The following is a 125,424-nucleotide window of genomic DNA, read 5'->3' on the forward strand; positions in this document are numbered from 1 at the left end:
GCTTTGCCTGATACTCGACCGATCATGCGGCTGATTTGTTGACACGTGGATGTAAGTTTGTTAAGGCCAATGGCGTTATTGCCTTTAATATTAATTGGCAGGCCCAGCACGCGGATGGTCTCCACTTCGGATATCTGAGTGCCGCTCAAACTAATGCGAATTTTATGTAGTTCTATCTTGTCCCGGGTGATGTGAAGCAGCTCGGATTTCGGCGGCGCGCACTTGAGCCCGCATTCATCATCGTACGTGTGCACTAAAGTAGCCGCTGCCTGGAGGGTTTCCTCGATTTGTCTGTCGCTTCCGCTTGTCGCCCACAATGTAATATCGCCCGCGTATATAGCGTGGCGGACCCAGTCTACCATTTTGAGTGTCTCAGGAAAATTTCATCATGGCCACGTCGAACAGAACGTTGAACAATACATTACGCAAATATAAGACAGAAAATTAGAACACAAGGGATATTTACAGTGTTCCTTTATTAAAAAAAATGGATGCTTGGTTTTTCGATAGCGAATGATATTATACATTGACTGCAAAAAACCGCCGCCTGCTGTTGCCGGCGCCATCTCCTGGCGGCATATGAAAAATCACGAGGCAACAGAAACGAAAGGTTCCCCTAGCTAGGTTGATTGATTGATTGTAGGATTTAACGCACCGTGCAACACAGGCGATGAGGCGCGCCGTAGTGGAGGGCTCCGGATTAATTTTGACCACCTGGCGATATTGAACGTGCGCCGAAGCCGCGTACAGACGGGAGTTTTTGCTTTTCGCTTCCATCAGAAAAGAACTAAGCACTGTGACAGTACAGCAACGTATACCGGTAAACCTGTCAGTCGAACAGTCGGCTGACGTATACAGGAAGAACAGAAGGTAAGGGACTCCCAGACTATGGCAGAGTAGAGGGGAAGTCGAGGGGGGATTTACCAGAATATAGACTCCTCCGCTGACATGCCCCGGGGACATGAACACTACACACGTGAGTGCTACGAATACATAGTTGGCGGCCCTAGAAAGCTCGTTCCGGCGTACCGGCAGATAGATAGAAACTTTATTGTTCATGCGATGGTAGGCCGAATCAGCCGCCTCGGTGCAGGCAGCCGCTGAGGGCCCTGATGATATGAGCTGCCAGTTCCCGTTGCTGTTGGAGACTCGCCGCAACAGCCAGCCACTCTCCGGTGTATTTGTGTGGTTGGGTAGGGTTGTAGGGGCGCTCCCACAGAATGTGGTCCTGGGTAGGGGGAAAAAGGCAGTGGGGACAGAGTGGAAGAGGGGGGTCTGGCGTGCGTTGGAACAGATGGAGCCGAGTGGGTATGTGGAGTGCATATGTTTGCGCCTGCTGAATTACTACGTGCTCGCGACGGGTAAGCCCATAATGGAGAGGAGGATACGTGCGGCGTATGCTTAGAACGTCTGCTAACGTGGGGAGCGAAGGGGGAGGACAAGGGTTTGTGTCGAGAGCGTCGACAGGGCCCGGAGGAGAGCTTCGCCGGCAAGCTGATGAGCGCATTCGTTCTCTGCAACCCGCGACCTCGGGTTCCACTTTCTCTTTTGCTCCCCTTCTCCATTCCCCCTTTGTTATTTCACCATCATCATCATCACCACCATCATCATTATCATCATCACCACCAGCTTATCTACGCCCACTGCAGGGCAAAGGCCTCTCCCAAAGGCCTCTCTTCTTTGTTATTTACTCTCTGTTGAACATTTTCTGTCCATCCTTTAAAAGCTCGCCATTGCGCGGTGCGTTTTCTGACCCCGTGACCTGCCATTTTCTTGGCGGCGTGAAGGGGGGTTCTATAATTGTAATAACAATTCTTTGGAGTGCAGGCTGCACGTTTCGTAGTCATTCACTATGACGAAAACTTTCACCTACATTGTGTGATTTCTTTCTCATATTTTCTTTTTTTTTTTTGCTGTTGTAGTATTGGGTTTGCGGGTCTGGGTGTTTTCAGTTATCTGCCACCACGGGGCTGCAACCTAGGCCACTTCGATGCCGCCCGGTGGAACAAAGCAGTCTGCAGTTTTTCGTAGCTCGAGCATGGCGTCCCATTGACGTCTAGCTTTTCGGGGCCGTCATAGCCCCGAGGCCGTCATAGCCCCGAACAGTGTAATGCGAGAATATATTCCAAAAGCGTTCTTAAAAATCTTCTGCAGCCCATGTGTCAGTAACGGTCAGTACGGCATTACGAGAGTTAATTCTTGAAGTACGAGAGTTGATTCGTGAAGAAGAAAAATTGATTGACATGGTGGAAGTAGCTATCATCGTCGGCAGCAGCAGCTGTGGCCCACGTCAGCCAACAACATGGCGAACGCAAGAAGCGGAACGGCGCAGGAGACCAGCAAGTTACGGTGCTACGACGAGGCGCCTGCGTTTCTCAGGCAGAATCCTTTCATCAAGACGGGCTACCGCGCCGGCTACACGCCGTTGGAGTGCCTGCGCAGCGTGTTCGAGTGGAACAACGAGACACTAAACATCTGGACTCACCTCTCGGGCATCCTTCTCTTGAGCGCCGTCCTCCCGTCCTGGTCTACGACGTGAGGCACCGGCTGGCGGCCGCCGGCGCCAGCCCTATCGACGCCACGGTGGTGGTGGCCTTCACCTGCATCTACATCACGACGCTGCCGCTTTCCGTGCTGTACCACACGTTCAACTGCCAGTCCAAACAGCTCTACCAGAAACTGCTCAAGTACGACATGGTCGGCGTCGCCATGAGTCTCTGGGCCACCGTCTCGTCTGGCGTCGTAATGGCGTTCGATGGGCAACCGTTCTCTAGGTTGCTGTACATCGCCATCGAGGCCATTCTTCTCGTGGGCATCTTGTCGAAGGCTAGCACCGACGACACCGGCATATTCTGTACCCTGGGAGCCTTCGGGCTGTTGCCTACGGTCCACTAGCTCTTCTTAGCACCGCCTTACTTGACCCGCATCCTCCCTTGGCTCGTGCTGCTCTTCCTCAGCTCGGGCTTCTCGTACCTCGTCCTCGAGGGACGCTGTCACGAGCGGCTGCGGCCGGGGTATTACGATTACAACGGGAGCAGCCACCAGATATGGCACATCCTAGTGGTAGTCATTACCATGTTGTGGCATGATACGGCGTTGGCGATTATAAGCTGCAAGAACGGACACTGCTGACAGTACAGTATACCGGGGATGGGTTATAACTGTTGATAGCGTGTCGTGAGTTTCATTTGCGTGGAGGATGCAGATCTATTTCGCGTGCTCCTTAGTTCCTCTGTGCTGCACGGGTCGGGCGTGTGCATTTTTTAATTGGTCTGCCACGTACAGTAAGCCAATGGATGCTGCTATGCTGCATTTCTTCAAAGCCCTCGTTTCGCATCTTAAGCCTATTGTAGTTCACTTTTATTGTGAACGTGTTGTAGAGTGTGTAATAAACCATTTGGCCGGAGATGGCGCGCTTACCACCCAAGCCGAATTGACTTCTGGTTTTTTGACGATTGTTGTTGTTTTACTTAAACGTGCACAGTCTTATAGATATTCACTTGCTTGCAAACAATTTCGCTGTTGCTTCGGTGAGGACGTATTTGTGCCACCTATCCACTATGCGAAGAAAATACTGATGCAGCCGGCAAGTGTCCGCGGTGAAACGTTGCGCGAACTTAGGGCTGGAAACAAGCAAGGAACTCTGTCCTAACATTGTAAACGCCTTCTTTGCCTTACGCCTTTAGCGAATCTCTCCTCCAGACTTCGTTTTTTTTTCGCTTGCCGCGTGTTGCAATTGTGTTTCTATGCATCTTCTTTCAAGATGTACAGTACCTAACTAATAAAAAGCGCAGAAAATGTCAACCATAACACACAAAATCGAAGAATTTGGTCCTAGAAGCGGGCGTGGTGCATTTGGAAAGTCGCGTTTGCAAACTTTTGCGCTGTTATGTGGTGGTGACAGAATTTCACTTGCGCAGATTTAAATTGTGCTACTTGTGCTCTCGCGTCCATATCTGGGCGTTCGCATTTCATTTGTCACTGACCGTGCTTCTGTGGACTATCATGTGTAAATGCTGCCGCTGAGGTAATGTGTTTTTCATCGCAGTAGACAGCTCCGACAGTGCAAACCAGGCACAGTGAAGTGACTGTGTCCCTTCATTACCACCGTCGACGTAGGTGTTTGGTTAGTGCCAAAAGAATGGCTCATACCCACTCAGGGGGATTGGCCAGGAAATTGGCGCTAACTCAGAGGAAAAAAATAGGGCTCGGGATTGAAAGCAATATAGCGAATGCACGTGAAGTACTGGTTAAGGACAAAAAGTGTATATAAACGGGAATAAAAAAGATATTGCGTATTAGGAGCTGCGACAAAAAGAAGTTCGTGCGTATTTGCAGCCGCCCCTCTGTATAGGGGCGATTTCCCGTGCAACCCGGGTGAACTTGTTTTACACAAGGGCCGAGCGCCAGGCCGGTGATTCGCTTGCACCTATTTTACCCGTGGATACCGGGCACCACCAAAAGACAGAGAGAGAGGAATTTTATTTAAATGGAAAAAACACAGAAAGGTAAGCCTGATGTTAGTGTAGCAATGTCACTATCGACATCGTCACCATCAGCGCCACTATCATCATCATCCGCATTCTTTCACAATCACCATCAGCGGACTGGCGCGTCACCAGTTCCATGCAACACACATGGAACGTCGAGTCAGCAGCTGGGTGGCCGCTCGTTCTGGCCGGGCCTACGCGACCTGAATAAATGCAGGAGGCCACACCGCACCAAACCGAGTCTGCTGCCTACAGTAGTATATTTGCCGAGCTATTTTGTGTGTGGGAAGGGAAAGGCAAGGAAAGAGCGTGAATAGAGGACTAGAGAGATGAAGATAGCGGAGAAATAAATAAATGTCTATGTGCAGAAGATGCTTATATATACTTATACTGTGCATGTGTTAAATTTCAGCTGGACGGGCTTCAACTACAAAATCACTGAGGGTCAGCTGCTTCGGACAAATGTCAGCACAGCTTTAAATGCCTTGTAGGAACGCTGCGCGTCTGGCCAAGGGCCCAGCGGTACTTGCTCTGACACCACACGACTGTCCAAACGGGCCAATGATCTCGCTAATTATTCTCGAGGATGCGCGTAGCGTGGACAGTACAGGAGAACATGCGAAGTAGTCTCTAGTACACGGCATATTTCACAATCGGGGTCACTCGTAACGCCGGTGAGGTGCTTTTAGCGACGGGTAAAGGCTACGCCACGCCCTAATCCTTGAAATAGCGTGGCGTGGTTTTGCTGAATAGCAGGAGGCAACCAAAACTTGCAGTCGGAATCGAGACGGTGTAGTCTTCTATGACGATTGTCAGAGTGGGACCAGTGACTCGGCGAGGTGAGGCGGTTAATGGTAGACACAAGGGCGGTCGTGTCCGTGCTTGCGATGGTCAGGCGTTGAACATCTGTGTTTGCAGAAACCTTATTTGCCTCCTCGTCAGCCCAATAAGTACAAGCTAGCCCGCAACGGCCTGGTACCCACTGAATGGTGAGGACATGTCCTTGTTGCAGTGCCAAGGAGCATAATTCGTGTACTTCCGCAGCAAGGACATAATAAAGTCCTTGCCTCATAACTTCGTCGAGGACCTGGAATGCTGGCTTTGAGTCAAAAAGGCACATGAATGCACATGGTGCCTTCCACAGCCACGACGGACGCTCAACTCGCCAACGCCGGTGGCAGGACATCCCGCCCGACTCTTTCACCTCCGGCGAAGGTGCAACGCGGCATGAGTGCTCGGGGCCCCGCCAGGGTCAGGGACAAACGTCAGGGGCCCCTCGTAAGGTAAAGGCAGCTTTCGCTTTCCAGGTGTGGATTCTCCTTTCAAGGGTCCGCACTCGACCAGGGACGCCTGTACTCAATAAAGAAACCGGTGGGTGCCCGGCGGTACCAGTATTCGAACCAGGTACCCCCCGCATACGAGGCGAATGCTGTACCTCTGAGCCATCGCTGCGGGAGACTGCCAGAAAATGAGGTGCGGCATCAGAGAGGCACACCAACTATAAAATCAACACTAAGAAATAAGTAAAGGATAGAAAGAAGGACAGCCGTGAAAAGTACGTAAAGAAATAAAGCAAGAAGATACGGCAGTGAAGGAGAGGCAGTGGGCGGGAAAGCAGTTAGTACAGGCGCTGGCATGTTTTATTAAAAAGCAGCGCGCCACCTTGATCTAGCGGCTTGCACGGTACACGGTGGGATTCAGAAATGAATGAGTGCACAGCGCGGCAAAGATCTCCGCGGCAAAAGCCTAGGACTTTCGCCCCGAATGATATTAGAGCAGCAGACATTGGATGGGCCAATTGTATAAAAGGGTTTTCCAGATATCGTTTCCGTATGGAGGTGAACCGTCGGCAGAAGAGGATAAAAATGTTCTATTGTATATATCTCATCACAAAATGCACAAAGGGGTGAAGGGGCGAAATCAGCGCGGTGAAAATTATATTTTAAATTTGGTACGCCACAGCGAAGGTTAGTTAGGCTGATTTTATATTCTCGTGATTGTCTAATCCCGTACTTCCATGAATACCGGAGGTGGTCAAGCTCTGGGCCTACGCATGCAGTTTCAGCCATGCATTACAGGAGGCCGAATCTACGAAAACGTGCCCAGGTGAAGAAATGTATCGGCGGCAGGATGTCAACCACTGGGCCATCCGACGCAAGACCCACCAACGTATCTGCCAATTCGTTAGTCCAGATGCCAGCACGTTCACCGCCCACATTAATCGAAGTTCCCGTAATAACGTAGGTAACAAATAATTAACGACTCGATGTAGAGGAGATGTATTTGAGGCCGAAAGAGCAGTGCAACTTGAGAGAGATTCACTAATCACTATTACCTGTTGTTTAACGTAATCTAACTTTCGAAGGGCTAGGATAATAGCAATGTACTCTGCATGAAAAGAACTAGTGAAACCAGGTAGTCGGAGGGAAAAGGTTCAATCTAAATCGGAAGAAACAGTACCCACGCCTGCCTTCACATTTCGGACGGAGGCATCAGCTGCAATAATGACATGAGAAGGGAAACATGTAAGGTTATCCTGCAAAAGGCCGGGTAAGAGATTCGACGGGAGCAATTTAGCATTCCTGGGGAAACTTTCATCTAAAGCTACATTTAAAGATGAGACATAACGCTTAGGCTACGAAAACAGACAATAGGGCCCCACGTAAAGGGGCCCATTAAGGATTGTACAAATTTCACTTGTGGACGTTTGAACCGGGGTCATGGTCTGCTGAAAAACGACGGCCATGTTACAAAGGCAACTTGCGGTCTGTTTATGGCCGACGTCTTTACTCTTAGGAATGCATCAACACTGAGAGAGTGCAGGCGGGAGACTAGTGTGGGAATTCGAGCTTCCATGTACAGGGTGATCAAAGTTAAGACGACAGGTTTTTTTAAAGGGGCCCTGAAAGGCTTTTTGAGCACACTAAATGAGGTAGCGCAATCCTTAGATTGGGTCGTCAAGGTCATCTGGACCAAGTATTACTCTTTTACGCGCAACGGAAAGCTCACACTTTTGTTGCAAAGTTTGTCGCTTTTTTCTCACCCTTTACTTCGTGTTTTTGGACGCCGCCATCTTCACATGTCTACATCATCGATTCCCAGATGTTCGTCATGAGCTAGACATCGTGCTATTGGGCGGCTTTTTCACGCACTTCCGGCAAAGAGATGAGTTGTCTGCTCAGCGTCGGCTCGCCGGCTGATCTGCCAGCGGAGTGTCTGAGTGCTTGGCCATTTTACGACAAACGAAACAAGTGTAAACAAACGCTTAACCGTTCGTATTGAATGCAACACGGCCATAACACGACATGGATATTCTCTTACCTGAGTACGGTTCATAAAGAAAGCGTTGAAGCACCGTGGCACTTCTTTCTTGCAATCGCAGAGAACGCCCTGAGTCGAATGCCAGGGTTTGACGGATACATTTTATTCCACTTCAAAACAATCCAGAGATGCGTTTCGAACGAACACAACGTCACAACATGCGTTGCAAGTCTGAACCGCGATTGACAGACGATGGGTTGCCTCCTCCTGCCCGTCGTAAATTCGGCACTCACCTCGCGCGCGGTTGCGGGGACGAACAGCAAGTCACTTAACTCTAGCGCGCAAGCCGAGATGGCTTTTAGCCACGCACACTGCACATACCCCATGCGAGGTTGAGTCGTACGTCGCTCTAGAAAGATAATCCAGACCATGGGAACCACTATGCACCCGCAGAAATACAACGTCGCATTTAATCGCGAAACAAAGGCGTCCACAACACACACACCATCGCCTCCTGTAATGACAAACGCATCTCGCACTTCCCAATGGGAGTGAGTGGTGCGCCTGCAGTGCCCACATGTCGCGAGGTGGGGCCCCAAGCTGAACCGGGATCACGCAACCGTAACTGACTTCTGGGGCGGTTTGTGCCTTGTTGCCAAGGCAACCGATGTTTGAGATTGTCAAAGAAATGGCGCTCGCTCCAGCGCTAGAAAGCTCAGAGCCCCGCCGGAGCATGTTTTGCCAACGTTGCCGCTCTCCACTACGCGTCGCCCCAAGTTGAACTGGTCACATGATTGAAGCGTTTTTTGCACGGGTTCTGTATCGGTTTAAAATGCCTTTTTATGCCACCGGCAGGAATTACCACCACCGCGAAATAAGACCCGGCACCAGCGGGGCCACATCTGATACGGCGCTTTTTGGATAAACAGTGCGCGGTGGATGAGGGGCATGAGGGACCGAGCGCACGATCTTCCCGAGCGGCTGCGAGTTCGCCGCCGATTAAAAGTCACGTGCTGCCCTGCAGCAACGCACACTGCGAAAGGGCAAGGCCAGGCCGCCGCACAAATGCGGCCAGATTTTTCGTTCGCTTTTCCAGCCTTGAGCGGAGTGAGGAATTCAAGGTGTCAATAAAGCTTGCCCGTAGCAGACGGCAGTATGAGCAGCGCGATAGCGGAAGTACGTCACCGCCGAGGAGCGCAGCATCACGGGAGGGAAGGCTTCCGCGCCGTCAACTGCGGAGAGTAAGTTGAAAGGAGGAGGAAACGCGGCGCGACGATAATGCGCGGTTTTTGATTTACGATTTCTCAGCTAATACTCATCGCTTTAACAAAATTCTTGCGGGAGGAGATTGCTAATACATTGTCTTATTTGGTTACATGTACATCCATGCATCGGAGGAAGGTATTTCAGGACGCCTTTAAGTTAGGCGCTTACATTTACGTGAAGAGGGCCTTTGCAGTGAAGTTTCTCACCCAGGGGGACACATAATTAGGAAGTAAATATTGATGTAGGTGGCGTATTTAACTTAAATTGAATAATTAACTTTTAGTGCCTACAGTAACCAGGCATGTTTGTATTGGAAAGCAAGACGCAACCTGGTTTTTTTTTCAATCGCGATAGTATGCCCTTTGGCATAAGGTCCTGCAGGTACAAGTTGACAGCCGTTTCCCGGAGGAAGTCCAGAAGACAGCGGTGGTGGGGCCCCACAGCCATCGATGGAGATCGGGGGGTCTCCCAGTTCAGGCCTGTGCCGCGAAGGTGTCGGGCTCTCGCTGCACTCAGGGAAGGGCACGTTCATAGTAGGTGGTTGGTGTCGGCGTCTTCGGCAGGAGCCGTACAGAAGTTTCTGCGCCGTTTCATTTGGCAGAATTCTCCTAGCGCGTCGGTACTACCAGATATCAAACTCCGAAGTTTAATTGCCGTTCGCATGATTACGCATGCAATACAGTTTGTACCGGCTGAAAGCTCCTCCCTTGTGTAACGTGCCTGCTTTGTACGGTGTTCAGTTCGATAACGGGGTGGAGGCATAGGCAAAAGTGATAACTGTTACCCATTCAGTCTTCACTGGCGTTATCGCAGTCTGCAGTACTCGGAACCGCTATCGGAACACAGAACAAAAAGAAGGAGCTATGCCCCGGTATTGACTTTTAGCCTGCGTAATCATGCGAGTGGCAATTACACTTCGCAGATCGATATCTCGGTGTATGGACGGGCTAAAAGAATTCTGTATTCGCGGGATTCGCGGGATTCTGTATTCGCGGGATTCGCGGCCACAAGTGGCAGCTGTGTAACCGCTGTGTTCTGCCTTTCTAGCAAGAAGAGCCTTGCCTCGTGCCTACTGCTCCTTGCCGCCTGGCCGCTGATTACCGACGGAAGACATCGACAATCATCCCATCCAGCCAAGCCGCATGGCGTCACTTCTGACGTCACGCGCCACCAGGACACTATAAAACCCCCGGCGACGCATCAACCCTTCGGGATTCGCGGCCACAAGTGGCAGCTGTGTAACCGCTGTGTTCTGCCTTTCTAGCAAGAAGAGCCTTGCCTCGTGCCTACTGCTCCTTGCCGCCTGGCCGCTGATTACCGACGGAAGACATCGACAATCATTCCATCCAGCCAAGCCGCATGGCGTCACTTCTGACGTCACGCGCCACCAGGACACTATAAAACCCCCGGCGACGCATCAACCTTTCGGGATTCGCGGCCACAAGTGGCAGCTGTGTAACCGCTGTGTTCTGCCTTTCTAGCAAGAAGAGCCTTGCCTCGTGCCTACTGCTCCTTGCCGCCTGGCCGCTGATTACCGACGGAAGACATCGACAATCATCCCATCCAGCCAAGCCGCATGGCGTCACTTCTGACGTCACGCGCCACCAGGACACTATAAAACCCCCGGCGACGCATCAACCCTTCGGGATTCGCGGCCACAAGTGGCAGCTGTGTAACCGCTGTGTTCTGCCTTTCTAGGTAGGAATTTTTCCACTCAATTCTTGTACTGAAAGCTTCTGTGGCCGCTTATCCCCCTCTTTTGTTCCTATGGGTGTCGACGTCTGCACCTATCGGGTGCGCATCGGCAGGTTTTTTGCCTGTCGTTCGCTACAGTGCCTCTCTCAGAGCCGTTTCGCCGCTGGAATGAATTTAATCAGCGTTCTCGGTCCGAGGCCCTCGACACTACTGCTGTCCTCGTGCTTGGCATTGCTCCTGCTTTGTGCAGGTGACGTTGAATCCAACCCAGGGCCTAAGATCGAGGACGTTCTAACTTTGTTAAAGAACTGCCATGAAGAAACTACGACTAATTTGAACGCAATCAAACAGCAAATCAGCACCATTGAGGTCCGTTTGACTGATATCGAAAAAACTGTGAACAATGTATCGGAATTCCAAAAAACTTTTGACGTAGTGGCTGATTCCGTGCAGGAAGTTAAGGCGAACGTTTGTAAAACAAATGAAGGTCTTGCGGATGTCGTTGATGACATGAACAACCGTATGAGGCGTAACAACCTTATCATTAAAGGCCTACCGGAAGAAGAAAATGAAGGATACGCAGAATCTGAACGTATTGTCAAAGAGTTTTTTTCAACCCACCTTGAAATCGAAGCTGGAGACATTGAGAGAGCCCATAGACTTGGGAAACCCCGGCCTGACTTTCACCGTCCCATTATTGTTAAATTTCTTAACTTTAAATCAAAACTGGAAGCCCTAAGTAACGCCTCAAAGTTGAAAAATCTTGAAGAGCCCAAAGTCTGGCTAGAAGAAGATTTTTCACCCAAAGTACAGCTAGCCCGAAAAAAGCTGCGCGATTTCGCGAAATCGAACAGAAAAAGCACCGAGAAATACACCGTGCGCTTTAACAAACTGCACATGCACAACTCCACTTTTTGTTATGATGCTGCAAATGACTGCGTTGTCAAGGTGGCCTCAACGAAAGCGCCCTCCCCACAATGAACTTCTAAAGGGTCCCTTCACAAATCGAAGTCAAGCAAACCGTTATCCTTGCTCGTAGCAAATTTTCGTAGCATCTATAACAAAATTGACGCCCTAAATGCTATTTTGTTCACGTGTTCGGCTGATATATTTGTAGGCACCGAAACATGGCTATCTGAAGATGTTCCAAACACTGACTTGACACTTCCCTCGTCATTTATGCTCTTTCGCAAAGATAGAGCGGGCTGCCGAGGGGGAGGAGTTATAATTGGTGTGAAATCTAGTTATCACCCATCACGTATTTCCATTTCCTCCCCTCTTGAAATCGTTTGGGTTTCTTGCTATTTTGAACACGTTCATTGCGTCATTGGTGCCTGCTACCGGCCACCTGATAGCCGGCAGGATTTCGTAGAAATTCTTAACGATTCGATCGATACCATTTTCCTCAAGTTCCCGAGTTGTCTATTAATTCTTGCCGGTGACTTTAATTATCCTGACATTGACTGGGCCTCCCAAACCGTTCATGCTCAACGTAATCGCCATGAACAACTAAGCTTTCTGCGCTTACTTCATTATCATAATCTCAAACAACTCGTACATGAACCGACGCGTGGCGACCACATACTAGATCTTGTCCTCACAAATAACCCACAGCTTGCTAAAACAAACGTACTGGACGAAATCAGTGACCATAACGCCGTACATTGCTCGTTGCGGTTACCACGTGCCGACAAATCTAAAGTTAAGAAACGTATCTTTAACTACAACCGAACCAACACTGAAAAACTAAACGGTTTGTTGCAGAGCTTCTCTGAAGACTTTGAACTCAACTTTGCAAATCGTTCAGTGCAGCATAACTGGTGTTTGTTCCGCGATAAACTAAAGGAAGTAGAAGAATTGTGTGTACCTAAACTATCAATAAGCGAAAGAGTAAATGACCCTTGCTTTACTCGAGAAATAAAAAGAAGCTTAAACAAAAAGAAAAGAGCATACCAGAAAGCGACTAAAACGAGCGACCCCGACGACTGGCTTAAATACAAGAGTACATCCAGCGCGTGCGCGGATGCAATTCGCAAGGCCAAAAATGATTTCTATAATTGCACGCTCCCAAACCTTTTAAAAACGGACCCTAAAAAATTTTGGAATGTCATTAATCCAAAGAACAAAAACTCTGCCCCACCCCTCACAAGTGAAGATGGCAAGACCTTGCCTGTTGCAGAATGTGCTGAAAAACTGAACACCTACTTCTCTCAAGTTTTCACTGTTGAGCGACCACTAGATAGCTCTCTCGATTTACCGTCAGTAACCATTCCACACCCGTCCTCCGCTATCGTAATCACTACGCACGGCGTAGCCTGCGCAATAGATCGTTTGGCACTCAAGACTAGCCCCGGACCAGATGGAATTAGCGCGAAACTTCTAAAATTAACAAGTTCCTTTTCGTCATATTTTCTTTCTTTGATTTTTCAACAATCACTTGATTCAGGATTCATACCAGAAGATTGGAAATCAGCGCATGTGACCCCAATTTTCAAATCGGGTGACAATACAATTCCCAATACTACAGGCCAATTTCACTAACATCAATCTGTTGTAAATTACTCGAACACATATTATTCACGCATATAATGAACCACCTTAACCTGAACAAACTGCTCTTAAATAACCAACATGGGTTTCGTAAAGATCTATCCTGCCAAACACAACTTTTCGAATTGGTAACCGACCTTCATTCTGCTCTAAACCTGTCCCGTCCTGTTGATGCAATTTTCATTGACTTCTCGAAAGCCTTTGATCGCGTGCCACATAAACGTCTGTTACTAAAAATTCGCCACCTCCAACTTGACCAAAACACAACACGATGGATAGAAGAATTTTTAACCAATCGTTTCCAGACAGTCAAATTAAACAATCATATTTCTAACCAAACACGTGTTTCATCTGGGGTCCCTCAGGGGTCGGTGTTAGGTCCTCTTTTATTCCTGATTTACATCAATGACATAGCATGCAGCCTAAAATCAGCAATTCGCCTGTTTGCGGATGATTGTGTAGTATATAGAGAAATATCTAATCCAGCCGATACAATTATCTTGCAATCTGATCTGATTAAGCTAGAGGAATGGTGTAGCCGCTGGCAAATGGAAATCAATGTAGAAAAAACCAAACACATAATGTTTAGTCCTACCCCCGAGGCAGTTCTTGCTAACTACAAAATAAATGATACTCCAATAGATTTAGTTCAATCGTTTAAATATTTAGGTGTGTTCTTCACGGCGAATTTAAAGTGGACGCACCACATAGAATACATAACTACTAAAGCCCTAAAAAAACTTGGCCTTCTCAAGAGGCGCCTACATTTAGCCACCAAGGAAACCAGGTTTCATGCGTATAATTGCCTTATCCGGCCCTCACTAGAATACGGTTCAATTATATGGCATCCTCAGGGCGCAAACTTAACTAACCTCTTGGAATCCGTCCAGAACAAGGCAACCCGGTTCATCACGTCCTCGTACTCACGTTACCAAAGCGTATCTTCTTTAAAGGATTCACTTAATCTTCCTTCGCTTGCCACGCGCCGAAAGTTGGCTCGACTATCTTTTTTTCATTCGCTGTACCACAGTAGCACGCCGTTTTCCCAGCTTCATATCATTCCACCGCCCCATATCTCCGCCCGGGTAGACCACATTTTCAAAGTTAAACCAATTTTCGCTAAAACAGAAAGATATAAAAACTCTCCTTTAGTCCTTGCAATCGCAGAATGGAACTCGTTACCTGCTCACATCGCAGAACTGTCCGATGCATCATCGTTTCAACATGCACTCAAAACCTTTCTTGAAAGTTCTTTGATGTCGCATAAATCTTTCTTGTGTTTTTCTTTTTTTTTTTTCTCTGTATCTTTTTTGCCCCCAGTAAAGTGTACTGTTTGCGCTCTTTTGTTTTTGCTTACTCTTTTAAGTGTATTTCGCGTGAAGCCCTTTTTTCATTCAATGTAATGTATTTTTGTTTGGCGTTGTTTCTGGATTGTACTTTGCAATAGTCATGTACACCATCTCTGCCTGCATTTATGTTCTGCTGGAAAAATGTACTGTACTTTTGATCATAACCCCACTGTATCCCCCCCTATGTAATGCCCATTCGGGCCTTTAGGGTATGTAAATAAATAAATAAATAAATAAATAAATAAATAAAATAAAACGGCGTAGACACGCGATTGCAACTGACTTGTCAATACAAACATGCCTGGTTACTGTAGCCACTAAAATGTAAATTAATCAATTTTAGGTAATTAAGCCACCTACATAAATATTAACCTCCGAATTATGTGTCCCCCTGGGCGCACAACCTCACTGCAGAGGTGGTCTTCCCGTAAATCTAAGCTACTAATTTTGAAAAAACCTGTCGACTTTACTTTGATCAGCCTGTATAAAACGCTTATTTGTAGGTATCGCGGAAGACTCACACATAGTCTAAGGGCTTGCCGTTCTAAATTTACCAGCGGCTGAAGCCTTTATTGCGCGCTTCCTGAGAAGAGCACACATCCAAATGCAAGGATTAGTCGGACGGATTAATAGCTGTCAGGCAGAACTGATGAGTCACCTCGGCACCCCTGGCAACCAAAACGGCCTGTAATTGTGGGTCCGAGCTGCGTAGCGCAGCCTCCCACCGTTCCTCGGAGGGAATTTTCGCAAAGGGATTTTTCTGGCAAACCCAGATGATATGGGATGTTGTGGCTTGACCACTACAAGCAGCAGGCCGAAGTAAGGTATAGAGTTGGGTGGATGTTCGTCAGACAAGGAGACACAGTCTGTTCAATGTTATTCACAGCATGTTAACAAGAGGTATTCAGAACATTGGATTGGGAACAGGTGGGAGTAAGGGTTAATAGAGAATACCTCAGTAACCTCAGATTTGCTGATGGCATTGCCTTGCTAAGTAACTTGGGGGACGAATTGCAAAGCATGCTTACCGCACTGGACAAACAGAGTAGAACCGTGGGCCTGAAAGTTAATATGCAGAAAACTAAAGTAATCATCAATAACCTCACGACAGCACAGCTGTTTGAGATAGCTGGCGGTGAAGTGGAAGCTGTAAGCGATTACATCTACTTAGGCCATGCTGGGACCGCGGATCCTAAACCATGAGGCAGAGATAATGAAAACAATGGGTGGAGTGTATTCTGCAGGCATTCCCAGATAACGTATGGCAGCCTACCATTACGCCTGCAGAAGAAAGTGTATTTCTGCTGCATCTTACCGTTACTCACCTACGCGGCAGAAACTTGGAGGTTCACTAAAAGCGTTCAACTTAAATTGAGGACGACTCAGCGAGCAGTGGAACGGAAGGTGATAGGTGTAACAATAATTGATAAGAAGAGAGCGGAGTGGATCACGAAATAAACGCGTGTTAAGGACATATTAGTAGAAATCAAGAAGAAATAATGGACGTGGGCAGGGCATGTTATGCAAAGGCAAGATAACACTTGGTCATTGAAGGTAACAGAGTGTATTCCTAGAGAAGGCAAGCGTGGCAGAGAATGGCAGAGGGTGGCAGAATGTTATCTGGGGAGATTAGATCAAGTAATTTGCGGAAATAAATTGATCGCAGTTAGCGCAGGACCGGGATAATTGAAGATTAACGGGAGAGGCCTTTGACCTTCAGTGGGCGTATATAGACTAATGGTGATGATGATGATTACGATGATGGTGATGATGATGATTATTATTATGATGACGATGATTATTATCATGGTGGTGGTGGCGGTGGGTACAGGCGGGTGTAATTTCAAAAGGTACATGTCTGAAGAAGTCGTCACGTGTGGCCTTTAGAATTATTCAAGGTTTTTTTCCGCCGGAGGATAGATCAAGCGGGACAGGCGGTGGGGCATAGTTGCGTCGGGGAAAGAGGCAAGGCGATCTCGCGCAGGTTGTGCCCCATTGTAGGGATAGAGCCTGCGCCCAGCCCGTACCATGAGTCCTCGGGCGTGTTCAATGGCCGACTCGTTCCCTTCGAGGCCGGTATGCGCGGGCGTTCTGGTCACAAGAACTGGCAGTCCTAGAACAACCATCCGTCGTGGCATAGTTGCGAAGGCGTAGGCTTAAGTTTCAAAGTTGCCGAAATTGACGCCGGCCCCCGTGAATTATTTTTCAAGAGCAGCTTTTATGTGGTTACGCAGAACGAAAATCTGGTGGTCCCATGTGCGGCCAACCCCATGCGCGTGAGCAAGAGAACATAAGGCGACAGATATTTTCATGAATAAGCTACCCTCTGGCATCTAACACAGCAGTAAGGGGGCAGGGTGCGTCGTAGGAACCGAAAAAGAGAGAGGCGCGCCATTGGCTCCCCGTTAGGAACGTCGTTTCTTGTACCACAGCGCCCCGCAGCAAGCTACTGATGCGTGAAGAGGAGCTGAAACGACAACGTTTGGCAAGGCAAGCGGCGGTGAGGGCGGAGCAGCGTCAATGGTAAAACGCCGGCCACACCCGACAGAGTACGCTAGAAAAACTTTACCGCTAAAACCCGCGTATAATACGAACCCGAATACAATACGAGATAATATTTTAGGGATGCAAAATTGGAAAAAAAATTATTGGTTGATATCCTAGCGGCGCGGTGTTAGTTTAGCCGCGCGGTGTTCACGCTCGTATCACACAAGTGAGGATAAGTCCCCACAGTTCAATCACTGTCATCCTCGGCCGCGCTTTCTTCCGACAATTCCTTGTCCGAGGTGTCCTCCCAAAGGTAGTCATCTTCTGTACCATCGAGGGCGTTCGATATTCCACACTTCTTGAATGAGCGACATACAAGATCTTGTGGGATGCTCGCCCACGCATCCGCAATCCACTTGCACAGAGTGGCTGGCGATGACCGTCTCAGCCGCCCCGTCGGTGTGACAGCATGCTCACCTGAGCGCATCCACTCGGTGTAGCACCTTTTGACAGCGTCTTTGAAAGGTTTGTTTATACAGAAATCAAGCTGCTGTAGTTGCGATGTCATCCCGCCCGGGATGACAACGAGCTTAGTGCCGCAATCGGGCAGCAGCTTCTTAACAGAGTCCGCCAAATGGCAGCGAAATGCGTCCAGCACGAGGATGGATGGGAAGGACCATGAGCGCTCCGGGCCACCTGCACCACACCGACTTGATCCAGTCCAGGACGAGGTCCTCATTCATCAAACCTTTCTCATGACATCTCACGATGACATTTTTTGGTAGGTCCTCACCTTTACGAAGCATCTTGCGCTTGAAGTACACATAGGGAGGAAGCTTGTGGCCGTCTGCCGTGCACGACAGCATGACGGTTACTCGCGTCTTCTCATTCCCGGTGGTCTGGACACACACTTGTTTCGACCCCTTTTCGTGAACGGTGAGGGGCGATGGCTTGTCCAAATAAACTGGCGTCTGATCAGCATTGCCGATTTGGCCTAAGTAGAAGTCCTTAGATCTGCGCAACGCAATAACGTGGCGCTGGAAAGCGATCAGCAACTCCTCGAATGCTTCGGGGAGCTTCTGCGAAACCGAAGTTCGCCGCCGCTGCGAAAATCCAGCACGGCACATGTAGCGATGGATCCAGTTCTTGCTCGCTTTGAAGGTAGAGATTGGAATCCCTCTTTCTCTTGCAAGCTCCCGAGCCGTCGCCCGCATGAGCTCCACGCTCACAGCCAGATGCGCAGCTCGCTGTTCTCGTACTAACTCCGTCAGCGCGAGTTCGATTCCCGGAAACGTCCCATTCTTCGGGCCGCGAAAGCTTCTTCGCGTTCCGCTGCACGCCAAGAGGGCTTCTTTCTGTCGTCGCCAACCGCGAATGCTGCCCTCGGAGACGCCAAACTGCCTCCCGGCCGCACTGTTACCGGCGCTTTCTGCAGCTAAAATCGCCTTTCGTTTGAAGGTTAGCGAAGTACTGTTTGCGTGGCCCCGACATACTCGTACTCTACTGCTGAGAACTTCGCAAAGCGTGATTCACAAGAGCGCATGCGTGTTGCCGAACCAAACGCTAATCCATCAACAAAGAAATGGGGGGCTACCACTGGCTAGGGCTAGAATTGGATAACCACGTAGCAACGAAGCCAAGCCGCAGCCCCGAGGCAATACCGAAACCAAAACTTGAAGCGGAAAGCTTGAATTTTTGTTGTAATTTTTGTTTGGATCCGCATATAGTACGAGGCTGATATTTAGGACGCTAATATTAAGAAAAAACCCTCGTATTATACGCGGGTATTTACGGTATTTTGCCCAGCAGAGGGTCACAGGACGAAAGACCGTGGGAACATTCCCTTCTGTTTTCTTCCTCCCACAGGCGGTGGACATTAGTCCTTGGAGCATGGCGGCACTTCAGCCATCCATACAAGTTGTGCTTGCCCTTCTGGGTCAGAAGTGAGCAGCGGGGTCTCTCACTCACTTTGGTTCTAATTTATCACAAACCACGCCCTCTATTTCTGTCTACACTCATATTTTTAAGAGGGCACGTCCAAACCATGGGCTGCATATCTGCCCGGCATCCACAAATTTTTCATCTGTCCTTATATAGTCCTGGTAGCAACGGCTTTGGCCACGGGGTGCGGGAAAGTGTTAGTCTGGACTAGCCGCCACGCCAGTGACTTCCACTTGGTTAGGGTTGCGTGTGATGCGTACCGTGGCTTTTAAGAATCTGTAATGATGTATTCTGTCCCGATAGGCCACCAGCCTGTGCCTGCCTGACATACGAAACGAGGGCGCGTAAACGATGGAAAGGTCGACATCGTTTTAACTGGTTAGTCCTAGATCAGCTTCGTGCACTTTCTCATTTCCGGAAAGGCCGAAGTGGGCCGGTGCCCAGACCATTCGGGCCGCTCTGACTCAATCTCCATGAAAGCCCGCAGCAAACGTTTAGGCGCCTCGCAGGACACGCGGCCCCTCGCAAAATTTAGGACGGCCGACTTGGAGTCGCTGACTATTAATTTCTACTTGGGGGAGGCCGTCATTGTCAGGGCAATGGAAGCCACCTCCTCATCCTCTGAGTACGTCGTGAGGATCGTGCCTGAAGTAACTGAATCGCCCAGTTGGTTCCCTAATGAGACGGTTATGGCATCACGGTCGTCGTTACCGGCGGCCTTCGCGTATACCACGTCGTCGGACACTCGGAATCGTTTGCAAAGGTCCTTAGTTCTTTCGCGTCTGAGTTGTGCATTGTGTATGAGGTGCATGTTTCTCGGTAATGGCTGGTTGTAAATACATGTCTCATGTCGTGTGTCAAACACGACTTGGAAGCGAATTCGAATTTTAGAATTTACCACCGGGTCGGGCTCTTTTTTAGCCGTCGCGCACCAAGCAGATCGTCGTGCATTACTGTGCATTACGAGCGCTTCGAAACGTTCGTTAGATGCGGTGACAGGTATGCCGAACGCCTGTTTGAAGGCTTTCCTAGGAAAATCATGGCGTTTATCTTGCTTTTTTCGTCCGCCTCTACTCGTAAGAAATTAGTGAGACAGACTAAGCGGATCTGGGTGAACGCCTCAACGAGTCTGACCAGGTTTCCCAGTTTTATCCCGTGGTGCCGAGTGGCGATGCACGAGATGAGACGACTGGTATGATACAAGGCCTTTCCGAGCGCCCTTATAGTATCAATTTTATATCCGTTATTTTCTATATACAGTTCCAGGGCCCAGGTGGTAATCACTGTCAGAATCAGCTGCCCCCCTCCCCCTCCTTCCCCCCCCCCACCCCCCCGCTGAAGTAAGGTTGCAGTAAGAACATTCAGCCTCTCGGCTCCACGTATGCTTTCACCTTATCGATAGCTCGTTGCCGGGCGTTTTGCAGATGCCCGTCGCTACCTCCCGCAACCCCGAGTGTGAAGTCCGAAGCTAATAATTTATTCCCTCTATATCGATATTTCGGTCTAAGTGTAAGAGGCTAGGCGAGAGTACCGAGCCTTGCGGCGAGCCCTCGTTTTTCGATTCCAACTGCCCGACTCTACGGTCCGACAGTTTAATTTGTCGTTCTGCCTGATAACATATCTTTTACGTATTTGTAGGTCCTGCAGCACACGCCGATATTAGCTGGGTTTTCTAGCACCGCTTTGTGCTCGCGTTGTCGAACGCTTTAGTGAAATATCACCCTAGTATCGTTGCAGCTTCTCGGGTTAGACATCTGTACGTAGTTCATGGGCGCGTTTTTTCTCTCTCACTAGCTTAGAAAAGGTTTGAAATAAAGAAAAATCGCTTAGCTAGTAGCGCTTTTACACTGAAACCACTGCGAGGCGTCAAGCCTGGGTCCTCTCAGTTGCAAAGCCGGGTCTTTACATATTATGACAGGATTGTCCGTTGTTCTCAATGGCCAACGCTTTGTTCGTCATGCCTCCGCAGCACGCACTGCTAACGACATTACCTCCTCGCCTTATGCGCAACAGCGCACGTTTGCGAATATGTCAAACAAGCACGGTCATTCAAATGTATAAAAAGAGATTCGTCACTCCAGACAAGTGAGTACATGCACAATGTATATCCACTCAAGACATTACAATAAAAAGGCATACCTGGTCTCTGTAAGGCCATCTGTGCTAAGACGCATATCCACATATCTTCATATGGCCCTTGGCCGCGATCAGATGAAGTCGAGGCTACAGGGAATTTGATTTACAAAAGATCAAACAACGGCCTAGCATCGTGAACTTCGAGCAAGGAAAGGGCGAATTCGGTCCAGTACAGTAGGCTTTCGCGTGGTGTTCCGTAGATGGTGAACACCATCCACGGAACACCAGGCGAAATGTGTACAGAGTTTACTGGAGGTAAAAATGCCGTAGAAAAAAGACGATAAAAAATCGACCCCAACAATCCTTACCAGGTTCACCATGTTTTGTCCCATATAGAACCTGAATCACTAGAGATTTAGGACCTGCACAGAGCGGGTACCCCCCAATGCGACATACAAAAGAAACCCTCGCAGCGCTGTCGTCTTCTTGCTAAACAAATATGATAGAAAATTGCCCCCAAAACAGCCTATTCAGGAATGGCCATATACTGTGCAGCTTTCACATTTCAATTGTCTTCATCACGCTTTCTCTTCAGGGTGTCCTTTTCTACAGCGCCTTAGTGCACCGACTTGTTTAATGTGTCGTTCGAACGACACGAACCGATCTATCCTATCAACAGGTCTGCTAGTGCGCTGTAACACCGGTAACGTGGTAGTTTTGATCGACTGTCGCCCATCTGGCAGACTCTCAGAACACATTCCTACGAACCTGAGACGAGCCTTCGACCACATCACAACATCCGCAAATGTGGCAGCGCATACGGGCTTCTATGAAGATGAAAGCCTTGGATTCCTCATCAAGCGCGACAAGTTACCGTCGTCGCCTTTTGTCAGCACGAGAAGTGCCAAAATGGCCACCTCTGTAAAAAAATTTCAATAACGCGTTTGGTTTTGTACATTCGAACCCGCGTTGTCAGAACAGAAGGCAACTAGTGCGCTAACCCGGCACTATGCCAGAATGAACACAATTTAGCCTAATGCGTGCGTTACACGAAAACGTGACGGCACGTGAACAAAACAGGTGCGCGTGGAGGAGAGCTCTGACTGCGGGGACGTTGCCGCGTGATTGGCGGCCAGTGTGCCTGCCGGGGCAATTCGCGTCAAAAAACGTAGAAATGGAAGTGAAGAAACAGACGCAAACGCGGTATAGCCGTAAAGAAGTTTTTTTATAGTACCCACGCTTTCACCTTCACAGCCCGTACGCATACTTATGTTCCCAAAGAATGTTTTAGCTCGTTTATTTCGGGACCGGCTTCTTCCAGCCGATTATTTCACCTACAAATTCATGCGTGTTTTGAATTAAAAAACGAGGCGAGCCTTGGTTGTGCACTAGTTCTTGCGCTACATCTGCCTGAAGCCACCTGTGGAAACCACTGTTCATTACGAACCGTGTTAGCAGTTTGGTAAGCGTTGTGCCTACCTATACTCCATCTTCAGCTACCGTCTTGACGGGCGGTGCATGCAGCACCAGTTTTTGAGCACTTTTTTCTCAGTTTTTCAGTTTTTTAATGATTTCATACCGTGCAAGAGCTTTAGTGTGTTGCCTTGTGATCATACACTTCCAAGAAGCGGTCCAAATACAAATAAAATGGCAATAGCCATTCCTTGTTCCGTTGGTTTAAGTATATGTTCGCCCATTTGCCTAGAAAATAAACAGTACAAAAATATCAGAGAATAAACATATGCCTTGGTTTACCCAGGGAGCACGACAAAATATTGAACAGTGTCTGATTCGTTCCACGAAACTGGAATGTCTTTTACAGCGCAACTTCTGGTAATCTTTTCTTATTAAACAATTTGAGATATAAAAATATTTGAGCCCACGTTAGGCTCCCCTGTCCTTGGTCTATGCGAACTGGTGAATATCTGCACTATGTTTACTACTCAAAAGGTACTCTTTGGTGGCTTACGAGCTCCACAGGGCGTTCATAATCCGCCACACTGTCCCCGACGACCCTTCAGCATGCCGAAGATGTCTTCAGCCATAGTGAATGCCATAGCCATGACTTCGCAGGTTCATGTAAGCAATGGAAATAATTTGTTGTCATTTCTATTTTATAGAGGAACAAAACCATTTGTCACAACCTATCAGTGGAGGGCCAAATGTCTCCACAGTCAGCCATAGACTGTTTCTGAACAGGTCATAGAGCATGAATACAAAATGTAGCAATCTGCTTTCGCAGTATAATTTCTAAGTTCATGAAAGAACAGAAATGGATTAATGTTTGGTGCCCATCATGATGCAACTTTGCACCTAAGCGTTTTGAAAATTATTCCGACACTCGAGCTGCCACTGACATTGATAGCATAAAATTGCAGGAGTGGTGTTACTTTTAAACTTACTTTGTGATGTTATAACTTCTAATAGTCAACAAGTGAGCTTTATGGATAATTAGACTGACGTCTCAGGTTACCGCTGAGATTGACAGCATAGAAGCGTCACAACACTTTCTGCGTGTTTCCACCTGCCTTCCCCTCCGCAAAAGGAACGTTTTGTTAGCTACTGCAAAGACACACTTTTCCTTGATTTCACTACACGTCAGGGTGCCAACTACAGGTTGGCTAGTGTAAATAGAACATCTGAACTCATCGAAGGCATTGGAAGAAACATGGAACAAATACACACACAGCACAGATAAAGTAAGAAGTGCTGCCGCTAACGCCTTGAAAGCACATCAACATTAGGCGGAATAGCGTGATTGGCACAGTAAATTTATGGTTCTCAGCAGACCAACACAACACAATTAACAAGAAAGTTTTAAAATACTGATAAGTCTATAGACAGACGCTCTAACAAACAAGTTCAGTTTGTGTGCGCGAGAAAATAGCGCGTGACTAACCCGAGAAGATTCAGTACCGCGGACAGGTACAGCAGCCGTCAATATACAACTAAGCAACACCACATCGTAAGGGGACATACAGGCTGGAGAAATACGAGCCCCAGAAACTTTCTAAATAGCACTAGCTAACGCACGCAGTAAGAAATGCCAAGCCGACTCCGACCCAAAGACACGCAAGCTTAAAGGGACAGACAACCGATTTTTGTCACGTATATGTTCTCTATCCCAAATGAAAGCTGGCGTTTTATATAGTCCGGTAACCACAAGCAATTTCTAAACAACTTTGCGGGAATAGTTTTAATTTGGCAGCAAACCTCCTGAAATCGGAAGGGTGGCGGTTCGTAGTGTCGAAACTTGACACTACAATAGGTGTCCCTGTCACGTGACCTGCGAACCTAGCAGTTACTGTAACTGCTGAAACGTTTATTTATGTATTGAAAACCTTTTAACACAAGCATCTGTACAAGGGTAAGTTGTATATGTATTTCTAAACATTATTTTGAAAGTTTTAAAAAGACACGCCGCCCCCCGTCGCTGGGGTGCTCTCAGTGTGGCTAACTGAGCATCTATGCCCAGACTCAACGGCTGCGTTCATTAAACAGACCCAGTGAAGGAGCTTTGACGATTCTGCCTGAGTCAGGGGCGTTTTTTCTGCCAAAATATTTGATTTCAGTTTCTAAATACGCCAACAGCAGCGTTAAAAAAAAGTCGTGCCCGGGGAGAATTGAACTTCCCACCTCCACAACGTGAAGCCAAATTCTACCTATCGTCTATCCTAACAGATGGCGCATTCGTGCAAAATATACCGTTGCATTAAAGAAACACATAAAAGAACAGGAAACCCTGCGATTCAAACTTTTTTAGCTGGGGACAAGTTTTTAGATGTTGTTTTTTTATTTCGCATACAGACAAAACTATGTTGCCGAGCTACTCTATGTCATGGTTGCCAGTATTATTTTTTGGGCGGCCACATACGGCTCGTAGATCTAAAAATTTCGATTGAAAAAGTTCTAGGGCGTTATCAGCAAAACCGTTTCTTGGCAAGGTGCTTTAAGTGATGCTCTTTCATTTGGAATAGACAATATATACTCGACAAAAATCGATTGTCTGTCCCTTTAAGTGAATAACGGCAGCAAAAGTTTCGAACACGAACAACAGGCAGCGGAGCGGCATGTTTATCGGACGCAGCAATGAACAAGTCAACGAACAACAAGCTCTGACCTTTTTTGCGCCTTCTGGCAAAACTTCACTTCGTCGAACAGTAAATACAGCCGAGCATATAAATAAATCCGTAGCCTCACTCCACAACCAAATTGGTAACGGTTCCCACCAATCTGACCGACAGTTAATCTAGTAGATCAGGCGCATAACGCGAACAATCGAGAAAACCGCTACAGAACGCCACTAGTGGCGCTGCATGCAGAAGAACAAAAACTAGCGGCGTGAACTTTGAGAGGTAGGGGCGCTGCTCTCGTGAAAAGGGCTCACGCAGTCCCGTTTTTCCCTCATCGTTGTTGTACCTGTTGCCGTTCCACTATACCCTGCATCAACGCAAACGGCGCTGCCTTGCGGCTGCCAACGCATGCGCACGGTATGCCGCACTGAAGTGGCGGTCGTTTCGTAATGATTTCGGCCAACGTTTTCTTCCTCCGTGGCTTGAGCGATGCGCGCCGTAGCCAGTGACCAGTCCGCGGAATAGATCACAAACTCAGCACCTATGATCGCTTTTATTTGCTTGGGAAAATGGGAATCGGCCTCTAAGCGGACGTCTTTGCGGCTCCGAGGCTGGATCAAAGAGCTCACATATCAGCCAATTTAACACGTTAGTTGGGATAAAGCTGTTTTTCGCCGTGGGCCGTGAGCGCGTGCGATATGTGTGCATAAACTTTGATGACAGCTTGACTTCGTTGTTTGCAGTGAGGAAAAACGACGCTGCTTTATTGACTGCGTTCTCTTGGCAACCAGCTTTTACAATACGAATAATATATACTGCGGCGCTCTTTGATAACCACGTTATAAAAGCAATTTTCGTATAGTGAATCCAGAGTGACATAGCTAATTAGCGAGTAATAATACATCTTCCCGTTTTCCATTAGTTTTTCATCCTGAAGACCAATAGTGCAGGAAAACCGCAACGGGGGGACCAACAGGAAAAGGCAGGTCCTTCGGTGAACTTGAATTACTACGACAAGTAACAACGTTAGGGTGACACCGCGGGTTTTCCGATACTGCAATAAATAATTTGAAATAAAAACGCTATTTCACTATTAATATAGAATGTAAGCCAGATGCCGTGGGGTAGATTTAGTTCTCCATGTTTTGTGTCGTTCTCCTTCTGCAAAGAAGCTGTCGTTTTTGCTTGTGGAAATTATTAGCCGGAACGAGACAAAATACACAAACGAACTTCTAAGCTTATAACTGCACGCGTAGCATGATGTATGCAGTGTAAAATGTGAGCAGTCGGTTAACATTATGTATGTACCCCATCCCAACATAAGTAACCTGGACTAATTACGTACCTATTCCACCGCAGGTTGTAGCCATTTATGCGTTCCTATATGAAGCACTTAAAATTGTGCGCGTACGACACCACAGCGAGATGATGACTGAGCGTTGAACAAAAACTGCTGTTTCTGCGATGCTTTGTAAACTGAATGCATAAGATGTAATAGCCTCACAACAAATATTTCGTTATGAAGGTGCTCACAAAAGCACCATGAATTATTCAGCACTATAGCAGTTATGGCTTCGCCTGAACGGCATATGAGGAAAGGGAAGACGTTTATTCCTTCTCAAATTCAAGTCACTGGTGATTTTGTCCTTCACGCCTCAAATTAGAAAAATGCGATGTCCACGAAAGCGGTTTTGAGTGCCGCAGAACACCTGTAAATGGTTTCCTGCAATTTCTTATTTTCTTTAAGATACCCTTCTCTCGACATTTTTAATGCTATGTACGGCGTTGGCAAAGTGGGATTTCGTTTTCTGTCAAAGGACATCACTAAAACTACACCTTAGCCGTATTGTGAGTGTTAACTGCTGCAAGGCAGTTTCATAGATGTCGGGGAAGGTCATTAAATTTTACATGCGGACTGCGCCTGTATATTAAACGCGCAAGTGCATCTTGGGTCAAGAAGCACCAGATATATATGTGGTTCATTGTTCCAGTTGACGCATGAAAGAGTGCATACTTCACTGCCGTGTAGGAGTTACGTGGAACAAGACACGAGCAAAAAATATACAAACGCACTCTCCCCAACCGTTTACTGGAACATAAGTGGACCAGTAACCGGAACCGCCGATATCGCGTGACCCAATTTTTTCGGTTCCAGATAAAAACCGCAAACATAAAGAAAACGAGTTGACGGTTCCAGATAAGATCCACCTATATACGCCACGTTCCAGTTATTTTTTCGTTCGGATCCACATAAAATATGTGGATCACCCTTTTTAACTGTAACTTGTAAGGAACCAGATTAATAGTGCACCTATTGCTCTTCACTTCAGCAGTGGTGGTGTAGCTACGAGCGGTGTTCTGTTGAACGTTAGGGCCATGCTGGAAACGTCTCACCGAGCCCGCAGCCTTTACCCCCACTTACCTTTTCTCAGCTTTGCGCTGAGGCCCTCCATTTCGATATCCTCTTCCACCTTAAACTTGTTCTTGTCCTCGTCTTTTACCGCGCAACATTCGGTTAGAGTAAGGAGGGGAGGCAGGCGAGGATGTTCCACGTGCAAGTTTCAGACAGTGAGATATTCAGGAAGGCAGGCAGGCAGGCACGCGGTCCCCACGTTCACCCAAAGCCACGTCCCAAGCAAATGAATGAAAAAGAAAAGAAAGCAAAAAAAAGGTTTCAGTGAATAGGAATAAAGGAAGCAAGCAGCAAAACAACCCGAGCGAGAAATAAAATTAATAACGAGAACCACACACTGGTACGAGTGGGTTGCTTTTAAAGCGGTTGCACCTCATTCCAGGAAGGAACGAAGGAAGAAAACTCATTCGAGGTAAATTTCAGATTTATAAATGTTAAACTTAAAAGTTCAACTTCTCAGGGCAACTACAGTCCAAAGCAACAATAAAGCACCCCTCCTCCATTCGTACTACGGGATAACAACACCTGTTAGGCGTCAATATTACGCTCTAGCGGCGGTCCCTTTTTTATGAAACGTATTGCATACACATTACAAAACACGCAATATCAGAGTGCTACGTATCTAACAGGTATTATGTGCAATTAAACAGTGTCACAGTAAAAACGCAAAAAAAAATTTGCTACCGAATCGAAAAGTCGTTATTGGCTCTAGTGTCACTATTCACCCCTTTCTGTGCATTACACATTTAGGAACACATGAAAAAAGGTCACAGCGTTGTGATTTATGCTCCCGCAATACTTTAACGAGATAGTATAGAGCCACATGCTCCGAGCGCCATGCTTCGAGCGCCATGCAACTCTGACACGGGCGAATAACGTTCGGCTTGGCTGGCATAAAATTATATCGAGGGATTGTTAGGGATAACATAGCGATTCAAAACTTCATCATTTGTTGGTGAGCCAAAGATACTGATAAGGCTACAATCGTTTCAGACAAGACACGCATGGATGTTCCTCGAGATTGTGCGCTGCCTAAAAACCGCAAAGATACTGATAAGGCAACAATCGTTTCAAACTAGACACGCATGGATGTTCCTCGAGATTGTGCGTTGCCTAAAAACCGCTGATATCATCTGCACGCGACTTACTAGTGATTGCGGCTTCAAAAATACGCAAAATTATCGGGTTATAAAAAATTGCCGCTACGTGCACTAGTGGTGCACCCCGTGATGTGAGGCCATCTCCATCCTTTGCGATAGCGGATTCAGAGCCGCGAATTGGTTGTTTATGTGTTTTAGTAAACCAACTCTGATAGCCCTGGCTTGCCCTCTTTGCCCTGCGGCAGCGCGCGACTGACCTAATTCCGAATGCGGATCCAAAGTGACGCGTGTAACTTAATTTAGTATGCAGAACTGTGTCCAAAGACGCTGTTCTGCTCGATATCCGCTAGCGCATCGAGAATGCACGAATAACGTTGCTCTCGAAGGCATAATCGACTCTTAGGGTAGCATAGGCAGGCCAAATGACGCATAAGCATATCACGGCGGGGCCATTCCGAGCTCTCCAAGCGCAGTCAACTGAAAAAGGCAAATCGGGATGAGCACAGTCCCCGCAGACAAGCGTAACCCCGAAGCTGCCGAGCGAGATCGCCACACTTGCATGCACAACGCTGCAAGAAAGAAAAAGCCCGGCTTGTATTTCGCGCGTTCGTTTTTCGCACTGCCTTGATAGTAGTTCGCGTCACATCTGACAGATGGCGCCACCAGTTCACGGCGCGCGCGCCGCTCGTGGGACCTTGTTCTCGGCGGTGGCACTCGGTCTCTGCAAGAGGTAGCGTCACATCCCCCTCGCGAGGGGCACGATCAAATGCAGAGCCTTTCCGGGGGCGCACGACGTTAAGTAGTTTGCGTTACGTTAATCTTGTTGCACTTGTGGCAACTGCTGACGAGAGAGCGCTCGTCAGCAGTAATTTGAATGAGTCAAGGATATAAGGCGCGTCCGTAGCCTCCCATTTTGTGTCGGCTTTGTGGCGCAGTGGGTGGAGCACCATGTACATTGCGTTCCGCCTGCAGGGTCGAGGGATCGAAACCTGGCGCCGGATAGTATTTTCTTTTATAAAGTGTAGGGGGAGGGGTGCGGACAACGACGTTGCGGACTACGACGGGACAACGCGGGTGACATCGTGAGTTACTGAAATGCTCTGCGATTAAAATAAAAGGGCGTGCTCCTCGCTTTTTCGGCGGCGATTGGAGGCGTGACGCGGCGTCCGAGCTATCGGCGATGGCAAGAGGGTCCGGCCGTGGCCACGTATTGCTGCTTATGCTCGATTAGGCATGCTTAATATGCTCCCTAAGAGCTGATTATGCCAGCGGAGAGGACCAGGAGGAGATTCGGCCCGCCGCCGCTTCCGCAGTATGCAATGGCGACTCTGCAGTATGCAAAGGCGCGCTGCAATGGCGACTCGGAGGCGTCAGCCGGTACGCATCTGCAGGCGTTGCTTCTTACCGTTCGAGCGCTCTGGTCCAGGGCCGGGCTAGAGCGGTGGTGTGCGCGCGTTTTTGTGGCCTTCGCAAGGCGCCCAGTTCCTGCCTGCGGCCGATGCGAGGAGCCGGCGCTGCGGGCCTACCCTGCTGAAGCGCACGTCTCCCACTCCTCGGGAAAGATGGGCGCCGCTTCTGCTACTGTTTTCCTTTTTATCTTTTGCTACAATCTTGGCTACTCGCGTACGCAATAGAAGGGGGAAGGGGGCGTGTTAGGAAGACATAGACTAATACAACTCGATGTCCGCCAACTAATAATGACCTCCGATTATTATTTTTATGTAACACGCTACCTACCATCCATACGCGGCTTCGGTGTATGTTTGCAATTTGTATACATAAATTAATGAAGTAATTGAAAATTGGAGATAACACGGAATTATCCCTGCATATTACTAGCTTTGGCTTTTCTGTTGTTTTGTTTTGCTTTTACTGGCCAGACTTTGGGGTAATCTTCAAAGTGGAGTAAGTTTCTGCGAAGGAAACCTTCACATCCACCTCAATGCAGCCGTATACGGTTGCAAACGAAAGCTGTAGAGCTTTCAAATGTCCAATTCTCCTCGCTAGTTTTGTTTTACTTACTTTTCTGATCCTTACGGTACTTTTCTGATCCCCCCTCCCCCCGAACTGAAGTGCTCAAAAGATGTGCAAAAGAAGGCCACAACAGCACTCGCAGCATTCTTCAACAAATGCTGGAAGAACGGGGTGGTCCCGGATGAGTGGAAAATTGCCATCACCGTATTCATTCCAAAACCAGGAAATCCCCAGAGAATCGAGAACCTTCGTCCCATCTCACTAACCTCAAGCTCAGGGAAGTAGTTCGAGCATATGGTTCTCCACCGTCTTGCTGCATATGTGGAAACACACCAATTACTCCCCGAAACCATGTACGGCTTCCGCCAGGGACGCTCCACGCAGGACGTATTGATACAGCTACACCATGACATCATACTGGGCACCAGAGCCTTGCCACGGGGCACCAGCGCCGTACTTAGTTTAGATCTCAAGAGCGCCTTCGATAATGCAGCCCTTGACGCCATCCTACGCGGCCTGAGGGACATGAACGTCGGCCCAAGAGCCGACGTTCATGCAGGATTTTCTATCTCACCGTACCTTGCAACCGGGGACCTCAAAACCAATCCCGTCCTTCTCGGCGATGTGGGGACTCCCCAAGGGCCAGGGAGATCATCCGGCCACTACTCTGCTCTCAGCACCCCTCCTTGGTTTTCAAGATGTCCTAACTTACTACAAGGACGTTAGACGCATTTGCCCCACCCGCACGCCTCAGTCACTCGATACCAAGCGACCCCACTACGTCAAATCCAGACGAACACCCTCCCTTCCCCAGCACTGTACAGCATAATACATCCTAGCTTATACAGCCCGTTCTGTCCATCCTGTGGAGTTCTGGGCCAACATGCACCACATGTTATGGCAGCTACCCCACTATGCAGACCGACAATTCTATTCACAACGAATCAGACTGGATGGCCGCACTGCTCAGCCCCAATAAGGACATCGAGAAGGCGCTTGTGGCTCTAGCGATCCGTGCGTGACCTCCACTGCTTCAGCGAGATCCGCCACAGCAATCATCTCCATGAACGGCCCGGCCACAGGGGGCCGCCGTCGGATCCAAGCTGTGCACGACCACTGACACCCTGAACAATATCGGGCCACTAAACAAAGTTATATATATCTTTCTCTCGTTCGAATACAACAGGACTCGCAATATCTCCTCCGCGAGAACAAGGCATCTGATTCGGCAGAATGGCTCAATGTACAGGGCGAAGAGCACTGGTGACATCGGGAATCCCTGGCGGGCATCCCTGAAAATGGGGACTCCAGGGCGACCGTTTAAGACAAGGCTGGTGGTTATGTCGTAGTAGCAAGTCTCCCTCTATTCGAGTATTACATCCCAAATACTTAAGTGACGCAGAAGCGTAGGCAAGTAGGAGCGTTTACTTGGTCTAATTATTTCCTTAAGTTCAGTTGGATCAGTTCCAACGCAGTAACGCCCAGTGCTGCTGCCCCGCACACTCTCCTGAACCAGGTGTATGTTTGGTATGATACAGCGGCCCACGAAGCCACAGATCTGATGGCTGCCTACCACGCCTCCCAGTGCCGCCTCAAGTTGCTTGACCAGGGTCTTTGACAGTATTTTGTAGTCAGCTGATAGTACGTGATAGGGCAGAAGTAATTGACATCAGGGTTGGATCCTGTTAAAGATTTTTGTTATGAGGAGTGCCCATCATAGATGGCGGTGGAATTTCTCTTTCCATGTGCTTTCAAGGACATCCGGGAGGATGGGGCTAAGTTCCTTGCGGAAAGTTGAGTAGAACTCTGTAAAAATTCCTTCTGGACCAGGAGAGGAGAGGAGGAGATATGATTTTACTTGATGCGCGAGCTCGCTCGTTAATTCTTGTTTTACGAAATGAATGTCCTTCTAAAACTCTCCGGTCTGTTCCCTCCCAACCTCGATGAGCCCGCGAAGGGTTTCTGAAAGGTTGCGCTCGTTGGCTCTAGCTACAAGAGCCTTCACTCTGTTGATGTGTATTTTTTTAATTGCGATAGTATGCCCTTTGACATAAAGTCCTAAAGTTACTCGGAGGAAGTCCGGAAGACAGCGGTGGCGGGGCCCCCACAGTCATCACTGGAGATCGGGGGGTCTCCCAGGATTCAGGCCTCTGCCGCGAAGGTGTCGGGATGTCGCTGCACTCAGGGAAGATCACGTTAATAACTAGTGATTGGTGTCGGCGCCTTCGGCAGGAGCCGCACAGATGGGGCAGTTGTTGGTAAATGCGGCATGGTATCGTGGTGGCCATGCCCGGGCTACCGCAGGTGAGAGGGTCGCACCAACTCGAGGTCTATGCAGCAGGACCTCCTCCCAGCAAGCGAGCCCACTGGGAAGGTCTGTTCCACGCGGTGGGATCAGAGCGGGTGTGGCGCAACGATCTTCCTTTAGTTGGAGAAATGATTCATGTGGGTCAGTTGTCAGCAAGGGCAGCGTTCGTGGAGCCGACGCAAGGTAACAGGAACTATCCGCCGCATATACGAGCGGTGATAGTATTACGCCGGATCCACGGCAGTGGGAGAGGGCAGCGGTACGGGTCCAGTAGTTTATGAATGTCTCTTGAGGCAGACGAGTTGGAGGCTACATGGTGCAAATCCCGTTCGACCCCTGTTGAGTTCGCCTAAATATGTACACTAAAACTTCCAGGGGCTTGAAGAAGTGCTGTTAGAACCGCTTGCAAGCCGTCCCGGATGGATGTGAGCTATGCCAGCATAGAAGGCCAGGTGCGGAGTCTTTCATAAGCGCATTTTTGGTTCGCTTCTGAATGAGAGGGACATTCGATTACTGTAGATAAAAATTACCAGTGGCTTAGCTCGGCTATGCCAGCATATAAGTAGCTTGAGCGAGGTTCAGCTGGTTATTCTGAGGTTTAATGGTTGTCTAGGATTAATTGATTATCATACTTACTGCTGCTTAAACGATTTACAATCCAATCCAGCAGAGTACAGTCCAGTCCAGTCAATTCCATTCCATTCTACTCTAGTCCAGTCCAGTCCAGTACAGTCCAGTCCAGTGCAGTCCGCTCCAGTCCAGTCCAGTCCAGTCCAGTCACTGCTCCTCGCGCATGCGCAGCACGGCTCTCAAGGAGCCACGCGAAACGGCTATCAATCGGCTCCGGTGCAGCGTCAGACTTGTCTACTGCGCAACGGAGGCGCACAGCTGGGCACGCACGAGCGCCAGTGCGTCTGCTATGACGTCACTGCTCTTGAATGCGCAGACCGGCGAATGTGCAGACCCAATTCTCTACACACCCGTACTCCAATTTAATTGGATTTCCTATCCAATCCAATCCAATACGATACAATTTAATCCCAACCAAATCCAATCCAATTCAACACAATCCAAGGCTCCTCGCACTTGCGCAGCACGGCCCTTCAAGGTCCACGCGAAGCTGCTCAAGTTCGGTCAGTGTAGCTTACGCTACAAAACGCCGTCTTGGGCCCTAGCGGCCAGTAATGCCTCTACAACCTGGGGATGGTTCACAGCCTCCAGTAATGGTCTGCCCGCGCAATGTGCGTCTGTGTTTCCGGTCGACCGACTGTGGAGTCCAATGAGCGGCTGGTTGTCGGTCACTTGACGGTTCAGCCAGGGCGGCCTAGTTACAGGGTGGCTGGTAAGGCGGGTACACAACGGCAAATGTAGACCGCTAACGCCGCTGCCTCCGCAACAAAATTATTTGTGCTGGCTGGCGGAACAGCACTTTGTTAGGTTGACCATCTGCCTGAAGAAATCGTATAGGCGTTACTTCAGGACGGCAGGCGATCGTCCACATTCCAGCTCTATTAATAGCTTCAACTCGGGCCCACTCTGCTTGGGTCATATGCTGGAATTGAGCCTGAGAGACAAGTCGAGGATGAAGTATGATCGTACCAAGAGTCGGGCCATTTTGAAGCTCGAGCCTCCAGACTTTTGTAAATGCATCGGATAAGGCGGAGCATTTGACCTGCTTGTTCGCGGGCAGATCAAAGTCACAAGGCAGCTGACCCTGATGATGAAATCTCCAATCCCAGCACGCCAAAAGTGGTGGCAGTGCTTACATCCTGGCCGGAGAGTTGTAACGCGATCGGTGACATCTCCAGTCTACGACGGCCCCAAGCATTGGCCACGGAACGAATGATTCGGATTTGACATTTTTCTTGAAGTGTTCCGAGGTGGCGGTGTCTACAGCACTTAATTTGATATTTTCTACATCTTTGGTAATTTTTTGGAAAAGCACAGTAATTTTCGGAAATGTGGCATTCATTATCCAACGCTTATATGGCTTTGGAACAGCAAAAGTGTGGTGGAGTTGGGCGTCGCATATAACGAGCGCGTGGTCGGAAAAGGGGTCTGGTGTGACGTCGTAGCGGACCGCCGGTAACAACAAATCCGCAGAAACGTAAACGCAGTCCAACCGGGCCTGCGGCGGGCCACGCCAACGCGTATAGCGCGCGGTATCCCATTCCCGCTTTAAGGCACCATCCACCAAGTCGCAGCTTCGTAATACAGATTTCAAAATTCGCGCCGATGGGTCCACCTTGCCTCTCCTCCCTGACCGGTCCCCAGCATTTAGGACGCGGTTATTCACCCCCAAGAAACACGTTCCCATGGACTGGTGGAGTACGATAGCAATTTTGTTTGGTGCCTGAAATAGTTGCAATTAATATACACTAAAGATGTAGGATTCATCCAAGAAGATCCCTATTAGTGCAGATAAAATAACTCATCCGTCAAATCTGCCGCAAGCAGACACACGCGTCCAGCAGATAAATCCGCTCTGGTGGGTCACGTTACGTCTTTCGAACGTTGGAGCTTTCATACGGGACGGTAGTGAAGTGCATAACCAAGCTAGTCATTTATTTACGTTTACCATCACATGGACCATAGTGTTACACTTAATTCGCGCACGGTAAGGATTCCCAGGTGGTCAAAATTAATCCGGAGCCCTCTGCTACGGCACGCGTCATCGCCTGCATTGCGTCGGCGCGTTAAACCCTAGAACCAATCAGTTTTACACTAATTTATACAGAGCGCAATCAGGCGCTGGTATCTCTTCCAGCCGCGATTGGCAGACGTGACTTCGTGTACCGCGAAGAGGCGTTCCATCGTTACGTGCAATGGCCCATGAACAAGCTCACAAGTTGTATGTGCATGGCTGCAAGAATGCAGCATTATTATTGCTGAAATATCATTCAAATCTGTTTAACTACAGCAAAGACAGATGCAAAAAATATATTCATCAAGCACTTGTAGCAGCTGCAGAAACGAAATGAAGCCAAGCTGAGAAAAGAACGCTTCCGGCTGCTATGGCGGCGCCGATGGCTGCACGCGCTTTGAGCGACATATTTCCCTGTGGTATGTTCCTGTACGAAACTCTATGGCATTAACTTGTTTCGTTCATGCCGAGTGACGACTGGGCAACATAAAAAACAGCTTGTGAGTCCTAAGCAACCCTGTGCAGTAGTCTGGGCAATGGGCTGGGGTGGCACGTGCACAGTTTTTACCGGGGAATGACGACAATGAAGCGACACTGACCCAGGCCACGCTCCTCGCGCTTTGAGATTCCGTCCACTTGCGGGCATAGAGTTTGATAATAACATGTAATACAGGGAAATCTGGCGCTACAATCGCGGGCCGGCGTGGGCGGCGCCATTTAGCTAGGGACGTTCTTCGCCTACTTGGCTTTGTTGCCCATTGGGCTGCTTTTTTGTCTGAAAGCCAAAACCACCAACAATATTTTCTTGTTCATCTTACATGAAGCTTCTAAATACTCCCTGACAGATAGGTCTTTTTGCAGCTTCAAATTTATAACAACAAAACAAATTATATTATTCTTTTACAGTAATATTGTTGCTTTCTTGCAACAAGAGCCAACTTTTCAGCTTGTTTATGAACCATGCCAAGGACAAGTGAACGTGCCTGCTTGGTACGTGACGGAACGCTCGTTGAAGCGCGACTGCCCTATACAGTTGGGCCAGATTTCCCTTTGTTTATATTAGTATAAACATCCGTGCTTGCGGGTAGAATTAAGCCCGGAATTTCCCGTGCCCACCTAGCTGCAATACTGCTTCGCTTAGAACACTTCGTCTACATTTGTACATTTCTAGTATTTGTCGCGGCATTTCCTAGCTTGAATTTTGTATTTTACTTTCGATATCTTTTTGTATTAGATTTCGCTACTGCACTAAAATACACCACACTCTGCGGGCTCTGGCCGAATTTGGGGGCGCGTACTACTATGGACCTTTTACTCTCCCACCAAATGAATTTACGCGGGTCGTTTTCGAGTATTCGCTTTCAGGTGTTTTGCGTTAGTGTGTTTTTGTGGTTCTGGGATAACTTCCAGAAAGTCTAAGTCCACACGCAGTCACCAGCTATGACCAACTGCCATCTTAAAACGAGGAAGATGTGCGCGAATGGCCTTGTCTGCTGAGAATAAGTCGAAGAAGACGACGGCCATCCCGACACTGCTAATCCATCCTAATAATTAATTTTTTTTTCTTTCCCTTCAAAAATTACCTAATTTCTTTCGGTAAGGCGCCCATTTCCTGGCCAATCCCCCTGAGTGGGTACGCGCCATTGAACTGGAACCACCACCACCACCACGGAAGCAAATTTTGTCAAGGCAGCCCGGCTACTAATTTAACAACGCCTTTGCTAGTAAGTTGAGTCTGTTGTATTCATTTTGGAGTCACTGTGAACGGTTTGCATCCATTTACGTTGCATGCGCATTCACAAGTAGACTGGAAGCACCGTCGCAGAAACACACATCTGGGCCATTGCTCTGCTTAGGATTCTGGTCTCCCGAACGGACCACCAGTCATGTAAAATGAGTACTGTGACGTAGGGAGTGTTTCTGATGCTGTCCTCGCTGTGATTTTTGAAGCGAAAGCTGAGCCACGCCCATTCACGGTATGTTCCGCTCTGATAGCAAGCGGGAGCGCCATTGCGCATGCGTGGCATGCTTGGCCGCGAACGGCATGGCGCTGAGCGGGCCGCCGTTACCGGAGCCCATAGAGTTCCTAAAGTATACTTACTAAGAAACTGTATGCCGGAGCCCACTGTCAAAAACGGTCAGCAAAATCCATCTATTATGGCTTCATTCGCACGGAGCATCGCTGGTGCGGTACCTAGTGGCTAGGCGAGTGTGAAACGCCTGATTCACCTGCGCTTGATCTATGAGTGCCGGCTGGGCCGTTTGTGCGTCTTCTGCAGCACCAGCGAATCACGTGACAAATCGAAGTTGCAAAGCTGTGTCTAGCATAGTACTATACATACTACTATACATACTACTATGCTACTATACTATACTACATACTACTATACACTAGGGGGAAATCTGGCGCCCCTGTCTACAGGGGAGCCGCGTTTCAGCGAGCGTTCCGTCATGTACCCGGAAGGCACGTTCCACTTGTCTTTGGCATGGCTCATGAACAGGCTGAAAAGTTGGCTCTGGATGCAAAAAAGCAACAATATTGCCGTAGATGGTTCATGAAATGTGTTGTATTATTATAAAACTGAACCTCCAGAAAGATTAATTTGTCAGTAGTTGTCTAGAAGCTTCATGTACGATGAACAAGCAAAAAATGTTACCCCTCTTCGTTGATTTTGGCTTCGAGACAACAAAGAAGCTGTATGGCTAGCTAAGCAAAGTAGGCGAGGAACGTCGGTATCGGCAATGGCTCCGCCCGTGGCAGCCCGCGACTACAGCAACACATTATCGTCTAGTATATATTAGTATGAAACACTATGGTGTCTAGAGTGCCATCCGACGGTATCATAAGGCCTTCACTAAAGCGACGTACATCGGCATTTGGATGAAACAAATGCCGCGTTTGGCACTACTTCGCCTCCGTTAGTGTAACGTAATATAAACTAACCTAACATAACAGGACGATGCGAAAAAAAATCATTTAATACACCAGAAACTAAGTCATAAAAGTTATAATTAAAATTTAAGAATGTAAAAAAAAAACTAAACGTAGCGTGAGCCGGGCTCGAACCACCGACTTCAGTAACAGGAACCTGAAACAGAGCTTCTACATCACAATGGCAGACGCTGCGGCCTGTATCAGCCGATTTTTAAATATTCGAATGTTGTTGGGCGGCACTCTAGCTATGCGTGGGGTGCTGAGCAGGAGTGCCGTCCATCAGTTGCCCTCCGGCTTGGCTGTCTGTGCGTGCCCTTCAGCGCATGCGCAAGGCTGCATCAAATCACACCGTGATTCAGTAACACGGCAGGCTGAGAAATTTCAAGCTAATGCCAACTTTCGGGGAACAATGTGCACATAATCCTTGTTTTCGCTATTGATAACTACGTTTGGAAGTGTAAACCATAGCCATTTTCTCTGTTTACTGCTGACACTAACTTCACCAAATATTCTGCTGCAAATTCGGTAGATCCTACATAGTTTTTGTGACCACGGTGGTTTCGCCTTTACCCCGAAATTTCTCGCTCCACGACGCCTCGCTATTTTAATCTAAAATAACCAAGCTTCGAAATGATTTTTACCTTTCTATTGTAGAAACAGTGTGAATATTTCCGCTATCAATGTTTCTTTCAGAACTCTCACACCAGTTCCCACTGTAATACGCACTCCTGTTGACCATTTGTACCTCGATGGGTAACCCTGTTACTTAACTAAAACCCCAGAAGGTGACATCGCACTGGTGGTGCTGAATTCTGCCATTGATAGACTCTGTGAATAAAATTTTTAGCTAATTGTAGTTGATTTATAAATATTTGTCGGTTGATGCATCCCAAAAAGTTATTATGCAGAGACCTCTTGCAGGAGTTGGAAATTGTTTCGCTTTATAACCAGGATTGTAGAAGTGACTGATATATCCTTTTTATTGAAATATTGAAGGGGTTGAGATTATGGATATATAAAGTTGTTTAGGCAGTCATTACAATAAAGCAATCAGCAGCTCCCATCACCTGAGCATGCACCACCCCGTTGGTATTGTCGTCACTATCACCAGCCTATATACACCCACTGCAGGGCAAAAGCTTCTCCCTTTATACTCCAATTATCCCGGTCCCGCGCTAACCACGACTAATTTATCCCCGCAAACTTCTTCATCTCATCTGCCCATCTAACTTTCTGCCGCACCCTGCCACACTTGCCTTCTCTAGGGATCCAATCTGTTACCCTTAATGACCAAAGAGTATGTAATGCCTTCGCATGTAATGCCTTCGCATTACATACCCTGCCCGCGGCAATTTCTTCTTAATTTCTACTATGTCCTTATCACGCGTTTGTTCTCTCTGCTATCTTCTTGTCCCTTAATGCTACACCTATCATCTTCCGTTCCACTGCGCGCCGAGTCGTCCTCAATTTATGTTGAACCCTCTCACTGAGGCTGCAACTTTCTGCCTCGCAGGTGAGTACCGGTAAGATGCAGCTGTCATACACTTTCTACTTCAGGGGCAATGGTGGGCTGCCATTTATTATATTAGAATGACCCGCCGCGGTGGCTCAGTGGCTAAGGCGTTGCGCTGCTAAGCACGAGGACGCGGGTTCGATTCCCGGCCGTGGCGGCCGCTTTTCTGATGGAGGCGAAAAGCAAAAACGCCCGTGTGTACGAGATTTCGGCGCACGTTAAAGATCCCCAGGTGGTCGAAAAAAATTCCCTCGCAATTCCCCGAGGGGGAGAGTGTGAAGTGCGAATGCACGGCTGTTGATTGCGCGATTACGGTGGATATCGTGATCTTGGAGTGGAGAGGAGGCGCCCAACACCCGCAGTCACTGAGCGAAGAGAGGAGGAGGAGAGTAGCGCCCGCCGTTACGGCGAGGGCTACACGAGCGCCCTCACGCGTCGGAATGCGGAGCGCCCGCTACGCGAGTGAGAGCTCTCCCGCCCGAAGTGGAGAGGAGGCGCCCAACACTCGCAGTCACTGAGCGGAGAGAGGAGGAGGAGAGTTGTGTGCGCCCATCTCCCGCCGTTGCTAGGGAAGACGAGGAGGAAGACGAGGAGCGCGCGCACCCGCAGCTGTTGCTATGCGGACGACGGCGGCGGACGATTCAGGCTCGCTTAAGAAGTGCATTCGCACTTAAATTAATCCGGAGCCCTCCACTACGGCGCGCCTCATCGCCTGTGAAGCGTCGGCGCGTTAAACCCTAAAATCAATCAATCTATTATCTTAGAATGCCTGCCGAATGCACTCAACCCTATTCTTTTCCTTCGAATTATCTCTGCCTCTACCTCATGGTTGGGATCCGGGGTCACAACTTGGCATAGGTAGATATTTTCGCTTACCATTTATTTATTTATTTATTTATTTATTTATTTATTTATTTACTTATATATATATTTATTTATTTATTCATTTATTTATTTATTTATTTACTTATATATATATTTCTTTATTTTTTCATTTATTTATTTACTTATTTATTTATATATACATACTGCAGCCCAATTGGGCTATCGCAGGAGTGGGTTGGTACATAGAATGCAAAACACTTTTCTGCACAGAATAACACATATAAAAACACAACACATTTAAATTCACTGATTCATAAAGTTTAGACAGAATAGATAATAAGTACAGTGAGATATTGAAATTATGCAAAACTGACATAACACAATCAATTTAATTTCTGCAAAAATTTTTCCAAAGGCAATGACCAATTTCACCTGGTAGTAGGTTCCATTTTTCAATTGTTCGCGGGAAGAAGCTGTACTTAAATAGATTAGTTCGTGGAGCACAAACTTGCAAGGTTGAGTTTGTGGCTATTTCTGGTAGATTTAAGTTCATCGGGCGACAAATAGCTATTTTGCTGTGAGTAGCGGGGAGTATTCGTAAGAATATGTAAAAGTTTAAGACATTCGCGTTCACGGCGCTCGGACAGGGGTTGTAATTCTAGTGCAGCAAGGTTGGATGACGGCGAAAAGCTCCAATCGAAACGGCGGAAAATAAAACGAATGCATTTTTTCTGAACAGATGGTATGTGGTCTATTTCATTTTTATGTCCCCATTCGGGCTTTTTCACATCCACTTCCGGCTCTTCCGTTTGCAGGAGAAGGATCAATTTTCGTAAATTGTTCCGTTCTGTCAATTCGACCAGTAGTTCCCCCCTGCTATTTATACAGCCCAGATCTTAGTTCCCAACTGCCTTGTCACCAGCCTGATTCTTGCCTACTTTAGCATTGAATTATGCCATAACTAAGATATTCTGGGTTTTTACATTAGCCATTGCCGATTCTACATCTTCATAGAAGCGTTCATCTAGCTTATCGTCATGGCTGGATGTAGGCGAGTAGCTCTGTAACACCTTGAGTTTGTACCTCTCATTAAGCCTAATTACAAGACCGGAAACCCTTTCATTAATGCTATAGTATTTGTTTATGTTGCCATCTATGCGTTTATGGACGAGAAATCCCACTCCCAGTTGTGTTATGTCCACTAGACCCCGGTAACATAGGACGTGTCAATTTTTTAGCACCGTAACGGCTTCACCTGCTCTCCTAACCTCAGTAAGGCCTACGATATCGCATGCAATTCCCTCTAATTCCTCGAGCAACACCTCTAGACTCTCCTCACTAGATAAAGTTCTCGCGTTAAACGTTGCAACTTTCAGGTTCTGATTGCGGCCTATCCGCTTCCAAGCATTGTTAGCGCCCTCTGCTGAATCACAGGTCTGACCGCCGCCGTAGTCAGTATCTTCGGAGCCACTGGAGACTGCGGGCCGTGGGTTAATTGGCATATCTATGGGAGGTTGTCGCCATTACTACACCGGGGGTGGCAAATCCTGCTCTGCTGAGGGAGTGCATTACCGGCAATGGTCGCCGGGTTAAAGCCACACCCCAAGCCTCATTCTGCAATTACACCAATAGGCTTATTTTTTTCCGGTGGGAATTGTCCGGAACCGGGATTCGGTACTCTATTGGTATTGTTGGTGTTGTAGTACGGGTTCATTTCCAAAGTGGAAAGAGTCGACATAGTGAATAAATAAAGTTACTTAACCAGTCGTTGAAACAAAGCATTCAAAAACTCCTCACCCCACTCGGACATGTGCTACCCTGTTTGTTTTTCAGTACGGGATTATCGCCGAAGAGACATTTTTTGAGATTGTGAATAAATGTATAAAGTTTCTTAAGGAGTGGTTATAACAAAGAATCCAACAGCCCCCCTCCCCTTACTTGGACATGTGCTACCGTATTGGTATTGTAGTGCAAATTTGTACCCAAGAAGAGGTCTCAGGGTGCTTAACTATGGCAGTGCGAAGCGATCTGAACACACAGCCTGCGGTCATGCGCTCCTCTCAAGCTCCTTGCTGATGATGGTATCTTTCCGGTAGATATGCTTCTTCGTTCTTTGCCCTCACAGGTACGAAAATGAATCCCCTTGAGTGGATGAGTGGAGTTCTTTAACCGATACCAGCAGCGATCCCGAGGCCACCGTTGACAACTATACCGAGTGGTCAGCCTAGTTAACAGCTATAACCACGACCGTAAATATATTCGGGTGGTCGGTCTGGCGGGTACAGCATATTCGTCCTTTTTCTGCCCTACTGCCTGTTGCAATTGGTGAGTGCAAACGTTGACATTGTTCGTTATATAGTGACTACGTGCCGTTAGGCGTTCTGAATGAACCGGAAGTGGTACCCCGTACCTATCAGAAGCACGGTATGATCCTTTCGCGCTCTAGGTGATGACGTAATTGTAAGCGCTTTATACGCCCAAACAGAATTTACTGGTACCTGGTATCACCAAAAGGAATTTTAGAGCAAAGCTTTACTACTTTCGTCCAGCGGCTTCGCGCGGATGCGCAAGTTTACCTTTTGACCGCAGACACCCACTGCGATGCACCCCTTGAAGCGCATCGCATTATTCGCCGGGGCCGCTTTCGGCGCTGCGCACAAGGCCCCGTTTCCATTCGTTCTGCTCAACTAGCGGCGGTGGCCGCAACGGATGTGGCAGCTCAGCTGATTGGCAACCGACCAAGCCCGCCGCCTCCCACGCTTGCGCCGCTGGGTCGTCTCGGGCTACGTGACTCGTCTTGCCCCCGGAGAAGAGGAACGCAGCGTTTGGCGTGAATTAAAGAGAGCCCGGCCCCCTTCAGTGAACATTGCACGGGACCAACCGGCTTTGAACCGTGGTCGACAATGCGCTTACATTAAAGGTTAACTAAGCGAAACCAGGACTAAAAGATACTAAGCCAAGGGTTTGCTTTGCATATCCAAGGTTAGCTGAGCTGAGCAGCAGCCATTGGGGGGTAGGCGGGATCGTGGGTAGGTGGGTAAGTGGGCGGGAGGGCTGGATGGATGGATGGATGGATGGATGGATGGATGGATGGATGGATGGATGGATGGATGGATGGATGGATGGATGGATGGATGGATGGATGGATGGATGGATGGATGGATGGATGGATGGATGGATGGATGGATGGATGGATGGATGGATGGATGGATGGACAGTGAGGCAAAGGAACTTTTTTTAAAAAAAGACAGGCATACCTACCAAAATTTCCGAATTTAAATTGCACAGAAGGACAATCGCACTTAAATTGTTCATTGTTTCCTACGCAGGCCTCAAAGCGATCAACACTGAATCCCAGCTGTTCCCACTAGAACCCATACACGTTCCGTACCATGCCGGCACCAAGCATCGCCATCCTCTTGCTGGTGGTCCTTATTACAAGGATAGAAGGTATTTGCATTTCTACACACACGCATTGAGTAAAAAGGTTGCCCTATAGCAGGTTGTTCTCAAGGTAGTGTTGCAGCAGGAAACACAGCCGCGCTCTTTTGTTGACATAACATGCCCTCGCCAAATCCTACCCTCCATTTCGCGTCCACAAGGGATGTTTTTGTCGGTGCTCGTTTACATAATCGCTTAAATGTACCAGAATGTAGACAGCCGCGCCGCGAAGAAACCCGCTCAGTTGCAGAGGCTGGAATGGAATGACGAAGGCATCGACAGGTTGGCATCGACAGTAGGTGTAAAATCACTCGAAACAATAAAGATGGCTGGGGTAGGGGCACAATCCTTAATTATGCATGATATGAAATAACCTGTAAGATTTAATTTCTCTCAGGGACTTAGAAAACCACTTTAAGGTATTATACAATCGTTAGACAACAAGAACGCTGGGTGCAATGAGATACTTTGTCTGTAGACTTAAGCGAAGAATTGGCGTCGTATTGTGCCATGTAGCTTGCATTAAATAAGACAGTTTATTAGAGAGGTGTGCTTCACACATGCTGCAGAAAGGCCGTGAAGAGTCAGCGAGCCGGTGTGGGTGGGTAACGTGTGTGGCCTATCCGTAACCTTCGTGTGTCCTATCTGTAACCTCCGTAACCTTCGTGATCCGAACATCTGTGTGTCTGTTGTGTGAGTCAATTCTGTATTGTCCTCAGTTTGGTTTCACTATGTGTAGTTTGTTCTGAAGTAGAACGTCCTGCTGGGCGAACTGGTGGGAACTTTGCGACATCATTGAAGCCCTAAAAATATACGGATGCAGGAAAGATGACAGGACAGAGCCCGTCCGGTCGTCTTTCTTGTGTAGGCGTATGCTGTCATCTTCCTTGTCTCAGTCAATTGTTGAGCGCTTCAACTGAGAAGTTCCTTGCCTGTTTCTTCGCTCCAGTCTGCTTTCCATATTTTACGTACGTGTTTTTTTAAGCTTAGTTTCAGGTCGGTGTCGGGTACCGTTTTTATGTCCACGGTGTTCGCTATTGCAGAAGAAGCGGCCATTTGACCTGTGGTCTCCTTCCCGGCGATCCTGGAGTGGCGTAGAACTTAGCGTACGGTCACTTCAACATTTAGTGCGTATGCTGACGTAATGTTCAGATACACTGGATGAATAACAATTGCTGCAAGACTCCTAGGGTGATAATGCCCGTACAACACCCAAGGAATCTGGGAAAAGTAAAGGCTTGAGAAGTTTATGCTGGACTACATGATTTAAAACAAGAAAATGTCATAGGCTTCTGCAGTAAACATGCTGATACAGCAGAATTTGTTAACCCAGAACCCCACATTTACACTATACACAGAAACACTACTGGTAACTTCGCAGGCTCAGCTTTATGTGCTTTTTGTGGGAAAAACCGCTGTTGCAGTAGTAAGCATTCGGTGAAGGAGTTGGGCGACGCTGTAAATAAATACAAAACACGTGCGCGACGGGATTTGATCCTGGCTCTACACAGCAGTACCAGCGCTGTGTACTAAAACTACGCTATCATACCAAGTGGCCACCTGCAGAACAAAAGTTGTTGCGTTGTTCATTTTCTTCGTGGAACATACCCGCCTGGGGTATTGGCAGGCGTTTCGAGCATTCAGGGGCTAACTGAGGGGCCTGCTTATTCACGCCTTAATTGAGGGGCCTGCTGAGGGCCTAATATAGGAGTCGGAGGCTAATTGAGGGCATAATTTAGGGGCCTGCTTCACAACGCAGTAAAATCTCGTTATTTCACACTGCAAGGGGGCGCCGCCTTAGTTCTAATGCAAAAATGTTGCAATTACGAAAGTAAAGAACAAAAGACGTACAATGCGATTTTGGAGCAGTAGAGCATGTGAGCAACAGATGGCTTGAGAACAGCTGCAATGGAGGCTAACTGCAGCTGTTATTTTCGAAGGCACAAGCTAGCACATTTTTCTTTTACAAGCAAATGTAGCGGAAGGCTTCCTTTCCCGCACGCCAGAACTGAAGAAGACACGGGCCCGGCTGCAGCGGCCATCACTACTGCCAAAGGTACTCATTGATAGAGATAACTGACTACAGAGAAAACAAGGAAAACGAAAAGAACAAAGGAAGAAAGGGGGAAAAAAGGCAAGAGGAAAGATAAAACGAAACACAAAGGCAGGCAAGCAAACAAAATTACTCTGGATCAACATTGGCTATAACTGCATTATTAGCATTTTTCTCATCAAGAAGCAGTTTGAAATCAAATAACTAACCAAACGTTCACCGCACAAACATACTTCAGCAACATTCTAATGCTAGAAGGGCAGCACAAAAATGCTTACGCGTAGTTGAAGAAAACATTTCGTCAGGCGATTCATTCAAACTAGAGGTATATAATACGGCCTTGCAGCCATACCGTAATGGGTACGGACACTTGGCGTCATATAACGATGTATATATCATAAAGGTATAGGTTTAACATTCATAGTTCGGTAAACTGTTCACCGGAAATGTTTTAGCACTACGATTTGCTCAAATGAAATATCAAATGACGGTAAGCAGCTTGCCTGAAATACACACTCCGAATTCGGCAAGTGCGATATATAAAGAATACTCTTGGCATTTTTTTTTAAATACAGTTAAGTGTGTTTTTCCAGGTATGGGAGCAGTTTGAAAAAAATGCACATGCCGCCACAAAGGATACTAGAACCCAAACGTTTGAGCAAGCATTTTTCGGACAGAGAAAAGCAGAAATACTTTTAAGTTGTGCAACAACCAGACACTACCTGTAAGCATTTTACGCATGTGAGTCCCCTGGGTTCTACGAAACAGCCCCATCAAAATATACACCTGGTGTTTTAACCACGAGGCAAAAAAGTATGGGTGCAGGAGCAAGATGCACAATTAGGTGTGTGTGTAGCGTAATTTCTTCTTCTTAATTTCTACTAATATGTCTTTAACACCAGTTTGCTCCCTGACCCACTCCACTCTCTTCTTGTCCGTTAATGTTACACCTATCATTTCCCGCTCCATTGCCCGCTGAGTCGTTCTCAATTTAAGTTGAACCCTCTTAGTGAGCCTCCAAGTATCTGCCCCGTAGGTGAGTACCGGTAAGATGCAGCTGTCATACACTTTCTTCTTCAGCGACAATGGTAGGCTGCTATTCATTATCTGAGAATGCCTTCCATATGCACCCCACCCCATTCTGATCCTTCTAATTATCGCTGCGTCATGGTTGGGATCTGGGGTCACAACTTGGCCTAAGTAGATATATTCGCTTACCACTTCCACTGCCTCGCCACCTAGCTTCAAACCGCTGTGCTGTCCTGAGGTTATTGATCATTACTTTAGTTTTCTGCATATTAATTTTCAGGCCCACGGTTCTACTCTGTTCGCCCAGTGCGGAAAGCATGCTTTGCAATTCGTCCCCCGAGCAAGGCAACGTCATCAGCAAATCTGAGGTTACTGAGGTATTCTCCATTAACCCTTACTCCCACCTGTTCCAGATTCAATGTTCTGAATACTTCTTGTAAGCATGCTGTGAATAACATTGGAGAGATGGTGTCTCCTTGTCTGACACCCTTCCTTATAGGTATTTTACTGCTCTCCCTATGCAGGATGATGGTAGCTGTAGACCCATTGTAGATATCCTCTAGTAGTCTTACTTAATGCTCATCTACCTCCTGGTTCCGCAATGCCTGCATGACTGCTAGGGTTTCGACCGAGTCAAATGCTTTGTCATAATCTAAGAAGGCTATATATAGGGGTTCAGTATACTCAGCGCACTTCTCTATCACCTGATTGATCGTGTGAATATGGTCCATTGTTGAATAACCTTTACGGAACCCTGCTTGTTCTTTAGGTTGACCGAAATCTAAGGTTGCAGAAATTCGGTTAGCGATTACCTTGGTAAATACCTTGTAGACGACTGACAGTAGGCTGATCGGCCTGTAATTTTTTATGTCCTTCATGTCGCCTTTCTTAAGGATCAGGATGATGTTCGCGTTCTTCCAAGATTCCGATACCATTGCGGTCATTAGGCATTGTGTATACAGGTTTGCCAATTTTTCAAGTACAATTTGTCCGCCATCCTTGAAGAGGTCTGCTGTTATCTGATCCTCACCAGGTGCTTTGCACCCTTTCATTTATTTCAAAGCCTTCCTTACTTCTTCGGTCGTTACTGGTGGGATGTCTATCTCCTCTGAACTACTGTCTCGTTCGGCATTATCCTGGATGTCCCGGCTACTGTACAGATCCCTATAGAAGTCCTCGGCCACTGTGACTATTTTATCCCTATTTGTGATGACATTGCCTTGCTTATCCTTAAGTGCATACATCTGATTTTTCCCCACGCTAAGACGTCTCTTCACTGCTTTCAGGCTACCTCCGTTCTTTAAAGCGTATTCGATCCTCTCCATAATATACTTCCGTATGTCAGCTGTCCTACGCTTATTGATTAACTTCGAGAGCTCCGCTAGTTCTATTCTGTCAGCTGCGGTAGAGATTGTCATGGTTTGCCGTTTCCTGATTACATCTTTCGTCTCCTGTGAAGGTTTACCACTATTCTGTCTAGCCATAGTGCCCCCGACTACCCGTTATACCTCGGTGGAACGGGAAGGGTTTCAGTTCTTGAGCCCGTTTTAATAAAGTGCCCCCGACTTCTACTGGACACTCCGTGATAATGCGTGTAAGGTTGTCGCTGGCTTTCTGTGTCGTGGGCAGGGCATGTAATACGAAGGCAAGATAACCGCTGGTCATTAAGGGTAACCGAGTGGATCCCTAGAGAAGGCAAGTATTGCAGGGGGCGGCAGAAAGTTACATGGGCAGATAAGGTCAAGAAGTTTGCGGGGATAAATTGGTCACAGTTGGCACAGGAGCGAGGTAATTGCAGAATAATGGGAGAGGCATTTGCCCTGCAGTGGGCGTAGATAGGCTGGTGATGATGATGATGATGATGATGATGATGTAGCGTAATGAAGCAGTGATGTGTCACTGTTTTAAGTCGATTTCGGAAACAATATAGCCGAGTTTCCACTGTATTTGTTGTTATTAAATTTGCCAAGCATCGACATTTCTCGCATCATCCTGAAGATGTGAGACAGCGCGTGAATAATCCGAGTTTCCAGATACCAGCAGGTTGTCATGAGCGTTCTCAAAAATTCTTGAAATTATAAAAACCGTAGCTAAATTATTAACACAAAAATTTAAAAGAAGAGGCGACAAAAAATCCTTGCGGGACATCTCTCTTAACAAGAATACAATCATTCAACACTAATCGATCAAGTACCACTACTCGAGAACGATCCCGAAGATAACTTTTAAGCAGAGGTAGAAATGGTTTATGGAACCCATAACGGCATAATTTATCACGATTATATTGTAACGCCACCATCATCATCTTCTTAAGCGGCACCATCAGCAGATTGGGCAGCTAGTACGGGAGGCACTCAACGCCCGGCCCTCGGTCTCGAACGGCACCCCAGTTCTACTCGCTTCAACCTAGTTTAACCTCAAAAAAGGTGGGCTCGGTCATACCGCCCCATCGGCCGCCTACAGTTTGGCGAACCAGACGAGCGGCTTCGCCATGGCTTCGCAACGGTGCTTCCCCAGCCAAAACGCGGACGACGCCACGCGAAGAACGTCCCAGGCCCTCCCAAGGCTTCTCTTGCTGATTCCGTTTGACTCCATCACAAACCACGCTGCATGGTTCGTCATCCTGGAGAGCCATTTTTATGTAAATGACATCTGGACGCCGGAAATCAGGTACCTCGTGACATTACAGAGGCTTCCTGCTGACCTTATTGAGCAGATCCAGTGGGCGGCCCCAGGCCCCAGTGCGTATGATGACATAAAAGACACTGTCCTCAACCACTATCGCATGAAAACCCAGCACACGACAATCCCAAGAGAACCTGCACCCGTTACCACCACCAGTCCTCCTCCGACACCGCCCTCGGCCCATGTACCTGAACCATCACTAGGTGACGGGTCTGCGACCATGAGCGCGTATCTAGAGCTCCCAGACCTCAGTGGTCTTCCAGACTTCTACACTACACCCATCGCGGTGACATATAGTTTTTCAGCTCGAGAGCAAATTTTTCATCAACAACGTTAGGAGCCAACCGCTGCGCTACTACCTCGCAACAACACCGCTACCTGACGGGCTCCTTGCGCTGCTCCGGCTCCCACCACCTGGCCCACAGGCCTACGAAGACTTGAAGAAGGCTGTTCGTAAGCACTATGCCGAATCGGACAGTATATTTCAATACTACATCGATAGTTGTGATGACACGCCCACCTCCGTCCCGCCCATGCCGACGCCCTCCTCTACACCACCACACCTTCCAATGCCAACTGTGCATACAACTTCGCCGCAGTGTTCAGTCTCGCCTGGCTAGGAAACGCCAGCGCCGGCTACGGCTTGCAGCACTACAGAGTTGACCTTTAGCTTAGTGGAATCTGCGCAATACCATGCCGCAGCGCCACAGGTTGTTGCGTTGGCTTCACCGACCCCAACAAGTATCGAATGCTTTGCCGCTCGTGGCTGCGAAACTTCTCTGCACGGCATGAGGGTGAGCGATCTTTATGAGCGTTGTACTCCCGGTGTACGACAGTCGTCTTCCTCGCCTCAGGTGGAACAGCCTCCAGCAGTGAACAACAGATCGAGGACACCGCGAGTCGAAGCTACCTTCGAAGCACATGAGCTTGCTATTGAAAATCTTCACACCCTGGCTACGATGGCGATACCGGAGCAAAGATTGAGGGACACCCCTCCAAACAGCCGTCGCCGAAAGAATAATCCCATGATCCCAAGCTATCAAGAGACGCGTCAAAAGCTGGTCCCCAAACGTCGACCGATGCCCTGCTCCAGGACAGTATTAGGTAGGCGCTGTAACCGGAGCTCAGCCATCCGTCTACAAACCAACCAAAACGAAACCAGCTTGCAGGATGCGGATCCGACGTCGTTTGAGTTCAAGCGCAGCTTATCATTGCAAGGCTCCGCAATGGCGCCTCCCACCACGGTTGCCAAAGCAGCCCAGACATCGACGAAGCACCGAGCCCACATCGGGCCACAGTCAAGCCTGCACTCCGGTCCTCATTCTGCTGCACCACACTTCACCTTGTCGCTGTCCTACAAGTTACGCCTCCCGTTCGCTCCACCATCAATTGCACAGCCGCTTCACGCCCCGCAACGCGTCCGCGGCCGCACTCCCAGCCTCGACCACCAGAGGATGCCCTTTACCCAGACGCCGCCTCGCTGATGACCAGGACCATGCTGTTTGCTGAACCCCTGCCTTTAGACCACAGACTGCCCACGGACTCTCTCTTTCTACGGACGAACATTACATGTGCCTGTGAACTTCGATAAGTGCTTCTCCTACCGACCCCCCCCCCCGCTTTAACGTACAGTAGTGCACAAAACAACACCCACCTCAGTTTTCCGTATCACGCTCCGTGCTAGGTGGGGAACCCTGGAGCACCACCATCATCATCTTCTTAAGCGCCACCATCATCATCACCGGATTGGACAGCTGGCACGGGAAGCACTCAGCACCCGGCCCTCGGTCTGGAACGGCCCCCCGGTTGTACTCGCCTCGTCCTGACCATGGCACGGCTTGTTCAACGTCAACAAATGTGGGCTCGGCCACACCGCCTCATCGGCCTCCGGCAATATCAAAGTTTGCAGCACAAAACGCTTACTTAACATAAAGAAATAACCCAACCAAAACCTCGTTCTCATCTATACTGCCATGAAGGGTACAAGACAACTTTTCAATTAACTTTTGCGTGCCCACTCCGGAGATAAGCCCGACTTGGTGCTCACTCAGTAGCTCATGCTTTGTTACAAAGGCATTCATGACACCAAACGTGTTTTCAAAAATTTGCTATGATCACAATACAAACAAAACAGGGCGGTAGTTTGAAGGGAACTTTTAAATGCAGAGCATTTCAGTAACTCACGATGTCACCCGCGTTGACGTCCGTAGTCGTAGTCCGCACCCTTCCCCTACACTATATAAAAAAATTGTATCCGGTGCCTGGTTTCGATCCCTCGACCCTGCGGGCGGAACGCAATGTACATGATGCTCGACCCACTGCGCCTCAAAGCCGACACAGAATGGAAGGCTACGAACGCGCCTTATATCATTGACTCATTCAAACTACGTCACGAAGCTGCTGATACAACGCATTCACTACCACCAACTCCCCAAACACTAAACGTTAACGCAATACACCCACCCCCTATGCGACGCATTTACTGGAGCCCCCCCCCCCCCCCGCGGGGAGATGGGCCAAATTTTTTTAGTTTTCTTGTATCGAGGGGAACGGCACGTGCGCATTGTAGCCTGTCTGGCCAAGAACAATCTTCTATTATTTCGTTCAATATAAAAAATAACACCTTTTAAATACCCAACATTTCTGCAGATATTACCGATGTTTATGTTATTAAACTCTGATGCACAGAAGAAGCCGGCCGATGTAATTCCGGGCGGAAGACAAAGAAACAAGGAAAAAACGAAAATGCGACGCAAATACATTCATTATTCCCTGCATTTCTGAAGGTAAGTGGCGCTTGTTGTTAATACAGACAGGCACGGGAAAAAAACTGTAGACTTTCACGAGAAGACGGCGCATCGTGAAAGTAGACGTTTATTTTTCCCGTGGCCGTCCCTGTGTTCACAACAAGCGCAACTTACCTTCAAAAGCATGTTACACCAACTAGCCCGACATCAAGTTTTACTGAACTTTATTCCCTGTATTAGGAGCAAATAATTTCACATAAAAATTCTACATTTACTAGCAGGCACTACAAAAAAGGTGCAACGAGATAGGCATGCTTTTTAACTCAGTTCTCTAAAGTTAGTTCTGATGAATGCTTCTTTCGAAGGGTTCTGTGACTGACGACGTATTCTAAAAATTTGCTCCAACAACTTGCTTAGAGGTATACTTAAGAAAACTTGCCGTTAGGTAAAACGTCTCTGTAGATGTGCTTTCTGAGTAGTGTGGATTCTAGAATGGTGTGGGTAATTGTGGTCAAGTGCGAAACCTATTTTTTGGGCTGGCGTAATACGGTTAATGTACACGTGCAACCACATGATTTCTCTTAGTACATGCACATGTGTTGGCACAAGATGCATTCGCCGAATTGGTATGCTTCTTCGCAGGGAGCCTGGGAGTGTATTATGGGATATTGATCGGCGACATTGACGGCTTCCATGGCAAAGTGTACGCTGTCAACGATAAGCAGGTCTACATCACTGAAATGCACCTCTCACCCGATGCCTTCGGTATGCGCCTGTGAGACAAGAAAGACGGTGGGATCGAGGGGTATCCTCCGAGCGTAAAGCGTCTAGATTCCTACGGGCGCAAACGACAGAATTATTATTCAAGGGGCTCGTACGAAAGTCGTCCGGCTTGCTAAAGTATGTCTGAGACACCATTCACAATCTACTGTCATGGAGATTGTGTATTGAGTATTGAGGAAACGGCTGCAATGCTCTCGAAGCATTGCCACCATGTGGGGTGGAGAAGTACAACCAGAGAAGCGGCTCACTGGCGAATTTGCATGCACGGATATTTGGCAAAGTATTGAGCTGTACTATGCACTAACATAGAAGTGATAGTCTTTAGTTAGGTGGGTAACTTCTGTCTACGTCTGCATGCACCTGATTCCATGCTAACTTTACACCAATTACGCTAAATTTACGAGTTTATTTATTGTAGTCTCTATTGCTCGTACTAGCAAGCACTCCCAAGTACCGAGCAGTGTAATACCTGTATCTTAGAAAAGAGCGGTGCATGATAAAGGCAAACTGCCGGGGATCACTTTTGGGGCCAAACCTATGTGCTTTACTAAGCACTTCCTAGGAAATCCTATGTTAGCCTAACGCTTTATGATAGGAAGAAAGTCACATGTGTAGTGGAAAAAAAATACTTTTCCAGGAAGAAGTGTACAATGGCCATGCATTTATTGGGGGAGAACTGACAAAGGGGTCGCAATGACTGAGAGACTACACTAAAAGAGCAGGAAGACAGCTCAATAGAGAGATGAAAGAAAATTCGATAGAAAAAATATTTGGTAGATCGTGGGACAGAAGAATTTTGAAGCCGATAGGACAGGCCTTTGGCATGCAATGGCCATAATAAGGTGGCTGCTGATGACAAAGATGATGGAATGTGTAGACGTATAACGTTATTAATCATGATAGTATTTATAGGGCTACTTAAACGCAGAAAGTTTGGTAGGTCTGTATGTCTGTCTGTCCGTGTGTGACTTCATTTAGCCACCCGGCCAAACTGAAACAGAAACTGCGCAATAGTCTTTTATACCCACAGCGAAATCTAAACGTCTAAGTCCGGTGTTAGTGTTCATAATTGTCAACATTGTGGAACAAGAAGAAGACATTATGGGAATTTAATGAAGCCAGTCAATACATGAGTGAAATGTGCAGTGTGCCTTTATTTAAAAAACACGAATGTTTGGTTTTTGCGATAACAAATAAAATACTATATCAACTGCACAAAAACATCACCTGATGTTGCCCTCGCTACCTGGCAGCAAATCAAAACATCTAACGGCAACTGCAACAAAAGGTTGCTCTAGATAGGTTTCACGTTCCGCTTGGTACGCTCATGTAGTTGGAAAACGTGGTACTATGAACGTTGTAGTTAGGTGCCTAAAATCACGCGCATGCCCGCCGTACGGCAGCGCTGGCATCGAGGCACCCGACATGGAGCAATGGAACGCGGAAACCTCTAGCATATTATCTTGAGAAGAACGTGATGGGAGAGTAACAGCATGAGAGGTGAGCGGGAAAGGGATGGGAGGCATTTACTTGCCAGCGTCGGCAGTCGACTATCGTCTTTCGTTGACATGTGCAAGTAAAGGAGTACATACGCAGCCAATTTATTTGGTCCTTCGAGCTTTCATTATTGTTCGTCTATTGCTGGTCGCCATCTTTTGCGGAAGCATTTTAATGTGGTAACGAAGGGTGATTCAATTTCATATTTTCGTATTTACAGCACGCTTCTGCGTTGGCAACGATGAAGCCCCCTCCTTGAAATCCACGAAAATTCCTGACGAGTACGGAAAGTGAGTAAGATGCCTGTCTGTGCCGATGACATCTAATTTGTGCACCAAAAATATTTTATAACATTCAGACAAATAGCCCCAGAATACATCTGCAAGGCCGTTGGTTATTTCATCCAAACAGTTTTTTTTTTCGGGAATGAATGTTAAAAAAAATCACTTCAAAACTGTGCTAGTAGCAGAATAATTGGATCTTTTTTCAAGGTGGCTGATTGTATATTCATTCGTTGTAACATCGTCTCAGAGATACAGGGGAGATTACGAGTGTCACTAACAAAGAAGACTATGCACAGATGTACTCTTTTACTTTAGTATTGCTTTAATGTCAGTCTCAAATGAATTTTGTTCGAACCGGCCCCACGCTGTATTACAGTCCTCGCATTTCCGCCCCCAGCATTCGTCTTCATTCAGAGACCTGCACGCTCTTCTTTTCTTCTTAATCTATATTTCCCTCAAACCCAATGATTTTAGAAGAAAAATATTTCTTCATATTAATTTCTACGGATACAGTACTAGCCGCATTCGACTGAAACGGGCCGAATCGTTTTTCTTTTCGCAGAAAAGACATGCTCCCTCGTTTAGGCTATACCATTCAAATTGGATGTATCCAAGTAGACAAATGTTCCCAATTTTTCCTTATATCCATGTTTTCGTTAGGTGCAGGTTTTGAGTTAGGGCTCACAGAAACGATGAAGAAAGGAAGGCAGAATGTTATACACCAGTGAAAGGGAGCTCACCTTTCAATGGATTTGTTTCACAGCAAGAAACTGCATGAGTTCCGCCCCTTACTTTCGCACAAGAATAGGCACCACGCGGCACTTCAAAGATGCAAGGTCAATTAGCTCCGTATTATCAAGCGTAACGTAAGTGTCACTTTTGCCCTTATACACTTTTCGGCGCAATAACGCGCTAAAAGCACCAAACTTTTTGCTAAAATGGTGCCCGTTCGCGAATTTGATGCTCTTTACCGCACTCAACATGGTTGAGAGAATGCTAGCTGGGATACTGTACCATGCGGCAACTTTATCCTTTGTTGACAGCGAAGACGGTATTTAAAATTGCGCGATTTTCTTCGAAAGACGCAACTGTTCATTTCATAGCAGCAGCACTCATCACCGACGAATTGGCACCACAAATAGAAGTGCAGACGTGCCACTGCACGCCGACATGACGGTCCAGCGCCTCAAAACCTAATTCTGGAACCGAAACCGCTCTAACAGGTGGAAACGCACGGTAGCTTGCGGAGAGGGCGTAAAAAAAGAACCCGAAGGGTGGCTACTCTTGCTAGCTGGTGTGGTGTCACGCTACACAAGAAAAGAAGAAGTGGCTGCCAGATTAGCCAAGGGATGGCGCCAGCCACTCCATTGAAAATCATGATCATCAGGACAAATTTCGTGTTTAGGATATCACATCTGTTTTCTTTGTTGCTGAATCCTTACGGTAGTGCTAGTATTTGGTAAATAAGTTCGTTTCTCCCGTCGATTTTTGATTAAAGTGCACAAAACAATGACTTATCACTGCAGCTCGACGACTTCATTACAGCACGGTCAACTGCCGCAACTTTTCGTTACCTAGAGGTTGCCAACACATGGGCTTGAATGTGGGTGGCAATGAGAAATTTAAAAACGACGTTAAATCAAGAAATTCATTATACAAAAGTTCGTTATATCCAGGTTTAAGTGTTGTCTTCTATAGGGGTATTTCGGGCTCAAATAACCTACTTTAACGTCCAAATGCAAAGTTATGCACTTCATGGCACTTCAGGTGCCATGCCTGCAAGCATCAGTATGATGCCATCTATGATCGGACTAAAAACCGGACTTTCGAAATATCGTGTTAACTAACGCTTTCGCCGCATATTTGCGGCTTGCGTATGGTTCCGTACTTGGTATGCGTGAACAACTAAAATATTTCGTACGTGGACATTCCCTGATATAAATTTGGTGGAATCATGTACATTTTACAAAAACAGGGCGAAAGCTTGGACAACGCGGTGCACTATCGCGTTAGCAGCTAAAACACACCACCTCCCCACCGCCACTTGAGACGTCGCCCACTCAGTTAATGGAACCTGGCGAATCGCGCTCTATTTGGGGCCTTTCACCTCGAGCGCCATTGTTGCTGTGGCGCTTTAACGCTTTTTATAACATACTACAAGAACTTTTTCTTAACTTGCCGCCATGCACAGCGCTGCTAAAAGATATATTTACGCATTTGTTTTTGCTGCTATAGTGCCCCATTCTTGACTCTGTTGGATAAGTTTAAAACTGAAAACGGCGCGCTAAATATATTTTTCTTTCCTTGGCAGTGATGGCAAGTTAAAAGAGTATGCAGACGCCCGTGTGTTGCTTACCCTTCCAAGCAAGATAACAGACTACACGTACATCGGAGTTTGCGGTCGCAAGTGCAGGAGCCTAATGGACCGCCATTGTGACTGGGTAAGACGATATTTGTTAACCTGATAACGAGTGTGTCGAACCAAAAAAAAAAAATACCGGTCCGGTTACGGTTCGGGTTCGGAAAATTCGTTTCTTTCCGGTTCAGTTTCAGTTCGATCAAATCCCAACCCGAACCGGTTCGCGAACCGGTTTGGGGAGTTAGATCATAACGAAGTGTTAAAAAAATGTTTAGCACTTTAAGACGACCATAGAAAGTAAATACAGATCCGGTGCATTCAATATACGGCTTTTCCTTGTAAAAAGCAAGCACTCAGGCCAGATATTAAAAACAGAAGAAGTAGTGAATATTTATCAGCTGCGTCCTTTCCCAGCCATCATATTATTGTAGGCACTGCTTAAAGCAACCACGAAGGGTCATGAATGTCTGGGCCACATACTTTCTCCCGCTGCTTTTTCTGTTGATGTTGTTGTAAGCGCAATCCTGTCTCTGGAATCGCCCACTGCCTCAAGGTTAAGCCGCTAGAGTTAGGACTGCGGTACCGGCGAGTCATCTCCGTGTATTAGACGAGGAAGCGTTTAAATACCAGCTGTGTACTCTTTTTTTATCGGTTGCAGCTTCAGGGGAAAAAACCCCAACCACGCAAATGCAATCTATTAAATTGATATTCCACAACCCAGGATAATCGGTTAGAAGCACTTTCTGGAGGCGGTCAGCAAAGATTTTCTTAAAAGTGAGCTTTAGTTACCCCAGAGTCGCTCATTGCTTTGATGACTGATATGTATGTTTTTATAGTTATCACGGATATGTGCGTCACCTTCAACGCGTCTCCGTTCAAACTGACCACCACCTTCGTTCTGTCCGCTACATTGCAGTAACTTATAACAGATCATCCGATAAGAAACTGAAGTGTGATTAGGCGCGTGAAGCCCGAGATAGAGCTGTTTCGGGAAGACGCTCTTTAATTTTCCGATGGCACTACTCTCCCTCCAAACCAGCAGCAGTATACAGAGTAGCGAGTTAGACTAGTCAGTAAAAGTGCATCTCGCAGCCCTGAAAGAGGCAACAGAAAGAACACGCCCAAGGCGTAAGCGCTGAGCAAACACTATAGTGCGGGACGAGCCTACGGGACAAAACGAAGTTCGGAAGGCTGGAAGAACCGGATGTACATTTTCTAGCAAAAGACGAAAGTGCGTGCGCCACACGTTAACAGTTTCCTCTGTTATATCTCTTACCATTTCTCGGTATGTCAAATAAAAAATAACGTTGCCCGCGCTACGAGTCACGAAAAACTTACTACAGGCAGTGCTGGTGATCGCTAATATCGGCCTGATGACACGTTTGGATATGTTAAAATTTAGAGAAAGCAAAGATTCTTAAAAGAGCGAATTCCATCTCTTTTTCGCTAACAGCATTGCTAAAGGCAAAAAAAGCGCCGATATTGTTTGTGTGCACGTTCGGCGCGGAATAACTTTTGTTTCATTTAACACCGGCTGACATGGCCTGTCTCCACAGGCGAAACAACCAAGGCGAAACACCCCATTGTTTTACCTTTGGGGACAGGCCATGTCAGCCGTTCTTGAATGAAACAAAAGTGCTTAGCACAAGCCGGGAACGAGTAGCCTGCGAGTTGGTAGAGGCCTTTTATATTCGTAAAAACCATGGAAATTGTGTGAGCGAGGCATCTCTTACGTTGAACGGAAGCGAGTTTTAATTTTTGAGCAGGATGGTGCATTGATAAGAAAAAAGAAAAAAAGACTGGCTGCTTTGTGCGCCGCTTGTGCAATACATGGCATATAGTAATGTTAGTTTTTTTCAGTAAAGCTAGTTGTGAGTCAGCGCCCGTCTTGTCCCTTCTTTATTCTGTAGTCTTTTATGAGTAGTTTCTTTACCATTGAAATGGTGCACCACCTAGCCCGGAAACACGCTGTTCCAAACGTAGGTGGTGTTGTCACTGACGGGAAGAGGAAAGTGCAAGAGCACTTGCGAAGTTAATGCGTTCGTGAAAGGGAAAATCCCCGAGCGGCATTGACCATGACTTATCAACAGGAAATGGCTGAACCGTTTCGCCGTGAACCGGTAACCGTTATTTCTTTTTTAGGTTCAGTTCCGGTTCGAGGGTTGGTCAAAAAATAACGGTTCGGTTCGGATTCAGTTCCGGTAAAATTACCGCTTCCGTTCCGGTTTTCGGTTGCCACAACACAGCACACCACGGTTCGTCCAAGTATAGATACCCAGGTGAAAATTTACGACTCATCGAACGTTTTAGTGCACTTTACATGGGCACAAAGGGATACATTGGTGCTTCTGCCATACGCGGGGGACAGAGATGTGGACTAAGACAGAGAAGCCTCAGAAACGGGGATTAGAGCGGAATTCGGGAATCCCAGAGGGGCACCTTGTGTTCAAGGTGACGGCAGTGGCGACAACGCCGACCCCGAGCTCTCGTAGGTTGGACCCACCCACGACCTAGGCTGTGCGTGGCTTTGCTGTGTCCGGGGAAAACGCAATACTGGTGGATGAGCTAAAGTGCGGGTTGTTCTGAACCTTCATGACCCCTTGGCAGAGGCGACATGCCACTTTGGCCCCCGCTTTCCGTAGACGGTGCCTTCCGTCGGTCCCAACCTGGGGGAATCAGCCAGTCGCCTTTTCCTGTCCTCTTCTCCATTTTTTTCTATTTTCTATTCTCTTTCCTAACCCTGCCCTGTCAACTTCTTTCTTCCTCATTTCTACATTTTTTCTCCAGGTTGCGCGGTTTAACCCTTCGTGAAGACATCGCCCTATATTCCGAGCATAGGGTTATAGCAGCAAAATAAAGTTAGCGTGCGGTGCAAAGCCGCGTTCCCTTTTTTGGCTCGGTGGTGGGCGACTGACCCCGCCTCCGAATATTGCTCATGTTATATGACTACGTTTTCCATCCCCCCATAGAACTGATCGGCCCTCAAAAAGGGGCCGCACTGTAGTACTGCAACCACAAAGACCAAGCACCAGTTTTGTAAAATTCCTATTAGTACATTCTACTGATGAGACCAAACCATTCACCAAACAGTCACTGTTTCTCATTTCCAAAAGCCCAGAGATAATTGTAGGCAAAGAATATGACGCCAAGAAGCTCGCATTCAGTGACCTTCTCGTTGAGGCAATGAGAAAAAATCAAAGCGAGAATCTGCTTACACAGAAGAAAACCCCTGACCTGTCATTCACCCTAAACCCACATCGCACGCTGAACACCATTAAAGGTGTTTTATCTGAGCAAGAGCTACTAAACGAGACCGAAGCTGACATTGTTCAGAGGCTGAAACGACGAAAGTGTAGTCGCTGTTCGAAGAATAACTATAGGAAGAGACGGAGAAGAAATCCCACAAAACACATCACCTTAACTTTTGCCACCACGACCCTACCTGAGATGGTGAAACCCCGCTTTCATTAGGTGCCAGGTGCGGCCATACATTCCGAACCGGAGACTGTGCCTCAAGTGCCAAAAGTACGGTCATTGCACTCAAGCAAGCCGGAGAAAGTTTGTATGCGCCAAGTGTGGCGAGACTGACCACTCTTCCGATAGTTGCCACAGCACTACAACCAAGTGTCCGAATTGCAGCCGTGCACAATTTGCATACTTGTGATCCTGTCCCGATTTCAAAAAAGCAAAGCAAATATTATATATTAAGATTACTTTGAACACGTGCTTTGTTGAAGCGCGCCGGAAAGACAGGTTGTTTTCGGCTGCCTCTTATGCAGATGCCGCCCGCCCGGGAATGGGGCGGCGTCTTGTTAGCACAGCGACGCAGTGAAGCCTTGCTCCTGCGCCGCCGTCTCTTCCCCCTACTAAGCGGCTATCGATCACTCCTGCAATTCCCGCAGAGGATCTGGCAACTGCTCCCCCTCCTGAGCTGCCTTTGGTAGCCCCAGTCGCCACAACGTCTGCGGATCCCAACAACGTCTGCGGATCCCAGTCGCCAACACAATCAAAAGCCATGCCGCGCCTCCTGTTTCATCATCCACCTCTGACATCCCTGATCGTGAGGTGAGCATGGATACTGGAGTTCCGGCTCCCTCCGCCACAACTGACGTGCCGGGACCCACACCACTAGTGCGTGCGGCGGGTCGAGGCACCAATCCTCTTGGTGCGCGCCCCAAAGAGCCCCACCCATCGGCTGCTCGCGAGGCGATGCTTGAAGCACTGGATGCTGTGCCGCCTCCTCCACCATCTGAGGTGCCCAGAGAGCGGCGCCTGTCTTTTGAGAGCCAGAGAAAACCGCCTAGGATTACATGCCCAGCACACAACAAATAACAAAAGAAAACACATATACACAAGTACTGATTTGTGAAATGAAATTTATGACTTACAGCATAGTACAATGATATTTCAGGGGCATGATAAAAAATGTGGATGACATTATTGAAATCCTATCAGACCGCAATCCACATATAATATGTCTTCAAGAAACTCACCTAAACTGGAAACAAACTTTCTTACACAGCGCACTGTTTTTCGTAAAGGCAGGGATGGCTGCACACACTCCTCTGGAGGTGTTGCAATAGTTGCGAAGAAGATAGTTGCATGCCATCAAGTAAACGTAGATACTAACCTTGGGGCCGTACTGTAAGAGCAATCATATTTGGTGAATTGACGACAGTTTGCTCTTTATTTGTCCCTCCGGGTTACCATCTCGGAGCTGGTTTGTTATAAAGTTTATTAAATCAGCTCCCACCCCTTTTCATACTAGCAGGTGATTTTATTGCACATCATCAGCTTTGGGGTTCTGCATGTGCAGATGCACGTGGTAGAGTCCTAGAAAAATTCTTGCTGTCATCAGGCACCTGCCGTTTTAACAAAAAACACCTGACGTATTACAGCACAACACACAAAACATACTCGGCTATGGATCTGGCAATGAACTCGCCTACTCTCTTCCCTTTAGTACAGTGTAGCGTAGATGCAAATCACTACGGCAGCGACTATTTCCCCGTTACATTAACTACAGCCTAAATCCCTTCAATTCTAAGACGCAGAAATCATTGCCGTGCAGAGGGTGCAGATTGGAAAAACTTTAAAGCAATATCGCAGCTATCGTATGCATCTATAGAAATTTAGGTATCGACGAAGGTGCGGATACGACTACTGCACACCTAATTGATGCTGCACAGTCCTCCATACCCCAAATATCCGGTAGAAACAAGACCAAACGAAGTCCTTGGTGGAATGACGAGGGCAAGATGGCCCGAAAAAAGCAAAACAAAGCGTGGGCGGACTTTAGAATGCACCCAAGAACTGAAAATATGGTTGCTTTTTAACGCGCAAAAGCAAAGGGTATGAAGATTAGACGTGCGGGCATAACTGGCAGTTGGCGGACATTAATTACATAAATTAACTCATACACTGACACACACAAATCTTGGAAGAGAATTAGCGCAATACAGGACGTAACTCTAACGCCCTTCCACTTGTGAGTACTGCTTGAGACACGCTTGAGGATCAAGCCAATGCTCTTGGTAAGCACATGAAGGGGTTTCGAGTTCGGCATACTGCACCACAGAATACTTACAGTACAAAACCATAATGGAATGGCAGCCGCTACGAAAGAAAACCGAATGGAGGGGCTACAACTGTCATTTCACTGAGCATGAGCTTGCTGTTGCACTTTCTACGTGTGGTAAAAGTGCCCCAGGGGCCACCAAATTACTTATGAAATGGTGCAACATGTCCATGAAGACACACAGGAGAAACGTGTATTCTTATTCAACAAAATAAGGCACACCGGACGTTTTTGTAAATCCTAGAAAGACATCATTGTTTGTCGTCTCCGTCTCGTCCTTGGTTTTTTTTTTTTCACTGTGTTGCTAATGAATTACCAATTAGGCCGGAACCCTCACGCTTTTAGGTTACATCATTGTTGTCCCAATCCTGAAAGAAGGAAAAGACACTTCTTGAGCAGGCAGCTACATGCCGATTTCATTAACGGGCTGCCTGTGTAAGCTTTTAGAAAAAAATGATAAACAGACGCCTAATTTATTTGTTAGGATTCAACGAAATTATAGATAGCCGTAACACTGGATTCCGGTCGGGAAGGTCCACAGCTGACAGTCTCCTGGTATTGGAAGCATAGATAAGAGATGCATTCGTACATAAATAGCACTGTGTTTCTTTTTTTTATCTAGAAAAATGTCTATGATACCGCATGGCGTTATGGTAATTTACTTGATCTCGCTGCGATTGGCATTTGCGACAATATGTTTAATATCATGGAGGATTACCCTACTGACAAAACATTTCGAGTACAGCTTGGCACTGTTTTATTACGAGTGTTCACCCAAGAAAATGGTGTTCCACAAGGAGGTGTTCGAGCAACACACTTCTGTTTTTAACATGAATTGTGTAAAGAAGGTTTTACCCCGCTCATTTTTTTTTATTCTGGCTACGTGGACTACGTGCAGATAAGTTTTAAGTCTTGCAAGAGTTCATTTGGGAGAGACAGGTCCAACAGGGTGGGAATAGTCTCTCGAGGAGGCCGGATCAAAACGGTTTTAAATTCATTGGAGACAAAACATCCTGCGTCCTCTTTTAAAAAGTACGGGGCATACGGCGAGATTCATTTGTCGCTCTGGACGGAAAACAAATTCGACTAAAAAAAGAGCAGACGTTCTTGGGAATTTTGGTGGATCACAAGTGAAGCTTCATACCCCCACATCAAAAGACTAAGAATAAAATGCCTGAAGGCACTTAACATTTTGAAGGTTCGCTCACGCCAGTAATTCGAGGCTGACCGAGCTCGCTTAATGAATACTTTCAATGGCCTTGTCAGATCTCGGCTTGACGAAGGCAGTATTACTTATCAATCAGCCCCAAATGCCGCTATTAAACTCCTTCACCCAGTGTAACACCTGGGCCTATAATTAGCGACGGGTGCTTTCCGCACAATCCCTATAGAAAGCCTGCATGTCCAATCTCATATGTCGTCACTTGAACATCAGCGTGCCTCCACAGCCTTGTTATATGCAGTTAAAACAACTTCACTCGTAAAGTACCCATCAGGCATCCTAATAAATGATACATCCACTGCAGGTATGTTTCTAAAACCACCCCCTCTAGCGCATCCTGATGTAATGTCCCTAACCTCTTTGACATACGACATAAAAATTTCATTTAAAGACACTAGGATAACCACCTTTACGGATGTCCGTGCACCATGAAAACGGTTTCCGGTTGCATGTGGCATGTCATTTGCTAACAGGCAAGAAAAAAGCTCCCTGTGCCTTAATACACAAACATGTTTAAGCCTTCAACGCAAATACTAATGCACAGAATTTTATACAGACGCATCTAAAACTCACTCTGCTGTTTCTTGTGTTTTTGTGGACCACATTACTCTGCCTCTAAGACACTGAATCCTAACACCAGCAAATTCAAAGGTGAAGGCTAATGTATTTTAATTGGAGTAGCACACATTATAACACTCCAAATACACCATTCAGTCACATATACAGATTCTTTGAGTGTAGTGACAGCCCTTTATTCTGCAAAGCCTCGCAAAAATGCAGTGCTTAACTTTCTTCCAAACATCATCACGTCAGCCTACGCTATGGGCCTGGAAGTCACAATCTGCTGGGTACCTGGACATTGTAGAATAGCTGTAAGTGAGGCTGCTGACAGGGATACCGGTGCTGTATTTCTCCGGAAGGATGTAGAAATTACATCTGTACCATAATTGGACCTTAAATCACTCATAAAAAAAAACTCCGTAAACCTTGCAGAATCATTAGGATAAGCCAACAGAAAACAAGCTCCATTCAACCAAACCAAAAATAGGCAGACAGACTCCAGGAAAGCTACACCGATTCGTTGAGGTCCCACTTTGTCGAGTAGTGATCGGGCGCACATAAGCCACACACGGACATCTTTTAAATGGTACACCAGGTGGAAATTGTGCTAGATGCAGAGGGGCTCTTTCCTTACACCATGTGCTAAAGTAATGTAGCGAATTCGCTTCAGAGAGAGGCTCACACTTCGCAGACATATAAACAAAACACATACCACAACCCCTAGCACTATATCAGACGAAGCAATTGTAAAGCTAAATAATTTGTTAGCCTACCTTGCCGATGTTGATTTTTTATGGGGAAATTTCACATTGTGTGTAACCGCAGCCTGCTCTCAATGATGAGGACTGTGCTGAAGGCTTTCAATGTGATGCTCAGGGACGTCGGCTTTTTTGCCTTGGTAAAATGATCTCCCCGAGGCACTTTGTTTTTATTGCCCTACGTACTCGTGCCTCCCAAACTGTTTTATATCCACTTTTCATCACTAACGATTGGTCACATGTAAAATGATCTCCCGGAGGCACTTTGTTTTTATTGCCCCACGTACTCGTGCCTCCCAAACTGTTTTATATCCACTTTTCATCACTAACGATTGGTCACATGTAAAATGATCTCCCGGAGGCACTTTGTTTTTATTGCCCCACGTACTCGTGCCTCCCAAACTGTTTTATATCCACTTTTCATCACTAACGATTGGTCACATGTAAAATGATCTCCCGGAGGCACTTTGTTTTTATTGCCCCACGTACTCGTGCCTCCCAAACTGTTTTATATCCACTTTTCATCACTAACGATTGGTCACATGTAAAATGATCTCCAGGAGGCACTTTGTTTTTATTGCCCCACGTACTCGTGCCTCCCAAAGTGTTTTATATCCACTTTTCATCACTAACGATTCGTCACATGTAAAATGATCTCCCGGAGGCACTTTGTTTTTATTGCCCCACGTACTCGTGCCTCCCAAACTGTTTTATATCCGCTTTTCATCACTAACGAGTGGCCCCATACACCAATTTTAGACCAGCACCTCTAACTGAAATACCAGCACTCCTCTTGGCTCTCTTTGGCTTAGTAGCCCATGCGCCCTTAAACAACACCACCATCAGGAATTTGTGAAGATTTGGCGTATACCAGCACCCGGGAAGACGGTGTCACCAATAAATGCTTCGTGAACATAGACAGCTCCATCTGTACCCTGATCATTTATCGTCCCACAGTAACTGATTCCCTATTAGACACAGGCACTTTACCCGCTTCAATAGAGCGTGTCAAAGTTGTCTTAATAAGAAATTATGGAAAACCGTTGAAATGGAATATCTAGGCCATACATCTCGTTTCAGGCGTGGGGAAAACCTTGTGAAGATCATTCATAACCACTTGGTTCAAATATCACTAAACCAAATACACTTCCTCACACCAGGATGTGTTTCGGGCAGGTTATTTAAACAAAGGATCTCCTCCTACAAATCAAACAAGGGAGAATTATCTCTGCTTCTAGAGTAGCTACAGCTGCTATTGTAGAACTTGATCTCATCAAAGCCTTTCTTCGATGGAGCCTCACAGCCAGGTATCTTCCAAATCAGGCAATTAATGGAGAAACGATACTGGAGCTTTCTCCAATCCAATACCCTCACCGTTCATGAGTGACTACACACAACATATCACTTATATTTCCCCCGTACATTGCGGAGCCCCCTACACAGTCTCTCGTATAATTTAGAATAGCAACAGACCTCATTCTTTCTATTCTCTTGTGTAGAGCTCTGGGAGGCGGCGTTGGGCAGCGCAGATCCTTGGGTACAGCAGATACTTGCTGAACGAGCAGCCTACGTCACCGTCGTCCTTCAAGCACTGGTCACCACTTCTCCCTATCCTGAACTATTCTGAATAATGCTTATTCTCTCTCTCTCCCTCTCCCTCCGGAATAACTAAAAACTCTCTACAGTAGAATGCGCTTGTACCCGTATACTTGTTTATCGAACGCCAGAAAAATAAACTTGGAGAGAGCGAGCAGCTTTCAGTGACTGCGTCTTTGAGTTAGCTGCTATTCCTGGTTTTTTCAGCCACATAAGTTTCTTCCTCAAAACTGTATTTCCGCACTGTCTTTGCGTCATCTTGCCTCACACAAAAAGCAAAGAAGCAAGAAGGGTTTTATCTTATAGGAGCGAAACCAGGCGTCACTAGCCTCGTTTTCCAATCTAAGAAGGCAGGCATCCTTCGTTCTCGTTGGTAACTGTGAGGAATGTTGTTGCAGAGTGACTGACATGACGCCCAGGTTTTATGTCTGTGCGCTTAGCTTGTAAACTTGAAAGCGAACTGGACACGTACTGGCCTAAATGGTATTCAGTGTCGTTCACAGGTCATAATATGGCATGCAATAGCAGCGGCCCGGAACATTTATTCGCTATGTCTCTGTGTTTGAACGGCCTTGCTGCGACAAAATGAGCATGCTATGACAGGAATGAAGTCTACTGTTCTGCTGTCACTAGGTCTTCAAAAAGTATGGCCACGTGAGAATTCCTGACGAATTCGAACTTCCCTCAGAGCAGAACATCGGGCCACTAGCAGGGGGAGAAAACCATGCCAACGCCACGGAGGTCATACTCAAAGACAGCGCCACAATACTGCTAAAGAAGCTTAATTACGATGGACAAGTTCCAGGTGAGCTTTCGCGTTTTTTTCAATGCGATCACCATACATTTATGAAACCTGTAGTCGAAGAAGCGCCTGACGGTACTGATATTGTACGAAACCTTCTTCCCGGAAAAATACGGCGTTATTTTTAATAACTCCGTATATATATATAACCATTTTATAATCACGTAGCGTTGTGGGTAAGCACACAAAATCTGCTCAGACGTTGGGTAATGCTCTGTTAGCTTGTGCTGTTGTCCGTGATTTTTGCTTCTCGCTTTAATGGCTTTCTCATGAATGACGTTCACATTATGTGCCTACATACCTCCCCATAATTTAGGAAGTAAGGACAAACAAATACTGCAATGAAATGCGAAATATATGTTACAAAACACACATACGAAACAATGTAAAACAAAAACATCAGGAACCAACCGTAAGCAGATTCGGCAAAAAGAGCTAAGTTGTTTTTACCGTCTCTACATTGTCTAGTTTCTGAGCGCTACTGCCTTTGGTAAATATCTTAAGCTTTCGTAAACTCCTGCTCCCCTCGAGAAACTGCGTTTCATTGCGTAAATTTTGCTGGTGAATTATTTGGCTCAGCACTGTCCCTACAAACGCTCACCAAGAACATGTCTCAAAATTCACATCGGCTGCGGCGCCTTAACAGACTGACGATGAGAGCCGCAGACGAAGGTTCAAGCCCAAACAAACAACTCCACTTGTCTTGGAAGGGGGTAGGCGAAAGTCTGGCGCCTCCGCTGATTGTGCGATGGCGCAACGTTAGCGCTACTTTTCAGGCCCAACGCAGTCAATCGCAAGGAAGGTTCACGTACAATCAGTCTGGCGTATCTTGGTACGTCGGAAGGCTCAACGTTACAAGCGCCATGGAGACAAAATAGAAGTTTGGTGCACTAGACTTCTTTGTCCCGATAACTATGATACCAATTTTATCGCAGACCTCTAAAACGTAATGCAAATAGTAAACAGATGGAACAGTAAGGGCACCCAGCCACTTTCCCGCTATTTCGCTGTGACGTCATGGAATCTTATGTCTGTGGTTGCCGGCCTCCGCCACCCCTAACAAACACGACTGGACGATTGCTGTAGGGTGTCTAGATTTGTTCTGTCGTATCTATTGAATGCCAAAACTGCAGGCCCCTAATGCGCCATACCATGGCGCAAAATTGGAAAGTTTTTGAATATTTCTTTTAGAACTTTTAGGGTAGAAGGCGTGTGTCGTGCTGGGAACGTAGCAGAGTCACTAACCAAAGATATCTTCGAAGCAGAAAAAGTTTTTATTATGTATTGATGGCCCTTTTAGTGTAACCTATCAGTTAGATTTTACGCCTGACACAGCAACTAAATTGATCGGCCAGTGATGGTGACAACAGTCGTCCAAAGCTTAGGGACAATTCCCCAGCTTCTACGCCTATTTTGTAGTAACGGCCGAATACCTACTCACAATTCTTACATACCCACTCAGTGGAATCGGCCAGTTGCTATGAGTGCGGAGGTCCGAGGCTCAAGGCCGACTCCCCAATTTCCATTGACAGCGACTTTAACATACAACTACGCCTCACAACTCAACGAAACGTGATGCGCACGCACTGTGACATCATAAGCAGATGCTGTGGTCTCCTGTACCATTTTTGGTGTCGAGTTATTGCTGCGGTTTACCTATGCGACCTTGCTGCGTTTGTCGCGGAAAAGAGGAGAAATGCCAAAAACTCGTCCAATATTGACTATTTATGAAATGCACTAGACATCGCAACCTCTGCGCTGACGTAAACAGTGGAACCTTGGGTTTGTGGCCCCGGGTTTTACGACAACCCGGGAGTTAGGACTGACAATTCGAGTACCGGCGAGGTCCCCGTATAAACAATGCCTTAAAAAACTCGGTTATCTAGCGCGATGTCATGCCTGTCCCGCGTTATTCCACGACCGACGCGAAGCTGGCGACAGACGGATAGACGAAATGAACGTGCCGTGGGCCTGTTCCGCAGATCTTGAGCCCACTGAGTCAGTACTCTCTGCACAGCTTTCTTCGCCTCTTTTGTTTCTCTCCTCGCCAGCAGCGGCCCGCTCCTCTCCCCATTCACTTTTTCACCTCTCTTCACTGGCGCCTCTTGTCTTGTAGCGCAGCGGTCGCAGGGCTGTGTAGATTTTCACTTTTCCCACTCAGAATTGAATTGGCAACGAGGTTACGCTGATAAGCTCAGGCTTCAACTAGGGTTTGTCGTGATGGTGTGTGCCATGATTCGCACTGGCTAACGTGAACGCGGCAGTGTACCGCAGTACAAGGATTGTTTTAATACATGGCGGTTAACACTAGCAATACATTATCTTTTTAGAATTTAAAATTTATAGTGATTTTGGTGGCCGGGCTCTGCAAAAGATTACCGGGTAGTGTACATTAAAAGTTCTTGCAAATCTGCTACGCAAAAATGTACTTATAGGTGTAATTTTATTGTTCTGATTTGACGACGCCCGATTTTTTAGACGCTTTTTTACGGTCTCGAGAAAGTTGCATAATCGGGGCTCGACCATAATTGGTTTTGTTCTTTTCCAGGTGCCTACTTCGCGGTAAAGCCGAGACCGGGTGCCGAACAACCTGAAGTGACGAGGCTCGACGATGAAAATAGCACGTACGTGGATCTGAAATGAGGCACCTAACATACGCGCACTCTTTTACAGCTACGCGGAGGTGCCCGAGCCTCGAGTTGTCCACAAACAGAGGTTGTCCAAGATCAGAACACTGGAAAACCACAGCCAAATAGCCGGTGAAGGTGGTGAGAGTGTCGTGTGGGGCTTGCGCTGCATTATAAGCAGCGCAAACGCGTGGAGGATAGTGTGGCGTGAATGCGACACAGTCGCTACCGCTAATCGCGTGGTCACTACCGGCCAGCAAGATGCGGCAGTTTGCTGCCTCCTTTAGACTGCGACCCCCCGTCGTTCGCGTTTCGTTTCGTGAATGTTCTTTTCGTGAACGAACATAAAAACACCAATAAGCTCTAAAATGTCCCCGTAGGTTGTCTTCACCATAGCGTTAGAGAATAGCCAATGGAAAGGGACCAAGTGTTCAAACGGGGGAATAACGAAGCTTAACATCAGATTTGACTAAAAGAGTCCATGTGCGCAGGAAATACGCACAAGGTGCCATTGGCGTTTCGCATTGCGGAATGCCCCTGCGCAGATTCTTTTTTTGGAGCAAACTGAATTCTCGGCAACTTCAGTCGTGAAATTGGCGCACTAGGCCACCTCGATTGATAAATCTGGAGCATCGTGGTGAAGACACCCTACGGGGAATACTTAGCATGTGTCATACAGCGCTAGTGCTCGCTTCTCCCATTCTTGGGCCTCCTGAACGCAGAATTGCGGTCTGGCTGTCTGTATGTCTTCTAGTCTGTCACTCGTGGCGAGCCAAGTACATACCAACATTGTTCTACGAAATACCATTAGGCATACTTTAAGCAAAATATACAGTAGCAGCGTCCTTTTATTTAAAAATAAATGTGTTCTTTGTTTGCCACCAATACACGTAATAGCAGTGTCGAAGACAGTCGAGTTAAACGGAAGTTTTAACAAACGTTTCGGCGATCACTATACAATCTAATGCAAAATTTGGGCACTGCGCGAGATGCAGTCGTCCCGGGAACGACACATCTCTTTTGCGTCTCAGGAAGGGATCACGGCATCAGCGAACGCACGGCGGCGTGCGATACTCTGTTGTTACCTCGTAGCGCGCCACCGCCGCCGACCAGCATGTTGCAAATCTTGTTCGAACCCCCTGCGGAAATGTCACGTGGTTCGGAATTTTAGCCACGCAAGGAAACCAGCGAGCATGTTGTTTCAAATCTGGTTTGGATCTCCCTCGCCAATGTCACGTGTTTCAGGTTAGTGGGAAACTAAACAGCATTTGGGGAGAGGTAGGCAATGAGAGAGAGAGAGAAAGTGTTTATTAAAATTAAAATATTTACAACGCGAAGTTTTGCCTCTCGACAGAGGGCACAAGTCTCGCCGGGAAAAAAAAAGTGGTTTGAAAAAAAAAGTGAAAGGGCAATAGAAAATAATTATAACACGCTATAAAAGGCTACGCAAAGACTACATGCATACACACTCAGGTTACATACAGGCTGTTTACACACACGCGCACTCACACATACACACACACGCACACAAGAGGGTTAACAGGGGGTGGATAGCCGGTGGGGTCTGCCGTCTACAGTTCATGAGCGGTTGTTGAGGCCTGGCTCGTCGAGGTACGAGAGGAGCAGCCTGAAGGCCTCTCGGTGCAGCATGAAGGGTCCCCGAGGACGCAGGATGTCCTCTGCAGTGCTTGACTGTAACCCCCGCCGCCGGTACCCAGACACCAGTTTGTTCCGGGCAGCAGCGTACGCAGAGCAGGAGCAGAGGACGTGATCTAATGTCTCTGGGTCGGGGCAGCGGGCACAGGTTGGTGTGGCCTTGCGACCCTGTCTGTGGAGGCGTGCTGCTGTGTGGTAGCAGCCGGTTCGGAGCCGGAGGAGGAGGGACCACTCTGTTTAGGATATCCCTATGGTGGGAAGGAGCCCGGGGCCTCACCGGTGGCCACTCGTTTGTAGGGGTGGCGGACGGCCACCTCTCACCTGGTGACGTCCCAGGCAACACTTAGCGCACCAGGGACGCGAAAACTGGGGCCATTGGGGAGTGAAGGGCTGCTTTCGCTAAATCGTCTGCAGCCTCGTTTCTCGGTATACCAACGTGGGCAGGAAGCGACTGCAGTCAGGGTTGCAGCCTTGTCCGTGAAGGTAGCGCAGGCGGCCGGCAGTCGCAGTAGATGGTGGCGGCTGGTGGTGGATCTTCTCGCTGTATGCCCGCGGCCAAGTGTAGGCCTGCCAGCTCGGTCGCTGTGGAGCTGCTGGGGAATGGCAGCCGGCATTGCCGATGGTATCCTCTGGTCGCAGGAAGAGGAGCCCATCGGCATGGGTGCAGAATGGGTGCAGGCCACAGCACCTCGGCCCGGTTGCAGTTGTCCCGGCGGTTACAAGTCTATGAGGGCAGCAGCTTCTTGGTGAATCCCGACCTCTGGCACTGTCGCCCGGCAGTGAGAGATGACGCCATAGCCGCGCGTTCCATCCTACTCCTCACCCTCCACTAGATGTTCCTCTTCGCTTTCTTTCTGCCGTCGGTGCTGCGTTGGGTCACTAGGTTACGGGTATGCCTACGCCCGGATGTTTCCTCGAGCTGTTTCAAAACAATGGGAAAAATATGTCCCAAATACAGCGCGCGAGCTGAGCGGACGCACGAAAATTGAATAAAATTGAGCAGACCGTAATCGCATTCCTTATGCAGGGAGGAAGCAGGAATGAGTACCCGCCGCGGCGGCTCAGTGGCTAAGGCGTTGCGCTACTGTGCACGAGGTCGCGGGTTCGATTCCCGGCCGCGGCGGCCGCTTTTCTGATGGAGGCGAAAAGCAAAAACGCCCGTGTGTACGAGATTTCGGCGCACGTTAAAGATCCCCAGGTGGTCAAAATTAATCCGGAGCCCCCCACTGCGGCGCGCCTCATCGCCTGCGTTGCGTCTTTGCGTTAAACCCTACAATCAATCAATCAAAGCAGGAATGATAATGGCTGGAGCGGGAGGGGGACAGAGCAGAGGGTGTTACAAGGCAGGGGAGGCATAACACTATCATCGTTCGATGACGTGTGCACCGAAGCAAGCGGTTGAGGCCTCAAAATTTTTATTGGGCTGCATGCTGCTTTCCTTCACACTCGTTTGTCCGTGAACCCTATTAACATTCTGAATAAAAGATAATCTAAAAGTCATCGAATATCTACTGTCAACATACAATTTTCGCAGTTTGATCAGTTACCAGCTATAGATACGCAGTGAATACTCGTAGCTCACTGTTGAAATAAAGACGTTCAGGTATGGTACTTATAATGCTCGTGTTAAGTTTCCCCCCCTAACATTACGCTCTGCATATAAAAAGGGGACCGGTATGGATTAAGTGTTCTGTTCCAAACGTTTGCAGGGACATGGGAATGTTTTTTTATTAATGAGAATCCCCTAAACGCTGTTAAACGCAAGTGTCAACTGTCATACAACAAAAATATCTTGTTCAAGAGGACGATGTTTGCGGCTGAATAGGCTTGTTGCTTGTGGCTGCCGCCTGTATTTTTAATTGTCAACTAACGGTCAACATGCATGTAAACCCTTATTCAGGAAGGACACGACTGAATAAAGCATTCCGCTTCTCTTATAAATAAACCCCCTAAGATTATGGTTTGATTTTTAGGTCATAAATCAATTTCAAACTTCTTCTAAAGGTATTCTAAATCTCAAGCCTTAAGTTCCCCATTCTGCGGAAATGTTTGTTCTTGCAGTTTTCCGGTCATAAAAATGGCCACGTCAGCAAGAAGTAAATAAAAACACGTGTTGCTAGACCGGACTGGAAGCCGTGTCCTTACACCAGTAACCCAGTGCTCTACCAACTGTGCTATCTCGGCACGCTGCCCGTGGTAGCAAAAGTTTCTGTAGTTGTTGTTCAATGTTTATAATTTAGAGCTAGTTCGCTTGTTGGGTTTTTCAGGAATTTGGAGCTTTAAGGAGATACGACCCCGCTTTACAAAATTCGCAAAACACTATGACTTGGAAACGTCAAAGTTGCATAATAGTGCATTCCGCCTAATATCTGAGCGTGATGGTACGTGAGCGGTGCAGTTGTAACCCGGCCGCGCTCAACGCCGATTCTATGGAAACTGGGCCGCGTGCCAGCCTACCTGCTGCTGTGATTCGCGTCGAATGACGAAGAAACGAAAGCGAAGAAATGCATGGAAGCACGATAGAGAAGTCAAAAAGGTATAAGTGAAAATTAAAAGGGAAACTTTCGCCTTCAAAGCACGTAAGTAGACTTAGGTGCCTTTCGGAATGATTTGTGTCTTTTTCACTTGCAGGAACCATACGCTGAAATCATACTCGAACAAAGACGTGACTCTACTGCTACCAGAGGGTCACCACTGGAACGAGTACGAGTCTTTCAACCTGTACTCATTTGACGCTGGTGCAAGTTTCGCGCACGTGAACATTAGGCCAGAAGTAGCCGAAAGGCTACCAGTCCACAGGCCAACAAGCTACTCTCCAGTAGTCCATGGCAAGTATCCATTCGCACTCAATTCCTCGTGTGACGTTCGCATAGCAGGACTCTATTTCTTTGCACGTTGACGTAGCGCACGGAAGGTAACAGTAGGCTGAAATATTATACATTTCTTTTCGTTTTGTACCTGACATCACGTTTCACCTTTGCGGGGTCGATGTTAAGGTGTATAGGATGCAGAAGAAATTTATGTATACATACTGGAGCCCAATTGGGCTATAGCAGGAGTGGTTAGGAACACTGAACGCAAAACTCACTTTTCTGCACAGAATAACACAGATAAATTAACAACACAATAAAATCACTGATTTCATGACGTTTAGACATAGAAGATAATATTAAATGCCACAAGAAATAACATTACGCTAAATTCACGCAACACAATTTAAATTACGCAAAAAGTTCTCAAAAGGCATTCACTTAATTTCACCTGGTAGTAGATTCCAGTTTTGAATCATGCGGGGGAAAAAGCTGTACTTAAATAGATTTTTGCGTGGATAAAAATGCGCAAGGTTAAGTTTGTGGCTACTTGTAGATTTTAGTTTATCAGCTAACAAATAACTGTTTTGTAATGCCTAGCGCGGCGTATTCATAAGAATATTCAAAGTTTAAGTCATTCGCGATCACGACGCTCAGAAAGCGGTTGTAATTCTAGTGTACCCAGGTGGGATCACAAGGAAAAGCTCCAATCGAAACGGCGGAAAATGAAACTCATTGATTTCTTCTGAACTGATTCATGCATGGTAATTTCAGATACTTAATAAGGGTTCCAGATAGCACGGGCGTATTCTAGGATTTGTCGAATGAGCGTTTTATATGCTAACAATTTTGTTTTATTGGAGCTTCCCGCAATGTATGATTTAGGTAGCCTAATTTTTTAGTGTTTTGTTGCATGTATATTTATTGTGCTTTGACCACGACAAGGTAGGTGTGAAGATGACGCTCAGGTATTTATATTTGGCCACCCGCTGTAGAAAAGATCTGTAAAGAATAATTAAACAAAGATACGGGACTTCGCGTACTGAAAGATAAAGTGACTGTTTTTGTGAAGTAATATTTATTTGCCATTTGTGGCACCACCTGCAAAATAGAGTAAAAGAATCATTTAGTGAAATATCGTCATCATTCGTGGTAATTGGGCTGTATAATACACAATCATCGGCATAGAGGCGGATTTTTGCGGATACATAATTAGGTAGATAATGTAAATACAATAAGAACAGAAGTTGCCCCAGAAACGAAACCTGGGGAACTCCGGATGACATATTCTCTACCGACAAATTTGAGGAATTACACGAATTATACTGGGAGCGATCATGTAAAACGCTAGCGATCCAATCAAATAAGGCGGGTTTATTAAGTATAACGCGAAGTTTATTAAGAAGCTTTTAGTGGGTAACAGTGTCGAACGCCTTGGATATGTCTTTAAAAATTGCGTCAATTTGGTTTCCTTTGTCAAGAGTGTGAGCAATTTCACGAGATAATTGAACAAGCTGAGTGATTGTACAAAATCTGCGACGAAACCCATACTTGACACGACACGAAATGTTATTACCTTCAAAAAAACTCCGTAATATGACTAAATATTATATGTTCGCGAAATTTACATGATTGATATGTTAATAAAATTGGACGATAGTTGAATTGTGACTGCTTGTTGACGGATTTAAACGTGGACTATTTTTTTGCCAATTTTCATACTGACGGTACTGTTGAGGTAGATAACGATGACAATGCCTCTAAAACACGTTTAAAGTGTACAGTCATGTCGCGTCAATATAGACCCCGTTAATATGGACACCCCGCCATATGGACGAAATTTTTTGGGGACTGGTTGCTCGCCACGCAATTGTGCCCGTTAATATAGAAACCCGCAGACCGGTCTACGGACGCCTATTTTGGGGACTAAATGGGAAAATACAGGCGTTTTTGTCTACTTACCATGGACAAGGGTCCACAAAGAAAAAAATATAAAAGATTGCTGGTGACCCCTAGAGGCCCCAGCGCTTACCAGATATATACTGTTGGCCGAAGCATACAAAGCAGAAGCAGGCATTTATCTTAGAACGCTCTTCCTTCCAGTACCATCGAATTAGACGGAGAACATTCGTGATTAGCGAATAACACTCCCTTTCTCTGCCAAACAAGATTTACCGCTGCTGCATACACCGAACGAGCAAGTCCAGGGGCTATGGGCAAAATAACACAATGATAATTGTTCACACCAGTATAGGCTGTACGCTTCTCTGGTTAGTTCAGCGGAGGCAATGCTGGTATTAGGCGTAAACGGGCCGAGCTTTCCACTCAGCTAAAAACGAAAATCTGCCAGTTCAAAGGTGAGACGCCTTCTTCAGCATCTGTTCAATACGTGAAAGCTCTCCTATATAAGAGGGCAATCCTATGGATCTCCTTCCACTAGCGGCGCTTTCTGAAGCTCTACAACTGCTTGGTGAAAATAACCCAGATGAAGAATTATTGGCCTTCCTCAAAAATTATTCCTTATGTTTGTGTTTTTTATCTTGATTCGTTATTATTGAAGACTCGCATTATGGAATATTTTTCTAAGGTACGGAGGGCTCCATACAAACGAGACGTGACTGTAACATGAATTTTGAAAATGGCAGCCTGAAATATCTGTATTTCAAGCGGGCGCGTTGTGAGGTGCAAAGAATGGTCTGAAAAAAGTATTGCTAGCCGGACCACGCTTCGAATGGAAAGCAGCAGCGTGGAAGGATGGTCAGAGAAGGGGTCTGAGAAAGGGTGATGCATTGTGCGCTGACAAAGGGAAACAGCCGCGAAAAAAGGGTGCAATTGAAGCCGTCTTCACAGGTGAAGGAAAAGACGGGGGCAGAAAGAAGGGTTCTTCTGGTGATGGCAAGTGGAATGAGTTTAGAATGGTGTTGGCAATATCTATCGAGCGAAACGAGCTTAGAGTGATGCTGTCGAGGAGGCTAGTTCAATCGTGACGCACGCAACAGCAAAGTTCAACCGAAAGTTGAGGAGCAGATTAAAAGAATGTCCAACCACGCTTTCGCCCTCAGATTCTTAGAAAGTTCTAGGCATCCTCCTTAATTGTTTGGGTGTCATGACTTCCTAGGCCCAACTTCTTGTATCGGCGTCTGCAGCCGCTTAGAAACTTAGAAGAAAAGATGTGGCGACGAGAATGTCCCCTGCGAGGTGTTAGTGCTTATTAAACAGGCATTAGACACGTGCGCTCCCTAGAGGTGCTGCACGAAAGATCGCACAAGCATTTAGTTTCAGTTATAGTTTGAAAAGGAGGCGGTCCCCTTTGTTCTAAGATTGGTTCACGACATCACCCAAAATATGAAGGTCCATGGCAACGAGGATATGCCAGAAAGCAAGAGAAAAAAAGCCAAAGTAGAGCAGGCTCATCTCGCCTCTCAGAAACTTCTTGTACTTACAGGACGTCTCCCCTAGTGACGTGACGGGAACTCCTCTGAAGACGCTCGAAAAAGGGGCAAACATCGCAATACGAAGCTGACCAAAAGTTTCTAGAAAAAAGCGCCCGCGTCAACGCTCGTCCGAAACATTCTACATCAGAAACTTGCTACGTTACCCCGTTGGATTATTACATAGCAATGTTGAGCACTTCTGGTGCCGTGGTAATGTGTTAGAGTTTATATATATATCTAACATTTCTTACACTGCTCGCAGCTTTTCCGGTGCAAACAAGTCTAGACATTAGCATTTCGAGCGAGTGTAATACTTGAACTGGTGCAAAACATATATACGCGCGGCGGAATAACGTAGATGTATTTTTCTAGGGCGTCGACAACACGACTCTTCTACCGGTGTTGGCGCTTTCGCGGTATGCATGCGGCTAAAATGCAGGGATAATCATAAGGAATATAGCTGTTGGTCTTCTGCAGCATTTAGCGGCGAAAATGGCAATCCAGGATGTTTAAGACGGTACACGACAGAGAATCCAGGTGCGACCGCCACGTTTGCTATCCACTTTGATCAAACGATTCCGGGTAGGGCCAGTATAACCTGCGGACATGCGTAAGAATGCAAGAGAATCCGTTGAGTATTTTGTCTCTTCAGCTTGAATTGTGCTCCAGATACGACGGTGGAAAGGCCACGATTATGCCTTGCTTAGTCATGTTAGGGTCAAGCTCAACTACTGCCTAAGGGGACTCACCATTTTCGGATAACTACCCAGAGGAACGCTGAGAGGGAGAAACGTACCAGGCCTACACGAACGGCAGCATCGATGATATAGAATGCCGAGATAACAAGCCGGATCAATGTTCTGGCCAATATCCATCGATGCAAAGCTGTACACTGGGCTAGTTGGTAATTCATAGTGAACAAATGTAGCGCGGCAGAAACACAAGGGACAGAAAGAATACACACGGACGAGCGCTCACTTCCAACTGAGTCTTTATTCATAAGACGGCAAATATATATGCTTAGCCTTAGCAGAAACAAGAAACGCGTAGGAAACAAAAACTAAACAACAACAACAACAAAAAATACTGACAAAGAAAGATTGAGTACACCCAACACGCGCCAAACATCTTGACAATCACCGTGGCCTGTCGGGTATAGTATCACATTGCAGAAAATGTTATTCACGGTTAGATAACGCAACCGACGGTTTGCTAACCCAGTCGTTTTTTTTTCCCGCGCCATCTGAGCTGCCTCACTGATTAAGCGCGCTTGCTTGTCTTTGATTATCTGGTGCCAGAGAACTGCGCAGTGCAATCCCTGCACGTGCTGACATGCTGTGCCAAAAAACCTTCCTTGCCATTGCGCACCTTACTGGCATGCTCGCGTAGACGCTCATTGAGACATCTGCCAGTCTGTCCCACGTAGCTCGCGCCGCATGCCAAAGGAAATCTATAAACTACACTTTGAAAGGAAATCTATAAACTACACTTTCTACGAACTTTTCTTGTTAATAAAGAATCAGTTGGAAGTGAGCGCTCGTCCGTGTGTATTCTTTCCGTCCCTTGTGTTTCTGCTGTGCTACATTTGTTCACTCCATCGATACGTTCGGTCGCCATCCCAGAACGACTGATCAATAGAATTTCTTCTTCAGCCGAGAAAAAGTAATCGATGAGATACATTTCTGATGAGGCTCTCCCTGATTCTCCTAAGCCCCACTTAAACGCGTTTGGGCAAACTAAGCTCACCGCAGAACGTAACGTCACAACAGTTACCCTTTCCCATCAGAGTCGTGCGGAACGAATTGGCTAATTCACTTGTATTTAATCAAACGTAACTCTAACTCGAAAATTTAGGGCTGTTGCAATACAGGGAAGATTGAAGATCAGCGAAGTTGTATGGATTGATAACTATGCTGAGTCGTGTATGCTGAATTAGGGTTATTTGTTGACTAAAACGCGTACACAAATTTTTTTTAGACGTAATTCGGAATAATTTTCATATAATTTGTTTCGGGATACTTTCGATAAAGCAATATTTACAGCCGTTTGTAGAAACCATACTACATGCGTTGACGACTCTGTACAGGCATCAGACAAGAATTCTGTAACGTTTAAAACTTCACTGTTCACTGAATATGACAAGTAAATGAAACTCGGCGTATCAATAAAGCCGTTCTAACGGCCTATTTCAGTATATGTTTTGTAAACCTTCAAGAAACCCAGAGCTGCAAAGCAGGTTTAACTTGCCTTGGGGCAAGCGTGTGGCTCTGCAGGGAGCCCGTGAAATCCTTTCTAAACGCGACTTCTGTTGACGCACGCGAAATGGGAAGCCCCTACATACATACCTTCGCCGTAAAGGTGGTCCAGAGCCAGCCCCCTGCGCAAGCAAACAGATTATGACGATGGTGATTAGTGGCTCTCCCTTTGAATCGGGGCGTCGCAGCAACCGAATTGCCTTTTTTATTCCACTTACTTGCCGTACTCCTAGCTTACCTAATAGATTTGCTTCCTCCTCCACGTTCCCCTCACTCTTGTTTTAAACTCTCATCGCTCCCTCCCCTTTTCTCCCTCCGCTGTTCTAAATTCTCATCCGCATGATTACTCCGCCTGCGCACCCATAACTACCTTTTGCTTACCACCATTGCAGTCGCCTTTTCGTGGCTTTGAAGTTGAGGGTCCCCTTCACCCCAAATCCCAAAGGCTCCGCCAACGTCGTTTCCCCCTTACCTTGTGGTGGTCGTATCTCGGTGCAGCCCGTGATAATATGGTCAGGGGCTGCAGAATGCACATGCTTCATCCTGCTGCCTGTAGATACCAGAGTATCCTCGGGTTCTCAGGCACCCCGCCCGTGCTTCGAAGAGCAATGCACTGGCTCTCGTATTGCCAAAGAACCGTTCCTTCCTAATTTCCAGTTACTCTTTCCTATAAGTGTACAGGGATTTTTTTGCATCCATTCTCTGTGCCCACTTTGTCGTCTCTGCTGCCTTTACCTGCTTTTTAACTTTTGTAACAACCCCACTTTCCCCTACCAACTTTCTGTACCGCTTGGTTAGCTGTCTGGTCCTCCGCCTCCACCACGTGTCCACGCCCCCCATATCCTCTTAAGACCCCGCGTGCAACATATTGAACATTCAGCTATCCGTAAACTAAATTTGCTGAAACCGAAAACAACAGTCTCTCAAAGCTAAATAGACTAGAGGCTGGTGGTGCAATCTATCGGTGCTTTATGCAACTGTAGATGCGAGATAGGGCTCAAACTAATAAACAAAAATGGCGTATTTCGGTACAGAAGTTTTCTATCGACGGCGCCAAAGTAGCCCCTTTTAATATGTTGAAAAAGTGCTGTGACACTTTTGATTTAGGTTTTACGACCTCATGAAAGACTAAGATATCATTCGCCATCGTTATTTCCGCCTTGACGTTTCTCTTTGCTTCGCAATTTAACTCGTAAATGTGATGTGCAACAAACAGGTTTGCACGTTGGGACAATGTTGAACGTTTGTGACTACATTTGGCAGAACACATCATTTCAGTTTCCTCTTTCTTTCTACTGAACTTAGGGGTCTATAGGGGCGAAGCTTCTAAGGAGCTGGGGCTGTTGGCGTCTCCTGTTGTCGTCGTTGCAATCGTTGTCTCATGTAGTCACGGTACTAAACCGCCAGGAAACTTGTTAACGCCTCACCCTATAGCGTAACGCAGACTAAAAAAAACACTGGGGCACTCGTTTACGCCTAGCGCTTGAGACCTCGTAACGCGTACTGAAAAAAACACCTGGACAGTCGTTTCCTCCTCGCGCTAGAGAGCTTCGTGCTCCAATGACAAGAGACTTTTCAGCAAAGCTGTAAAACTCTACATCCACATACTTTTATCTCCGGTGGCAAGATTACCAAGCCGCCAAGAATACACTTACACGCTGCATACTCCACCACTCCTCAGATTTCACCTTAGTGGAAACAGGCCGGGATTTTTTATTGAAATCAATAATAAACAATCCGTCGCCAATACTGCTGATGCCTCTGCCCTCGAAATTCTTTCGAAGATTGCGGCAAATGGGGACAAGCAGTACCGATGACACGTTCTTGTTTATTTTGAGCAAGGCTTCGTTTCCCCTGAAAGATTTCAAAATCCAAGATAATACCTTAAGTGCTTGCCAAGGTAAAATTCTTCAGACCTGTCCGGCTGGACTTCCCAGCAAAGAGCGGTTTAATTGGGCACTTACCGGTGAAGGAAATAATTTGCTCATCAACATAGACGCTTGGTGAGCACGCCAGAATGAGGCAAGCGTTTCTAACTATATCAAGGAGAGTGCTGACCCTCCATCGTCGATCAGTTCTCTATCTTTATCGTAAACAGCGAGGCACACAGACGCACACACACAACAGAACACACACACGACATAACGCACACACGCGCACACACACACACACGCACACGTACGCACGCGCACGCACACGCACATGCACACGCACGCATGTGCACGCACACGCACACGCACATGCGCACCCACACACGCACGCACACACACACACGCACACACACACACACACCCACACACACACCCACACACACACGCACGCAAGAACGCACACACACACCCACACGCACGCACGCACACACCCACACGCACGCACGCACACGCGCACGCACGCACACTCGCCCGCAGGCACGCGCGCGCGCGCACGCGAACGCGCACGCACACGCACACACATGCACGCCCGCACGCCCGCACATGCACGCGCGCCCACGCGCACAGGCACACTCACACATGCTCACACGCACAGGCAACACACACACACACACACACACACCCACCCACACGCACACCCACCCACACACACGCACGCATGCTTGAACGCACGCACGCACACACACGCGCGCGCACATGGGCACGCACGCACACGCACGCACATACAAGCACGCACGCACACACGCACGCGCGCGCGCACACACACACAACTTGCACACACACTGTTTATGAGAATATTTCTTGGTTTTTTCACAACTTAGTCCACGTGTGCAATATATTGCACATCTAATAACTTTACAACGAGATGTTATAGTAAATAAAGAATCACATCAGTATTTTCGCTGAACTCTGATAATTCAATTACTAAGAACAAATAACTGGTTTTTACAGCGTCATGTTTCCGGTCTCAGGAGGATATACAGGTACTTATACACCCTCCCAGCCAATTTTTCGTCCTCCATGTCATGAAGTCGCTCCTCAAACTTTATCTTGTTCGCTCATACTTTATCTCCCTCGCCTCGAAAGACGACCAGCCTATTTCCCCCTGTACCGTTTTGTTTGTAGTTTTGCTGTGGGCCCCTAGGGCCAGTCTCCCTACCAACCTTATATTTACCGCTAGGCCTGCTTGGGTATCTCGTTTCACGCACAGAACCAAATTTACAAAAGTTAATCTTGGACCGTGACCCCTTTCCAGACTACGCTTTCTACCTCGTATTTGTTGTATATCCAGAGGGCTCTATGCTTCATTATAGCCTGGTTCCGTCTTCTTTTGATCTTAAGGTGGGCCTCATACAAGTCCACGCAATCTTCGCTGTCGTTCAGCCATACTCCTAAACATTTGTACTTTTCACCTGTGATATTTTTATTTGTTGGGCTGATACTGTTTCTTGCTCCGCGCCGTCGTTAAAGACCAATATACACGATGTTTCTTTGCTAAAAGATAGCCCTAGGGGCGTCGCATATTCGCCGCATATATTCATCAAGCCCAGCATACTTACCCGGTTGTCCCCCATCAACAGTACGTCGTCTGCATACATTAGCCCTCGGAACCGTTGGTCCACCACCTGCCCGTTTTTCATGTATAAGTTGAACCACAGCGTACTCACCTAGAGCTTCCCTTCTAACACTGCAATGTAGATCACGAACAGCAGTGCAGAGAGGGGACATCGTTGTTGCAAACCCTTGTAGGTGTATACAGGCATATTTTATCTCACCCCCTCCTGCGCTATTTACACTTAATTCTCCCGGTATACCTCCCTGAGTAAGCTAATGATTTCTGCCCCCCTCCCTCGTGTTTCAGGATACTTCAGAGCCGCTCCCTGTCTCACTATCATACGCCGCTTTAATGTCCAGCAAGGCTGACCAATAAGCTCGGTTTTGCATCTTTGCCACCTGTATGCATTGGCCTACTACACATAAGTTGTTGCCTATCCTTCTGTCATTTCGAAACCCATTTTGAAATTTCCCTAATATCCGATTTTCTTCTACCCCCTGCTCTAGTTCGAACTTCACTGCCTGCATTGCTAACCTGTACAGCACTGAGGTGACGCTGACTGGCCTATAAAAGCTTGGTTTGGTTTCTGTCTCCTTTGCCCTTGTACACTATGTTCATCCTGCTCATTTGCCATGTGGCCGGTATTGCCTTCTTTCTATCCTTGTACTGATGGCTTCTAATAGCTTTTTCTTGCTACTCGGTCCTAATCGGTTATTCAACTCCATCGGTATCCCATCCGTGCCTACCGCGGTATTCTTGGGAACCTTTTCATCTGCTCTTTTCCATTTCAGCTTCTCCCCATCTATCTCCAGACATTCCGGCCTACCCGTCGCGACATCTCTGTGTCGCTTCGGGGCCTCGTCGTCCACCTTACCGAACTTCTCCGTGATGATTTATTGTGACTATGACAATGCTTCCTCTCCCTTGAGCATCTGCCCCTGCTCGTTTTTTTATAATACCGTCTTCTGTGTGACTCGCGCGTTTCCCCAACGCCTGCACAGGATTCCAAAACTTTTTCGGCGCGTCTCTACCCCTCCCTCGTATTCACGCTACCAATCGCTCACTGACCCTTCATTTTCACCTGCACTATTTTCTGCAGTTCTTGTTTTATTTGCTGATATCGCTCTATTTTAGCTCCACCTCCTCCTGAGGTCTCCCAATACTCTTGGCATGCCTCTGCTGTCTAGACGTCTGTCTACGCCTCTCAATAGCCCCCTTTATTTGTTTGTTCCACCAGCTTCTGGGGTGTTTCTTTTCCTCTCCATTGATGAACCCTCTCTACCTTGACTTTTTTTTCCTGCATAGTTTTGATGAGACTGTCATATTCCCACTCTTCTCCAGAATTGCTTTCTATGTGAGCCTCTATGCTTTCGACTATAACCGCAATTTGTTTCCTGTTTAACATTGTGTACTTGCCAGGTCAGCCCGCTTTTTCGCCCCCCCCCCCCAGTTTCTCAAAACTGAGGTCTATATGCGTGTGGTCACTGCCCAAACAGTGGCCCTCGTCTTCATCTATGCTCATTCCATCCAACCATTCATAAAGTCCCTCTGAAAGAAGGCAGTAGTCAATACTCGAATGTCTCTTACCACACTCCCACGTGATTTGACCCACGCATTTTTGTTCGCTATTTACTATGATGAGCTTTTGTAACTCACGCACATCTAGCTTTAGATTTCCGTGGAAGTCCGTGTACCTGTCTAGATCTTTAATGTGGGCGTTTATGTCCCCTACTAATAGTACCTCTCCGGAACGTTGCAATTCCTCGATGTCCTTTTTTAGACACGCCATCAGTTTTTGGTTTTATTATTTGCTATCCTTACCGGGACAAACAGGTACGACACCTCTAAAGCCATCTCCCTACCCTCGAATATCTGTTACACCCACACATGTTCTTCTCAGCCTTTTTTCACCCTCATCCAACTAGCCCCCTGCCCTATAAGCATACCTACTACTCCACCTGTTTTCAAGGCAGCAGTCCTGTTACAACCTTCTCATACGTATTCTTCGATTACTGAAGGTTCTTCCAAGTCATGTAAGTGCGTCTCGCTCGCAGCGTAACCCGGATATCTTCCTCTTCTAGCTGCTTACTAATCTCTATCCAGTTTTCTCTTTTCTTGCACACCCTTGCGTGTTTATGAAAGCGATCTTCAGTTTCCCTCCTCTCTTCTTTACACGCCGTCGGCGTCCCTTTCGTCTGCCTGCACCGGTCTGCTCCGACCCAGCTATCTCCCTTTGCTCCTTGCAATTGTCAACGCTATTTTCGGCAAGCCGTGTGGTTCCCAAAAAAGCCCACAGTTTGTGCCGCGTGTCGTCGTCCGATAGCTGCTCCCACCTGCCCGCTGAAGTGAACTTCGTCACGCTAGAACGCCCTTTTCCAGCCCACCCATCCGACATCACTATTGATGTCTACGTCAGCGAAACTCAGCTTCTTGCTCAGCTCCCATATGTCTCGGTTTACCACTGGAACTCCCATTTCGACATGTAGCCCTCTTCGAAAGATCTCGGGTACTGTGCTCACGACGACCTGCACATGTGGTCAAAGCGCCTGAGGCTACTTCACCCCCTTTTCTAGTTGCTTCCACGCTCCAGCACCCCTTATTTGCAGTAAGTCATTGGTTCCTCCTGCTATAACCACGAGATTCTGCCCCTGCATGTTTTCCCACATCTTAATCATCGCCTTTTCCAACAATACCCAGACCGTCTGCCCCGGGAACACGCCAACCTGCACTCTCTCGTCCTCTCTCAACCGTCCTATAGTCTCCCTCTCGGAGTAGCGCATGTCCTAGTCCCCTGCCACGGTGACCATGCACCTATCTTCCTTTTCCTAGCTGCCCTCCTCCACCCACTCGCCGGCGTGGTCACCTGCTCCCGCACAGGCTGAGTCAGCGCCAGCCCGGGATCGTTTTCCGGCGTGGCGTCTTTGTCCTCCCGCTTTCCCTCCACGGGGCCAAGCACTGTCGACACACCTGCCTCGTGACCTACGGCATTCTTTCTCGGGATGTCACCCTTCGTAGCCAGTCTCACCTCCATTTGCGCCAACCTAACTTCGAGCGCCTTCTGCTTTTGCCATCTTCCAACTCCTCCTGTAGCGCTCCCCTACCTGAATCCTGAGTTTTTCCTTTTCTTCCTCGAGCCGGGCGAGGCGCGATGCTAGCACACACACTCTGAACCTAAAGTCCTGCCCTTCCGATTCCTCGACCTACTCGAACCTCGTCTCCTCGGGAAGGTATTCGTGCTCACACCCCGTGCACACAACACTCGGCTTCTTCGGAGGCATGATACTGCACGTCTCACGTGTGCCCAACTCTACTTCACTGTCGCGTTTTCGCGCGCTCCACCCTAATTGAAAAGTAAAACACAAGGTACGATTCTTTCCTAGAACATCAATCCTTACTTCACCCTTTTAAATCGCCATGTGCAACAACCACGCGGCACGCCTGATTCGGTCACTTCCCTATGTATACGCTAACCACTCCTATGAACCCCAGCTCCTTTCCACTACCCCTACTGCCTAAAACTACATCTACTCTCTCTAAGACATATCTACTCTAAAAAAGGACTTAAATTTCAAAACATCCGTTTTCGTCGTTGATGCCTCCGTCGCACTCAGTACGTCCGCACACCTCCGTAGGGACAAGCAAACTACGCTGCCATCTGCCGGAAGAACATTTAGGTGGTGATGAGCTGCTGGTGGTGCCGCTATCCGTAAATATAGTGAAATTCTTTTACAAAGTATTGTAATTTTATATTTTCTTTTTGAAAAAAAAGCATATATACTATAATTGGGTTAGCAAGAGTAAATGATCAACATTGCTCAGGTTTTCTCACATACATTCCGCGCGAATACGTTAGCTCTTCAGTTACTATAAACCAGGGGTGCTCGAATGGCCCAAATTTAGAAGTGGAGTTTCGCAAATTCTATAAATTGAAGAGTGCTTATGTTCTCATCTCTATATTTGTCCTTCACGCAGGCGATTACCACTGGATTGTGCAACTGTTCCTGTATGTCCTATTCGTGCCTACCCTTGTATGCATAGGGAATCTGGTCGTGATCTACCCGCTCAAGCCCTACCCGTGAGCATACTGATTTTCCACTGCTCCGCCGAACTATCTGCGATCATAAATGCGGCATTCGAGACCAAGCGCTGTGCGACAAAGCGAAGCTCACGGCAATTCCAGCGATGTCCGCCGGTCATGCACTTCCATAGAAGGAAGGAAAACTTAGCACAGGCTATGACGTTGCCTCTACAAAATCCTGAAACGCCATGCTTAGCTGCCTCCATTTTTCGTTGATTTTAAGCACTCGCCCGATTTCTTCCACCTTTGCTCACCCAACTGTCGTCTTGCTCGTCTGCGCTAGTCTGCGACTGGCGACCAAGTAATTGACATAGGAATTGGGCACGAAAAACGGCGCACAGAACGAGGACGCAAGAGACTAGACACACGAGGCGCACTCCTCTTGTAGTCATCTTCTCTTCACTCCTCGTTTTGAGGCGCCGATTTCCTCTCGTAATGTACCAACCAAACCATGCTTTTGTTCTATTTAGGTTGGGCCCGTGACGTACGGCCCCGGTGGGCCAGTTTTCGCCGCTGCTGCTGGCTGATGGGGTTGCCAGTGGCCTTTTCAGAGCGTGAAAACACCACATTACTTCCTCCACATTTCTGCCAATGCGCCTGTCGCCACGGGGCCTCACCTAACTCTCTTTCTTGCACGCGGTAACTGTAAAGGTGCACGTGAGGGGAAGGGATTAACGCGATTCGCTTAACCCGGTGACAAACAATCAATGCGGGGGCTGAAATCTGCGTTCTGTCTATTTGAGGAGCTACCGATCACCGTCAGCTCCAATTCGTGACGAATTCCCTGTTGCTAGTCTGCCGACGTGTGCAGTAAAACTAGTGCTGTGGCTCGCTTGGGTTGCACCACATTCGGGTCGTCTGCCTATCCAATTGGGGCTCGCTCGAACGAGACGCTTTAGAAGCGGACACAGCTCAGAATTCCGCCCCTACGGTTTAGTCCCCGGCCTTGAGCACTCGCTCGCCCAGCCGGTGAAGAGTGATGAGAGAGAGAATAAACTTTATTACGAGCATGGTAATGTGAGTTGGGGTACTCAGTCCAGGACTCCATTGGAGATCCCTGCCGCAACGGCCCTTTCCCTCAGCCTGAGCTGGGAGTTGACACCCGAGCTGGGCAATTATAAAACTCGCGGGGCACCGTGTGTTCCCATTGACTCGCGTATAGCACTCGCGAAGAAATACGGCCAAGCCAGTGGTCGCGCTCTGCCCAGTGGCTGCTCAATTCTAAGCATGCTTGCGCCAGCGTAGAACACCAAGTCACGTCATCGTTCTGTACTTGTTAACAGCACGTGCTTCCCTAATGACCTTGCTGTAATCCTGACGCAAGCTTTCCATGTATATAAAGAACGGTAACCGGTCATTCCCGTAGGCTTGTTTCAACCTTAAAATAACAACCTGGTTTGTCGAATTACGTCCGATTAGTCTATACAGACTAATGCTTTGGCTTTCCAATGAAAGGAACAAATTCTGTATACGCTGCAAGTTGTCTCAATTCTCTCGTCCCTACGTGCCTAGTCGTGCCGTGGTGGCAGAGAATTTTGTGTCAGATAAAAAAAGTCATAATACCAATAAAAATACTGTGCCATAAACATACAGCACAAACCTGCAGTTTTGAAACAGACAGGAGTAAAAAGGATCCCATCGATGCAACTGAACATCGCAATTGCGGAGCAATAAATTATTTTTTAACGTGGTTCCTCTTCACGTTAATTGTAACTATCCAGGTTACTTAGGCGGGAATAGAGTGGCCTAATTAGTGCCCTGCAAACACGACAACGAAAGAGAATAGGTCGCCTTCTAGAGGAGGTTATATGGCTAGAGTTCTATTTTTCATGTCTACGAGCAAGGACTCTCCACGCTCCTTGCGTATTTGAAGAGCGGAGATGATAAACCGTATATGTCAAGGTGTCAGCCAGAATATGTTTTGCAATTTCGATAAAGTCATCTTCAGCGTAATGAGTCCGACTCTTGTTACTGGTTGCGGTAATAGATAGGTGGTGACATGCTAGCTTCTTTCGTGAGTAGATGCTCACCAGCTGCGCTACTCTCTTAGTGGAGGCAATGACTCGAGCTAGTTTGTGCGTGGTTCGTCAAGTTCACACGTCAACGTGCATTGGAGACGACAGCAGCTCTTGCAGACTAACACCTCGAATGAGCTGCGCTTGGGGGTCCTCCTTTAAGTATTTGTCAAGGTCATGAACCCTTTTCGTAACTTTCGGCAGTTCTGAAAACTTAACTGTCTTTGCTGGATAATTCGTGCAATGTGCTTTTGGATTATGCACATTGGTAGAGCCGCAAAACCGATTGGTGTGGGGTAATAGGTTAGACTACGAAGAACTGCTAATTTGCGATAGGAGGACGAATCGGAATTTCTTGCTGCTGCAGGCCTCTGCTCTATTTTTGACTTTCCACTTGCAAAGTTTAACTCATAGGGTCACCCACTTTTCCGAGTTCGATGTCATAGCTTTTCCAGCATAAACACAATTTGTCCTCTTTAGCCATAATGATGACGAGACGTAGATTCTGTTTTCTACTGTACACAAACGAACATGCTCGTGAAGTACTTTTTGACGGGATACGTAGTTGAAACTACCCAAGTGACTGACACCTGAGGCCTTACAAGTGTTCGTGTGTAAAACCATCCACTCAGCAAACCAATCTGTGAGTACATTCCCCGCTTTGAGTTGTCGGCAGTTGAGTTGTCATGAGACGAGAAAGGATTCCATGGCAAAAATCAATCCCGATAGGGCCCCGCGTTTTAAGTGGCAGACTTCTTCGGCGCGATCGACCTGATATTCGTTTTAGCTTCGTTAAATAATCTGAGAGGGTATTTCAAAAGTTTTCAAGAAAAGGTAACCTTTCATTGGATGCAACCACGGAACAATATCTTTGTAGCAGTTGACAGGCTCCATTTTCTAGCTTTACAATGCTGCCCAAAACGTTTCACCATTGGAGGTGCACAGAATTACCGTAGCAATGCTAAGCGACTACAGAAAGCGTCGGTTGTTCATGCTACAACTTATGCATAACTGTGGTGCTGTGAAAAGGACGCAATATTCGAACCTGTTTTGAAAATACTTTTGACCTCTCGCACTTTGCTTGGCAAACTTGGTATTATAAAGAGGCCAACATGCCATCCTACTTTAGCTGATATCAAAGCCATCACGTACCTCAGATTCGCTTGAAATCTTTCATACGGGCACTATCTTCTCGAAATTCTGTGGATGTTTGTTTTCTTACAGGTCGCTTGTTTGACTTACAGTATTCATTTGCAAAGTAGTTTGCATACATATTAATTAATACTTGTTTTTGGGTCACAACATGAGACAAGCTCTGGCCCGCGTACTGTCTCTATAATGTTGTAGGCCCATACCACTGTGAAGCAACGTAATAACTGCTGTTTTATTTTTCTGTACAGGCCAGAATCAGGAGAAGGATTCGTACAAGGTGCCTTTCAAGGACAACAACAAATGAACACTGGTGACAAAACTTTCTCTGTGGGACAAGGATGATCGAATAGTTCAGGCCTGCAAAGTGCTCCACTTGGACGACGACCGTGAATTAGCACTGCGTATAATACGTTTTACTGGTGAAAATCTAGAAAGTAGGTTTGTAGATAGAGGTGGTTTTAGTGCGCTGCAAAAATAACAATTACCACATTACTTTCTTGCATGCAAATATATTTAAATAAAACGTGAAAAATAATACTGCAGCGTGCTCATTTTGTAACACTGACAAGGATGTGTCGTAGCACAATTATCGCAGCCTTGGTGGTTTCGAGTATGCCTGCCGATCGGCGCCGCATACAAGAGTCGCCAGCGCGTATATGCCGCCTTAGCGTTTATAAAAAACCATTACACACTGAAATAAAGTCGAAATGCGAGTGTCTGACAAAGTTTCTGACAAAGTAACATTGTTCATGATCACTGATGGGGAACAAGCAAAGGAGCCGTAGGGCTGCCGAAACGGCTCCTGTGACTAGGTCAATAAGTAACCTGCTCTTCATTTACTGTATTATGCATCTGGCCAGACGGTGTGCTGTGCAAGCATCAACTTCATCACGTGTTTTAAAAGGAGCAAAAAATAATTGAAGAAAGACGAAAAGTAATAACGCGAGAGCCTTAATATGATCATTCAGCAATTTCCCGTGTGGACAAGTCGTTGCGAGCTGTCATGGTGCTCCGCAGTTACTCGCACGGATCCTTTAAAATTAGATCATAACCACCAACGGGAAGCAGCGACAGTGACAGTGACAAGCGAGCTTCCGGGTGCACTTGGGATTGGGCCCATCGTCAGCAGGAGTGTGGAAGGAGGGACGTGCCGGTAGGTTCAGCGACAAAGGTAGTACAGCTGAGAATAAAGAGAATACACCTGATTTCAGTTCGCATCGCACCTCAACAGCATGATTCATCCCCAATTTTTGACCATCAAAGCTATCTGGGGGGCTAGTTGGTTTCTTGACATAATTGAAAAAATGCGCTAACAAGACGGGACTGAGGGAAGGAAACACAAAACAGCCAATCACGCCGATTAGCTGTTTTTTTGTGTGTCCATGCATATTAAAGTGCTTCTGCTAGTATCGCTCTCTCAGTTGACCCTTAGCGTTTGGAAAACATGGTTGTTGAGTGCAGCTGCTCCGTTCAAAGCCCTCCCTGGAGGGTGATGCCATGTTATCGCGTCTAACATTTTAGGACATAAACGCAGTACCCTTTTCAACTTTTTAGCATTCCTCGGTAAGCTTTAATAAACTTAGCAAAGTTAAAATCTTATATCAAGTTCGCAGGAACGGTCGCTTTGTGTGTAAAATAGGAAACGATGGGACCCGAAACACAGGAGAATAATAGTGTCGTGCTATAGTGTGTAATATTTACTATTATTCGTTTTCGGGTAAAACCCGCTTCTACCCGATTCTTACAACCCGAACATGTTAGACGACAGTGGGGTAAATCAGATTTATCCCTGAATGGACCTCTTCAAAGTAGCGGTCTGCAAAATTGTGGTCTGAGGGTTCGACATTCTCAACCAGTACTTGGAGAAAGCACGCCCCACTACAAAGCTTTCGAACTCATTGAGCATTGCCATGACTCTCGCTACGCCAAGCTAGCAAATGCTGCACTAACATTGTTGTGCCTAGTTAACGGACGCTGTGATGTCGAGAAAAATTTCTCCCCAGCTGAGATAACTTCAATCATCAGACAGGTGTCGAACGTAGACCGATATGTTTCGGATGCAGATGATAATGCACGTAAAAAAGGGTGTATAAATAGTCTATCACCAACTTTTTGTAAATAAAATGCTTCATTTCATAGAAGTTGTCAAAGCTATTCACAGTCGTGATTACTGACTCATTTCCAAAAAAACCGCAAAATTTCCAAAGTATGTGCCAGAAAACCCTGATGTCTCCCCGATTTTCAGCTTGAACTAGCACCAATGTTGACGCGTCAGAGTTGGGAGGCTCGTAATTCCATCTGATAAAACTGAGTGTATTACATTGTACATCTACAAATTTAACCCGAAGAAACCTGAATTTGGAATAGTTTTACATACAAACACGATTTCTCCGCGATTCTCACTTTGAAGAATACTACCCAAAATTTACCCCCTTCCTATTTTAAAAAAATTAAAAAACCCAAAAACGAACAACTCTAATGCTATTGTAAGGACGTCCCATCGATGTCGCATATGTTATACAATTAATAGCGACGACAGATATCACCTCGTGCTTGTGGTAAAGGCGCGCATGTTTGAGGGCAATATTTAGTGTTATACAAGCGGTAAGTGCAAAGAAGGCGAAGTATTTCATCAAGGTTGTAAGACTTGTATCCTGTTTTCATACAATCACAAACGTAAACCTAATTTTTTTAGCGAACATGGTGACAAGTTTTGATTATTTGCAGCGTATCAACAAAACGGAATATTTACTACCGGTGATATCTAACCTTATGAGTTTCATGAAATCTAATGTGATATTAGCACAGAGGGAATCTGTATACGTATATATATGCAGAGTATTTACTAGTATTTATACATATATCATGTTTATCAAGCTTCCACACACTCCTTCGTAGGGCATCTAACAGGATTGAACCATTGAACAGCGTTTTAAAATTACTGTATCCAGAGAGCGTTTCCCTTCAAATACACGCCCCTAAAGAACCGCAGAAATCTCTTGAACCGGGCGCCTAGCTCATAGAGTTTCTTAAAATATACAGTAGAGAGGAATCTGGCGCTAGCGTCTATGCGGCTCACACGAAGGCTGTCTGTGTCGTCATGGACCGCCATTATACATCGCGTTCGCCTTAGTTTCTTCATTGGCTTGGATTGAAGCGTTTTAGTGACCGCAAATTTAAACAAAGTGCCGCAAAAATGCGAAGAATAGTGTGCAGTTATGTAAGTGGAAAATAAAAACAAGCCGTTTTAAAACAAGCCGTTTTAGAAAAAAGGAAGTAAAGCGTATTTTTGCCGGAAAGGCTGTGCCTTGTATTCCCCAGGCCAACGTTGTAGTTACGAACAAGGTTAATATTTGGGGGGGTGACGGGGGAGACTCACTAGAGACTCTGATTTTATTAATTTTACCATTATTGCAAATAATACGTTGGTTGAAGAGTTTGGAAAGTTTTTAGAGCGTGCCTATCAAAACGTTGCCTTCGTGGTGAACTGGTGCACCGACCGCCAACTAGTTTGACAAGAAAAAAAAAAGAAAACGTGGCGTTAAACAGTCGTGCACGTCACATGACAGGACGCATACAAGCGCCCGTATCTGTCGTATCCCCGTGGTCGTATCTTGTCTTCGTCGAAGGACTACTTTCTACTTTTATACTTTTCTACTGTTTCCACTTTTTGTCGGCTACAACCTTCGCGGCGGCATATTACCCGCTCAGTCATGAGTCCATCGACTGCGGCATGAGCAACGTCAGGTGCGATCACGCACTGCCTGCTGTTTCACGGAACACGGCTACCATAGAACAGGGAGGATTTCGGCTTCTTTGTAGCTCGTAAACGTGTCAATGCATAGTAAAGGAAGCAAATCCCCAAAACCGCTTAAGAATCCAATTGTCATGCCAAGCCCAAGCCAAAAAGGGTGTCTTCCCATGAACCCCCACGACGACATGGGTTACAAGGCGCAGTTTCCTCTCTAGTAACTTACTAACAAACTCTGTGGCCTAGCTAGGCTTTATCAACAAGGCCGCCAGCGCGAACCGCAGACGCCGCACATGCACGCGTGATAGCGCGCAAAGTAAATACAAAAAAAACTACAACTGCTTCGCAGCCACGAGAATATTCCAGACTGGGCCGGAGGCTACGTAGAGCTACCAGTGTGGAGGAGCCGCGCCGATATTTTAAAAAAGAGGGAAAGGAGGAAGTTAATCAAGCTAACTGGGGCAGGCGCTTTGTGGGTTGTTTTTCGTCCTCCACGTTAGCGGGGCCATAAAATGTGTAAGCGTGCCGAGGCAAGTCAGTACCGTTGGAATGCCGATTGTAACGGCTTTTAGGCGCATGCACCGTCATTGGGAACACACGTCGTTGAAGATTCCAACGTGCTCCCGGGTTCTTGAATCTCCGTGTTCGTCATCGGGTGGCCTGGCCTACACTGAAACAACACTTTATAGGCAGCCACATCCCGCGCAATGATCGCACCCTAAACTTGCCGCAGCTGTATGTCGTATATGTGCCAAGTTTGATGACGATGGTCGTGCTTACCTTAGTTTCCTCTCTTTCAAAGTGGGCATGGCTACGTTATTGCCGTGGACTTGATGATATTAACGATATCGGCAAGCATTATTTCATTATTGGTGCGGAAGAAACTCTCACTAAATACACATCATGTACTCACGAGACATATAAAAAACGCGCTCGGATTGCTGCGTCGCAGCCGTGTCTTGATGTACCACACTGTGACACCAGCATCCACTTATTGGTCGACCTGTTCTCACCTCGCAGTAAACTCGTTCCGCCGCATTCCGTAATTCTGCAATTCCAGCGCGTTGCGTAAGGAAAACTGCATTTTGCGTCACTCGGTGGTCATTCGGTGGTGGGTGGAGTTGTTATTTTTTATTTTTTCTGTTGACTATGTTCATGAGACTTATCCGAAACATTCTGGCCGGCAACCTTCGATTTCTGTGCTCAAACTTGTTTTGCGAAAGATTTACCTCGCGTAATGATCGCACCCCTAAATTTGGATTATATTTTTGGGAAAAAAAGTACGATCCTTACGCGAGTGAGTAAATACGGTAATTAATTTAGCCAGGTTTAGAATTTGAGAAAGCTAAGGAAGCTTTTATAATCGCTATTTATCAGAACCACTGGCTCCTTCTGCCTTTTGTAATACCTCGTAAAAAACACAACTGAATTGGTATTCACCAGTTTAGAAAATGGAGTACCATTTGTATCAAGCAGTGCGCAAAAATTAGCGTTTCTTTAGCGGCCAGGTGTCTGTATGTGGTTTGTGCATTTTGTTTTCTCGTCCTACAAACCAATCCTTAAAGTACGTTTGCCGTACGACCACTTCATTCCGTTGGGTGCGGGTTACCCTTGAGGGGCTGTCGGAAAAGTTAATCAAGCCGTACGAAGTCAGTGCGCCATCAACGCGAAGCTGCGCCAAAACAGGCAAAAAAAAGCAGTGGCTATAGCCGTACCGCCAACACCACCACCGGCGAGCAGGCACTTCTGCACGGGGAATGCTGGGTAAATTCGCCGCGCCATCTATAGTGTGCTCTGTGAGTGAAACCCTCCACGCCCCTTCCCCCCCCCCCCCCCCCGTCGCCTCCACCGCGTTGGGAGTTTGCTGCCCCCCACGCCACAAAAAGTGCGTTGGCTGGTGGAGGTAGAAAGCTTTGCTTTAAAAGGGCCATTGGCGTTTCGTGCAAAAGTGACATGCACTAGCGAGAACTAGAAAAATACTGTGAGTCACGGCTACCAGCGGCTTGAACAACCGGGCTGACGCATTCCATCGCGACGGCACGCAGGCGACGCGTAAACAAAACAGGAGACATGCTTTGGAACAGGCGTCCCCAGGGTTGGCGTACGCTCGCCAACGGCCATCCGTTACGGTCTGAAAAAAAAAACGCTTTTTCCGACGTTCTCGGAAGAAGATTCTTCCGTTGGAGATCGCCAATCCAGCACAGAAAGGTCTATAGCGTCGTGCTCACTTTGCGGAAAGCGGTGCATTGCGAGAGGCCGCAGGTCGGTCAGCCTTCATGAAGCTGCGGCACGTGAGGCTTACGTGGCGATCTGTCCCACACCTTGAGGACCCGATCGCAGTTGGTACATCTGCCTACATCGCATGTTTTCCTCCGTGACTTCCACATTATCTAATATGCGCCACTCGCTCAGTACCATGATTAGTCTACGGCGGAAATTAGAGTCCAGCCATGGTAAGGACGGTGCTAGCGTCACCAGTTGAAGGTAAATCCAACTGCTCGCTTTTAATGATACTTTGTATTTGGAATGCATAGTTCGCAAACTAAATAAGCACTGGTACGATTCGTATCCGCACGAGTAAGTAATATGAAATATGCAAAATTAGTGCATATTGTAAAATATTTCATTTTCGTCGTATTAAGGGAAAGGATTTGTTATAAATGAAACGGAGGTCATGCCAACCTCGATCTCGCGCGTAACACATTACCATCAGCTTAGACGAAGCACCTCGCTCTCTTAATAAGCATCTAAACAGAAAAAGCACAGAATGCTCTTCAAGCTTCATAAAAGAAAACTTGAGAACATGTTCTTGTTTCTAAAGTTTCCGTTCAACGCAACCGGTTAGGCGCGCCACGCATGCTGTCCAGCCAGCCCAGCATTGGCGGGCAGTGTAATGGCGGTCGTCACAGCAGCAGACGACACTGATATCCTCACCAAATATTCTAGTTTACTGCACCCTCACCCTTAGTGAAGCATGCGAGTATTCTGGTTAGAAGCCACCATGCCCGCACCTGCACCGCGGCGCAATTAGGAGCGCTTTGCAGCAGAGCACAATACAATATTATTCTATGCCACAAGTACTCCAGCCGTAGCGGCCGCATATTCTCGTTCACTCAGTCTAAGATTTTCCGTTCACCGCAACCGGTTACACGTGACGCCAAATACATAGCATAAACCAAAGGCGACTAGATAAAAGGGAGGTGGTGAACTGAGGGCAAGAGTAACAGGCCCGAATCTCTTGGACGTCAGCGTAGCGCCCTTTCGAAGCGAAGCTTTCTCGGTCTCACTGATGCCACGCGCGGTATAATATACAGTTCAGTTCAGTAAAACCTTAGTGGAGTTGGTGTAGGAAAGAAATGGAGAAGCTCTGCGTGGAGTCCTCTTTTCAGAACCCCAGAAGCTGGTAGCCCGGCCCAGCCCCTTCGATAAGCTGGCGCTGGTCTTCGGAGGCCTCGCTGGCGAGAATCTCCTCCCACGTCTCTAGTGAATGAGCTGTATTTTTCTGTTTGCCATATAACTGGGTGGTTCCATATGGTGTTGAAAAGGGTGGTTTTTTCGTTTCGTTGAAAACTGTCTCACTAAATCTGTCTTGGAACACTAGCGCCAGCCTTCATTTGTCTGCAAATGTGTTTGTATTTTTCTCAGTGTTCGTGCATCGTGGGTGTTTAGTGCCATATGAGGAGCGGGTAGCATTCTCCTTTCAACTCTTTTTCTTTTAAGGCGTTCTCCGTAGGATTCGTATTGGGGAAGGGCGTAGGAGTGGCCCTCGTCGCTGCGGTTCGTAAGACTTCTCGCAAGCGCTTCAGCCCTCTCGTTTCCTTTCAAGCCTTCGAGCGCACGGCACCAGGTAATGTTGTGTATACAGTTGTGGAATAGTGCGTGCAGCTTGAAGCCTGAAGGGGATGTCACGGGAGTAGGACAGGCCCGCACCACCCTCGAAGAACCCCGATTCTAGCGAGGCTGTGGTGTGTTCCAGTCTGCGTGCCCACTAAGACGAACAAATCAAAGAGAACAAAACTGACGCACATACTAGCAGAAAAGAAACCGTTTAAAGTAATCCGTGCCAAAAGACAAAGAAACAAAAGCGAGGAAAAAGGCGCAAGTACAATGTAATAAAAAAGAAGTTGTTAATACATATCCCCAGGCTTTCGCCTTAAACGCACGTCAGCAGACTGGACCGCACCGAGGAAACTTTGTGTCGAAAAGTGGAGGGTTTCAATAACGTAATACGAGCAGCAACTGTTTTGAATGTGGCGCGCTTCCATCACCCGCTTCATTTTTTTTTTTTTCTAGTTGGCCATAGTCACGTGATTGCACTGTCTGCCACCGACGACAAAAACTACTTCTTAGAAGGAAACATTTCAAACAGAAAGCTCGCGTGAACGCCTGGAATAAAAAATAAAATGAACTTTCTAGTGAAATACCGATTGTTAACGTAAAAATGAATAAAATGAAGTAGTTGGATTTGCTTGCCCGCACTAGCCACCAGTGCAGCAGTAGAGCGAGACAAATCTGTGGAAGATGCGACAAGCCCTAGCGGCGCATCCTTGCTGCGCGCGGCTGGGGACCGAATACGCCACCTCAATAATCTCCAAACACTTGAGCCACATTTTTAAAGCGTGTTAACTCTGCCCCGAAATATTTTCATGAGCTCTTTATTATGACCACACCTCCGCTTCGCTCGAGTTTCGATCAAACTCGGGCGTTCTGGAATAGCACCCCAGGATCCCTCACGTTATGCAGGTGACGTCTACCTAATGGCGATGTCCTGACACGGTCGAAGCAGGCTGGGTCTACCCTAACCTACTCGAACTTCTAAATAAATCGAATTCAAATAAAGGAATCGCAAATGACCACTTATTTCGCGTTGGGAAAACTTCACATTTCCACCATCTTCCTGGATAGATGAAAAGGGCTTTCGTTTTCGGTCTGCTAGCTCTTGCGTTCGGGTGTTTTGAATTCTCTACACTGAACATTTGAACCTAGCTATGAATAAAACTTTATTGCTGAGTTACGGGGCTTAGTTACGTAGCAATAAATTGTTGCGAATGTGATAGCTGGGAGAGATTGCACGATATTAACATAGCATCGAAACTAATTGCACACAAACGTGCATTTATTTCAGTGCATTTCTCTATATGACTACATAGAAAAGTTCTGTATGACTTTTATGGACCGCTTGAGAGTATTTTTTTGGAACGACACTTGTTAACTTCATGAAAAACGCACCGCAAAAGTTTTGGGGATACTTGTCCGGAAACAAAAAGTCTGTTGAAACGTTGACGGCTGCGCGGTTACTGATCCTTTCGCAATTGCTAATGAGCTAAACAGGACATTTCACAGTGTGTTCAGTCAACCGTGTGTAACCACTAATCCGATAGAACAATCTCCTCTCTCCCCTAACGTAATGCCGGATATAGATTTAAATGTGCATGGTATTCGCCTTCTTTTTCTAAAACTTGATACAAAGAAGTCTTCTGGCGCTGACGGTATTCCCAATGCCTTTTTGAAGCGTTATGCGGACATGATTTCGTATTACTTATATATTTTGTTCAATAAATATTTGGATGACGGATGCCTACCTCATGATTGGTTGTGTGCAAAAATTGTCCCAGTACACAAGGATGGAAGCAAACTGTTCACTTCGAACTTCAGGCCAATATCATTAATCAGTTGTTGCTGTAAACTACTTGAGCACATCCTCTCCAGCCAGATAACTTCGTTCTTGGAATCAAAAAAACATATTAGGCAGTTTCCAGCATGGGTTTAGAAAAAAGCTATCAACGATGACTCATCTCGTATCAGTCATACACGACTTCGCTAAAGCTGTCAATGACAGAACACAAATCGACGCAATATTTCTGGACCTATCAAAAGCCTTTGATAGGGTACCGCACTCTTTACTGATAAGAAAAATGTAGCATGTAGGGATTGCTCCCCGCCTTGTGGACTGGATTTCTTCATATCTGAAAAACAGAACGCAGTTTGTAGAAATTAGCGGCTGCCAATCACAAAACCTTGATGTATTGTCAGGAGCGCCCCAAGGGTCGGTCTTAGGACCACTCTTGTTCTTCATCTATTTAAATGATATTTGTGACGATATTTACGTGGGAGTGACCTTGAAAATGTTTGTAGATGACTGTATTATTTATACAACTGTCAGTAGCCCCTTGCATCAATCATTGCTTAACGAAAACTTGTGTAAAATTGCTGACTGGTGTGAGAGGTGGCAGATGGTTATCAACTACTCAAAAACTTGCTCTCTTACAGTAACACACAAGAAAACCCCTCTTGAATATAAATACCATGTCCGTGACCAAAGTATTGAATTTGTGAATAGCGTAAAATATTTGGGATTGACTATTAACACAAAACTTAGCTGGGACGCTCACATCGACAACGTTTGCGCCAAGGCATACAAGAAGCTATGCTTCTTGAGAAGGAAGTTGGGACCATGCGATTGGAAAGTGAAACTTGCAGCCTATAAAACCCTAGTTCGACCAGTGCTGGAATACGCATCCCTTGCGTGGGACCCATACTTAAAGAAAACCATAGATAAAGTGGAAAGGATTCAGCGGCTAAGCGCATGGTTTATTTTTTCAGATTTTAGGCGCCTCTCCTCCGTTTCTGAAATGTTAAATAATTGTGGGCTGGAACCATTCTTATGTAGGCGAAGAATTGCAAGGTTAACCTTCTTTTATAAACTATACAACAACGAATCCGGTTTAAATAAAGAATGTTATATACTGCCACCTCCCCAGCGCTCAGCAAGGTTAAATCATTCAAAAACTGTTAGACCATATGCTCCTAAAAATAACACGTTCAAGTACTCCTTTCTTGTACGAACCATTGAAGAATGGAATTCACTGCCGTCCGACTGCGTGCAGGCTCCGACTTCTTCTAGTTTTGACCTCTGTGTAAAGAACCTTATGTAACCCTCCCCTCCGACCTCACGTCAAACGACACATCAAGGAAGACGCTCAAATACTCCTTGATGGTCAGCCCATCACCCCAAGCCCCATCATCAAGATCTTGGACCTACATCTCCAGTCCAAGACCAAAGTGACGATCCTTGCAGCGCCTTAAACACAGCACCAATCAAATATTACACATGATCAGGCGAGTTTGCATCAAGACTAGAGGCCTCCAGGAAGCCAATACCCTTCGATTATTTCAAGCTTTTTTCGTCTAGAGAATCACTTACGCCACCCTCTATCTTCTTCTCCACAAAGAGGACTTAAAGACGCTTGATATACTGATTATAAATGTGGTTAAGCGAGCCATTGGTCTTCCCATGATTGCGTCCACGAAGCGGCTGCTTAGGATGGGGCTCCACTACATAGTGGAAAAGCTCATAGAGGGCCATCTTTCTAACAAGAAGCTCCTATTGAGCAGAACTGTACTGGGTCGCCGCATCCTTCACCAGATTAGCTGGGCAGCACAAAATGTCACTGCGCGTGATGTACTCCTCGACGCTTGGCGACAAAAGCTAATATGATAACCCCTTTACCTAAAAATATGGACTCCTCACACCACGGGGGTCAGCGGCAAGCACGGGCACAAGCGCTCAGCACAACCCCCCGGCGTGGATAATGCAGTTATCTACACAGACGCCTCCCAACATCGAGGGAAGCAGTACGCCATCATCCTGGCTACCACCAGAAGCAACCTCATTGCGGGTGCCTCACTGAAGACCCAAAACATGACAAGCGCAGAAAAGCCAGCCATCGCCTTGGCTCTCACTCAACCATAAGTTGGATAGGTAGTCACCCATTCCCAACAAGCCTAGCAGAAAGGCCAGTCAGGATGGGTGTCAAGAGCTGTACTGCGTGTGCTAAAAAAACACTGCCCAACCAGTTCCATTGAGCTAATCTGGACGTCTGCTCACGCTTCCATGGGGGGAAACGATTGCGCCCATTATCGCCTTCAGATACAGATCCTCCCCTCGCCACACCCTGAACTTACCACGGAACAACTACCCTACGGCTCATACCATCCCACGCGTCTTCAATCAATGCAGCCTAAACGCTACGACGCTGACTGTAAATTTCGCTCAGACGTAGACACACTCTGCCATATAATCGAGGTGTGCGACTTCATCCCTGCGCACACTCATCTCTTCCCGTCAACTACCCAACAGCAGCAGTGGGAGATGTTGCTGTCCAGCTCTCTCTGCCTACACAGCTTCAGCTGGTGGACGGAGAACAGGCGGCGCGGGATGCGTATGGGCTCCAGTGAAGAAGGAACCACTCCCTTGACCCGCCCTCTGGGCCTTTCCGGAATCTGAATAAAAGTATTGCCTCCTCCTGCTGCTACTCCTCCTCCTTCCATCTCTCGCCGATTTTGTCGCCTTTGTCGGCGGCGACAGAGACGGAGAAGTGAGATCGTCTGACACCGGGTTCGAGCTTCCTTTATTTTATAAAAAGTTCATAAGCGATGGAAGCAACACCTTCAACCAGTACCGCGACGCGAGCCAACGTCAGCGTTGCAGTACCAGTTCAAGACATCGTGCCATCCTCTTCAACGACGGCGGCAGAAGACAAGGCGGCGAGACTGCGCGCTGCCGACGCCGAACGCAAGCGTCTGAAGCGCGCTGCCGACGCCGAACCACAGGCCGAACTTCATGCACGAGAAGCCGCGGCCAAACGTCAACGTCGGGCCACGGATCCTTTGCTCGGGCAACGAGTATATTCGTAGCGCGCGCAATAGAGGGAGAGGAGGTAGCACCAGTAGCACCTGCTGCTGCAACGCCTCTTTCAGCGCCGCAGCACGCGCATGCGCGCCCGCACCTGTTGTTGAGAGCGAGGAGGACCAAAAGAAACACGCGAGGAGCAGGCGAGGAGGAGTGGGGGAGAGGGCGCACCTGGAACGGCTGTTGCGGACGCCGAGGCACGCCAACGCCGACAACGCCGGGTGACATCGTGAGTTAAAGAAATGCTCTGCATTTAAAAACGAGTTTCCACTTATGTGCTTCTCCAATACAACTCACTTAAACACCGTTCATGAATCATGCATTGATTGAACCTTAGTAAAGAATATCTCCTTGAAGTAATAAAGGGTGTGGTTAAGTGCATTTCACTGGTCTCTGGTTTCACTATTTTTAGAGCCACGTGAGTTAATTGAAGTGATGTCGCATGGGTAATCATTGTGGGTGCCGCTGACAGCTTTGCTTTCCAATCACATTCACAGGGTGAGTTGGCACGCATTTTTTAAATGGGTGCCACTGAAACCGAAGGAGCACATGTGCACAATGTTTCTCATAAATAAAGTGAGAGCTTGTGTTTGCTCGGGCACAACACACTCGATTAAATTTACGGTAGAAAAGCACCTTTGTGATTTTTATTCGGCATGTTCATACAACGATGCTGGATTCGAGGTTCAAAGCAAGACACCATTAAGAGACGGCGCGGAACATGGCAGAATACGAGCAGATGCTCCGTGACGCGATGCACGCGCTGAAATAAATTTCTTGCTCGACATTCACAGCGCATGCATGATGCTTCGCGCATCCTCCGGTAGGCTGCTCTGATAGTTGTTGTGGTTGTTGTTCCTCTTCTAGTGGCACATACCCACGTGCGGGAGTGGCCAAGAAACGTGGTGGCTTTTTGGGGCTAAAATGCCCACCTCGTAGCCCTATAAAATCAGCCTGTAGGAATAGTGGAAACGGTTTCCAAATTATATAAAAGATCTAAAGAAGAATCACTGAATGATGCCATTTTTGGGAGAAAAGGCTGAAAAATTTTGACCGGGTTAGATGCCATGCGTCTGGTCTTTGATATGTATGCGTGAATGGCCGGAATAATCCCTCTATGACAAAACCCCATGGATGTGTCCCCGAACGAAAGGAGCACAGGCATCGACAGAGGAAGGCCAATGCGTTGAATTGGTGCGAATGAAAGAAAAATCGCGGCAGTAAAGGAAAAGTGCTCAATTGTTTCAATTTCACCGCAAGCAGCACAAAGACCGCAGGAGATGAGACCAGCGCGATGCAAATAATAATTAAGCTGCGGTATTTTGCATCTGATGCTGGTTAAAGTGACCTCACACTGGCGAGTTTCGCAAAATCTCGCATTCCAAGTATGAATAACATGGGCATAGTCATCCAAGCCTGTGATAGTACCTTCTTGTACCGGCGGCCACGCGCTCCCGTGTTCTTCGTGAGCGAGCATCGTACATCGGCCCGTCGTTCTTTTCGCTGCGCGGCTCACATTAACCACGCGTATTTCAAACCAATTTTACTGCAAAGGAGCATGTACCTCTACCCTCCAAGGGTTCTTCCGCGACCGTTGCCGTCAACAGAAAACTCCCACGAACCAATAAAATAAATTATTGGCACAGCCAGATATTGAACCTGGACCCCGTTAGAGTAACGGAGCAACAGCCCGTCCTCGTACTGACTAAGCTACGCCCACGCGAGGATACAAGAAGACCGACAGTTCACTCAACGAGCACAGCGCCGGGTCTACTCCCTGCGCTCGTTCAGAGCCCTATTGTGAAGTCCACGATATGAATCAACGATGGATCGTTCGAAATAATGTAAGTCCGCCTCCAACAGGCCGCCAACGTAGTTCAGCCTATGCAAAAGGTGGCGGACAAACCTGCCCCCCACCCTCCCAACGAAGATCCCAGCTTTTACCCCTGCAAAGGAGGTGACGCGACACAGCCATGGATGTAAAGATATCACTGGACGGACATAGTAACCTTCCTTCTTCAACAATTAAGATATTGGGCATGACCTATCAATAAAATTGCAAAAACAACCAGCCAATACAAACAGATGCGGGTCAATCCACCCTGTGAAGGTGGTTGGAAAGCGAAACTTCTAGCGACACCCAACGATTACCCATGCGACGTCAGTTGAATTCACACACGTGGCTTTACAAAGAGCGAAACCACAGAAACGTAAAATTCACTTACCCACACCCATTATTACTTCAAAGAGATAATCTTTGCTGAGGTTAAATCAATGCACGAATAATAAGCGGTGGTTGATTCAATTGTTCTCGTGAAGCACATGAGTAAAACCCTTCTTTGATAAAATAAAAGAAGCCCAAAAGAAGCCTGGTGTTACACGATCTCCTCCGTCTCTGCCGCCGCCTACAGAGGTTACAATATCGCGACACCGAAGGAGGAGAAGTGAGATTCTACGTTTTGGTTTGAGCTTCCTTTTTCTATAACTCCTAGCGCCTGCGCAAGGCGCGCACAGGGCTGCGACACGTGCCGTTGGCAGAGCACACAGCGGCGCTAGAGGCCACGTTCCGCAATCACGTGGCATTCACCCAGAATGCAGGGGGTAAACCATCAGATGGGCTTCATGAGGGCACCGCCTGTTTCCCCCGTCTCCGCACGGGCTCGTAGCTCAACGGCTAGCCCATTCTGCTTTTGGCCGCGGTAGTGTGCATACGCGGGATGATTGGCTTATCAGGAGCGGTGAATGCGGCCATGTTTGGCCGAGAAACAAGTTTTTTTAACAGGAATCGGAATATTACCCCGTGAGTTAGCCAATGATGCTGTGATGCAGGTTGTTTTTACGATAAGGAGGTGTTAATCTGATCAGGCGGAGAAGGACGAGGCTGTTGGCTGCGGGCAAGGACAACGTGTATTTACGGGACAAATAACTGCAAAAATAGATAAATGAGCATTAACATAATCATGTCACCAGAGTTAATGTCCTATGCAACAAAGTTCGCGCCCCAAAATAGTTCGCGCTCACGTATGTAAGTCGTTTTCGTCTGTGAGCTGGGTAGGTGCACTTGGCTCGTTGCGCTGGGCAGTATGCTTGAGCGGTGTGCTGACGCGAGGCCCTAGTCGGTAGCGCTGCTGCTGGTCGATGAAAAGAGCTGCTTGCTTGAAGGAGTCCAGAGCCTTTCTGACGCTGCTACTCGGTGGCTCGAAGAGACCTGGTGTTGCTCGGCGCGGAGATCTCCTGGGCGTTCACACCCAGCAGAGAGTCTCCAGGAGAAAGGCGCGGCTCGGAGCGGAGGTTCCCCGAACGTTAGCGTCCGGCAGGTCGCTCCCCGAACCTCGTTCTTCCTGCTTCTCCGTGCCACCACCGTCTTTTTCCTCCTCATACTCCTTCTTCCTCGCCCCCTTCTTGCGCCTCCGCACACCTCGTCTTCTTCGCTTCCACCTGCCGACCCCTGTCCGGTGAGCAGCGCCTCCTCATAATTGCCCCCATCGAAAGAAGTGTTTTGGGGAAAAACACTTCCGGTGAGCAGTTGGTTGGCTGGTAACAGTCCCTGGTGGTAGTGGTGTGTTGATCGACGCGCACTTCACTTGCAGTCACTAATAACACTACCACACTTCCACGTCCGACACTCACTTTGATCACTATCACACTACATAGCAATGACTCAAAATGCACAGAAACACTAAAAATGCACAGAAATAGTGACAAACAACAGTTCTACGAACCGGGACTGTTCCATGCCCTCAATGAAGGCGGCTCAAGTAGTCCTCACCCATTTGACAGAGCACAACCTTTTAAGGTATTACACAGCAATCTAGCACTTTCCTTTCATAAAATAAAGTATTTTCAAGTGTGTCCCTTTCCCTTAGGCATGAGATTGCTAGCCAAGTCGAATTAGTGTCTTCAGTCCGGTTACTTCACATGTACCTTCATCTTCACCTTCTTCCGACGCGTCCATTGGACTCCTTTGGATACATGGTCGGGTTGGCTTCTCCAAGGGATTCTGTCAATCGCAATGGTGCCGCATGATGACTCCCGCAACCGCATCTTGAAAGATCGTAACCTTTGGACTGCACCCGCAGCTTTGCGTGTGCGCGTGCTCTTCGGCCCAGTTAATTGAGCTTTCACGGAGTGCGCAACAACTGTAATCCCTTAGTACGTGAGAACTTTCTTGCGAGAACGTGTTCTTTTCTGCAGGAAGGAGTGTGTCACAGCTTGGTCATTCTCGGCTAGCAACAGCCTTTTGCGCGGGACCACGCGTTTTTGCAGGACTTCCCTGCTCGATTCATTTCTTCGCGCCTGTCGTGCGATAGCGAAGCGTTCCGACAGAGAGCGCGTTCCAAACTGCTCGGATAGCTTGTCGCATGGCTGTGCACCTCTAACCTCACTCGGCGCATTCACGGGGGGCGTTCCAGCACGCGGCTCGTCTGCCTGCGTGCCACACTCAGCCCGTGCAACTTCTTGTGCCTGGAGCAAGTCTTTCACCTGTACATGTGGCAGTTCGGAATCTGTTCTTTTTTCTTCCTTTCCGCACGCGGCTTCATCAGTGCCACTGACCCGCATGCCCTCCGTCCCATGTGCGTGGAGTTCCAAACTCTTTTTCCATCCTTTTTCGGAGACGCGGAGCTCTCTGTCTGTAATTTTGAGATCTAAAGATTGAGTCGCGCGCTTCTTCTCTTGTAGCTGTGTTTCACGATCTAGCTCGTCGCGTTCGAGCTCAAGCTTGCGGATTTCGGCTTGTCTGGCGAGTGCTCTTTCTTGCCTCGCATCCTGTCTTTCCCGTCTTTCCTTTTCCATCTCTCTCTCGACCCATTTCTTCAGCTCACTGGCCACCAGGCCTAACTCTTTTCCCACTGCAAGCAATTTGTTCATGTCCATTCCGGCGCCAAGTGCTCACCTCTCCGCCGCAAAAATTACCTCCTCGACTCTCTGAAATTTACGCAGAGAGTCCTGCCGTGGACGCCATTTTTGTGATGCAGGTTGTTTTTACGATAAGGAGGTGTTAATCTGATCAGGCGGAGAAGGACGAGGCTGTTGGCTGCGGACAAGGACAACGTGTATTTACGGGACAAATAACTGGAAAAATAGATAAATGAGCATTAACATAATCACGCCACCAGAGTTAATGTCCTATGCAACAAAGTTCGCGCCCCAAAATAGTTCGCGCTCACGTATGCGAGTCGTTGACGTCTGTGAGCTGAGTAGGTGCACTTGGCTCGGTGCGCTGGATCAGTATGCTTGAGCGGTGTGCTGACGCCAGGCCCTAGGCAGTAGCGCTGCTGCTGGTCGATGAAAAGAGCTGCTTGCTTGAAGGATTCCAGAGCCTTTCTGACGCTGCTATTCGGTGGCTCGAAGAGACCTGGTGTTGCTCGGCGCGGAGATCTCCCGGGCGTTCACACCCAGCAGAGAGTCTCCAGGAGAAAGGCGCGGCTCGGAGCGGAGGTTCCCCGAACGTTAGCGTCCGGCAGGTCGCTCCCCGAACGTCGTTCTTCCTCCTTCTCCGTGCCACCACCGTCTTCTTCCTCCTCCTGCTCCTTCTTCCTCACCCCCTTCTTCCGCCTCCAAACACCTTGTCTTCTTCGCTTCCACCTGCCGACCCCTGTCCGGTGAGCAGCGCCTCCTCACAGCTGCCAACACGTGGTTGTGTTTTAAACACCATTTTACTTCATACGGACGTTCGTGCGAGGCCTTATCGCGTCAAAGATTTCAGGGACACTTTGGCTCGTTTGGAACTGCTCCCCGAGGTGCTTGGCTTGGGGGCGTATCAAATGCACGACGTATGGGCCCTGGCATTCAGGGACGAAGGCGACAAATCGCATGCTCGCGGCCACCGACGTGAAGGTGAAGGAGCGCCGGTGCCTCGTCATCGATCCCGCGAGCCAGGATGTGCTGTTGAAACTGCACTGGATTTTCTATAAGGCAACGAGCCCACTCGTCAAAAGCGCAGTCGTCACCGGAAAACTTGTCATAGGCCAACTTGTAACACCAGCCTTTTGGTACAGTGCCATCTCGAGATAGGAACTCTCGTGCAAGGCGCCTTTTCGTCGCATAGATTTCGTTACACAACGGCCGTGTGAACAAAAACCTAGAAGCCCGCACCGAAAATTGGCGTTGCAAGCCGGTCTGAGGCTGGTTTCTACAATGTTGAATTCGTTACGGCTGTTTAGTGCGGAGGACTGTGTGACCAACAGGTGTGCATAAATAGGCGTTTTTTTTTCTTTGGGGGGAAGGGGGTGGGGTGGAGAGGTCTGCTCGACCTGCAAGTAAAGTTGGGTTCGTGGAATGTGAGTGGTGTCGTCGTGGAGGGTGGTGAAGGACCCGATGACGAGACGAGGCCAGAAGGTGATGAAGAAACAGAAGTCTATTTACACGTATTTACAAGAGACGACGAAGCATAACATAAGACAAGGAAAACTGGATTAAAATTAAAAGGCGCCGCAGCGCGCAAGGGGGTATCGCGGCACGATCCCTCGTGGGGGCCCGGAGGCCAAAAAGGTGCCAAACCGCCGCACGGTTGGCTGGAAAGATGCGTGGTGTTCTGGCGCGCAGAAACCGCCACGGGAGCGAGTCTTCGTGCGACCGCTTGCAGTCGCAGCTCTCGACCAACTCGTCGAAGCGTGTGCGAGCAGGGCGCGAGCAATGCCGCCTCCCCCACAGCAGCGCACATGCCAAAAAGGGTTTTGACCTCCGCTCCCCCCCGGCCGTCCCCGAAGGTCAAGATGAAAGGAAAGCCTCCCCCGACGCCGCACAAAAGCCGCCGGCGAGGCCCAACAAAGGGTTGCGACTCGCTGGCGTCGGCGGAGGCCGCCCAACATTCCGACACCGGATGGGGAGACCCAGCAAGGCCACGAGAAGGGAGGGGGGTCATCGTCAAGACGGGCGTCATCGGCGCTGCAATCATTACAGCTCCCCTATCAAAAGCCTGTGTCAGGACTGCTTGGACTACTACAGGCGCCAAAACAAAGTGATTACAGCGCTGTAACCCAAACAAACACACACAAAAAACTGCGAGGAATATCCCTTGAGGACTCCGTGCATGCAAGCGACATTTCCGCTGCGAGCAAAGCGCACAGTGAAGTGCTACGTAAAAGAAATCAAACAAAAAGGGTGCAAAACAAATCAAACAAAAAGGGTGCATAACACTCCAGGGGAATATCATGCAACCAGCAAAATACCCGCGTGCGGGATACACCAACAAAGGCAAACGTGGGGCTCACTCGCGAGAACAAGGGAAGAAACAAGAGAAAACGACGGCCCAATGCACAACGCAACTGTAAAATACAGCAAGAAAACGCAGGGTGAACGTTACACTCCGCCCAAAGCACAGGCAAGAAAAAAAACAACAGCGGAATGAACCGCGCACGAGCGTTCAATCCATTCACCACAGTTTTTCCTTCCGCCAGTAGCACTCAGATTAATCGGGCGCAGCTTCGAGGTGAGAGTCCACCTGGCTGCTGCACCAATTGCGATGTTCGGAGTTCGCCGAGGCGTGAGGTGATCCGCCTCTGCAAGCCGTGGGGGAAGTCCCCACTGTCAGAGCCACACGCATGACCAGGAGCCGAAGCTTTGAGACGCTTCCTTTCTCATGCACGCGTTTGACACTGTCCCCTCCAGCGCATGCAAAGTGGCTCTCCCCTGCCCCTTTGTCGACCCTTGCTCTCATTTGGGACCCTCGATTTACTGCTCCAGCGTTCGATGCTGTGAAGCTGCGCTTAGAGCTAGGCGACCCCGAAAGCTTATACGGCGCAACACTGGAGCCCTGGTCACAGCTGGTCGACGGCTTGTCAACGCTAATGAGCGCTGGCGGACCTTGCTGAGGACGCGTACCCGCCTGTGCGGACGGCGGCTCAGTGTCGTCCGAGTCCATGTCGCTCGCCGGGGCATCACCCGCCTGCGTTAGCCCGCTGGACACCGCCGCCGCTATGCCTGCCGGGTCTCCGCTGCCGCAAATACCCGCGGGAGCTGCTGCCGCCGGAAGCCCGTTTGAGCAGGATCGGGCACGCTTCCGCAAAGAACCGCGGTCAGTGCGGCGGTCAACCAGGTTCGACGCAGCTGAGCCTCGTCTAATCTTAGGGGTACCAAATATGTCACCCGGCGAATTCCGCAAGCCTCTATTGCTCCCGGATAGTGGCTCGTCGAAGCAAGGGAACACCGGCGGGTATGCCTGGGCGCGAGCACAAGACTGGGCGGACGGGAGCTGCATGGCGCGCAAATCCGGGTTTCTCGCCAGGGCCCCACCGGCCGCTGTTCGTACTCTGCCGTCGGCCGTCGTGCCTGCTGCAGCTTTACCACCGCGAACTTCGGCGGCAGCGTCTGCTCCCAGCGAACCATTTGGGCATGGCCGGTCGTGATACGGCAGAGGTTTTGCAGCACCCAAGCGGGCGTTGACTGTCTGACCGACCGCCGCTACCTCTACCGCTGAAAATCTCCGCGGAGGCGCCTCGACATTGCCCGGCTCATTTGCCTTCCCGGGACAGCCGCTGGCCAAGCCCGCCACCACTTCCCCGGCGCGTGCCGCCGCGGCGAGCGTGCCTGCCTGGCCCGTGGCCTGGCCTACCGACTCTGCTACCCTTGGCTGTGTAGCCGAGGAGCCGCTGATGGGAAGTTTCTGCTTCTGACGGGAAGCGCCTTCACGGGAAGCTTCCGCCAGAGAGGCAGATTTCGCCGGCCTGGTCAGCTGATCAGGGGTAAAAATCCTTCTCAACAACGCAGTTTCGTTCACTGCGCTGAGGCTCAGCTTAAATGGCTTAGCGGGGACACTCGGCCCCCTTAGCCGGCCACCCACTTTGTATGGCCGTCTTTTAAAGATCCCGGAAACCGCCGCAGTGACCAGACGCGGCCTTTCCCCTACCTCGGAATCAGCTACTTCAACCCACCGTTCCCTCTGAGGGGGTGGACTGGCTTCGTGATCGAGATAGCGGTAACGGCGGCAGTCAGCGGACGAGTGTGTTGTCTGACCACAACTGCAGCACGGCCGCACAACGTCCTCGTTTCCCGGACGCGCTAGGAATTCCGCTTCAGCCAACCTTACCAGCCGCTCCAGCTCTCGCGTTTTTGCGGGTTCCGCCTCGAGATCTTTATCTCTAGTCATGGTGGGCCCTGGCAATGAGGATGTCCCTCCAAAAAAAGAAAGGTGCAGAGACGGACCACTCACCGTCGATGATACGGCCGCTCCGCTGCACCACACACGTCAGTCCCACTCATCCCGCGGGGATCGGAAGGTGCTGAAGTGAAGTTTCCCCGGCAGGAAAACTAATCCACCCGTTGTCTCGTAGGCGGCTCGCAGCCGCCCTGCTTCGTCTCTGTCCTTGCGTGGTGTCGACTTCTCTCCTCCTCTACTCTCGGAGTCGCCTCTCGGCCCGCACTGAGTCACCACTTCGTTAACTGAGCCACAGGTAACGTCCACGATCCTGTCGGCTGCGCCAGTAAAGTTGGGTTCGTGGAATGTGAGTGGTGTCGTCGTGGAGGGTGGTGAAGGACCCGATGACGAGACGAGGCCAGTAGGTGATGAAGAGAAAGAAGTCTATTTACACGTATTTACAAGAGACGACGAAGCATAACATAAGACAAGGAAAACTGGATTAAAATGAAAAGGCGCCGCAGCGCGCAAGGGAGTATCGCGGCACGATCCCTTGTGGGGGCCCGGAGGCCAAAAAGGTGCCAAGCCGCCGCATGGTTGGCTGGAAAGATGCCTGGGGTCTGGCGCCCAGAAACCGCCACGGGAGCGAGTCTTCGTGCGACCACTTGCAGTCGCAGCTCTCGGCAAACTCGTCGGAGCGTGTGCGAGCAGGGCGCGAGCAATGCCGCCTCCCCCACAGCAGCGCACATGCCAAAAAGGGTTTTGACCTCCGCTCCCCCCCGGCCGTCCCCGAAGGTCAAGATGAAAGGAAAGCCTCCCCCGACGCCGCACAAAAGCCGCCGGCGAGGCCCAACAAAGGGTTGCGACTCGCTGGCGTCGGCGGAGGCCGCCCAACATTCCGACACCGGATGGGGAGACCCAGCAAGGCCACGAGAAGGGAGGGGGGTCATCGTCAAGACGGGGGTCATCGGCGCTGCAATCATTACACTGCACTTTCAGTGCTGATCGTCACGGATGTTGAGGTGCTGTACGTCCGTAATTTCGCGCGGGTAACCAGCCCTTGCATACAACCCGCACCCCCACTTTCAGTCTGCAAATAAAAAAATTGGTGAAGCTTACACTAACTCGCGCAAGGCTTGAACCATAGCGAAGCTGGAGGATTTCTTTCTATGTACACACTGCAGGACACACCACCACGCATTGCATTAGGTTTGAAATTGTTTATTTGTTGCATTGATTGATTGTTGGGGTTTAACGCGCCGACGCTACACAGGTGACGAGGCGCGCCGTAGTGGAGGGCTCCGAATTCATTTTGACCAACTGGGGATCTTTAATGTTCGTGTGCCGAAATCTCGAACACACGGGCGTTTTCGCTTTTCGCCTTCACCAGAAAAGCGGCCGCCGCGGCCTGGAATCGAACCCGCTTCCTTGGGCTCTGCAGCAGAACGCCATAGCCACTGCGCCACCGCGTGCTCCGTTGTCGCTTTTCACGGTGGTAGTGGTAGTCACTGTCGGACAGCAGCCACGCACGCAGATACCACGATGTCAACGATCGCATAGCAAGAATCCTGGCTGAACTTTTTCTGCGTGCCTTTTAATACAAATTTTCATGCAATTATCACTTCAATATAATTAACACGGTATGACGGCATATTCACCTAAGTTCGTATGTAAGAAAACTTTTAAAGAACGCTCGCTCACCTACATCAATTATAAATAGGAAACATCGCTTTAACGTTCCAAAACAAGCTCGTAATGCGAGTTTTTCCGTCTCGCGAATATTCCGGTGATACGAGAAATCCTCTTACGAAATGCCCTGTGACGAGTTGGCATTCCTCACCAGTTTGCCTGTGACTATTTGGGTTATGACGAGTGGACTTGTGACCAGTGGGCTTACACCCCTCTATAACGTGCCGGACGACGAGGTTCGATCAGCGCTGCTTCCCTACGGGCCTGTCATCGACATCGGACGCGAGAGGTGGCGGGTCAAGGGCATAAACGAGAAAGATTCGACGACGCGGTCGGTGCCCCTCAAGCTCAACGCCGGCGTGGGGATCGACGACCTGCCGCGCATGAGCTCCAGGTTGCGGGTGGCCAGGCGCTCGTGGTTGTGCCCGGCAGGGGCCCGCAGTGCCTACGCTGCTCGGCGACGGGGCACATGAGGCGCGTCTGCGAGGTGCCGCGCTGCACTGTCTGCTGCCGCTTCGGTCACGAAGCGACACAGTGCGTGCTGACGTATGCGCATGTCACCGGACCTATTGAAGACGCGGACGCATCCGAAAACCGAATGGGCGAGGAGGAGCCGGAGGCGGCGGTGCCCGGAGTAGGTGGTGAGTCCGCACCCGGGGACCATGTAGCAGAACCAGGCGTGCAAACGCAGGACGTAAATGCAGCTTCCGCGGAGCAGCAGTCGACCTCCCAAAAAGACCTAGCGCCGGTGGCACCTGTGCTGGACGCGAAAAGTGAGGCGTGTGTTGGGGCGGGTTCTACGAACAGCGCCGAAACTCGTGAAGTGCGTGATGCCGGCGACGGGGACGACGCAGAAGCCACCGCGGAGCCGCAGCGAAGTGGACCCGTAAGGAGGAAGACAAGCGGGAGGACACTGGTGACTCCGGGAACGTCAAGGCAACTGTGGTTGGGGTTATGGTGAGGCGCCAAGCTTCAAGCCAAAGGCCAACACCTCGCCTTACGACGGAGGACCTGCGGTGGGGAAGCCTCCGTAAGCGAAACGTTTGCAGCTTTTTTGGCGGAGTCTTCCAACGAGCGTTACGGCACGGACACCGCTTATTCTTTTTTTGAGGCGTAGAAAAGGGGGCGGGGCCACTGTTCTTGTAACGTTTGTGTAATAGTGTGCTGCTTGCCTTCATCTTAAATTCATGCAGTGTTCATTTCATCATTTGCGTTGTGCCACCCTTAATGTACGAGGTCTTTCTGAGCGCAAACGTCAGATTCAATTGTACAGACTCATCAGCGAAAGGGAGTTGGACGTCGTAGCCTTCCAGGAGACGAAAGTAGAGACCGAGCAAAGCACGGAAAGGATGGCGGAAGTGTTCAATTGAACTTATGAAGTCTGTGTCAGCCATGCCGTTGGCTTATCGGCTGGTTGTGGCATTGTAATACGTCTTACCAGCCGCGCAGCTGTGCAAAACGTGACGTCCAGTTTATCCGGGCGCTTTGTGATTTGTGATTTTATTTTAGCCACAAAAGAATGGCGTATTGTTTGTGTGTACAGGGGGGATTAAAAGAAATGCGAACAACGGAGCACACAGCCTCCGAAACATGCGGCACCGTCCGGCTGCAAAGTCAGTAAACTGCGGGAATGCGGAATTCTTCCAGAGCGTTTTAGAGTGCGGCCAATTTTTATGGGAAATGCTTGGTGAAAAAGCGACAACAGTCATTTTTTTAGGCGCGTTGTCCCGCTGCGTCGCCACCGACCGGAAACATGGTTCAAGGGCGACGTTCAAGCGTCAATAATCTTGCAGCATGCGTGGCTTTTGAATGTAGTAGGTAGCAGTCACGCTGGCGCAGTGTTTTGCCATGCATTTGCATTTATGCGAGAAAGATAAGAATATGGATAGTATTCTGCATTTATTCATTTGATAACACTACACAGGGTAGGAAAAATGTAGAAGCATAGCAGGGAGGTATCAGCCGTGACACTTGTCTGAACAAGCGGTACCAAGAAATGTAATACGAGACACATCAGTATTTTGTAAATTTGCCTTGAACATCCACTACGGCTGCCATGCGCCGCGGCATTTAGTCAAGCAGCTTCTTGGCGAAGTTGGTAGACCGAAGCCTCTCCCACTCAGCGTAAAGTGCATCTTAAAGCAAGTAACAAGTCATGGCATGCTGGGGCAGGCGAGACGGATCTTCATCACTCCGCAGGCATTTTCATTGGGGTTCATGTCAGCCCCTTTTGGTTGCCATGAAAGTGTCTGAACAGGGCGTTCGCGCAACAGAATTTCCTCATCCCGACAAGTGTGGATGGGAGACAAGTCATGTTCGAAACAAAAGAAGCCATTTTTGAATGGACCGTCAAACGCGTATGGCAGGGCGACTTGCTCGATCAATTCGCAGTACTTTTCTCCGTTGAATCGCCCCTCCAGCCGTATAAGAGGTCCTAATCCCGCAGCCGTCACAGCGCCCCACACATTCACGGAGAAGCGTCCACTTAGGCTGGTTCTTTTAAAATATGCTGGATTGTTTCTGAAAGACAAATAACAACAGCGAATTTTCTAGTTGTTCGATATTTAGCTATTACGATATGGGTATTTTAAGCAATACGAGCCCTGAGTTAATTTTATCAGGCTAAGGAAACCTTCTGCATGTTGTGTTTCCTGAGAGGTCATATTTCCCTTTTCGGGGTGGTTTCATACCCACGGGGATTTTGATTTCCTCATGAATATACAAATTCAGAAAATTCGCAGATGGGCTGAGCACGTAGATTTTTTATCCAGAAAATAAGAAGAGGTGTGACATCCGAAGCGGCCTTTACGATACTTCTCCATTTTCTGCTATTTAAGGCACTGCTACTGTTACGTTTTAGGGGCGAAGCTCCTTAAGTCATGGGTCTGTCCATCCCTTGTGTCTCGTGGTACGTGGCCGCATGCTTTCGGAGATGTCGCAAAGTGGGCCGCGTTGCACGCGCAAGAACCGGCTGCAACCGGCAGCGCAAACTCGGCAACGGGAGCGCGAGCTTGTCTGTGTTCGCCAACGGAGGCGCGAGCGCACGTGCACTGCGAGGGGAAGATCACGCAAGAGATCACGCCACGAACGCAGGCAGTCGTTCTCGGAGATCGAACGAGACGCAAGGACCTTTGCTCGTTTCCTCTCGTCTTGTTCGGGCACAAGTTCGCCCTAAATAAAAGTTCTTTCTTTGCCGTTGTGTCCCATCCTACGTGACAAATTCTGGTAGGTGCGGGGTAGTCCTCGATGGCGCGGGGTCTTTCACCAGGTCTGGGCCTGGGAGAATTGACTCCGAAAATAAAAGTTGATTTGTACATTGTACGCACACAGTCTTATGTCTTTCTTAATGATGTAATGGGCGAACTTTCACGGGAGAGTTACGGTTACCGATGATCTCCCCCTCTCGAGCTTCGCCCCACTTATCATCATTCATTCCGTGGATATGGCGTGATTTTTTTTAATTTGTGTTGTCAATCAATATATTTCCTGCTCGCGTACTAGTTCCTACCGGGCACATCGATCGAATAAGCTTAAAACATTATCAATGACATATTTTCTTTTGCCAGCGGTAAACTGATATGCTGTCAACTAACTGCAATGACATGTCAGCTCCTGTCACAGGAATAGGACTTAGGATTGAAACTTTCAATAAATAATGGTTTATATTCTATAAAATTCCTAAGTGTCAGAAAGTTATACAAATGATTTTGGCAGAACGCGGAAGCTTACCGGCTTGCGTCTGGCCTCCAAACATTGAGTTTTTCATGCCCTCTGGTCGAAAAGGTGCTTTCGTCAGTAAACACCACATTACCACACTCCTCTGCTTTCCAGTCCCGGTGTGTGGTGGCGAACTGCAGCCGGCAGTTCTTGTGGTTGTCTGAAAGCAGAGGTTTTTGGGAGGCTGTCCTGCTCTGAAGTCCATCTTCGCGAAGGCGACGACGAATTACTTGGACGTCCGTGTTCAACTTAAGCTTATTTTTTATCTCTTGGGCCGTTGAAAGGGGTATGTCGACGGCGGCCGCAACTATGTGGAAGTCTTCCTGCGGTAGTGTGCAGCCCGGCCGAGAACCATGCGGTTAATCATGCACCCGGCCTTCATTCTTGAAAGCCTGCAAAATGCGATTTACCGTAGACAATGGCCGGCCGGGGATCTCGCAACTTTTCGCTGCGTGACCTCTTCCTGGTACAAGGATATCATCCTAATCCTTTCTTCGTACGGTACTCGAGGCATGGCTTCTTGTCACAATTGACTGGGGCGTTGGGAAGTGTCCAGCTGTATATATTAACGCAGATTTGTGCGCGCATGCGTGATCATGCTGTGTTCTTTGTAAGCGTGCTTTTAAAAAATATATAGAAAGCGAGCCATTCTGTAATCCTTGAGTGGTACCTAAAGCTTTAGCTGAAGTCTTTCTACCCCCTTTCTCCTCTTTTTCTTGTGTCTAAGAGCCCGTTTCTCTTTAGAAGGGCAATTTTTCAGGAGGCTTTCTGGGGCGCGACGCCTTCTGGCGTGCCCGCTCGTTTGTTTGTTTGTTTGTCCGTTTGCGCGCTTGCTCGCTCTTGTATGGCTCAACACTTGCTTTAATTTGGTAAGTTGCCGCTCTCCACTTTGAATATTACTTGTCTATTTCATTGCATTAAGAAGGCAATGTATGATTCAGATTCCTGCGTACCGAGGCGTCAAAAAAAGTTCTAGCTTCGGCACGTGCAAATCCTCTTTCTAAATGCCTCGTGTTCCAATTCTCCTCCAAAAGCAGATATGTCTATCCCCCAATTCTAGACTATCTGTCGAGAATAAATGACTCCCAAAAATGGCAAGTCACAGCAACACTGCGACAAGAGAATGTAACCTAATTTATTCTAATATTCTGTGGCGACAGCCTCACCGGTCATCCACCTTCGCACAATAGAATGGCTCGTAATTTTTCTGCTATTCAATGTTGAACGGCTGCTCCACGCACCCAAAACTAATACCACGAGCCCAAGATATCGTATAACAATGTCCTCTTTTTGCTTGGGCAATGTCACCCGACCATGCACCACGAAGAGCACAGATTGGATACCCACCTCCTCAGGTACCGACAAGAAGACATTCATCGAATGTTCAAGAAAAGTATTATAGGTAACGGGATGGTAAGGTTAAATCAGGCAAGCCGCCACACTTCTCTTTTGTTCAGGTAACACTAATCGCACTTGTTGGTATGATCTGTACCAGTTGCTGAGGAAAGAAGAAACGAGTCACTAAATCCACAAAATTATTAGTAGGCTTTCGGTTACGAACTTTCCTGCCTTCCTTCTTTCATTCCCTCGTCCAGCAACCACTTCAAATATAAATGTACGTGAGTCAGCAAGAGAGCTTTTGTGTTATCTGAATTGGCCAGCCAAGCGTGTAGCAGCTGATCGCGCTGGCACGTGTCAAGTGCCATCCCGCTCAGTGGCGACGCAGCCTGAAAATGGGCCCTAAACAAATGACTGGCGTCGCTTTTTCATCAAGCATTTCCCAGAAGAGTTTGTCGCACTCTCAAACGCTTTGGAAGAATTGCGCATGGGCACAATTTACTGACTTTGCAGCCAGACGGTGCTGCATGCTTCGGACGCTGTGCGCTCCGTTGTTCGCATTTCTTTTAATCCCCCCTGTACGCGCCGACAAAAGCCGATGAAAGAAACGTCTTTTTCAAAGAATTACTGGCGTGGCTTGACACAGAACGGGTTCTCGTGTTAATGGAAGATTTTAATTGTATGTGCTCGGCTCCCGATAAATCTAGTTGTACTCCTTAGCGCGACGGAAGCACGATTGCATTAAATGGTATTGCGGCAGATTTTGGTGTTGAAGATGTGAGGGATGCGTTAAAATGTAAGACGCAGATCCAGTTCACCCACTTTCAGGGCACGTGCCACACAAGATTATACTGAGCATACATTTTGTTAGAAATTCTGCCGGAGTGCTCGGAATATAGTGTTACACCCGTGTCGTTTAGCGACCATTGCCTAGTGTCATTATTGATTGGCAAGCGCAAAGATAAAAAGACGTTCAACTGGGACTTATGGAAAACTAATAGCTTGTTGTTGAAGGATGAGGGATTTTTAAAAGAAGTAACAAAAACTATTAAAAACCTTGAACAGGATAGATGTGACTGTGCCTCAAAGTAGGAGAACTTAAAAGCATAAATTAAGATGACAGCATTGGAAAGGTCAACATCCTTATATCATGAGAAAAAAAAGAAGGAAGTCCTGCTTAGAGGAAACCTGTAGACGCTTTTTGCACTAGAGTGCAAGTCACCTGTACTGTTCAAGGACGACATTAAATCTTTGAAACATAAGATAGAAGCTAAATAACAAGAAACATGTCATGGTGCGATAGTGCGAGCCTATGCGGGAAAGTTCATGTTATGGGAAGCCCCTACAAAGAGAGCACTTAGCTCTGAAAAGAGATACGCGACCCGAAACTCTATTACGAAAATGGAGTATAAAGGGCAGGTTTTAGATAAACAACAAGCAATTAGAAATGCTTTTTGTGAGTTTTATGATGGTTCGTTCTCATGCCAACCTGTGAACTTAGAAAGGTTTAAGGACCATTTTTTAAGATTGTTGTCGAGGTTAGAGGATGAGGTAAAAGAAAATTTAGAAGTAGCAATTACAGTAGAAGATGTTAGGAAGGCTATATACGAATTAAGTGCGGGAAAGTCTCCTGTCCCCGACGGGTTCTGCGCGGCTTTCTACAAAGCTTTCCGCAATGACCTAAGTCCAGTGTTATGTGACCTGCACACAGAAGCTTACACACTGGAAATACTGCCCCCCTCGTTCTCACAATCGCACAATGTTCTTGTACCCAAAACAAATGTAAAAGAAGAGCTCAGAAAAGTTACTACGTATAGGCCGATATCTTTAGCGAATGTAGATTATAAAATATTAATGAACGTCTTACCAAAGAGGTTACAAAGTGTGATAATAGACATAGTATGCGAACACCAAACATGTGGAATATAAGTAAGGTCTATAACTAGTAATATACACATAGCACGCAGCATTCTCGAGTGTTGTGATGGCATGAATGAGGTTGTAGCCATGCTACAAATAGACCTTGACAAGGCCTTTGAAAAGGTCTCTAAATGAGCTACTGTATACTATTTTGGAAAACGTAAACCTAGGGAAAGTAATAACGGAGGGCGTAAGATTGGCGTATAAGGAGTGTTCAACAAGGATGGTAATAAATAAATCAGTGAGCCGTCCAATAAATGTCACGCGTTCAGTACGGCAAGGATGAACGCTGTTCCCTTTATTCTTTTGTTTGTACATCAAGTCGTTCTGCGCTAGCATAATAAACAGAACTATTATTCATGGTTTCCAGTTGCAGGCTTGCGAGGTACGTGTAATAACGTACGCGGACGGCATCGCTTTATTTTGTCGTGACACAAAAAGCATTAGTAGTGCAGTTGCGTTGCTCAAGACGTTTTGTGAGTCTACAAGTAGCTCTTTGAATTGGAGCGAGTGCTTGGGATTCTGGCACGGCAACTGGGATGTAACCGCTAGTGTCTTTGAAGGTACAAACTAACAGGTTATGCCGGTAAAATATTTAGTCGTTCCACTTGAAAACTACAGAGATAGCGACCTGTACTGGCGAAGCCAGACGACTGCGATGCGTGATAAAGCGGAAAAGTGGGAAGGAGAGGGGCGGGCGCTGTCCATGTTTGCGCGCGTGACGATGTGCAACATATTTTTGTTTCCAAAACTTTGGTACGTTTTGCACGTTATCCACTGTTCTCGCTCCAGCCTTCAGTGGCTGGATCGCGTTTGTGCTGTTTTTGCTTGGGGCTCGTCCTGGGAAAGGACAAGTAGGACGAATCTTTTTCGAAGATTACGCGAATGCGGTTTATCACTCTAGCATCATTTTTTGAGACAAGTGGTGAATCGTTTTTATTTCTTGCGTAAGGAAAAGGACCCCTTCCTGCGCACTGTGATTCAAGTCATGTTAGGCAGACTATTGCCCCATTTCATTATGTCTTGTCGAAGCTACAATGGAGCAGTACACGGGTATGTAAGAAGTTGCACAAGCAACACAATTTCTTTGTGTACGGATCTCTATGGAGTACTTGAGTGGCGTGTCGAAGGAAAAGTTGTATAAAAACCTTGCTGAAATCTGTTTTCCGGTTTCTTTATACCGATCCATGTTTCCGGTGGGATCCGGGCAGAACCTTTTTAAACGTGTAAAAACTCTGGCCATCCCCCAGGTGTTAAAACATTTTTCTTTCAAATGCACTGTGGAGTGTTACCAGTTAAAACATAGATGTTGGAAAAGGGTCAGTTTGTGCCATGGGGTGTGGACTGTTATTTGTGCAAAAAGCCCGAGACGGTGGAACATGTTTTTTTGGATTGTTGGGATAGGGTGTTTCTGTGGGACGTGCGTCAGCGAACATTGAAAAAGGAGTTTCCGTTGAGCCCTTACGGCATTCGGTTTTAAGCGGTGCACAACGATAATGGAGTTCCTTATGACCTTGTGATGTTGCTGGTCCTCCATGGAATATGGAGGTTTCGAATGGCGTTTCGGCACTGTGACGTAGACGGAAGGCCAGCAAGGCAGTATTTCTCTGAGAGTGCCCAACGTATTGCAGAAATGTGGAAAAGTCAACAACGTACTCCTGAACGCTTGCATGAATTTGAAAACGTATTGTCTATGCCCCGTTTTTAGCCATGTTGCGCTGGCTTTAGTGAAGTCAGCGCTTTTATTATATGTACCACTGTTCCGAAATGATGTCTGAAACCGGCAATAAAAAAAGGGCTCGTAGCTCAACCGGTATGATAACGGGCTGTCGCTCCGTTTCGCTAGTAGTTCCAGGTTCGATACCTGGCGGTGCCAGTAATTTCATTTATTTCTTCGCGGAAGCTTTCTATTGACACCTATGGTCGCGAAACAACCCTTGGCGGTAGAGGTAAAAAGCTTCGTTTTAAAACTAGAAGCAACCACAGCCAAAATAATTAGGATGCTCTGAAGCATTGCGAGTCAGAACCACGGCATGAAAGGGCAAGGTATGCTAGGTTTCGTCGAAGCGTTCATTGTTTCTCGAATCACCTAGGTCGCCCCCTACCCCATCTTTGAGGTGCGAGAAAAGCAGAAGATAAATACAATTATCCGCAAAGCGTACAAACAAGCCCTAGCATTGCCCACAAGTACATCCACTGCTCGACTGTAAGCCCTTGAACTGCATAACACTCTCGAAGAACTGACGGAGGCCCACCTCACGGCGCAGAGAACGCGCCTGGCCACAACCTCATATGGACGCCCCGTACTACAACGCCTAGGCTACGCACTTCCAGAAACCATCGAAGCGACGTCGGACATCCCACTGGACATTCATACAAAGTTGCGAGGACCCCCCCCCCCCCTCTTCACGAAACATGGACCCTCAACACCATGAAGGGAGAAGACGACCCAGAGCGCAAGTCCTCAAAACACTATACGGAGAATATACCACCACGGTGTACACGGATGCATTGGACTACGCGAACACGAACACCAAAGGTGCAGTTGTCGCAACCCCCGCGCCTCATCATGAGCATAAGCCTAAAGCAAAGTGAACTGCCCTCCAATATGGAAGCTTTAGAAAGTTTAAAATACCTAAAATTTGAAAAATCAATCCTGGTTTTTGCCCAGAATCACCCCAAAAGATACCCATTAATAATTTGGGCGCCTTCCCATTCGTTACTCCGCTGCAATCAAGCAGCCCATGCGTTTGCCCGAGGTTTCTAAAACAGGGCCCCGTTGCTGGATGGCGACTGGACAGGTCACCTCCTCACTACCTTCAGCGACATAGCGAAATACTAATGACTCGCTGTCCAAATAACGAGAAATGACCTTCCGCCGTCTACAAACAAACACCTGCCCTAACCCCACAACACTACAAGCCATTAAGCCCCCTTCCTATACCCTCTGTGGAATTACTACGGCCAACGCGCTACTCTACATCATGTGGTCTGGGGTGCAAGAATAACCCAGGTTTGAAACCAATTCCAAGTCCCTACGAGTAGTGGGAGAATGAACGTGCCAGCAGTGACCCGAATGGCTCACCGAAAGGGCGAAGACGGAGGGTAGAACCAACGTGGTCCTGGAATAAGGACCGCGCCGACCTACCGACTCTTCGGTCTAATAAAGTTTTTCCCTTTCCGTCAACTCCTCGTGTGAAGTGAAAACCGCTTAATGCATGATAACGGCGTTAATGTAGTTTGGATTAGCGGCGAACTGAACAGCGTCTGGAACTGGGTAGGGCAGATGAGGGCGCTCCTTGGCGGCGACGCATCTAAAAGAGTGACGTCGGGAGGCTGTGATAGAGATGACGCCATATCTGCGCGTGCCGCTCTCCTCCTCACCTTTCCCCGACGCTCCTATCCGCTTTCTTTCTGCCGTCGTCGCTGCGTT

At 47.7% G+C, this 125,424-nt stretch overlaps 2 protein-coding genes across 2 annotated transcripts; both read left to right on the top strand.

Moving 5' to 3' along the window:
- Positions 1-2,302: 2,302 nt before the first annotated feature.
- On the top strand, positions 2,303-2,895 carry LOC144148412 (progestin and adipoQ receptor family member 3-like). The gene is made up of 2 exons (XM_077679947.1): positions 2,303-2,451; positions 2,541-2,895. Exons 1-2 carry the CDS (start codon positions 2,303-2,305, stop codon positions 2,893-2,895), a joined length of 504 nt encoding a protein of 167 aa, XP_077536073.1.
- Positions 2,896-46,275: 43,380 nt separating this feature from the next.
- On the top strand, positions 46,276-115,489 carry LOC144148413 (uncharacterized). Its single transcript, XM_077679948.1, has 7 exons — positions 46,276-46,397; positions 55,356-55,425; positions 57,731-57,860; positions 68,127-68,298; positions 70,844-70,919; positions 75,210-75,410; positions 115,216-115,489. Exons 3-7 carry the CDS (start codon positions 57,840-57,842, stop codon positions 115,487-115,489), a joined length of 744 nt encoding a protein of 247 aa, XP_077536074.1. The 5' UTR covers positions 46,276-46,397; positions 55,356-55,425; positions 57,731-57,839.
- The last annotated feature ends 9,935 nt before the right edge of the window (positions 115,490-125,424 follow it).

The sequence above is a fragment of the Haemaphysalis longicornis genome, unplaced genomic scaffold (genome assembly GCF_048455015.1).
Source record: "Haemaphysalis longicornis isolate Haplotype H1 unplaced genomic scaffold, Haemaphysalis longicornis Haplotype H1 scaffold_8, whole genome shotgun sequence".
NCBI classification, from domain to species: domain Eukaryota; kingdom Metazoa; phylum Arthropoda; class Arachnida; order Ixodida; family Ixodidae; genus Haemaphysalis; species Haemaphysalis longicornis.

Bases quoted from the DNA above. Each gene is read 5' to 3' on its own strand.
- LOC144148412 (XM_077679947.1), top strand. From the start codon at position 2,303: ATGGCGAACGCAAGAAGCGGAACGGCGCAGGAGACCAGCAAGTTACGG. The intron at 2,452-2,540 runs GTGGAACAACGA...CTACGACGTGAG, and splicing joins TGCCTGCGCAGCGTGTTCGA to GCACCGGCTGGCGGCCGCCG.
- LOC144148413 (XM_077679948.1), top strand. From the start codon at position 57,840: ATGGACCGCCATTGTGACTGG. The intron at 70,920-75,209 runs GTACGTGGATCT...TTTCACTTGCAG, and splicing joins CTCGACGATGAAAATAGCAC to GAACCATACGCTGAAATCAT. The intron at 75,411-115,215 runs GTATCCATTCGC...ACTTGTGACCAG, and splicing joins TCTCCAGTAGTCCATGGCAA to TGGGCTTACACCCCTCTATA.